This window comes from Pongo abelii, chromosome 8 (genome assembly GCF_028885655.2).
Source record: "Pongo abelii isolate AG06213 chromosome 8, NHGRI_mPonAbe1-v2.0_pri, whole genome shotgun sequence".
Classification (NCBI taxonomy): domain Eukaryota; kingdom Metazoa; phylum Chordata; class Mammalia; order Primates; family Hominidae; genus Pongo; species Pongo abelii.
The window spans coordinates 123424635-123545030 of record NC_071993.2 but is presented as its reverse complement, the minus strand read 5'-3'; the positions used below and the strand labels follow the sequence as shown (position 1 = coordinate 123545030).

The window sequence follows — 120396 nt, the reverse complement described above, 5'->3', positions numbered from 1 at the left end:
AGGAAACCATGGAGTTATTGCACACAGTGCAAAAACCCAAGGAAGTGGCAAGAGCAGCATAAGTGGCTGGCAGAGACAGAGAGCGAGAAAGAGAGAAAAAGACAGGAAGTCAATGAGAGAAGGAGACAGAGAGGAAGAGACAGAGAGACAAAGAGGGAGTCAGAGAGAAAGAAAGAGAAAGACAAAGTCAAAGAAAGAGAAGGAAAGAGAGAGAGGAAGAGACAGACAAAGAAGGAGTCAGACAGAGAGGAAGAGAGAAAGAGACTGAAAATCAGAAAGAGAGAGAGAGGAAGAGACAGAGACAAACAGGGAGTCAGAGAGAAAGAGAGAGACAGTCAAAGAAAGGAAGAGACCGACAAAGAGGGAGTCAGAAAGAGAGAAAGAGACAAAGAAGAAGTCAAAGAGAAAGAAACAGAGATAGAATTACTAAAGAAAAAACAGTGTACCCTATTCCTTTAAAAGCCAGGGTAAATTTAAAACCTATAATTGATAATTGAAGGTCTTCTCCGTGACCCTATAACACTCCAATACCACCTTGTTGTCAGTGTAAACGTAGTCCAAAAGCAGTGAGGCCACTGACAACCCGTAGCCTTCCTATCAAAAATCCTTAACCCAGCAGGTTTCCTAACAGGGGATCTAAATCTTAATTAATTACCATACAAAGGTCTTACCAGACCTAGGAGGAACTCCCTCCAGGACAGGACAATAGATGGTTCCTCCCAGACGATTAAGGGAAAAAGACACAATGGGTATTCAGTAAGTGATAAGGAAAATCTTATAGAAGCAGAGTTAGGAAAATTGCCTAATAATTGGTCTGCTCAAATGTGGGAGCTGTTTGCACTCAGCCAAACATTAAGGTACTTACAGAATCAGGAAGGAGCCATTTATACAAATTCTAAGTTAATATGGACTGAATGAGGTCTTATTAATAGCAAAGAATAATTGAAATCCCAAACTTACAAGGTTTTCAACAAAAGTAAAGTTTGCTAACAGTGTAACATGTATTATCCTACTACCACACACTCTCAAAGGATTTCTCAGACAGTTTGCAAGACATAACATAATCTATCCTTACTCTATAACCCCAAATAGACTCTTTGGCAGCAGTGACTCTCCAAAACTGCCGAGGCCTAGACCTCCTCACTGCTGAGAAAGGAGGACTCTGTACCTTCTTAGAGGAAGAGTGTTGTTTTTACACTAACCATTCAGGGATAGTACCAGACGCTGCCCAGCATTTACAGGAAAGGCTTCTGAAATCAGACAACGCCTTTCAAACTCTTATACCAACCTCTGAAGTTAGGCAACATGGCTTCTCCCCTTTCTAGGTCCCATGACAGCCATCTTACTATTATTCATCTTCAGGCCCTGTATTTTTAACCTCCTTGTCAAATTTGTTTCCTCTAGGATTGAGGCCATCAAGCTACAGATGGTCTTACAAGTGGAACCCCAAATGAGCTCAACTAACAACTTCTACCGAGGACCCCTAGACCAACCCGCTGGCCCTTTCACTGGCCTAAAGAGTTCCCCCCTGGAGGACACTACATCTGCAGGGCCCCTTCTTTGCCCCTATCTAGCAGGAAATAGCTAGAGTGGTCACCGCCTAATTCCTAACAGCAGTTGGGGTGTCCTGTTTAGAGGGGGGATTGAGAGGTGAAGCCATCTGGGCTTCTGGGTCGGGTGGGGACTTGGAGAACTTTTCTGTCTAGCTAGAGGATTGTAAATGTACCAATCAGTGCTCTTTAAAAATGCACCAATCAGCACTCTGTGTCTAGCTAAAGGTTTATAAACACACCAATCAGCACTTTGTAAAAACGGACCAATCAGCACTCCGTAAAATGGACCAATCAGCAGGATGTGGGCGGGGCCAAATAAACAAATAAAAGCTGGCCACCTGACGCAGTAGCGGCAACATGCTTGGGTCCCCTTTAATGTTGTGGAAGCTTTGTTCTTTTCCCCTTCACAATAAATCTTGCTGTTGCCCACTGTTTGGGTCCGCACCACTTTTATGATCTTGTAACACTCATCACGAGGGTCTGTGGCTTCATTCCTGAAGTCAGCAAGACTACGAACCCACCAGAAGGAACAAACAACTCTGGACGTGCCACCTTTAAGAGCTGTAACACTCACTGTGAAGGTCTGCAGCTTCACTCCTGAAGTCAGCAAGACCATGAACCAAAAGCCAATTTGCACAGGACACCTTGAGAATGAGTTCTACTGTCATCCTATCAAGATATAAATGATGACAGGTAGAAAAAATGAGACCCTGTGGGTTTTCACTCTTTGATTTATTGACTCTCTGTTGACCAAAGCAGTGAGAGAGATGATAGATATCTAGATATATGTTTTGGAGCATCACCGTTCATTTAGTTCCATTATTTAGAACCCAGATGCTTCCCTATGATGCTGGTATGACATGTTGGCTGCAGATTCTTTCCCAAATGGATCCACAAACTTCCCCCCAAGTCAAGTTTCACTCCCCTAGTTTCTCTGCCTTACTACTATTACTTCATTTGTACATCATTCCCCCATCCCTCATTTTGCCTGCATTGTCATTAAAGTGGTTCATTGCCATGGCAACTAGAAATAGTGAACCCTCATTTTAGGTTCAGTAAAACCCTGTGCTCTATTTGCTCAGATTCCAGATATTTTTTTGGTTCTCATCACTCTTGTGGTCCACAATGTGTAAAACATTCACCTTTTTGCACCACTGACACTGGGGCCAGACTGCTTGGGGTCTGCCCCCTGTTCCTGCCATTAACCAGCTGTCTGATCTTTGGCTAGTTACTTAATCTCTCTGTGTCTCAGGTGCCTCGTCTGTATATACCTCATAGGGTTGTCATGAAAACTGAATCAGAAAATGCCCAAAGCTCTTAGAATTGTAGCTGACACAATCCTATATCTAGAAAACTCCATTGTCTCAGTCCAAAAGCTTCTTAAGCTGATAAGCAACTTCAGCAAAGTCTCAGGATACAAAATCAATGTGCGAAAATCACTAACATTCCTACACACCAAAACAGACAGCAGAGAGCCAAATTCATGAATGAACTTTCATTGATGATTTCAACAAAGAGAATAAAATACCTAGGAATATAGCTAACAAGGGAAGTGAAGACCTCTTCAAGGAGAACTACCAACCACTGCTCAAGGAAATCAGAGAGGATACAACAAATGGAAAAACATTCCATGCTCATAGATAGGAAGAATCAATATCATGAAAATGGCCATACTGCCCAAAGTAATATATAGATTAAATACTATTCCCATCAAACTACCATTGGCATTCTTCACAGAACTAGAAAAAAATATATTTTAAAATTCATATGGGGCTAGGTGTGGTGGCTCACACCTGTAATCCCAGCACTTTGGGAGGCCAAGGCGGGAGATCACCTGAGGTCAGGAGTTCGAGACCAGCCTGGCCAATATGGTGAAACACCATCTGTATTAAAAATACAAAAGTTAGCCGGGCATGGTGCTGTGCATCTCTAATCCTAGCTACTTGGGAGACAGGGTCAGGAGAATCAGTTGAACCTGGGAGGCAGAAGTTGCAGTGAACCAAGATCGCGCCACTGCACTCCAGCCTGAGTGACAGAGCAAGACTCTGTCTCGAAATAAATAAATAAATAAATAAATAATAAAATAAAACTCACATGAAACCAAAAAAGAGCCTGTATAGCCAAAGCAATTCTAAGCAAAAAGAACAAAGCTGGAGGTATCATGCTACCTGACTTCAAACTATAGTACAGGGTTACAGTAACCAAAACAGCATGGTCATGGTACAAAAACAGACATATAGACCAATGAAACAGAATAGAGAACTCAGAAATAAGACCACACATCTACAACTACCTGATCTTTGACAAACCTGACACAAACAAGCAATGGGGAAATGATTCTCTATTTTAAAAATGGTGCTGGGAGAACTGGCTAGCCATAAGCAGAAAATTGAAACTGGATCCCTTCCTTACACCTTATACAAAAATTAATTCAAGATGGATTAAAGACTTAAATGTAAAACCCCAAACTATAAAAACCCTAGAAGAAAATCTAGGCAATACCATTCAGGACAGAGGCAAGGGCAAAGATTTCATGACGAAAATACCAAAAGCAATTGCAACAAAAGCAAAAACTGACAAAGGGGATCGAATTAAACTTAGGAGCTTCTGCACAGCAAAAGAAACTATCATCAGAATAAACAAACAATCTACAAAATGGAAGAAAATTTTTGCAACCTATCCATCTGACAAAGGTCTAACATCCAGAGTCTATAAGGAACTTAAACAAATTTACAAGAAAAAAACACCCCATTAAAAAGTGGGCAAAGGACATGAACAGACACTTCTCAAAAGAAGACATTTATGCAGCCAACAAACATTTAAAAAAGCTCAACATCACTGATTATTAGAGAAATGCAAATAAAAACCACGCCAGTCAGAATGGCTATTTTTGTTTTATTAAAAGTCAAGAAATACCAGATGCTGGTGAGGCTGCGGAGACATAGGAACAACTTTTACCCTGTTGGTGAGAGTGTAAATTAGCTCAATCATTGTGGAAGACAGTGTGGTGATTCCTCAAAGACCTAGAATCAGAAATACCATTTGACTCAACAATCCTGTTACTGGATATATACCCAAAGGAATATAAATCATTCTATTATAAAGATACATGCATGCAGGGCCGAGCATAGTGGCTCACGCTTGTAATCCCAGCACTTTGGGAGGCCGAGGCAGGTGGATCACGAGGTCAGGAGATGGAGACCATCCTGGCTAACATGGTGAAATCCCGTCTCTACTAAAAATACAGAAAATTAGCCGGGCATAGTGGCGAGTGCATGCAGTCCCAGCTACTCGGGAGGCTGAGGCAGCAGAATGGCATGAATCCGGGAGGCAGAGCTTGAAGTAGTTGAGATCATGCCACTGCACTCCAGCCTGGGGGACAGAGTGAGACTCCATCTCAAAAAACAAACAAAAAAAAGATACATGTATGCTTACGCTCATTGCAGCACTATTCACAATAGCAAAGATATGGAATCAACCCAAATGCCCATCAATGATAGACTGGATAAAGAAAATGTGGTACATATACACCATGGAATACTATTCAGCCATAAAAAGGAATGAGATCATGTCCTTTGCAGGGACATGGGTGGAGATGGAAGCCATTATCCTCAGCAAACTAATGCAGAAACAGAAAACCAAACACAGTGTGTTCTCACTCATAAGTGGGAGCTGAACAATGAGAACACATGGCACAGGGAGGGGAAGAACACACACTGGGGCCTGTCTGTGTTGGGGGGCGGTTGGAGGAGAGAGAGCATCAGGAAAAATATAGCTAATGCATGCTGGGCTTAATACTTAGGTGATTGATTGAAAGGTGCACCAAGCCACCATGGCACACGTTTACCTATGTAACAAATCTGCACATCCTGCACATGTACCCCGGAACTTAAAATAAAAGAAGACTAACTAAATGGAGGGATATATCATGATTATGAATTGAAAAGGTCAATATTGTAAGCATGTTAACTTGTCCCAAACAACGTATATGGAAATAGGAAAGGGAAAGAATAACAACGACCTTGAAAAAATATTTTAAAGTTGGAAGGACTTGTATTGTCAGATCTAGATATTAATTATAAAGATACAGTAATTAAAACTATATGGTGTTGGCACAAAGGTAGACCAAAAGATCAATGAAACAGAAGAGTCCAGAAGCAGACCCACAAAAATACAAACCATCTTATTTATGTTAAAGTACCAATGCAATTCAGTGACAGAACAAATCATCTTTTCAATAAGTGGATCCACTAGATATGCAATTGAAATGGGTCTTCACCCTGCCTCATGCCATACACAAACATTAATTGCTTGGTTCTAAAAATAAAACGCTGGAGCTTTTATAAGATAACATGGGAAAATATCCACATGGATTTAAGTGGTAAAATTATTTCCTAATCAGAACATAAAACTCTAATAATCAAGGGAAAGTCTGATAAATCAAACTTAAAATGGATTAGAATTAAGAATTTTTATCCATCAAAAGATACTATTAAGAGAGTGAAAAGGCAAAAGGCAAGATACAGACAGGGAGAAAATATTTGCAATACATATATCCAAGAAAGGAGTCATATTAATAATATATAAAGAATTCCTACCAATCAATAAGAAAAAGATGGAAAAGAGAAACGAATAATGGGCATAAATGGTTAATAATGACTTTACTAAGAAGGACATGTAAATGTCCTATAAAGATAAAAAAATATGCTGTAGACCATTTGTCAAAATATGCTGTAGATCATTTGTCATCAAAGAAACAAATTAAAACCAAAATGAGATATCACTACACACTCACCAGAATGGCTAAAATTAAAAGGACTGTCAATATCAAATGTGGTGAGGATGTGGGGCAAAAAGAACCTCTCAGCACCGCTGATGGGAGTATAAATGACTATACCCACCCAGAGAGCTTCTCAACAGTACCTACTAAAGGGGAATATGTACATGCTTCATAAATCTGCAATTCCATCCCTAGGTTTATACTAAAACTAAATGCAACCGGCCGCGGTGGCTCTCGCCTGTAATCCTAGCACTTTGGGAGGCCAAGGCAGGTGGATCACGAGGTCAGGAGATCGAGACCATCCTGGCTAACACAGTGAAACCCCGTCTCTATTATAAATATACAAAAAATTAGCCAGGCATGGTGGAGGACGCCTGTAGTCCCAGCTACTTGGGAGGCTGAGGCAGGAGAATGGCGTGAACCCAGGAGGCGGAGCTTGCAGGCAGCAGAGATCACGCCACTGCACTCCAACCTGGGTGACAGAGTGAGACTCCATATCAAAAAATATATATAATAATAATAATAAATAAAATTAAATTAAATGCATATCAAATATACATTTAAAATGTTCATACATGCAAAAATGTTCATGGAAGCATTATTTCCTATAGCCTCCAAGGTTATATAGCTTATATGTTATTTTTTTAAAAAACTTAGCTATCTATAACTATATAGTTATAGTCATCAACTATAGAATGCATAAAGAAGTTGTCATGCAAAAAATTCTGTACAGTAATAAAAAGATGAAACTATTATTATTTGCAACAATCTTATAGACAGAATATTGAACAAATGGAGAATGAATAAATATTATTATATGATTCCATCTATGTCAAGTTAAAAAATGAACAAAACTAATTTACAGTGATAGAAATCAGATTAGTGGTTACCTTTGGGTGAGTAAGGATTGAGAGGGAGCACAAAGTAGACTTCTGTGATGCCTTTAATGTTCTTCTTTTTTAAAAAATTACATGGGTGTGTTCATTTAAAAAAATTAATTGTGGCCAGGTGCGGTGGCTCACGCCTGTAATCCCAGCACTTTGGGAGGCCAAGGTGGGTGGATCACGAGGTCAGGAGATCTAGACCATCCTGGCTAACACTGTGAAACCCCATCTCTACTAAAAATATAAAAAATTATCCAGGCGTGGTGGAGGAAGCCTGTAGTCCCAGCTACTCGGGAGGCTGAGGCAGGAGAATGGCGTGAACCCAGGAGGCGGAGGTTGCAGTGAGTGGAGATCACACCACTGCACTCCAGTCTGGGTGACAGAGTGAAACTCCGTCTCAAAAAAAAAAATTAATTGAGCTGTACACTTATGATTTGTGCACTTTGTTGTATGTATATTACACTTCAATAAAAAGAAGTTTAAATTAAGTAAACTGTGGCAGCCCCTCTCCTAAGGGGCTTCCTTCCTAGAAATTAGCCTGGATTACACCGAGTATATTAATGTCGTACATTTTCCAGTGCTCACTGTTTTTGCTCACCTGTGATTCACCCACTATTCTCATTTATCCTCCTATTCTCCTCAGTGGGGTAGGAGCCTATCCCGTTGCCAATGATGTAAATAGGAAAAAAGAATATGAAGTGTTAGAATTAAAGATATAGGGAACCTCTGGAAACGTGAGTTACTCAGGTGACAAAAGCTAAAGAGATGGCAGGATTTTGCTCTGCTCAATGCAAGAATTTTCAGCACCCCAAAGGTTTATTACTCATGGATTTTTTTCCATAGTTACATTAAAAAATGCAAATGCATTTTTTAAGCCAGTTGACATAGAACTTTCCATTATCCTTTTGCTATGAGGAGTGATTTAAATTTAACATGAAGAGTTGTTATAGAAACTAATCACATCAGATGTTTTCCTAGAAAGTACTAATTAAGGTAATTATTCAATCCTATGGAATTCAAGTTATCACATCTCTTTTTAGCTTTTTATTTACTCCATAACACTCTCTGTACATACAAACCAATGTTATATTTTGGTATGTTGGTATCTGGTATGTTGATATATTAAAATTGAAATCAATAACTGGAGAAATTCTACTTTAAAACATCATCTTTGTTGCTTGACTAAAATGCCTTTGTCACTTTTTAAAAACAAAACTGACCAGTTAATTGTGTGAAATTGGTTTGTAGGCAGAGCTTAAATGTTTCCCTCATATGCTTTCAGTTGCTGGTCAACCAAGAGGAAAGTTCAATTTCTAGAGAGAAATGTCTATTGATTACTACACCAACAGCAATTACATTGAAGCCGGGGGCCAGTGAGTAAGACGGTAAGTTCCTACGTAACCTGAGGACAGATAGCTGAAGAACGCCCACAGCACGTGCCCCGTGTGCTCTCACACCCTAAACAGTCTATGAGGATAGAGTTTCTCCATCCTGGTGCTCCTCTTCTCCGTTCCACAGGTACTGTCCCTGTCCCACCTGAAACATGTGACAGAAACATACATGGTAAACCAGCAAAGAGTTCAGGATATCAGAATCTTCTTTCTTTCCTGGTTGTAATTCATGCATTTGGAGAACACAATGAGGTTTGTCCTTTATGTTTTATATAGCCCGATGTACACTTACTCCAAGAGCATCAGTCAATAATTAGGAGAGGGTTTTTTAAAAAATGATATTCTACCTAAATACATGTTGTTGTTGCTAAATTTCAAGATTGGTTAAAAACCAGTATTTTAATCCGAGTGAGATCTTGAAAACTGAAAATTTCACTGCAAGAAGCATAGAGGTTTGATTCATTAAAAATGTGTGAAATGTAGAGGTTTGTTGATTACTAAGCAGTGGCAGGATGACACAATATGCTCATTCTTCCACTAGAGGGCACTGTAATAAATCTATTAAAGTCAGCTAAGGCTTTCCACAATAAAAAGACAAATCAAACTTTTGGAAAATTAGAATTTATTTGGTGCAATCAGTAAACATCACTAAAACATAAAAATATGTAATTATAGCTGCATATGATTGGGGAGAATTATGACCACACATGAAAATCCAAAGCTTCTTTTGTATTGATTGACTGAGTCATTCATTCATTCATTCATTCATTCATTCATTCATCAATCTATCCAGTCATTCCTGTACACATACCCTAACCTAATTTTCCTCAAGGATTTCACAATAAGAAAGTAACCCCAGAAATCATGAATGCTATCTTCGTTTTACAGATGGATACACTGAAGTTTAAAGGGGAGAATAGATTTGCTCAAGTCCACTTCATTAATTGATGCTGGAATCAGAACTAGATCCCAGATCCTCTAATTCACAATTCTATGCTCTATTCACTATATTAGATTCTAAGATATTGTGGAAGTTCAAACAGAAATAAACTTCTGTTTCTAAGATTTCAGAAAATGTCGTCTGCATTGCTGGTACAAAATATCAACGTATTCCATTTGTCTTTTGCATTTTTCTTTTTTCAAGTTTTTTGTTTTGGGTGCCTTGGGCCTGTTTCTTTCTCTCTGTGATAACCAATGGAATTACAGTTTTTGGCCTCGAAAATTCATGGGCCTTTGTAAGTGCTGGTGAAAGAAACTTTTGTAACTAAGACAGAAAATGTTGCATATTTCCCCTGCAGCTTCAGAGAAAAAGTAAATGGCATCATGCATAATAAAAATGTTGCTGTAAGTGCTATTTCCAAATGCTAAAAAGAGTTTGGTAAAACACCTGGACTTTAGATATTGATGTTATAGTCTATGAATGTAGCCCTCATCTTATGAAAGGGCTAATTCTGATTGGTGACTTAAAAATGTTTTGCTGTAGAAATAAAATTTAAATTCCTTTCTGCTCTCCAGAAGCTATATATATGCATATATTTTCATTTTTAAGCCAGATGAGAATCACTGTCTTCCTTTTTCCCACACTTGCAATAATATAGCGACTGACTTGGCTTGAGTTCTTTTTTTTTTTTGAGACGTAGTCTCTCTCTTTCGCCGAGGCTGGAGTGCAGTGGTGCTATCTCGGCTCACTGCAAGCTCCGCCTCCCGGGTTCACGCCATTCTCCTGCCTCAGCCTCCCCAGTAGCTGGGACTATAGGCGCCTGCCATCGCGCCCAGCTAATTTTTTGTATTTTTAGTAGAGACGGGGTTTCACCGTGTTAGCCAGGATGGTCTCGATCTCCTGACCTCGTGATCCACCCGCCTCAGCCTCCCAAAGTGCTGCAAATACAGGCGTGAGCCACCGCGCTGGGCCGGATTGAGTTCTTAGTTGAATAAAGAGCGTTGAGAGTCTTGTCTCACATAAATGAACCGTCGGGAAGCATTGCCCGCTGCCAATATGCTCTTTTCTTTATTTTTAAGTGACTTTTTTTTTTCTTCCTTCACACACTCACATTTCTAGCCTTAAGTTATTTTAAATGTTAGGTTTGCTGTGATTATTCCTAAATGATGGATTAAAGTTTGGTAATTGCATCTGTCTTAATGCTCAATGGACACTGTTCTGCAATTGACCCAGTTAGGGCCACTGGACTGTGTTGGAGAGGAGCCCGAGATGAGTGGATTAGTCATGGTCTGGTTGGATTTGTCCTAAATCTATTGGGCATGGCCTTTGCTCCCTTGGTCTAGGACCCTCAAGGAAATTACTGCTTCTCTGGCTTCAGATGACAGTCAATACATCCTTGATGGGTAGATGTATGTGTGTACGGATGAATGAAATGTCAGTTCTATTCTTCAGGACCATAGCTTCCAGAAAAATAAAGTACTCTGAATTCCAAAGTGAGATTGCTTATGACAATATATGTGTGGTAACTACAGAATTCAGAAAAGAAAACCCACTGTTTTCTCTCTCTGTAGTTATTGTTCCCATAGGAGATCAATGTGTGGAGAGCAAAGATCTTAAGACTAGCTGAGAAAGCTGGTTCTTTTCTGTGCTTCTCTCACCCCTGTGCCTACTTCTGTTATAATCCTTGTCATGCAGTATTAAAATCAGCGATCTCCTCTCTTGTGCCCTTTTCAATGCTGTGTGTCCTTTGAGAATAGGGACTATGTATCTTTGTATTATATAGCCTCATTATTTAGCACAATGCTTGGCACATAAGGATAACTCAATAAATGTTTGTTAAATAAATGAATGGGAGAAAAGCCTATAAAAGAAAAGAGAAATACATGAGTATGTGAAGGCTAAATGTTTGCAAAACTCAAACATAGAAAATAGGCTGTATAAGGAAGGAAACATCTGCCAAAAATCTTTGGCCCTGCCTATATAGACATTCGGCCTCCCTTATTGGAATAAAATCTGGTAGACTCTACTCTCCTGAGTATAACACTCAAATACCGTAGGGCAGAACTCACAGAAAAGCATGCATAAAATAAAGAAGCCCATCTAGTATTATAAGTATGTATTTTTGGGAAAAAGTATAACACAACACAACACAAGCTACATCTATCATTTTTATTACACAATCTACAGAAAGTGAAGATTTACAAAATCTTCTTGGCCAGAGCATCTATGAAAAAAAAGATTCCTTTTACCAAGTGGAGAAGACCCCAGGAGGGACATGAGAATTTTTTGTTCATCTAACATGAGCTTAGGTTTTAAAAGGCAGGGAAACAATAACTTGGCATGAATTATTGTTCTCCTGTTCCTAAGGCCCCCCCTGCTTGTTCTGGAGAGTTCCAGAGTCAACAAAATCTGAAGGCTGTATTGAACAGGAGAATTTCTATTATTCACTCCCATCACTGCCATCAATGATGAGCCTGGAGAAATAAATAGCCATGCAACTCAACCCAGTGTCAGAATCTTCCTTTAGCTTCTGCTTTACTTCGCCTTGCCCTAGGCATAGTACAGAGGTCAGTGCTTCTGACGTAATTGGATCTTTACACAACTCTAATATTTGCCCCTTTCTTTCCTCCAGTCCTGGAGCACAAACCCTTGTAAACCTTCTCCCAGGTACCTTTTTCCTCTTAGCCTGCCATTGAGCAACCAGGTTCCAAGCCATTCAATATTCTATTTTACCTACAATTCGAATTGGTATAGCCTTTTCAAATGTGTAAAATGCTATTACATACATAGCCCTTTAAGAAAAAAAAAAAAGGGATCTGCAGCTAACTTGAGAGCAGTAAGCAAGGTGTGAAAATTACCAGGGCTGTAGGCTACCAGTCTTGCGGCCAGTCCCCAGGGCCTAATGAAGATGAACCTGAATCTCACCAAGCCTCTCAAACGAACTACTAGTTACAGTACATACACAAGATAGAGAAATACTTTAAATGACACCAAGGGAATTCCATCAGTTTTATGTGAGCATTTTTATAGGATGAATGACCTGGTTTATTTAATAATTAGTGTGGAAGAAACGAGAGGGGAAGCTGCTACAGAGGAAGAGATTTAGGAACATGTCAATCAAACACAGTGTGTGGACCTTGCTTGGGTCCCAATTTAAACAAACTAACTGCCAAAAGCCATTTTTGAGACAATCTGGGAAATTTCAATACAACTTGAATATAAAATGATATTTTTAAATGACTTAATTTTTCAGTTAATCTCAAATTCACTTAAAAATGATTTACATTAATTTTTATGAAATTCATTTTGTAGTTATGGTAATTTCATGCGCGTCTGTGTAAAGAGACCACCAAACACGCTTTGTGTGAGCAATAAAGCTTTTAATCACCTGGGTGCAGGCGGGCTGAGTCTGAAAAGAGAGTCAGCGAAGGGAGATGGGGTGGGCCCGTTTTATAGGATTTGGGTGGGTAAAGGAAAATTACAGTCAAAATGGGGTTGGGGGTCACAAGGTGCTCAGTAGGGGAGCTTTTGAGCCTGGAGAAGGAATTTCACAAGACAATATCATCAGTTAAAGCAGGAACAGGCCATTTTCACTTCTTTTGTGGTGGAATGTCATCAGTTAAGGCAGGAACCGGCCATCTGGATGTGTACCTGCAGGTCACAGGGGATATGATGGCTTAGCTTGGGCTCAGAGGCCTGACATTCTTGTCTTCTTATATGAATAAGAAAAATAAAATGAAATAGTGGTAAAGTGTTCAGACAGCGAAAATTTTGGGGGATGGTATGGAGAGATAATGGGCGATGTTTCTCAGGGCTGCTTCGAGTGGGATTAGGGGCGGCATGGGAACCTAGAGTGGGAGAGATTAAGCTGAAGGAAGATTTTGTGGTAAGGGGTGATATTGTGGGGTTGTTAGAAGGAACATTTGTCATTTAGAATTATTGGTGATGGCCTGGATACCATTTTGTATGAATTGAAAAACTAAATGGATAAGAGAAGGAGAAAAACAGGTATAAAAGGTCTAAGAATTGGGACGACTCAGGACATCTGATTAGAGAGTGCCTAAGGAGATTCAGCATAGTCCTGCCAGCAAAGATTATTTATTTACTTCAAGAGTTAAGAGTGGCAGTTTGGGGATAGCACCAGGAGATATCAGCTGTGATGGCTTGGAGAAACAGTATAAACCGGCAGTGTAAACAAGAGCAGGGCATGTATGAGTAGTTGAGAAAGGTGAATAGGAGTATGACTAGACAGAAGATAGTAGGGATGACAAGCTTTTTGGGGCACAGTCTAAGTTGGTCTGGTGTCTGGAATGAGACTGGGGCCTAATAAAAATGAGCGTCTATACAGGAGCTCAAATGGGCTGTACCTTGTAGCAGTCTGAGGACAGGTCTGACTTCTGAGAAGGGAAAGTGGTAAAAGTATTGTCCAGTCCTTTTTAAGTTGGTGGCTGAGCTTGGTGAGGTGTGTTTTTAAAAGACCTTTAGTCCGTTCTACTTTTCCTGAAGACGGAGGACCATAAGGGATATAAAGGTTTCACTGAATACTAAGAGCCTGAAAAACTGCTTGGCTGATTTGACTAATAAAGGCTGGTCTGTTATCAGACTGTATAGAGGTGGGAAGGCTAAACTGAGGAATTATGTCTGACAGAAGGGAAGAAATGACTTCGGTGGCCTTCTCAGACCCTGTAGGAAAGGCCTCTACCTATCCAGTGAAAGTGTCTACCTAGACTAAGAGGTATTTTAGTTATCTGACTCGGGGCATGTTGAGTAAAGCTAATTTGTCAGTCCTGGGTGGGGGCAAATCCTTGAGCTTGATGTGTAGGGAAGGGAGGGGGCCTGAATAATCCCTGAGGAGTAGCAGAATAGCAGAGGAACACTGAGAAGTTATTTCCTTGAGGATAGATTTCCATGATGGAAAGAAAATGAGAGGTTCTAAGAGGGGGGCTAGTGGCTTGTACTATAGCATAGCCTGCCTTTGCTGGAGTGTGGCAATTAGGCCTGGTAGAACTGCCATCAATAAATCAAGCGTGATCAGGGTGAGGAACAGGAAAGAAGGAAATATGGGGAAATGGGGTGAATGTCAGATGGATCAGAGAGATACAGTCATGAGGGTCAGGTGTGGTATCAGGAATAATGTGGGAGGCCAGATTGAAGTCCCGGCCAGGAACAATGGTAATTGTGGGACTTAACAAAGAGTGAGTACAGCTGAAGGAGCCAGGGAGCAGAAAGTATATGCGTCAGGTATGAGGAAGAAAATAGATTTTGGAAGTTATGAGAAATGTAGAGAGTAAGTTGAGCATAGTTTGTGATTTTAAGGGCCCCTAAAAGTATTAGGGCGGCAGCAGCCACTGCACGGAGACATGATGGCTAGGCTAAAACAGTAAGGTCAAGTTGTTTGGACAGAAAGGCTACAGGGTGCAGTCCTGGCTCTTGCGTAAGAATTCTGACTGCACTAACCATGCCTAGGAAGGAAAGGAGTTGTTGTTTTGTAAGGGATTGAGGTTTGGGAGATTAATTGGACACGATCAGCAGGGAGAGCACGTGACTTTTTATGAAGAATTATGCCGAGGTAGGTAACAGATGGAGAAGAAATTTGAGCTTTGGAGGGGGATACCCGATATCCTTTGGAGAATAAATGCTGAAGGAGCAGAAGTGTGTCTTGTTGAGAAGATTCAAAGGAGGGGCTACAAAGAAGAAGGTCATCAATATATTGAATAAGGTAAGAAGCGGAGGAGTGGAAAGAAAGTAAATCATGAGAAAGAGCTGGGCTGAAGTAATGAGGACTGTCCCTGAAACCTTGCAGCAGTACAGCCCAGGTAAGCTGCTGGGACTGATGGGTGTCAGGGTCAGTCCAGGTGAAAGCAAAGAGAGGCTGGGAGGAGGGGTGCAGGGGAATAGTGAAAAAAGCATCTTTAAGATCAAGAACGGAATAGTGAGTTGTGGAGGAAGGTATTGAGGACAAAAGAGTGTGTATGGGTTGGGCACCACAGGGTGGATGGGCAAAACAATTTGGTTGATAAGGCGCAGATCCTGAACTAACCTGTAAGTCTTGTCTGGTTTTAGGACAGGTAAAATGGGGGAATTGTAAGGAGAGTTTATAGGCTTTAAAAGGCCATGCTGTAACAGGCGAGTGATAACAGGCTTTAATCCTTTTAAAGCATGCTGTGGGATGGGATATTGGCATTGAGCAGGGTAAGGGTGATTAGGTTTTAATGGGATGGTAATGGGTGCATGATCGGTCACCAAGCAGAGAGTAGAGGTATCTTATACTTGTGGGTTGAGGTGGGGGAATACAAGAGGAGGACGCAAAGGAGGCTTTGGATTGGGAAGAAGGGCAGCAATGAGATGTAGCTGTAATCCAGGAATAGTCAGGGAAGCAGATAATTTAGTTAAAGTGTCTCGGCCTAATAAGGGAACTGGGCATGTGGGGATAACTAAAAAGCAGTGCTTAAAAGAGTATTGTCTAAGTTGGCACCAGAGTTGGGGAGTTTTAAGAGGTTTAGAAGCCTGGCCGTCAATACCCACAACAGTTATGGAGGCAAGGGAAACAGGCCCTTGAAAATAAGGTAATGTGGAGTGAGTAGCCTCGGTGTTGATTAAGAAGGGGACAGACTTACCCTCCACTGTGAGAGTTACCCGAAGCTCGGAGTCCGTGATGGTCTAGGGGGCTTCCGAGGCGATCAGGCAGCATCAGTCTTCAGCCGCTAAGCCAAGAAAATCTGGGAAGGAGTCAGAGAGCCTTGGGCCAGAGTTCCAGGTGCTCTGGGAGTGGCTGCCAGGTGAGTTGGACAGTCTGATTTCCAGTGGGGTCCCGCACAGATGGGATGTGGCTTAGGAGGAATCCTGGGCTGCAGGCATTCCTTGGCCTGGTGGCCAGATTTCTGGCACTTGTAGCAAGCTCCTGGGGGTGGAGGTTCTGGAGGAACGCCTGACCACTGTGGTTCAGGCATTTGGAAGTTCTTGTGTGCTGGAGATGTGGCTGGGGTTTGTCTCACAGTGGAGGCAAGGAATTGCAACTTTTTTCTATTATTGTACACCTTGAAGGCGAGGTTAATTAAATCCTGTTGTGGGGTTTGAGGGCCGGAATTTAATTTTTGGAGTTTTATTTAATGTTGGGAGCAGATTGGGTAATAAAATGTATATTGAGAATAAGACGGCCTTTTGACCTTTTAGGGTCTAGGGCTGTGAAGTGTTTCAGGATTGCTGCCAAACGAGTCATGAACTGGGCTGGGTTTTTCATATTTGATGAAAGAGCCTAAATGCTCACTGATTTGGGAGAGGTCTGATAAAGAAAAAGGAGCATTAACCTTGACTATGCCTTTAGCTTCAGCCACCTTTTTAAGAGTAAATTGCTGGGCAGGTTGGGGAGGGCTAGTTGCGGAACGAAACTGTAAGCCAGACCAGGTGTGAGGAGGGGCGGTGATAAAAGGATTATAGGGTGGAGGAGCAGAGGCTGAGGAAGAATTGGGACCTAGCTCGGCCTGGTGAGGAGCAGCCTGGGGAGGAGGGGAGAGGTCAGATGGGTCTGTAGAAAAGGAAGATTAGAAAGACTCAGCGACGCTTGGGGTTGGGACTGAGGGGACAGGTGGGAGGGAAAGAAGGAAGATTTGGGATGAGTTGCATTGGGAACAGAGACCAGAGAGGGACCGATGTGTAAAAGAATGCCTGGATGTCAGGCACCTCAGACCATTTGCCCATTTTATGACAAGCATTATTTAGATCTTGTAGGATGGAAAAATTGAAAGTGCCGTTTTCCGGCTATTTGGAACTACTGTCGAGTTTGTATTGGGGTCAAGGGGCATTGCAGAAGAAAACAAGATGCTTAGATTTTAGGTCAGGTGAGAGTTGAAGAGGTTTTAAGTTCTTAAGAACACAGGCTAAGGGAGAAGAAGGAGGAATGGAGGGTGGAAGGTTGCCCATAGTGAAGGAGGCAAGCCCAGAGAAAAGAGAGAGTAGAGACACGGAGGGAAGGGGTTCGGGGGTTCTTACCCTCCAGAAAAGTGGGAAAGGTGTCGGGGCACAGAAATACAAGGTTGGGGTGCAGAAATAAGGGATTGGGGCACAGAGATATAAGGGGTTGGGGCATGGAAATAAGGGATTGGGGCACAGAAATATAAGGGGTTGGGGTACTTGCTCCTCCCCTAGAAAAGTGGGACTTGCCGCTAAGGGTGAAGGAGAAGGGGTTGGGGGTTTCTTGCCCCCCAGAAAGGTGAAGAAGGGGTAGAGACACAGAGAGAAGGGGTTGGGGTACTTGCCCCTTCCCCAGAAAAGTGGGACTTGCCTCTAAGGGTGAAGGACCAAGGCAGGTGTCCCTGCGTGGTCTGACACCTCTGAAACCTGGGTGAATAATCAGAGAGGTGTTCCTGCAATGATTAAACACCAAAGGAAGGCTGCCTTCCCTAGTCTGTGACCGGCGCCGGAGTTTTGGGTCCACAGATAAAAGGTGTCTCCTTTGTCTCTATCAGAAAATGAAAGGAATTGAAATTAAGAGAAGGGAGAGATTGAAGTGTGGCACCAAGATTGAAGGGAGAAAGAGGTTGAGGGATAGTGAGGGAGGTTGGAGAAGAGAGTAAAAAGAGGCCACTTACCGGATTTGAAATTGGTGAGATGTTTCTTGGGCTGGTCAGTCTGAGGACCTGAGGTCGTAGGTGGATCTTTCTCACCGAGCAAAGAGCAGGAGGACAGGGGATTGATCTCCCAAGGGAGGTCCCCCGATCCGAGTCATGGCACCAAATTTCATGCGTGTCTGTGTAAAGAGACCACCAAACAGGCTTTGTGTGAGCAATAAAGCTTTTAATCACCTGGGTGCAGGCGGGCTGAGTCCGAAAAGAGAGTCAGCAAAGGGAGATGGGGTGGGCCCGTTTTATAGGATTTGGGTAGGTAAAGGAAAATTACAGTCAAAGGGGGGTTGTTCTCTGGCGGGCAGAGTGGGGGTCACAAGGTGCTCAGTAGGGGAGCTTTTGAGCCAGGATGAGCCAGGAGAAGGAATTTCACAAGACAATGTCATCAGTTAAAGCAGGAACAGGCCATTTTCACTTCTTTTGTGGTGGAATGTCATCAGTTAAGGCAGGAACCGGCCATCTGGATGTGTATGTGCAGGTCACAGGGGATATGATGGCTTAGCTTGGGCTCAGAGGCCTGACAGTTAAGCAAGTTTATCGTTTACAGGTACATGCTAAAGTATAAATGGGAGAAACAGCATTATGTCTAGGATTTGGTTTAAAATACTCCAGCAAAAACAAACAAAACAAAAATAGGAAGTGTGTTTGTGTGCATACTCATAAAATAGGATTGGCAATATATAAAAATTGTTAAACTGGTTGACAGGCACCTGGGGGTGCTAGTTTACTGCTTTCTTTGCTGTTGTGAATATTTAAAAGTTTCTACAAATAATTTTTTTTTTTTTTTTTTTTTTGAGGCGGAGTCTCGCTCTGTCGCCCAGGCTGGAGTGCGGTGGCGGTGGTGTGATCTTGGCTCGCTGCAAGCTCTGCCTCCCGGGTTTGCGCCATTCTCCTGCCTCAGCCTCCCGAATAGCTGGGACTACAGGTGCCCACAACCATGCCTAATTTTTTGTATTTTTAGCACAGACAGGATTTCACTGTGTTAGCTAGGATGGTTTCAATCTCCTGACCTCGTGATCCTCCCGCTTCGGCCTCCCAAAGTGCTGGGATTACAGGCGTAAGCCATCGTGCCTGACCAAAAATAATTTTTTTTTTTTAATTTTTAAAAAGAGAGAGAGTGGGATGGAGTTGACAACAGTGTTGAACTCTGCTATGGGATGGAGCAAATGAGTAGAATTTCCCATTTGACTTTGTGACTGGTAGTCATTGGAAATCTGGGTGAGAGCTGTTCTAAAGTCAGATGGGAGCAGAGAGGAACTTAGGACGAGGAAGGATTTATTTTACTTTATTTTGTAATGGCAGGGACTTCAGATTTTAAAAACTGGATGCAATGAGAAGTTGAATATACAAAAGAAAGAAAAAGTAACCCACAGAGCAGTGTTCCCAAGAAAGCAGGAGAGTGTGGAGTCCACCGCACAGAGGCAGGGATTAGCCTGGGAAAGAAGAGGCAGCTTCCTTATTAGAAAGAAAAGGGATAGAATGGATGCAGATGCAGGTAGTTGATGTGTTTGGATCAAAGAGTAGAGATTGCTGGCTGGATGTAGTGGTTCACGCCTGTAATCCCAGCACTTTGGGGGGCCGAGGCAGGCAGATCACAAGGTCTGGAGATCAAGATCATCCTGGCTAACATGGTGAAACCCCGTCTGTACTAAAAATACAAAAAAATTAGCTGGGCTTGGTGGCGGGCGCCTGGGGAGGCTGAGGCAGGAGAATGGCATGAACCCGGGAGGCGGAACTTGCAGTGAGCAGAGATCGCACCACTGCACTCCAGCCTGGGCGACAGAGAAAAAAAAAAGAGTAGAGATTGCTATCTGATCATGGCATCTGTTTTCTATATAAAGTAGGAGTAGGAGAAGAGTTTGGGGCAGGAGGTGTCAAAAGAAATGAATTTCAGGACAGTGCTGATCACAATATACATCATATCATATACATTCTAATTACATCCGTCTTCTCTGTGGTACCACTGTTCCAACAGCACTTCAGGTGCTGGCCCAGAGAAAAGAAATCTGAAAGCGTTCAAGGTTAAGGTTTTGCCTAACAGTTTTTAAAAAAAAAAAAAAAGAAAAGTCAGCAAGCCGGAAGGGGAGGCAACTGTGGTCAAATAGGGCATTCCGCTTGGCGAGTTTGGAGGTGGGCATTTTTGAGTGATATGATGACAAGGCATGAGTGTGGGTCAATAGTCACAGAGAGTGGAGGGAGTAATGGGTAATTGGACTGCATTTTCAGCATTCATCCAGGAAGCAGAACAATTCCCTAACAGTCCTTGCCCAAACAGTAGTAGGCCACAGTAGCTTGCAACAATAATGAAGGGCACTCAGAGGGAAAGGGAATCTTTTTTTTTTTTTTTAGTGCTTCCTTAGGGAAAAGCACACACAGAAAATAACGGCGTCACCTTGAACTTTTGGAATTCCTTTGCCTAGATAGTTCATGCACTATTTTTCATCCTCATACATTCTTATAATGCAAAAAAGGGACAGATATTAAGAACTATGGGACAGTAAGTCTATACTTTATTAAAATAGGGTTCTCAGAAGTTAATTGACTCCCATTAGTCTTTTCAAACCTTGAAGGAGCCAGCCTAGAGACCTCTTGGGCAAGGAGGCAGCTAGTACTCATGTTGCCTAAGGCCACGGCCGGATCCATAACTCTTCCTCCACCTTGGGACCTGCGCAGGCTCGGGACAGCTGCTCTCAGGAAGACTTGTCTCCCCAAGGTCTGTGCTGACTCCACCACCAGCTTGCTAATGAATGCTGGACTGCGACACAATTACTCAGTACGGCTCAGTCCCTTCTACTGAGCTTACTCATAGCCACTCTGCTCCTGGGTTGGCCTAGGTGTGAATATGTGCAGCCCACCAGGGAGAGCAGTACACAACGCTGGATCATGCCAAATGTCCCTGAACCCGCTTTCCTCCTTCTCCCCAGCAATCTTCCATCCCTTCCTTGCAAAATGGGAGAGTCATCACACATGCTTCTCTGCTTTCTGCCACAGCACAGATTTATTTATGTACACCCACGGGTCCTTCTGAAGGTTCAGCTGGCAGCGAGGCACCAAGGAGAATCAAGAAACCCTCTGCAGAGTATCTGTCATCGTTTCCTTCCAAGGATATTTATAGCACAGACCTATAGGCTAAACACTGAGCCTAGTGATAGAAAACAGAGCAAATGAAAATATGAAATTTCTCCCTTTCGCTGGCTAAGGACAACTGCCTTGGAAGAAATCGAAGCAACATAAAGAAAAAAGAAACACAATGGACACATTTAAATATTATAATATTGTTATTGCAAGAACAAAGGGTTACCCAAGTGCTTTACAAATGAAATGCTGGCTTGAGGCTAAGTACAAATTCACCATAGAGCCTTCAAGACCCAGGGAGAGGAGTAATTCTCCTGTGGCAGGGACTTTTGGAGGAAGGGGGCTAGACCCTGGGTATAGCCAGACAGAGTCATTTACAAGGGTCAAATTTGGTCTGGATGCCAGGTGGAAGGAGACATTTTTCTTCATTGCTCCTACTAAAGAAATCCATCAAGACTGTATCTGAAATTAGCATGGTTTCATGTTCTGGAGAATGTTAGGTCCCATAATGTCTTGGCTACAGAAGGTAGATCTGAAAGTTTTTAAGGAAAAAAAAAGGAATTTTAACCTGATGCCAGGGAAGAAAAAGACATTGGTAGATTCCCCGATTTAATGAGTAATTCTTATTTTCTAACACTTCTGCAAATATAGCATTGGTTTCTTAAATTTTCCCTTTCTTTAATTGCAAAATTTCAAAGTCTATAAATTTTTATACTACTTGCACATTTCAAATTATCTATGGGTTTAAACACCATTTATAAAATGTAAACTATGAAAATGAAAAGGAAAAAGAAATACTTACTTATATCCATATTTCCCAGATGTATTTATCACCATTTCTGCTCCCAGCTTATTCTGAGAATCTTCAAACAAATGTTTTTTCCAGATGAACTGAACACTTGTAATGTTTCCAATGTTAACATCTGCATCGATTAATTTTGTGTAAGTCATGCCTGGCTCAAGTTTTCCACTGTAAACAAAAATAAGACTCGTAAGTTTGCACTGGGTATTCACAGCACTGAATGAAAGAAAACACATCTGTGTATGCACTATGGAAGAGAAACTTGTATTTGCTAGCATTTGCTTGTAGGAGATTTATTCTTTGCATGTGTATTGATCAGCATCTCAGAATAGCATGGTTCTGAAGTTCGAAAGAAGGGTGAAGTAAATGGAAAGCTTGGCTAGGTGATTTTGAGAGAATACCTAGAGAGGCATTATTGTGATTTCTCCATAGTGAAAGATCTGGTCTTGGCTTTGTAGTATCAGAAACCAGATTACACGGACACCAGGAAATCAAGAAACTCTCAATAGTGGACTAAATTTACACAAGACTTATCTACAAACCAGGAGCCTGTTCACCAATTCACAGTGTGGAAATGCCTCCCTTTGATTAACCAGAACGCTCCCATGCCCTTTTTCTGGTACCTTCTTTAAGCACATAAAAGGAATTGGGTAACCAAACTAGTGATCAAAAGACATTTTGTTGATCATGGCAATAGAGCAGAGAGAAGTGCCGTATCTCGAGGTATAAGGTATGTTCCATCCAAGCCAAAGTGAAACCAATGATATGTTTCTTCCCCATCTGCAAAAATTCTCCACTGTGACCCAGATTGGTCGTGGCACCCAAACCAACATCTCTTACCCATAAGAGCTTCCTGACTCCCATTTCCTATGGCTATTGCTAATATTCTCCTTCTGATGAAATAGCCCCTTTTTTTGTCGTGTTGGTAACATAAACTATAGTTAGTAAATGATTAAGCTACAATCCAATCTAAATTTGTCCCCATGTTGCTCCATACTGTATCACCTTTCCTTATTTCTTCATAACTTATAACTATTCTTCTGTTAATGTATCATTTGTCTACTCAAACTGCAAATATAAGCTCTGTGAAAGAAGGACCTGTGTCTGCATCCCCAGCAATTAGAACAGTTCCTGGCACAGTGCAGGCACCTACATATTTGCTGAATGAATTAACAAATGAATATTGCTATTCCTAGGGTCTGTCTTATTAAATTACTAGTAGAATTAATTGATTTAATTACCAGAGGAAACTGTTCTTCCAAGTTCTTAAGGGTAATCTTTCTGTTATTCCAAGAACTATCTTCACTCAGTGCCCACACATTGCAGCCCTTTATGTCACTAGAAGCCCAATTAGCTAAGATATAACCTATGGTGAAGCTGGACATTTTTTTTAAACACTTAAGGTCAGGGGTACATGTGCAGGTACATAGGTAAACATGAGTCATGGGGGTCTGTTGTACAGATTACTTCATCACCCAGGTATTAAGCCTAGTGCCCATTAGTTATTTTTCCTGATCCTCTCCCTCCTCCCACCCTCCACCCACTGATAGGTCCTGGTGTGTGTGTTTCCTTCTGTGTGTCCATGTGTTCTCATCATTTAGCCCCCACTTATAAGTGAGAACATTCAGTATTTGGTTTCCTGTTCCTGCATTAGTTTGCTAAGGATAATGGCCTCCAGCTCAATCCATGTTCCTGCAAAGGACATGATCTCACTCTTTTTTATGGCTGCATAGTATTCCATGGTATATAGGTACCACATTTTCTTTATCCAGTCTGTCATTGATGGGCATATGGGTTTATTCCATGTCTTTGCTATTGTGAATAGTGCTACATGAACATATGCATGCATGTGTCTTTACAATAGAACAATTTCTATTCCTTTGGATATATAATCAGTAATGCGATTGCTGCGTCAAATGATATTTCTGTCTTTAGGTCTTTCAGGCCTTCCACAATGGTTGAACAAATTTACATTCCAACCAGCAATGTATAAGTGTTGCTTTTTCTCCAAAACCTCACCAGCATGTTATTTTTTGACTTTTAATAATAGCCATTCTGACTGGTGTGAGATGGTATCTTATTGTAGTTTTGATTTGCATTTCTCTAATGATTAGTGATGTTGAGCTTTTTTTCATATGCTTGATGGCCATGCATATGTCTTCTTTTGAAAAGTGTCTGTTGATGTCCTTTGTGCACTTGGTAAAATGTAGTTGTTTGTTTTTGCCTTGTAAATTTATTTAAGTTCCTTACAGATGTGGGATATTAGACATTTATCAGATGGATAGGTTGCCAAAGTTTTCTCCCATTCTGTAGGTTGTCTGTTCACTCTGTTGATAGTTTCTTTTGCTGTGCAGAAGCTCTTTAGTTTAATTAGATCCCATTTGTTAATTTTTGCTTTAGTTGCAATTGCTTTTGGCATCTTCATCATGAAATCTTTGCCTGTGCCTATGTCCTGAGTGGTATTACCTAAGTTGTCTTCCAGGGTTTTTATAGTTCTGGGTTTTACATTTAAGTCTTTAATCTATCTTGAGTTAATTCTTGTAATATATGGTGTAAGCAAGAGGTCCAGTTTCAGTCTTCGGCATATGGCTAGCCAGGTATCCCAGCACCATTTATTGAGTAGCTGATTCTTTCCCCATTGCTTGTTTTTGACAGGTTTGTCAAAGATCAGACAGCTATAGGTATGCAGCCTTATTTCTGGATTCTCTATTCTATTCCATTGGTCTATGTGTCTGTTTTTGTAGCAGTACCATGCTGTTTTGGTTACTGTATCCCTGTAGTGTAGTTTGAAGTTGGGTAGCATGATGCCTCCAGCTTTGTTCTTTTTGCTTAGGATTGCCTTGGCTATTTGGGATCTTTTTTTTTTTTTTTTTTTTTTGGTTCCATATGAATTTTAAAATAGTTTTATCTAGTTCTGTGAAGAAACTCAATGGTAGTTTAATATAGATAGCATTGAATCTATAAATTGCTTTGGGCAGTAGATAGCCTATTAGAAATTTAGCAATTTGGCCAGGTATAGTGGCTCAGGCCTGTAATACCAGTATTTTAGGAGGCCGAGGTGGGTGGATCACTTGAGGCTAGGAGTTCGAGATCAGCCTGGGAAACATGGTGAACCCCGTCTCTACTAAAAATACAAAAATTAGTCAGGCATGGTGGTGGGCACCTGTAATCCCAGTTACCCAGGAGGCTGAGACAGGATAATCACTTGAACCCAGGAAGGGGAGGTTGCAGTGAGGTGAGATCACGCCACTACACTCCAGCCTGGGTGACAGAGTGAGACTCCATCTCAAAAAAATAAAAAAAGAAAGAAAGAAAAAGAAATTTAGCAATTTATATAATGGTCTTATTTATTTATGAGTTGCACAAATAAAAATATATGCTTATGTTTGTATAGTATTAAATGGATGGGATTAAAAATATACCTTATATACCATCATTTATTTTCCACTTGCTCAATTATCTAGATCTGTCTTTTCATGTTATTGATATTGCCATTTTAATGATATTGATTCTTCCTATCCATGAGCATGGAGAAGCTGGATTTAGAAAACTTGTTTGAAGAATAGAACTAGACCAGCATACAAATTTAGCTAGCTGACTTCATTTCAAGATGACAAATCTGCTGTGAACCTTCAATGCTTACTTATTCTTAAAAGAGGATTGGGTAACTATGCAACAGCATTACAAACAGCTTCTTCGGCCGTTATCAAAAGAACAGAGATGTGGAAACGCTCTCACAAATCTTAAAAGAGGCAGAAACTGCATATTCATCACCAGCTGCCCCAGGTTAGATGCCTCTGTGCAGGGCACAAATCACACAGCTTTACCCAGCGTCCTGTGAGCCTCAAAACCACATGCACATGATTATGCTGAACTGCTCTCAGAGGGAGGCTTGATGGATCCATGAAGAACAGGTAGAAACAAAAGAGCAGACAGGAAAAAGTATCTGCAGCAAAGAAACAGCATGGGTGAAGTCCTGAAGAAAGGTAAGGGTAGGATCTATTCAGTACTGGGTAGTGCAAACGTGTAGCCTCGCTGAACTGAAGGTGGAACAAAGCCAAATGGTGGGAGACATGGTTAGAAGAAGGGTGGGCTGGAGCCTGTGCACCAACCAGGATCCAGATCATCACTCACTGAGCTTATATTTACAGGCAGTTGGACCAAGGCAAGATGACCTGCAGAAACTCTGCCAGTGATAAAACGGATGCATCTCTCAACTGACAAAATAACCACAAAATCTCTGCTTTTCGTGCCTGTGCCCAGTGTTTGAGGACGATGGAAATCACAGAGATAAAACACCTAATACATTCATCTGTTTGCAGAAAAGGTTGCATCTAATTAGTAGGTATAATGTTAATTCTGACATAAATTACAGAATAAAATAATGGACATGAACATAATACAAAAATGCTAAGGCTGAGCAAATAAAATATTAAGAAAATTTCAAGATAAAAGGAGGCTTTAGCAAAAGATACAAAATGAACATCTGAACTGGATTATTTTTAACCTCTGACTATTCTAACACATGTCCTGTATCTGTGGGTAATGCTTAGATAGCTTATTAGAAATTTAGCAATTTATATAAATGTCTTATTTGTTACTGACACAAATAAAAATATATGGTTATATTTGTATAATATTAAGTGAATGGGATTAAAAATATACCTTGAATATTGTCAGTTTTTTTCCACTTGCTCTATTATCTAGATCTGTATTTTCACGTTATCATTTCCTAACATTATCTGTTTCTAGTTGGAACTGTAGAGAAAATACATATTATGATTTCTACTTTATATTTGGAAAACATGAAGTAAAAAAAAAAATCAAAGATAACATGGTAGCCTGTGGAATTACACGAAAAGAGAAGACTAAACAGCTTACTGAGCTAGTCTTACTGAGTGTTACTGAGCCCCCAGCACTGTGCAAAGCGTCAGTTTCTCACTCTGCCTACCTGACAATGGCAAACTCCCCAGTTTTCCCAATTGCCCCGCCTACACGAAGAAAGACAGTCCCTTGAGTGACTTCGCTTCCACTGAGTTTAACAGACAATTTGTGCCTCCAACCTAGATATAAGGAAACAAGAAAGAAAGGGAGAGTAACCAGTTAAAAACACATGGGAAGTATGACTTCCTGGATCCTTTAATGGAAATACAATTTTCAGGGTTGTATTTGAACAGTGCTGCACATATTCATGCAAAAATACAACTTTAGTTTCAGTGAATTTGGTGAAAAACTACATTTAAAAATACACATTATGGGTCACATTTTAATTTTCCAGAATAAATAGTTTAATAATATTTTTAAAAGAAAATTCTTTATTTTTCCAGGCATTTTTAATGACTGTTAAAAATGGAAATCTTGTGTCTTCTTTTGTCTATTTCCTTTGTATTGTGTGGCATCTATATAGCATGTATACTTTCTATAGCCAAGTTTTTATTTGCCATAGTGTGACAATTAATCCAGAAAAATCCAGGAAACCAGTTGGGCAAGCAGATGTATGCTTTTATAATCATTTAGAGGCAAAGTGAGTCATTCTTCTTCTGCAGGGATATGTGTTAAGAATGCCCAGTACACATAGACACAGTTCAATATAGCATCTGTCAGTAGATCATTCCCTTGCAAATGGCCAAATGTGACTTTTTACATCTAGAGCTAAACAGATCTTTTATTCTGAATTCTGAAATTACTGTATGCTTAATAACAAACTGAAAAAAATGCAATTCTTCATATGATTATTTGAAAATAATTGAAAGGGGAAAGAAACCTACCAGAGAGGAATTTTAATTCATGAGTTAGTCATTGCCAAAGAATTTTCTTTCTCTTCTCAGCCCATTCTACTGGAATCTGGCTCCCCCTGCTATCTCTGCACTGAAACCACCCCAGCCAGGCTCACTAAGGGTTGAATTGTTTCTTCATTCAATGAGCCTCTATGGGGCCCTGTCTCATTTGACCACAATACGAAGGAAATAGGAAAAAGAAGACACAAGACTTCCATTTTTAGACGTCATAAAAATATTTGGTGTGGGCCGGGCGCGGGGGCTCACGCCTGTAATCCCAGCACTTTGGGAGTCTGAGGCTGGCAGATCACGAGGTCAGGAGATCGAGACCATCCTGGCTAACACGGTGAAGCCCCGTCTCTACTAAAAGTACAAAAAATTAGTCAAGCATGGTGGCGGGTGCCCGTAATCCCAGCTACTCAGGAGGCTGAGGCAGGAGAATGGCGTGAACCCGGGAGGTGGAGCTTGCAGTGAGGCAAGATTGCACCATTGCACTCCAGCCTGGGCGACAGAGTGAGACTCTGTATAAAAAAAAAAAAAAAATATATATATATATATATATATATATTTGCTGTGGTGTATGCCTCTTCTCTTCCTCCTCAACTTTCTTTCCTTGGCTCTTTTAACGATAACCTTTGCTGGTCTTCCTTCTCTCTGCCCATTCTTCAGTCTCCTTTGCATGGGCCTCTTTCTTTGCTCTCTTTCCTTCTCATTTGGCACATTCTTCTTGGGTAATGACATCATCCACTTTCACCACACTGACTACAGTCTGAGTGACTCCCCACTCTCTATCTGTAGAACACGTCCATTTCCAGAGGCTGAGATCTGTATCTCTACCTGCCTCATGGTGCACACACACTCTCAAACCCTAAACGCGGCTCCAACGTAACATGTGAGAAACTAGCCCATCATCTTGCTCCAAACTAGCCTTTCTTCCTGTGTCGACAAGCTCAGAGAATGACAGATCATCCACAGCCATAATTGTCCTTGACTCTTTGCTTTTCTGCATTTTTAAATCTATTCACCTAGGTCCATTTTGCTTCTATCTTCTAACTATCTTTGCAACCTCTCTACTTCTATTTTTTTTGCCTGAATTGTGGCAATAATTGTCTAACAGGCACCCTGCTTCCATCTTGTGGCCTTCTAATCCATGCAGAAACTAAAGTGATTTTTCTAAAAATAAAAATAATCTGGTAATTCTTAATACCCTTCAACGGCTTTCCATTCACCCACAGACAAAGCCCAACCTCTCCACTTGGGACACAAGGCCCTTCCCTCATGATCTGACCTGATTTGTCTCTCCCACTTCATCTCCTATCGCTGTCCTCCCGGTCTCTACAATCCCAGCAGGGCCTTCTTTCAGTTTCTGCTCTCTCTGACTTCCAGGCGTTTACAGATGTGGTCACTCCTGCCTAGAATACTTCCCTTCTCCCTCTTACTCATCCTTCAGGAGTCAGCTTAGAAATCTCTTTTCCTCGAAAGGCTCTCTGACCTTTATGCTCTGCACATATCTTGAATGTTTCCTAAGAGAAAGTTTATTACTCAGGATTGGAACTGAGATTTTACTTGCTGTCTTTCCCATTAGCCTGAACTCAGTTAAAGACCTCACTGTGTTGTTCTTCACCGAATTCCCAGTCTGGCCCAATGCCCAGTTATTTAGTAGACACTCAATAAAAACTGTTGAATTTTTAAAGATAATTACCTTAAAGCATTACAATAAAACTTAGCTATAATACTTACGGGCAAATGGGGAAAGAGACCCTGTGTTTAAAAAATAATATGATCCATTAGTCTTCATATTTTTGAGGTGAAATCTATCAGCAAAATGACCCATTGTTGGGCAACCTTCTTGGGGACAAAAGAAGCAATTTCCCTGATGATAGAAAATGAGAGGTGGTTACTTATGTAATTAGAAACGTTGCCCTTCAATAAACTCGCTATATATTATTAAATAATAATAAATCTCCAGGATCTAAATAAAGGATATGCATTTTAAAAGTGCCCAACAGGCCACCATGTCTGTTTTCAAAAACAAAACAAAACCAACTGAGGGAAAAAGAGAAACTCCCTATTAGAAAAATGGGTAGATGACATGAATAGACAATCCATGGAAGAGGAAACTCAGATAGTCAATAACTATGCAAGATGTTCAGTCTTACTAGTTGTCAAGCATATGTTAATTAAAACAAGGTAAAATTTCATATTCAGCAGATTTGCAAACATTAAAGCAATTGGCAACACTGAATACGTGTAATAGGGGAATTCTCATTCGCTTCTGATGGAAAGCTGTATTGTTCTTCACTGCATTCCCAGCCTGGAATATAATTTTTAAAATGTCAAAAATATAATCAGATCAAATTTTTTAATTTTTGAAAATTTGCTGTGCACACAAAAGAACAGTCCTTGAGCTGGGAGACTTCAAACTGAAAATGGTAAGAAGCCCCCGCTTACAGAAGTCACAAGATAGTTTATAAAGGCGGAAGTATTTTGACCTTTTTTTGTGATTGGCTATTGTGCATTAACATTCTTCTCTAGGGCAAGTAGAGATATTTATGTTGAGTTGTCTACAGCTGATTGGTTTAATTTCCCTGAATCACACTGACAAGGAGGTAAAGCTTACGTTTTTCTGTTTCATTTATGATTAGAGCTAGTGTTTCTGGGAAATCAGGATGACTTGGTTTTGGCTATGTGGTCATGGGTGGCCTTGGGTTATATCTAAATTGCGGCCTTCATTTTTAGTTTTCTTTAGCAATCGATAGACATTTTAAACAGTGATTTGGTAATGTCTAATAAAGAAGGAAATGCATGTATGCTTTGATAATTTCACTTCTATTGTATGCCATGAAGGAATTCCACTCAAGTACATAAGGAGACATACAAAGATGGCAGAGTTGGTAGACATTGCTTTTTTTTTGTGAGACGGAGTCTCGCTCTCTCGCCCAGGCTGGAGTGCAGTGGTCCGATCTCGGCTCACTGCAAGCTCTGCCTCCCTGGTTCACGCCATTCTCCTGCCTCAGCCTCCCGAATAGCTAGGACTACAGGCGCCCGCCACCACGCCTGGCTAATTTTTTGTATTTTTAGTAGAGACAGGGTTTCACCGTGTTAGCCAGGATGGTCTTGATCTCCTGACCTCGTGATCCGCCCTCCTCGGCCTCCCAAAGTGCTGGGATTACAGGCGTAAGCCACCGGGCCCGGCCGACATTGCTTTTAATAACAAAAACTGGAAACAATAAAAACTCACATTAGTAGGAGGACGAATCAATAAATTATGGCTGATTCCTATAAAATAAATATATTAGATCTATCTACATCAATGTAAATTTCAAATTTTATATTTATAATAGTTAATGAAAACAGCAAATCCAGAAACATAACATGATAGCATTTATTTGATACATATCAAATTCAACTCTGCCTTAGGGGAAGGATTGAAGGGAATATAAGGTCCTTTGCTTCTTTAATTTTATTTGTATGTTTTAAAAATCTAAAGGAAAAGGAATGAAATGTGAACATTTTAAAAACATGGATAGCAGTCCTTGAGTATTTGCTATTTTAGGCATTGAACTTTTAATTTAATAAACCATGGACATTTAGGCTAGGACTACAGTAACATCCTATTTATTTATTTATTTACTTTTCAAGATGGGGTCTCAATTTGTCACCCAGTCTGGAATGCAGTTGTTATTCAGAGGCATGATCATAGCACATTGTAGCCTCAAATTTCTGGGCTTAAGAGATCTCCTGCATCAACCTCCCAAGTAGCTGGGACTACAGGTGCATGCCACAGCTGGTTCTGACTTACTTTGATTGTTTGACTATTTGGGTACAGTACAATAAAATATGTCAAGGAAATTGATTCATTCTAATAGTTTGTAACCACAAGTAGCATCCATGTGGCATGAGCTAGCTTCTAAGAGTTCTCCAATTTGGCAGATTAACTTTTATTTCCAAATATACAATGACTCCAAGGGCCTGCTTCTCCTAGAAGTAAATGCCAAGATCCCGTGGGTGCTCAGAGTAGCAGCCGAGGCAGGAAGAAGAGAGAGGTTGGGGACAAGGAGGATATGTTGGGAAATGCTAATGTTCGGCTGTCAAGCTTTCTGAGAATGGCAGGAAACTGAGAGGATGGCCTAAACCCGTCCATCTGCCAAGCTCTGTAGCATGAGGGACATGCTTCTTCATGTCACAACACAGCACTTATTCACGAAGTACTATTACTTACCATAAACTTCAGCTGAATAGCCCACATTTTCTACCGTGATAAAACAGGGGATTAGGTCTCTAAAGCACAAGAATGAAGATCTTTCCCACTTCCCACTACAAAATAGATTTTCTTTCTTTTACTCAAGTAAAATCAGATTTGGTAGTTTGTCACATATTGATCTGTGTAGAGCTCCTGTGAGCTATCTGTGCTTTAGTTCTGCTCTGTATAAATAATTAAATTTTAATAAAATAATTTTCATGTTCCAAGTAAATAGTAATATGTTTGGTTGTAGCTATTGATTGGTTCAGCCTTCTTAGGGCATCTTTGAAGATGACATTTAAAATATATATGCAGAAATATTTTTGCCCTAGACTTATGCCTGTTACACAGTAGCATCTAATTACTGCATAACAAATGGCCAAAAAAGCAAAATTGTACATAATTTTCAAAAGAGCTGAAACAACCAGAATACAAATAGTTGGTTGAGTTATTTCAACCCTCCAGCAATCCCAGCTACTGTTCAGTACTCAGCACAGAAACAATCCATTATTTCCCAAAATGGCAGGTGCATTTTTTTTTGCTACCTACACAAAGCCCTAATGTTTAGCAAGATGATTGTGTTTCAAAAAATTACTTTATAATTAAATTCCAAGTAAGATGATTTACTTACTGCTTTAAAAGATGTGTAGGATCTACAAGGATAAGCAATAAATGCATCAGGATTAAGAATGCTTTCAGCATAAAATTGATAACTTCGGGCATGGTTACAGTCAAAGAAGGAAGCCATTTCTGTGAAAACAATTCCCAATTAACTGACAGCAATTAACTGATAACTGGTAGCATAAACCATTTCTTAGAAACAGTAACTGTAAGTGGCAGTCTTCTTGAGTTGGGAAGGCCAGACCTTTTGTCTAGGCTTGGATATTGTACATTTATCAAAGTTACATATAATTTTATTTGTACCAAAGAATTATGTGACTCAAAAGGGACATTCAAGAAGTGGAAATAAGCAAAAGCAAATGTGGATGACTTTGTGCTTTGACACAAATATACTGATTCACTTCCTAGTGACAGTGGCAGGAGGCAGACAATTTCCTAGCAGATAGGGGTGTGTCCTCAGTGAAACCCAACCTTTAAGCCAAAAACAGTGTGAAGCCTGAAAACGAAGCTGCCAGTTCCAGGTAAAGTCCCTGACCAGAGTGAGAACTTCTATTCCTGTTTGCCTGGTCTTTCCTGAACAATGTTTTTGGTTCGTTCCGAACAAGGTTTTTGTTTGTCTGTTTGTTTGTTTGTTTTTTTAGATGGAGTCTGGCTCTGTCGCCCAGGCTGGAGTGCAGTGGTGCAATCTCAGCTCACTGCAAGCTCCACCTCTGGGGTTCACGCCATTCTCCTGCCTCAGCCTCCCGAGTAGCTGGGACTACAGGCGCCCACCACCATGCTGGCTAATTTTTTGTATTTTTAGTAGAGACGGGGTTTCACCGTGTTAGCCAGGATGGTCTAGATCTCCTGACCTTGTGATCCGCCCACCTAGGCCTCCCAAAGTGCTGGGATTACAGGCGTGAGCCACTGCGCCTGGCCTGAACAAGGTTTTTTAACCAATCGAATGTTGCTTTTTCCAAGACTACCTACAGCCAACACCTCCCTCATTCTGAGCCTATAAAAAGCCCAGACTAAGCCACACTCTGGGGACTACCTGCCTTTGGGTGGGAACTACCTGCCTTCAGGTAGGGGCTACCCACTTTGGGTTCCCCTCTCATCCAAGAGCTGTTTTGTCACTCGATAAAACTCTTCTCCACCTTGCTCACTCTTCAGTTGTCTGTGCAACCTCATTCTTCCTGGATGTGGACAAGAACCTGAGACCCACCAAACGGCAGGTGCCAAAGGAGCTGCTGAAACACTGTAGCCATCCCACCCCACACATCAGGAAGGTGCAGCGGGGCTGGGACAGCCCAAGAGCTGTGGTCTGGAGTACAGCAATGGGATCAAACAATGTGAGACCCACCCCTATTCGCTGAACTGTGCAGAGGGTGGGAACAAATGAGCTGTAACACAAACGAGCTGTAATGTTTCCTGGGGTCTTAGACCGCAAGGCTCCCTAAGCCAGAGCTGTAACATGCTGTATGTAACACCCCCTTTGGGGCTCCGTGGTTCCTGCCATCTCCGAGTTTTTTTGGCACCACCACCTTTCCCTCGTTCAGAAGCTGGTGCCCAAGGTGGAAGCTGCTTGCAGTATGCCTGGTCCAGCCACAGCCTCGTGTGGAACCAGTGCCTGTACTGGCCTGAAGCCACCTGCCCTACCACAGCAGTGGGCGTGCCTGGCTCACCCTTGGCAGGTGTGAGATCCAGGTCAGCAGAGTGAGCTGAGCACAGGCTGCCAGGCCAAGTGGGTGAGATAAGTCCGGTGGTGAGCCCAGCAGGTGCAAGTGACACTCAAGCAGAGGCACTGCAGGCTGTGGAGGTCTCTGGCTGGTGAAGCAGCATGGAAAAAATCCTGTATCACTAGGACCTCTGACACAATATCCCTGTGCATGTAGTATCTCCACTGTAGACCAGTTAAGACTCTGCCTCTCTGTTTCTGCAAGAATAACTGAACTCCCACCTATTCAACCACAAAACAGTCAGCACTGTTAACCAGTGCTGGGTTAAAGGTGTAACAGGTGGGGGGTTTTATAAAGAATGCTGAAGATGAATTGGTTTTGTCGTTATCAAGCATGACATTATTGCCATCAATAGTTAGGATTATTGGAATAATAATAAGATCTAAATACATCTGCACATTCCAAAATTTTCATAACATTCTAGTCATTTATTCTTTCTTTTCTTTCTGCTTCTTTTTTTTTTTTTTATTTTAGAGATGCAGCCTCACTATCTTGTGCCCAGGCTGGTCTTGAACTTCCGGCCTCAAGTCTCAAGTGATCCTCCTGCCTCAGCCTCTCAAAGTGCTGAGATTACAGGTGTGAGCCAGTGTGCCCAGCCATTTATGCTTTCTTTTATTTTACACAACAATATTTTTACTTAATGGCATGGACTATTCTTTCAATGACCTACACAGCTTAGCCAATCTTTGAGAAACTAGATTTTAGTTTTAGCAGATGCAGTATAATTATTATGTAATAATTGCTTCCAGCAAATGACTCCTTCCTAGGTCCTCACCCATTTGCAGTATTATGTAACCATTCCTTCTCTCAACATGGAGGCCATGTTTTCATACCCGTGCCCCATTACAGGCTGATCTTTTAACTTGCTTTGCCCAGCAGCAAAGAACCAAGATCATTTCTGTGGAGAAACTGACATTGGTTAAGTTCTAAGGCCTTAAAAGACCTTCCAGCATCCACTCTTACTGTCTTGGAACCCAGTTGCAATATTATGCAATCCAGGCTACCTGTCTGGGGAGAGAGGTCCTGAAGGATGACAGACCACCTGACAGAGGACAACAAGTCCCAGGGTTCCTGACACGAAGGGTCATCTCAGACCTCCTCATCCAGCTTAGCCCAGCTCAGCCCCCAACTGGATGCAGTCACCTGAGTTACTCCAGCCAACACCACACGAAGCAGAATCTCAGCAGAACTCTGCCTGAATTCTGACCCTCAGAACGCTGGGCAATAACAGAATTTTTCTTGTAATTGTTCACTGTGGTTTGTTACACAATAGAGAACTGAGACAGCATAGTTTCAGAAATAATGTAATATCGTCAGCACAGATTAATAATTGGCATCATCCATTTTTATTAAACAAAGACTTCTCTTACATTAGGTCTCTTTATATGTATAGATTTATATTCACAATTAATTGTGATTTAGACAAGATGGTTCGTTAGAATATAGCAAACTATTAATTTTAAAAGTAACGGTTTCTTAGTAATAAATTTAAGTAAAATAGAACATCTTGAAGTCTTAAAACTCATCCAAAGGTTTAACATGAATGATAAATGTTCTTTTACTCCAATAAAGTTATAGGAAATCTTAAAATGTCTCAAACTGATAGCTTATGATAAATGTATATTTTAGTTGAATTAATCTTTTATAAAATTTCATATGATCTGTGTATAACAATTAATTATGTAATGAAGTCTTCTGATCTACATTTTGTCCTAATAGAAAGGATTCATAGTCATAATATAGAAAATAATGAGGGAAATCAATTTTATAATATGCCTTTTTTGTATGAATTTTGCTTATCTGAACTAGGTGAAGTTGGCTTTAATTCTTATTTGTTGCACCTGTAGATTAGACAGTTGTGTGGGTTTTTAAAATATAGTCATTACAAATGTATACTTCTGATCACATTTGCTCTTTCAGAGCAAATATTAAACCTTTGTAATTTATTTCTAGTGAAGTAGATACCTGAGTTACACTCAATACTGTGATCTGTGTATCTTTCCTCTACAACAGCCAAATGAAAGAGCAAGTAATTTCAACCCCTTGATACCTTGACTACAGGGGATTGGGCTGTGAGATATTCAGAATCATCCAGGTATCCGTTATCATATGTATATATTATTATTATTATATATTATGGGTAATATATTTCAAATATTATATACAGATATTATTATATATAATATATATTATTTATTATATATAATATATAATATATATTATTTATTATATATAATATATAATATATATTATTTATTATATATAATATATAATATATATTATTTATTATATATAATAATATATAATATATATTATACAATATATATTATTTATTATATATAATAATATATAATATATATTATACAATATATATTATTATATATTATGGGTAATATATTTCATATATTATATACATATATTATTATATATAATAATTATATTATATATATTATTATACATTTATTATTATTATATATTATGGGTAATATATTTCATTATTTATATGATGAAATGTAGAGACAGGGAAGAACAAATTTCCCAAATAATAATCTTTTGGTGCCTTTTAACTTGATGCCATATAGATATTGTAATTATCATTATTGGAAACTACTATACAAAGTTAAATACTACTTGTTTAATTTGTAATTACAGCATCCAGAGTGATTCTTTTACAAGTAACTCAAACCACGTCTCTTCTCTGCTCAAAACCCACTCATGGCTCCTATCTCATTTGAGTGAAAGCTGAAGTCTTTTCTACCATCCACAAAGTCCTGTGTTATTGCCCTCTGCCTGGTTCCCTCTCTAACTTTATGCCCTACTTCTCTCCTTTTACCTAGTTTCAGCCACAACAGGCTCCTCACTGTCATGAACCTACCAGGCTGACTCCTGTTTTCAGTCCTTACACTTGCTTCCCGCTGTTGGCCTGGAACGCTTCTCCCCTTGGCGTCTATAAGGCTAACTCCTTTAGGTCATCTTTCCAGTAAGGACTCCCTTACCATCCTGTCAACAATTTTCTTCTTCTACTTTACCTTCACTGTCACCAACACATCATATTCCCCTTCCATGCTCTATTTTGTCCCCTTAGCTCTTATACTATTTATTGGTTTCCTAACAAGTTAGAAAATTAACTCCATCAGGGAGGGACCTTTGTCTATTGTACTCATTTCCATATTTTCTGTTCCTAGAATAATGCCTAGCACATAGTAAGCACTCAATACATATTTGCTGAGTGAATAACACACCTTCCTTGTTTATATTGAGTGACTGCAATATGCTAGACATTGATAAGGCATCAGGGATACAAAGTTAACTAAGACACAGTACCCGATCTTGAGGATCTTACAACTGGTGGGAGAGCTTCTTATATGCAACTGTGTTTTGAGAGAAAATACATTTTGTATGTATATTATACACAAAAGTATGTGGATCTCATCTAAGGAGAGAGCTCAGTGAATACATATCAGCAGCATTCATAGTTTAGAAAGTATTTACCTTTTTTATAAGCATTGAAGTTAAATTTCAGTAAAGGTGTAATTAAGTCTTCACATCCTGGCATGTGCTTCCCTCCATTTGGGTAAAAGTCAAGATGACCACAAGCATCAATGGTTCCAACACCTGAAATAAATAAAAACAGGGTAAATGCCTCTAAAAATCTCCTCTATGCTTCAGTGAAGTTTCTGATTCTGTTAAAACTTACCAAGCTCAAAGAGGATGCGAGCTGCATTTGTATGAATAACATCAACAAAGTTGGCATCCGAGGGGTCTAGCCTGACTTCCTTTGGAGTGTTGTGGAAAAATGGCCCAGCTGGGTCCAACCCTAGAGAAAGCACAACAAAGACATGTTCTATGGAAGTGCACATTAATATTGTTGTTACTTTGGAAGCATGTGTCCTTTCCTACATTATTTCTATCAATCAAAGATCACTCAGGAAAAAGTACAGATATATAACCTAAATCTATAAATGTAGGGTCTCTATATATTGCAATGTCAAGTATCTACAGATAAGTAATGCTATGTTGAGACAATGCCAAAACAGCTAACAAACTAAAAAAATCACAGTGGCTATTCTAGGGTCTGTATATGGAATACCATATATACAATACGGTTATGAATTACAAAGGTTCTTGAAAAGCAACATCTGTAGACAAAAAATCAAATTAAATTAAAAACACAACCACTTTTCAATGTGTAAAGATGAATCTACAAAGCAACACAATTAACATAACAGAATCCTTGTCTTGAGCTATGGCTCACTTAGTTCTACTTTTCATTAATAGTAATACAAATGAAAAGCCCGAAGCCTAGGGAAGTGAAGTGACTGGACAAGGTTATCACATGTTAGACGCAAACTGGAATAAGAGGCCAGGTGTCCAGACTCTCATCCCATTGCGTCATGTTCAAATGTTTCGTAACATTTGAACATTCGTAATAAGGGCAAGATAGCTGGAAGTCTTTAAAACGTTATGATCTTTCACATATTCAATAATTTCTGTATTTGACAATTATTTGTCAAGCACCTAGTATGTGCCAGGAACTAGGTTTAGCATTCAGATATGAGGAATAAGACCTTGCTTTGTCCTCAAGGGATTTTCCATTTGGTGGGAAAGGCACCCCAATCAGTGTCCTCTGTGCAGAGGCAGTGGTGATCATAAGTGTTATCCAAGCACAGAGAAGCCACATATAACCCAGTCTTGTGGAACTAGGACATGCTTCTGCAAGGGATAAGAAACACGGCCGGGCGCGGTGGCTCACACCTGTAATCCTAGCACCTTCGGAGGCTGAGGCGGGTGGATCACGAGGTCAGGAGTTCGACACCAGCCTGGCCAAGATGGTGAAACCCGTCTCTACTAAAAGTACAAAATTTAGCCAGGCATGGTGGTGGGCACGTGTAACCCCAGCTATTTGGGAGGCTGAGGCAGGACAATCGCTTGAATCCGGGAGGTGGAAGTTGCAGTGAGCCAAGATTGTGCCACTGCACTCTAGCGTGGGTGACAGAGCAAGACTCCGTCTCAAAAAAAGAAAAAGAAAAAGAAAAAGAGAAGAAACACTAGTAGAGATCTGAAGGACCAGAAGAATTGACCAGGGCAAAGGTAAGGTGGCCAGCAACCCAAGGGAGGACAGAGAAGTACGTGGCCTCCAGATGAAAGAGCATCGTGTTTGGGAAACTGTAACTAGTTTGCTAAGGCTGGTGTGTAGAGTTCTAGGATTTGGTGGAAGATGAAGTTAGTGTTGCTAGCAGGAGCCAGATGTCAGCTGAGCCATGTCAAGGAGTTTGGACATGACGTGGTCATCAATAGGAAGCTGTTGCAAGCTTGCAAGCAGGGGAGATTTATGATCAGATTTATATTTTAGCAGAATCCCTTTGTTGTGATATAGAGGCTGGATCCTGGAGTGGGGAGGATGCAGCGTTGCATTGCCATTGACCTCTCTGGGAATGTGGCATCAGCAAGGAAGGAATGTCTGTGTCACAGCTCTGGGGTGTGTGCTCAGCACACTTAGCTTGTCACAGGATTTGTGTTTTTGTGTTTTTTTCTGACTAATATAATCACTAAAGGAGTGATTATAGAAAAACAAGAGAAGAGGGGGCCTAGAATGGAACCTTGAAGAACATGAACATATAGGCAAAGGCAAAAGAAACGAAACTCATGAAGTAGCCTGGAGAGAGGGAGTCGAAAAAACAAAGACAACCAAGAAGATGCGGAATCATAGAAGCTAAGAGGAGGGAGCACTTCAGCAAGGCGGGAGGGGTCCACTGGGACAAATTCTGCAGAGGGGTCAAGTAAAACACAGAGTAAGAAGGTCTGGTAGAGTTCCATAGAAAGCCACTAGTGATCTGGTAGTAGTGGTTTTGGGGAAAGAAGCTAGGTAGCAGTGGGTCAAGGAGCGAATGAACCCTAAGGAAATGCAATCATTCCACTTCCAACTTTGTGGAGCTTGGATCTAGAGGAATGCAACAGGCTAGGGCATCATTTAGAAGGAAATGGGAGGCCAGGAAGGAAGGGGTGCGTTTCAGCACAGCGCTTCTGTTGACAAAACCTGAGAAAAAGTGAACAAATCACTTAAGTCCACAAAGGGGGTGGAACTCAGAGCACAGGTGGAAAGAAAATTAGACAAAGAGATCAATGAAGTAACGCAACATGCATATGAATGAACCATTCATGCTTAACAAAGAAAGAGGAAAACGTATTTATCTCACAATTAATCCTCAACTCTTGGAAGAATTTTTATTTTACTAGTGTGATTACACACAACTTTCTAATAAAGTCAGGATTCCTAGAGAGAAACATCCCAAGATAGGTATACCTCAGATCTTATTGATTGGAGGACAAGGCAATCAGATTTAAAAAAAAAAAAAAAAAAAGTCTTTCCAAGATGTAGGGAAGAGGGAACATTGAATTTGTTGTTCTAGGATATCTCAGGAGAAAAGTCTACAGAAGGGAAGAGAACTATTAGTTTCAACCTATTAATTAACCTTAGGGAGAGAGACATGACCTCTTACTACATGAGTGAGAACTAATCGTTTAGGATCTGAGTGTGTAGTATGTATGTGTATCTTGGTATGTGTGTGTCAGCAAAATGAGAGTAATTTTTCCTGAAATAAGAAAAGCGTTGATACTGTTTATAAATACAAATAAATAAAAGCAGAATCAGCTGAGTAACCCCCTAACTATAGTTATTATGACAACTACTTACCACTTATACATAAATACCAAAGACATAAAAACTTATGTCCTTAATATGTTTATCATATTAATTTTGTTTTTAACTGGTTTATTATATAGCTAAAATCTGTTTGTGAGGTCTCAGTTCTTCTATTACTCTAGGAACATGATTGCCCAAAAACTAGTTTCTCAGAGGAATATAGATTACAACATCCACATGATATTAATTCTTTGGACATTCAGAAAGCCTTTAAAAACCTGTTTTCTATTTACCCAGAAGGATAATTCACCTGATGGGAAATTTTTGAAAAAACTTAATAAAAACAAAATCTCTTTGAATTGATCATAACCCAGTATGAATTGTAAATGCAGTTATGTGTTCTGCTTCACTCAGGCCTCGTCATCTCACAGCCTGCGTGAGGCTGTGAGGCCCCATGAGGTTCCATCTTCAAAAGAGGAACTCATCTCTTCTTTTTTTCTGGCCTTGAAAATTGACCACAAAGGGTCACATAATGACTTCAGTGAAAAAGTTCAGTTTTTATTATTCTAAATAAGAATGGTGGTGGTGGTGGTGGTGGTGGAGGTGAGTGAGGAGGATTTAGGAGCAGAGAGCTAGAAGAGAGATGACTTATAGCAGAAATAAGCCTGTTATATCAACAGATTGCAGAGACAGAATACTTTAATCCCAATTTGGACTTCCTAGATATTTTGTTTAAAAACTGTGCTCTAAATTGAGATTTGAATTTAAAGTGTGCATGTATGTGTGTGTTTGTGTGTGTGAGAGAGAGAGCATATACACACACACGCACACAGAGCACAGCAGTTTAACAAAGAGAAAATATGCTTCTGTGGCCAAGCCTGGAGTCAATGCAGTAAGGGAGGTGTTCTGTTAAAAATAACAGGCTCATCCATAATTATAAGACCATGTGATATAATATTTGTGTTTTCAAATACAAAAGAGGCACATGTCAAAGGGTATGAGAAGCATAGAGAATTAATTCCTGCCTGAGGAGGAAACATTTGAGATGAATCTTGACAAATGGACAGTGAATGCTCAGCAAGAGGGACAACAGCACGTGCAAAGGCACAGAGCATGAAAAACTGTGATGAAACATGACAAGTTTACGTGACAAGCTAAGAGGCTTTAGGCAAGGAGACATCCTGAGAGATTTGGAGCAGTGGAATGGCATGGCCTGCACCTGGAAAGATAAGCCTGGCAGTACTTGTAGAAGACTAGGCTAGGGCACCAGAGGGGGCCAAGGCCAAAATGCAGGCAAGAGATGAGGGGCTGAGCCAGGACAATGACCAGGGGATGGACAAGGAAAAGGCAGATGAAGGAGACGTGGGGCTTGCTTACTGGCTGTTGGTGGGGGATGCAGAGGGAGAGGCCAGCCCCGCCTGTCGGTAAAGGAGCTGATGTTTTGACCTTCATCCATCTCACACAATTGGTTTGGAAAACAGAATGTGGGGAGCAGACACGATTAATTATTATACCCCCAAACCCAATTCATGCCATATACTTTACTCTGCAACTTATTTTTAGACTTAACGGTATATCCAGGGATAATATTAAAAATGGTAACAACTGAGTAAGCTGCAGTCCAGGTGTGTCGGGAACGTCCAGGACAATCAGTGGGACTCAAACTCATTCTTTTTTAAAAATAACTTTTAAAAATTGATATATAATAGTTGTCCATATTTTGGGGGCACATGTGGTATTTTGAGACATGTATATAATGTGCAATGATCAAGTCAGGGTAATTGGGACATCCATCGCCACAATCATTCATCTTTTCTTTGTGTTGGGAACATTACAGTCCTTCTAGCTATTTTGAAACATGTAATAAATTATTGTTAACTGTAATTTCTGTATCATATACTAGAACGTACTCCTTCTAGCTATGGATTTTTGTGCCCATTAACCAACTTCTCTTTAGCCTCCCCTCTCTTCTTTCCTTCCCAGCCTCTCATAACCACCATTCTACTCTCTACCTCTACGTAAACCTCATTCTTTGCATTACTGGTATGAACTCCCAAAGGATGGAATGTGTTATAATTCCTTCAACCATTCAATTGTGGGTGAGGGATCACATAGTTTCTCTTACTTTGTCACCACAGACAATGCTGCAATGAACCCCCTTGAAGCGAATCTGCACTTTTCTGCTTTGAAAACATGTTCACGTTTTATTTCATCAGAATCACATTTTGTAGTATCTTACATTTTCTTCTGCAGTATTACTTGGTGTTCAGATACTTGATACTGTGTGTAAACAATATTTAAACACACTCAAGGCCCAACTTCAGGGCATGCTTACCAGTTATTCTTCCAAGGCCTGGTATCCTTGACCCAGCTTCCCCAGCCAGGTGTGCTCCCAAACTGTGGCCAATCAAGTGCACTTTAGAAGGGGAATATCCAAATTTTTTCTGAAAGGATTGTTTAACAGAATAAGTATTTTTAAAACAGTGGTGGAATAGCTTAAATATGCTTTAAAAATAGAAAAAAAAAGGATCAACATGGTTCTCCCTTTTGCACATAAGACGGGGACTGGTAAAGTCACAAAGTGACACCTCTGCCTACATCCTTATCCAACTGAAGGAGAACAGATGGGCTTGGAAGAATGCCTTCTATAGGAGCTCTCCTGCTTGTGCTAAGGGGCTGGCCTGTGGTCCTTGGAAACAGGAGAACAGCCCTAGCAACTATATTTGTGTCTTCTAGCTCCATGCTGATCCTTCCTGAGGCCCAATCCTTTCAGCATGCTCACAACACGCATCAAAGGCAGCTCATTCCTACACTGTTATCCACCTTGCCTGTGTTTGTATCCTTCAGGTTAAGGCAACACTAGAAAATGTATGGGATAACTTTGGTTTTAAAACAGGAGCTTTTAAGAATATTCACAAACTCAAATAACTCAATATCAAGAAAGCAAATGATCCAATCGAAAATGGGCAAAGGATTTGAATAGTTATCAAAAGAAGACATACAAATGGCGAACAGATTTATGAAAAAATGTTGAACATCCTTAATCATTAGGGAAATGCAAATCAACATCACAATGAGATATCATCACCTCACATCTGTTAGAATGGTTATTATAAATTAAAGATAACAAGAGCTGTCAAAGATTTGGAGAAAAAGGAAAACTTGAACACTGTTGGAGGGAACGTAAATAGGTATAGCCACTATGGAGAATAATATGGAGGTGCCTTGAAAAACTAAAAATAGAATTACTATATGATCTATCAATCTCACTTCTGGGAATATATGCAAAGGTATCAAAATCATTATGCTGAAAAAGAGATATTTGCACTCCCATTTCCTTGCAGCATTATTCACAATAGCCAAAATATGGAATCAACCTGTGTCCATCAATGAATTAATGAATAAAGAAAATGTGTTATACCTGCACAATGAAAAAGGAAATTCTGTCATTTATGACAACATGGATGAACCTGGAAGACATGCTAAGTTAAAGAAGCCAGGCATAGAAAGACAAACACTGCATGATCTCACTTAATATGTGGAATTTTAAAAAGTCAAACTATGTAAGTAGAGGATAATAGTAGTTATCGGGGGCTGAGATTGGGGTGTGGGGAATAGGGAGATATTGATTAGTGGGTACAAAGCTTCAGTTACACAGGAGGAATAAGTTTCTGAGATTTATTGCTTAGCATTAATAGTAATGCATTGTATATTTCAAAATTGCTAAGAGTAGATTTAAAACACTCTCATTATTAAAAAATGGTATGTCAGCTGGGCGCGGTGGCTCACGCCTGTAATCCCAGCACTTTGGGAGGCCGAGGCAGGCGGATCACGAGGTCAGGAGTTCGAGACCAGCCTGACCAACATAGTGAAACCCAATCTCTACTTAAAAAAAAAAATAGAAAAATTAGCCAGGCGTGGTGGTGTGTGCCTGTAATCCCAGCTACTCAGTAAGCTGAGGCAGGAGAATCGCTTGAACCCAGAAGGCAGAGGTTGCAGTGAGCTGAGATCGCGCCACTGCACTCCAGCCTGGGTGACAGAGCGAGACTCCGTCTCAAATCTCAAAAAAAAAAAAGAATGAGATCATGTCCTTTGCAGGGACACAGATGAAGCTGGAAGCCATCATTCTCAGCAAACTAACACCAGAACAGGAAACCAAACTGCATGTTCTCACTCATGAGTGGGAGTTGAACAATGAGAACACATGGACACAGGGAGGGGAACAACACTCCATGGGGCCTGTTGGGGGTAGTGGGCAAGGGGAGGGAGAGCATTAAGACAAATACCTAATGCATGTAGGGCTTAAAACCTAGATGATGGGTTGATAGGTGCAGCAAACCATCATGGCACATCTATACCTATGTAAAAAACCTGCACATTCTGCACATGTATACTGGAACTTAAAGTAAAATAAATTAAGAAAGAAGAATGGTCCAGTTGAAAAAAAAAATGGTATGTGAAGATGTGAAGTGACAGATATGTTAATTAGATTGATGTAATCATCCCACCATGTATACGTGTAAACATATATCAAAACATCACAATGTACCCCATAAATATGTACAATTATTATTTGTTAATTAAAAACAAAAAAATAAAAAAGAATATTCACAAATAGATTATACACCTAGAGTTTAAACAAACAAAAGTGTGATAGGAAACAAAGGAGCAAGCATTTAAAAATGTTTTTAAATATCAGACGAAATTTAACATGAAATCTACCATCTTAACAAAATCTTAATTGTATAACCCAGTTTTGCTAATTACAGGCATGATGTTGTCCAGAAGATCTCTAGAATTTACTCATCTTGCATAATTGAAACTTTATACCCATTGAATAGCAACTCCATTTCTCTTCTCTTTTCCCCACTTCCTGGAAAGAAGCATTCCATTCTTTGCTTCTGTGAGTTCGGCTATTTTAGATACCTTATGTGGGTGGAATCACACAATATTTGTCCTTCTGTGACGGGCTTATTTCACTTAGCATAATGTCCTACAGGTTCATCTGTTTTGTTGCATATGACAGGATTTTCTTCTTTCTTAAAGTTGAATAATATTCCATTGTGTATATATACATTTTCTTCATTTATTCATTTGTAAATGGACATTTAGGTTGTTTCCATGTCTTGATTATTGTAAATAATGCTGCAATGGACACGGAAGTGGAGATATCTATTCTAGATCCTGATCTCGATCTTTTGGATAAGTACCTAGAAGTGTGATTGCTGGATCATATGGTAGTTTTATTTTTAATTTTTTGAGGAATCTTCATAGTGTTTTACATAATGGCTGCACCATTTTACATTCCCACCAATGGTGTACAAGGGTTTCAATTTCTCCCAATTCTCAACACTTATAATCTTTTTTTTTTATTATAGCCATTCTAAAAGATGTGAGGTGGTATCTCACCATGAATTTGATTTGCATTTTCCTGATGATTAGTAATGCTCAATATTTTTTGATAAACCAGTTGGTTATTTGTATGTCTTCTTTAAAAAAAAAAATGACTATTTAGGCCAGGTGTGGTGGCTCACACCTGTAATCCCAGCACTTTGGGAGGCTGAGGCGGGTGGATCACGAGGTCAGGAGATCGAGACCATCCTGGCTAACATGGTGAAACCCCGTCTCTACTAAAAATACAAAAAAAAAAAAAAAAATTAACTGGGCGTGGTGGCAGGCTCCTGTAGTCCCAGCTACTCGAGAGGCTGAGGCAGGAGAATGACGTGAACCCGGGAGGCAGAGCTTGCAGTGAGCTGAGATCGCACCACTGCACTGCAGCCTGGGTGACTGAGCAAGACTCCCTCTCAAAAAAAAAAAAAAAGGACTATTTAAGTCCTTTTCCCATTTTAAAATCAGGTTATTTGTCTTTTTGTTATTAAGTTGTTGGAGTTCCTTATGTATTTTGGATGTTAAACCCTTATCAGATATATGATAACATATGTGGTTTGCAAATATTTTCTCCCATTCCATAGGTTGCCTTTTCACTGTGTTAATTGTTTCCTTTCCTGGGAAGAAGATTTTTAGTTGGATGTAGTCCCCTGTGTTAGTTCATTCTTGCATTACTATAAAGAAATACCTAATTTCTTTTTAGAAATTCTTTTTAGAAATGCTGGGTAATTTATAGAAAGGAGGTTTAATTGTCTCATGGTTCCGCAGGCTATATACAGAGCATAGTGCTGGCATCTGCTTCTGGTGAGGCCTCAGGGAGCTTAGAATCATTGGGGAAGGCAAAGGAGGAGCTGGTGTATCACAGAGAGAGAGCAGGAGTAAGAGGCAAGTGGGGAGGGGCCATGCTCTTTACAATCAGATCTTGTGTGAACTAACCAGGCAAGAACTCACTCATCACCAAGAGGGTGGCACTAAACCATTCATGAGAGATTCATCCCCATGATCTGATACCTCCCACTAAGCCCCGTCTCCAAATTGGGGATGACATTTCAATATGAGATTTGGAGGGGACACACATCCAAACCATATCATTCCACCCCTGGCCCCCTATACCTCATGTCCTTTTCACATTGCAAAATACAATCATCCTTTCTTACTATTCCCCCAACATGTTAATCATTCTAGCATCAACTCAAAGTTCAAAGTCAAAAGTCTCATCTAAGACTCAAGGCCAAGTTCCTGTTACCTATGAGTCTGTAAAATAAAAAACAAGTTATTTACTTCCAAGATATAATGGTGGTACAAGAATTGGGTAAACATTCCAATTCCAAAAAAGAGAAAAAGAAAGAGGTAATAGGCCCCATGCAAATCTGAAACCCAGCAGGGCAGGCATTAAATCTTAAAGCTCCAACATAATCCTTGACTCCATGTTCCACATCCTGGTGTGAGGAGTGGGCTCCCAAGGCCTTGGGCAGCCCTGCCCCTGTGGCTTCTCTGAGTGCAACCCACATGCTGCTCTCTGGGGTTGGAGATGAGTGCCTGCCAGTTTTTATAATCATGGATCTTCCAGTGGATGTAACATTCTGGGGTCTGGAAGGCAGGAGCCCCTTCCCACAGATCCACGGGGCAGTTCCCCAGGACTCTGTGTGGGGGTTCCAACCCCACATTTCTTCTGGGCATTGGCTTAGTAGAGTTTCTCTGTGGGGGCTCTGCCCCTGCAGCAGGCTTCTGCCTGGGCACACAGACTTATCTATACATCCTCTGAAATCTAGGTGGAAGCTGCCAAGCTTCCTTCACACTTGCACTCTGAGCATCTGCAGATTTAACACCACTTGAAAACTGCCAAGGCTCATGGCTTGCACCCTCCAGAGCTGTGTTCTAAACTGTATCTGGGGCCCTAGGAGCTGGGGGTGGAGCCTGAACAGCTGGGATGCAGGGAGCAGTGTCCTGAAGGCTGAGCAGGGCAGTGGCACCCTAGGCCTGGGTTCTGAAACCATTCTTTCCTTTTAGGCCTCTGGGCCTGTGATGGGAGGGGCTGCCTCAAAGATCTCTGAAATGCCTTTCAGGCCTTTTCCCCATTGTCTTGGATAGTAGCACCCGGCTCCCTTTTAGTCATGCTAATCTCTCTAGCAAGTGGTTGCTTCACAGCTCACTTACATTCTGCTCCTGAAAAAGCATTTTCTTTGTCTGCCACATGGCTAGGCTAGGTGGCAAATTTTCCAAACTTCAAATGTTTTGCTTCCCTTTGAAATATAAGTTCCAACTTTAAGTCATTTATTTGCTCCCATATCTGTTTGTAGATTGTTAGAAGCAGCCAGGTCATATCTTGAATGCTTTGCTGCTTAGAAACTTCTTCTGCTGGATACCTGAAGTCATTACTCTTAAGTTCAACATACCGCAGATCCCCAGGGTGTGGACACAATGCAGCTAAGCACTTTGGTAGGGCGTAACATGGGTGACCCTTACTCCAGTTCCCAATAACTTTGTCATTTCTATCTGAGACCTCATCAGCCTGGATTTCACTGTCCATATCTCTATCATCATTTTGGTCACAACCATTTAACAAGTCTCTAAGAAGTTTCAAACTTTCCCTCATCTTCCTGTATTCTTCTGAGCCCCACAACTCTCCCAACATTGCTCATTTACCAGCTCATTTCCCAACAATGCTCACTTCCACATTTTGAAGTATCTTTATAGCAATGCCCTGCTCATTTTTACTAATTTTTTTTGTGTTAGTTCATTCTTGTGTTGCTATGAAGAAATATCTAAGGCTGGGTAATTCATAAAGAAAAGAGGTTTAATTGGCTCATGGTTCTGTAGGCTATACATAAAGCATAGTGCCAGCATCTGCTTATGTCCAGAAGCTTACAATCATAGTGGAAGGCAAAGGTGGGACTGGGGTATCACATGGCAAGAGCAGGAGCAAGAGAGTAAGTGGGGAGGTACCATGCTCTTTTAAACAAACAGATATTGTGTGAACTAACTGAGCAAGAACTCACTCATCATCAAGAGGATGGCACTAAGCCATTCATGGGGGATCCACCCCCATGATTCGATACCTCCCACTATTCCCACCTCCAAATTGATGACCACATTTCAACATAAGATTTGGAGGGGACACGCATCCAAACCACATCCTCCTCTTTGTCTATTTTTGCTTTTGCTGCCTATGATTTTGGTGAAATATCCAGGAAATCATCGTCAAGTCCAATGTCATAAAGCTTTTCTTCTATGTTTTCTCCTAGGAGTTTTATAGTTTTAGGTGTTACGTTTGTCTTTAATCTATTTCAAATTGATTTTTGTGTGTGTGTGTATAGTATAAGATAAGCGTCCAATTTAGTTCCTTTTTATGTGGATATCCAGCTTTCCCAATGCCAGTTGTAGGAAGAGCCTATTCTTTCTTCATTGTGTATTCTTGGCACCCTTGTGGAAGATCAGTTGACCATACATGCATGAGTTTCCTTCTGAGATCTCTATTCCGTCTTTATGCCAGTGCCACACTGCTTTAATCGCTGTACTGTCGTAATAAATTTTGAAATCAGGAACTGTGATGATTCCAGCTTAGTTCTTCTTTCTCGAGATTGTTTTGGCTATTCAGGGTCCTTTGTGCTTCCATATACCTTTCACAATTGTTTTTACTATTTCTGTTAAAAAAAGGCCACTGGAATTTTGATAGGTATTATGTTGAATCTGTAGACAGCTTTGGGTAGTATGAACATTTTGATAATATTGACTCTTTTGATTCATGAACACAGGATGTTTTTCCATTTATTTGTGTCTCTTTAATACAGGTCTGTTCAGATTTTCTGTTTCTTCATGATTCAGCCTTGGTGTATTGTATGTTTCTAGGAATTTATCTATTTCTTCTAGGTTATCTTAAATTTTGTTGTGTAATTATTTATACTAGTCTCATGTTCCTTTTATTTCCATGGTCTCAATTGTCATGTCTCCTTTTTATTTCTTATTTTTTTAAATGTTGGTCTTCTCAAGTTTTTTTAGTCTAGCTAAAGGTTTGTAAATGTTGTTCATCTTTTCAACATTTCTTAATATTGTTTTGTATCCACTATTTTGTTCATTTCTACTGTAATTTTTATTATTTCCATTCTTCTGCTAATTTTAGAATAAGTTTATTCTCCTTTGTCTAGTTCAGGGGTGTCCAATTTTTTGGTTTCCCCATGCCACAGTGGAAGAAGAATTGTGTGGGGCCACACATAAAATAAATTAACACTAATGATATCTGATGAGTTTAAAAATGAGGTCCATGCATAAATCTCATAATGTTTTAAGAAAGTTTACAAATTTGTGTTGGGCCACATTCAAAGCTGTTCTGGGCTGTGGGTTGGGCAAGCTTGATCTAGTTCTTTTAGGTGTAAAGTTAGGTTGTTGAATGGAGAGCTTTTTTCTTTTTAAATTTAGGTGTTTATCACTATAAACTTCCTTCTTAATCTGCTTTTGCTGAATCCCATAGGTTTTGGTATGTTGTGTTTTTGTTTTCACTTGTCTCATGGTATTTTATAATTTCTCTTTTGGTTTATTCTTTGACCCATTGGTTGTTTAACAGTTTTCTGTTTAATCTGCACATATTTGTGTATTTTCCAGTTTTCCTTTTGCTATTGTTTCTAGTTTCATTCTACCGTGGTCAAGAAAGATACTTGGTATGATTGCTATCTTCTTGAGTTGGCTAAGATTTTGTTCTGACCTCACTTGTGATCTATCCTGGAGAGGGTTCTGTGTGTACCTGAGACGAAGGTGTATTCTTCTGTTGGGTGAAATATTCTATGCACATGTGTTAGGTCCATTTGGTCTATAGTGTTGTTGAAGTTGTTGTTCAAATAAGTTTTCTTCTTATTTGTTTTCCATCTAGGTGATCTATCCATTATTGAAAATCAGATAATGAAGGCTCCTACTATTATTTCACTGCTGTGTATTTCTCCCTTCCATTCTGTCAATGTTTGCTTTATATATTTAGGTACTCTGGTGTGGGGTGCATATATATTTATAATTATTATATCTTCCTGGTGAATTGATTCTTTTATCATTATATAATGACCTTTGTCACTTGTGATACTTTCTGACGTAAAGTCTATTTTGTCAGATACAAGTATAGTCATTTGTTTTCTTATGGTTACCATTTGTGTTGATTATTCTTTTCCATCTCTTCACATTAAACCTATGTGTGTCTCCAAAATATAAAATGAATCTCTTGTAGACAGCATGTAGTTAAATCTTTTCAAAACTATCTATTCAATCACTCTATATCTTTTGATTAGAGAATTTAATACATTTACATTTAAAGTATTATTGATGGAGAAGGACTTACTATTGTTTTATGTTTGTTTTGTCTTGTTTTGAGACACGGTCTTGCTCTGCCAGCTAGGCTGGAGTGCAGTGGCAAGATCATTATCACAGCTCAGTGTACCCTCAAACCTTTGGACTAAAAGAATCCTCTTGCCTCAGCCTCCTGAATATCTAGGACTACAGGTGCATGCTACCATGCCCAGTTAATTAGTTTTTTTTTTTTTTTTGAGATGGCATCTCACTCTATTGCCAAGGCTGGAGTGTAATGGCACAACCTTGGCTCACTGCAACCTCTGCCTCCCAGGTTCAAGCAATTGTCCTGCCTTAGCCTCCTGAATAGGTGGGATTACAGGCACCCACCACCATGGCCAGCTAATTTTTGTATTTTTAGTAGAGATGGGATTTCACCATGTTGGCCAGGCTGGTCTTGAACTCCTGACCTCAAGTGATCTGCCTGCCTCAGTCTCACAAAGTGCTGGCATTACAGGTATGGGCCACCACACTCAGCCCTAAAACAAAACAAAACAAAACAAAACAAAACAAAACAAACACCTTTTTATAGAGACAGGGTCTCATTATGTTGCCCAGGCTTGTGTTGAACTCCAGGCCTCAAGTGATCCTCCCACGTCAGCTTCCCAAAGTGCTGGGATTACAAGCATGAGCCACCACATCTGACCACTATTACCATTTAAAAAAATTGTTTCCTACCTTTCTGTCTTATAGTTCTTTTGTTCCACTTTTCCTCTCTTGTCTTCCTTTGTATTTTGTTGATTTTTTATATTAATATACTTTGATAGCTTTTTTAAATCTTTCATGTATTTTTTATAGCTACTTTCTTTGTGACTACCATAGGGTTTACATAAAATATCTTACAGTTATAATAGTATAATAGTGTATTTTAAGGAGATAACAACTTAATTCCAATCACATACCCCAAAGTCTACACTTTTACTCGTTCCCATCGCATGTTTCATGTTATTGATATCATAATTACATCTTTTTTATTGTGTATCCATTAACATATTTTTATAGTTATAGTTATTCTTAATACTTTTGTCTTTTAACTTTTACACTAGAATTAAAAGTAATTTACACACACATGTTACAGTATTTTGTATTTGTCTATATGTTTACCTTTACCAGAGAGTTTTATATTTCCACATACTTTCTTTCTATTTCTTTTTCTTTCTTTCTTTCTTTCCTTCCTCCCTCCCTCCCCTCTTTCCCTCCCTCCCTCCTTCCTTCCTTCCTTCCTTCCTTCTCTCTCTCTCCTTCCTTCCTTCTTTCCTCTTTCATTTTATTATTTTTTTTTTATGGAGTCTCACTCTGCTGCCCAGGCTGGAGTGCAGTCTGTTACCCAGGCTGGAGTGCAGTGGCACCATCTCAGCTCACTGCAACCTCTGCCTCCCAGGTTCAAACGATTCTTATGCCTTAGCCTCCCATGTAGCTGGGATTACAGGTGCACGCCACCATAACCAGCTAATTTTTTGTATTTTTAGTACAGACGGGGTTTCTCCATGTTGGCCAGGTTGGTCTCAACTTCCTGACGTCAAGTGATCTGCCTGCCTTGGCCTCCCAAAGTGCTGTGATTACAGGCATGGGCCACCATGCCCAGCCTTCAATTGTTATATTCTTTTGCTCCAAGATTTGTTTGGTACTTTTTATATTTTTTTAATCTTCTTGTTGAAATTGTCACTTTGTTCATGCAATATTCTCCTGACCTCATTTAACATTTTTATAATGGTTAGTTTGAATTCTCTGTCAGTTAAATCATATATCTCTGTTTCATTAGGGTTAGTTTCTGGAGATGAATCTGTTTCTTTGGTATGTATTGTTTCTTCATTTTCCTTGACTCTTTATGTTGGTATTTGCACATTAGAAAAAATAGCCACCTCTGCGAGGGTGTTCATGGATTGTTCTTTGTGGGAGAAGACTCTCACCAATCAGCCTAGCCAACAATTCTGGGCACCTGTCAAAACTTTGTGCTGGTCCAAACCACTATCTTCATTCTTAGCAGCCCTCAAGCATCTAGGGTAAGCTGAGTGCCATCAGCACTTCCAAGAGAGTCAAGACAGAAATCAGTCTCTCAGGCAGCCCCTGGAAAAGTTGGAAGTTTTGATTTGCAGTCTAACCCTTTTCCTCCCAAAGAGAACATGGGATCTAAGGTATTCTACCCAATCACTTTGTCTGCACTGAGCTAGGGGAAGGGGCTATAGTAACTGCTTGAATGCCATCTTTCTTCCCATCTTTGTTCTCATTGGCCCCTAGATACTAAAATATTATGGGTTCTATCAATGCTCCAAGACGTGTGAGATTGAAGTGATTACCCTAAGCAGCCCCCAGAAAAGCTGAAACATTGGGTATGACGTCCCACTTTTTCCATCCACGAGGTGAAGCGGGAAGCTAGGAGTTTCCTTCAGATCATATGGTGCTGGGTCAGGGGTAGAAGTCAAGACAAGAAGGTATGTCAAATTTTCCTCTGGCCTTCATTGTAGCTGGTTTTATATTTACCCAGGATGTAAGAGTCTCTCAACTAGTTTCTTAATTTCTCACGAAGAAAATTTGTCTGTTACTGTTGAATCAGTGTGCTTGCTGGAGAAAGAAGGATCTAGGTCTCCCTATTCTATTATCTTAATAATATCACTCCTGAGCAAGCATTTTTAGTTTCACCTAAGTTTCAGGCTCTCATAATTATCATGAAAATCAAGCAATTGATTTTACTTGCATACATTTTTCATTTGATCAAATGTTCCATTTTTTCCACCAGTTATGGCAGTTTTATAAGTCACAGAACAAAGAATATTTTCTCTCTCATTTACATATGTGAATAACTGCCAATGAATGCTACATGGTCATTAGGACATCCCTTCCTCCACTGTTGCCACTATTTTTTTTTTTTTTTTTTTGAGATGGAGTCTCGCACTCTCGCCCAGGCTGGAGTGCAGCGCCACCATCTCGGCTTACTGCAAGCTCTGCCTCCCGGGTTCACACCATTCTCCTGCCTCAGCCTCCTGAGTAGCTGGGACTCCAGGTGCCTGTCAACATGCCCAGCTAATTTTTTGTATTTTTAGTAGAGATGGGGTTTCACCATGTTCGCCAGGATGGTCTCGATCTCCTGACCTTGTGATCCGCCCGCCTCGGCCTCCCAAAGTGCTGGGATTACAGGCATGAGCCACCACGCCTGGCTGACTGTTGCCACCATTTTAAATGTCTATTTTCTTTCCTATCTCCTTATATAGGTTGGTATTTGAGATCATTCTGAGCCCTTATCCCCTTCATTCCTCTCCTTCTTCCCCATCTTCCTACCCCATTCCCAAGCACCTGCTTGCCCCAAAACCAATCCAGGTGGTGAATTGTGGTGGCCCAGTAACTTGTGATGAGATGACAGAAAGAGAGGTGGAGAAGAGACTCAGCTGTTCCTTTAGCTGCTCCTTCTTTAAGCTTGAATCCTGAATTATCCCCAGAGGCCCTGGAGCCCACTCACCCTAAACCCTTTTCCCACTTAAAGGTGGCCTATTCAATTCAATGCACATTTAATTCAACAAACATTTTTCCCTTCAGTTCTGCAAACATCTCCTGTCAGCTTCCTATGAACCACTATTATTTATTTACTGGACATAGGAAACCCACAGCTCAGGCCCTAAGATCGATAAAGAAATTCACAAAAGCTTACAGCTGGCTTTTTTTTTCTAAAGAGAAGATGAAGATGAATCTGATTTCATCCTTTGTACACAAAGGCTTTCTCTAAAGATCTTGTACCTTAGTCTTCCCTGACAGAGTGGAAAGAGAAGATAGAGAAGTGTAGGGGCATAAATGAGTCTTTGGATCCCTAATTCTTCTTCAGGATGTTTACTGACAGTGGTCAATGTTCAAATATCACCTAACCTGGTTGCTCATACAATTTGTTTCTGCTTCTGCCATTCTCCATCCTACTGCCTTGCATTTTCTTCACCTAGTACTTGTCACCAACTGACATTTTCTTGTTCATTTGTTTCTGTGTGTGCCTCCATTGCCTACTAGAGTGTACATTTTGTCAGAGCAGAAACACTGTCTTACTTACAAGTCATATCTTCCATGCCCAGCCCACAGTAAGTGCAGAGTGAAATATATATTTGTTGAATGAATGAATGAACCCTCCCTAAAAATCTGAAAGGATTATGCATCTTTAGATTTTACTACACTACATTTTAGGGTGGGAAATTACTTTTTAGAAAGCATTTGGAGATTCGTGAATGTCGCAGAGTATAGGCCTAATAAATAGCAAGGTCTATTTTATTCTTTTAGAGAATATGTGGGTTAAATTGTTGTGTCTGGACTGGCCTACAGACCTAACTAATTCACAGGCACAGAACCCTGTTTTTGTGTGAAAACACATGTCATATTCTAAACAAATAATATTTGAAGGATGGTAACAATTTATAATTCTAAGGATAGATTTACAATGTGATGAAACTGATTGAGACGGTCCAACGTGCTGACCAAGGCAGTGACCTTGCGGGGGCAGTTTTTAGTGATGAGCCTGTGTAGACACACTGCCACCTAGTGGTGCTTCAAATAACCACAGACTCTTTAGTACGAAGAAACTTTTCCTTTTTTGTCTGCCATATACAAATGCTTATTATTTCACGTGTTCAGTACCTGTCTAACCTAATAAAAAAAACATTAAATTGTCCCAATTTCTGAGTGTTAATATCCAAAACCAATTCAATATAATTTTAAAAAATCAACTCTTCTTACCACGAGAACATCAATAAAATAAGCCACCTCAGCACCAGCAACACGGAGATTGTTTACAGCATGGATGTATTCCCGTGAACCGTTGATCCAATCTAAATTAATGCAGTTTATATCTTCCAGCTGTAGCAACACCTGGCACAAAGATTCATATAAATATTAAATAAATAAATGTTCAAGGAAACCGACGTGTCTCAACACTTGATTCCATAATAAGAAATTATACTAGTGGGTTGATATGGTTAGACTTTGTGTCCCCACCCAAATCTCATCTTGAATTGTAATCCCCACAATCCCCATAATCTGCGCGTGTCAAAGGAGAGACCAGGTGGAGGTAATTGAATCATGGGGGTGGTTTCCCCCGTGCTGTTTTCGTGATAGTGAGTTCTCATGAGATCTGATGGTTTTATAAGGGACTCTTCCCCCTTCACTTGGCACTTCTCCTTCCTGCTGCCTAGTGAAGCGGTGCCTTCCGCCATGATTGTAAGTTTCCTGAGGCCTCCCCAGCTATGCTGAACTGTGAGTCAATTAAACCTCTTTCCTTTATAAATTACCCTGTCTAGGGCAGTTCTTTATAGCAGTATGAAAATGGAGTAATACGTAGGTGTTAATAGAGAACCTACCACAGGCTAAGCTCTGTCCTAACCCATATATATATATATATATATATATATATATATATATATATATATGTCCTAACCCATATATATATATATATATACACACACAAACACATTAGTAATTAGCACCTATGCATTAGTACCTATCTCACTGAGAATTAAATTTATATATATGTATTTTATATATACTGAATATATATATTTATATATATATAAATTTAATTCTCACTCAGTGAGATAGGTACTAATGTTATCTTTACTATATGGCCTTATAAATATTTAATTGCTTATGATGTTAGCAGTCTATTAATCTTAAGTATAGGCGAGAAAGATTAATTTCATGGAGTTAACTTGGAAATTGTTTTTCTTAAATTAAATGAGAAATTGATCATACCATTTAATCTTCTGTCAAGAGAAGAATTTATTCAAGAGTGATTATACAAATTTGCTTCCCTTGTAATCTGTGCAATTTATAATAAAAATAAATGGGAAATGGATAACTCATTTGAGGCCCTGGAACACAGATAATTGTGGATAACTGAATGGAAGATTTCCATGAATATACATCAATACCTTGCAAAGTACATTCATGTTAAACATAAAGCTCGCATGCTAGTGTAAAAAGGAGCTTATTCATGTCATACATTGCACATGTCTCTCTGCCATTTGCCATCTGTTTTCCATCCAGCTATGTTGATACGGGTGATCTTGTCTGTTCCAAAATATGAGGCTTGGATAGTTGAAGAATTAACCGCACTGATCTCCTGTTTCAAGAAGAAAGAGATTAAGGAAAAATAATAATTAGAAATTATTTAATAGTTAGTAGACCTATTCTAAAGCTGCTCGAAAGTCTTTCACTAAATTTGATTTTTAGCAACCTTCTTTAATATATTTTTACTAAATAGTTACTGCTACATATTATAAAAGTACCAAAAATTATTATTATTTAGAGACAGGGTCTCACTGTGTTGCCCAGGCTGAAGTGCAATGACTCCATCGTAACGCACTGCAGTTGCAAACTCCTGGGCTCAAGCCATCTGGCCACCTCAGCCTCCTGAGTAGTTGGATTACAGACCCATGACACCACACATGGCTAATTTTAAACGATTTTTTTAGAGACAGGGTCTCACTATGTTGCCTAGGGTGATCTTGAACTCCTGGCCTCAAGTGATCTTCCTACCTCAGCCTCCCAAGTCGCTGGGATTATAGGCACGAGCCACCACATCTAGCTCAAAAAGTTAATGCATTATAAAATGCAGTATACAAATTCAACACAAGGAAAGAAAAAAATCTTTGATTTTTAAAGTAATGTTTGCAAGACAATGTTGGGAAGTTTAAATCATAATTTCAGTAAATCTTATTTTTGTATAACATTTCTCAGTGATCAGTGTAATTCACGAGAATTAAAACATGCCTAGAAGCATGCCAAAAACATGGCAAAATGGAGGTTGTCCACCCTACTTTATGAGTAAGGAATTGAGGTTAGAATCTCATCACATGAAATACACCAGCATATAGGAAATAATTTTATACGATTGTGTCAAATATTCTTTTGTATTTCTTGTATTTTGTTGGATTGCCTTAATAACAAAACTCTCAAAGACTCTAAGAGACTATAAATTTAAGTGATTTTGTTATTTTAAACAATAAAAGGCACAAGTATAAGCGATTCTATTGGAAAAAATGAATACTTAACTCAACAAATAGCAAGTCTGACAGTGGTGAATCCTATAACCTGGAAGCAACACATTTAGATATTTATGAAATTCAAACAAAGAGCCTATTCTGGCTACCTGTGTTTAATAGTAATGCAATTAATCATACAATTTGCTGGCTAGGTAAAGTGTCTCCAAGACTGTAAGCTAATGGTTATGAGAGTCATAAGTTGGCTTGCTCAGTAATTATAATAGCTAACACTCCTATCTGTCTATTTGCCAGGCATTGTTCTAAGCACTTTATAGAGTAGCTCATTTAACTCTCAAAATACTGTGAGGTAGGTACTAATTTTAAAAATTAGAAAAGGGGACTCTGAGGGGCCAAGTAACTTGCCAAAAAATACTGCAGCTAATGAATCCTGGAGCCAGGGTTCAAATCCACATGGCCTTTGAAGTTAGGTGCTTAACCACTGGGCTCTCAAGTGATGTTCTGATTACAGTGTTCTCTGCTGATAGCGCCCAAACCAGATGTGGGATTTGCTGAAGTGGGCAATAAAATCAATTGTCTTCAGGCCTTCTAGGAAGCATTTTTCTGCTAAATAATCCAATCCTAGTACAAAAACATGATTCCATCTATGTCTCTAAGATAATCCAGATGCTCACTCATTTCAACTGTCTTAGGCCCAGCTGGAGTGCCTCAAACACCTACTATAGTCCCGTTTCTACATCTGAAAAACCTTTTGGAGGGAATTTAGTCCGAAAAAATTTGTTTATTCTTTTCTCAACATGAGAATAGTTTGGGAAACCTCCAAGTGGCATTCTGACAGGCATTGTGGGGTCTGAGCATCTGTTGTCATGCTAGTGTAAAAAGGAGTTTATTCACATCATACATTGCACATGTCTCCCTGCCATCTGCCATCTGTTTTCCGTCCAGTTATGCTGATATGGGTGATCTTGTCTGAGATCACTGAGGAGTTTAATCAAGTAGAATAGGTAGAGAAAACACATTCGTTCACTTCACATTCACTCTGGCAAAACCCTCTAAAGTAGCTTTTCAACATAAATGTGGGAAACTCCATACAGCATCATGGGATCAAAAGAAGACAGCTTAGATTCTGCTGCCACAAGGATAGAAACCAGGAAATGATGTCAATATTGTACAGAATAGGTTATCGAGAGGAAGGGTTAATTAAAGTATCAAGGTTTATCTGGGCCTTTTAGCATTCTTTGACTGAATAGACATGAAGCATAATAGATGCGAGATCAATCCATTCTCATGACTACATTTCCAGTGATATCATCTCTAGCAAGTAAAAAGTAGTTACCAGTTAGGTATGTTCTATCCTTGACTAAAGCTGCAGACACAGAAACTACCGGAAGTGTGCAACATGTCCATCACCACCAGTGACTGTATAAGTCACTCTAGGTTAAGGTGTCATGGATTCATGGGGGAAGTAGGTTGGTTTTATTCTTACAGAAAGGTAACTGTGACTTCCAGAAGACCAAGTTTATTGTACCACATCACATTTACCTTTGACAATTCCTCACTTGGAGAAGAGAGTAGGTTAACTGTGTAGAGTTAATTTCTGATTTGTTTATAAATGAGTTCAATTCATATAGCAATATGAGTCAGGCCTGTGGAAATCCTTATTTTAATTACACACCTTGACTCATCCTATATCACAGTTGTTAGAAAAACACTTTAACAGCAAACAATAGGCTTCCATCCATTACAAAATTCAGATACATATCTGGTTTAATTACACATGATTCTTTCCAAATGGAGGGAAGTGGGGAAGGTGTGAAGAACATTGTTTAGGGAAGTACTTAGTTTTTCAATTTTCTCTTCATTGGCAATAGGACCCAGCTTCATCTAAACACTGTCTTTATCACCTTCTGTTTTACTGACTGTGCTGCACAGAATTCAAGTGCATGGCCACTTACATAAAAGGATAAAACGATCAAGAGCCTGATGAGTCCTAAGAGCGAAGATCAGGGAACAGAGTTAGTCCTAAGTGGATGAATATGCCCTGAACATCCTAAAAGTCAAAGAAGGTGCCCCAAATACTTGTATTCAACATAGATTCTCTTCACTTAAAAAAATTAATCTTCTAGCGAACAATACAGTCAGGATGGCTAAAGGTGACCCCCGGAAACCAAAGGGCAAGATGTCTGCTTACACTTTCTTTGTGCAGACGTGCAGAGAAGAACATAAGAAGAAAAACCCAGAGGTCCCTGTCAATTTTGCAGAATTTTCCAAGAAGTGCTCTGAGAGATGGAAGATAATGTCTGGGAAAGAGAAATCTAAATTTGATGAAATGGCAAAGGTGATTAAATGCGCTGTGATTGGGAAATGAAGGATTATGGACCAGCTAAGGGAGGCAAGAAGAAGGATCCTAATGCCCCCAAAAGGCCACCGTCTGGATTCTTACTGTTGTGTTTAGAATTCTGTGCCTAGATCAAATCCACAAACCCTGGCATCTCTATTGGAGACGTGGCAAAAAAGCTGGGTGAGATGTGGAATAACTTAAATGACAGCGAAAAAGCAGCCTTACATCACTAAGGTGGAAAAGCTGAAGAAGTATGAGAAGGATGTTGCTGACTATAAGTCGAAACTAAAGTTTGATGGCGCAAAGCGTCCTGCTAAATTTGCCTGGAAAAAGGTGGTAGAGGAAGATGAAGAAGACAGGGAGGAAGAATAGGAGGAGGAGGAGGAAGAGGAGGAGGAGGAGGAAGAGGAGGAGGAGGAGGAGGAATAAAGAAACTATTTATCTGTCTCCTTGTGAATACTTACAGTAGGGGAGCTCTGTAATTCACACATTTCTTATTTGAGAAGTGTCTGTTGCCCTCATTAGGTTTAATTACAAAATTTGATTATGATCATATTGTAGTCTCTCAAAGCACTCTAGAAATAGTCAGTGGTTTACATGAAGTGGCCACGGGTGTCTGGAGCACCCTGAAACTGTATGAAAGTTGTTGTACATATTTCCAAACATTTAAAAAATGAAAACGCAAAAAAGTTAAAATATACATAACATTAAAACCAACATTTTAACCATTTTAAAGTGCAAACTCAGTGGCATTAAGCCATTCACATTGTCATGCAGCTATCACTACCATCTTTCTCCAGAACTGTTTCATCACCCCAAACTAAAATTCTGTACCCATTAAACAGGAACTCTCCATTACCTGCTCCAGGTATCTCCCATAAATGAAACCATAGATTGTTTGTCCTTTTGTGTCTGGCTTATTAGCATAATGTTTTGAAAGGTCATCCATGTTATATTATGTATTGGCACTTCACTTCTTTTTAAAGCTAAGTAATATTCCTCTCTTTACTTCTTGATAATTATAACATTCAAACTTTCGAGGAATGTTTCTTTATAAGTGTCTCTATACCCATAGTAAGAACTTTTTTTCCTTGTTCTAGAGAAAACCACGTCTACAGAATTGGTCAAACTCGTATAGCGTATGGGTCAGGCCTGTGGAAATCCTTGTTTTAAGTACATACCTTGATTTATCCTGTATCTTAGTTGTTGAAAAACACTTTAATAGCAAACAATCAGGCTTCTATCCATTACAAAATTCAGGTACAGATCTGGTTTAATTACAAATGATTCTTTCCAAATGGAGGGAAGTGGAGAAGGTGTGAAGAACATTATTTAGGGAAATACTCATCTACAGATGGCTGGCAGATTTCAGTAAAGAGTAGTGTGTACATAATATGTATGTGTGTCTGGTGAGTAGACAGCTACAAATCAGACCATATTTGTATGGTAGGAAGGCATAGGAGAAGGCTGTCCTGGCTGGCAAGGCCCAGCAGTATGTGATGGGCCTGATGGAAAGTAAGCCCTGAGGTTACAGATTCAGGTAAAGACTGGAAATGATCTCTGGCCCCACTTTTTTCCTGCTCCCTAAATATAGATCCTCCAACCACTCCTAGTCCTGCCCTCGTTTCTCTGCTTCTGAGATTTCATGTACTCTTTGGGTTTCAATTTTCAACCCCAGCCAGAAGACTTTTGAATCTTTTTCTCCAGCTCTGGGCTGCCTGCTTCGCTGTTAGACTAACATCTCCAACAGCCTGCTCAAGCCTCACCTGTCCAGAATCTAACTCCTTCTCTTTTATCCTCAATTTTTCTGATAAGAGGGTTATCATTTTCCCAAACATTTACGTGTGAAATCTCAGACTAGTTTATGATGTATATCATGTTGATTTTCTATTATCATACTCACTTTCATTACTGCAGTTCAGGCTGTTTCCCATGTGTGATCCAAACTGCACTATAGCTTTCTATTTAACATTGTCAAATGGACCTTTCTGTGATGATGGAAATATTCTATATGTGTACTGTCCAGTATGGTAGCCACTAGCCACATGTGGCTATTGAGCACTTGAAATGTGGCTGGTATGGCTGATGAATTGAGTTTTTAATTTTAGTTAATTGTAATTTTAATAGTCATATGTGGCTAGTGGCTACTATGTTGGACAGCACAGTTCTAAATGGTCTCCTAGTCACCTCTAGTCTCTTCCAGCTTCAGACAAGAGAGCAACAGCAGCCAGAGTAAATGCCCTAAAGCATCTCTGAAAAGCTCTCAATGGGGCCTCATGGCTTACAGGATGAAGTACAAACTCCACAGAAAGGAACTATACAATTTGTTCAACTACTTTTCTAACTAACCTTACTTTTGAAGACTCCTTCTCTGCCCACAGACTAACCCAACATGTCATTCATCAGACGGGCCTGTGGTTTCTCTCCTTTATGTTCATGCCACTTCCTTTGCCATTACCCTGCTTATCTCTGCTTGTGAGCAGCTTGTCCATCCTGCAGGGTACACCTCAAACACATGTCCTCCTCAAAATGTTACCTGGTTCCATCCCTGACCTCAAGGGGAGTTCTTCTTCACTTTGTTCCCAGAGTCTTTCAGTTGCATCTTACATCACAGATCATAATTTGTGTTGCAAGAAAGGTATTTGTTTGTACATGTCATTTCTCCCACTATAATAAAGTCAAGACTGTTCTGTTTATTCAATTCAATAGATAATAGGCATTGTTGCTGATTCACAGTCTTACAGATGGAAGGTTCTCAGTTAGTACATTGACTGAACATAATATCAAGTATACCTGTTATGAAATAACGCAAGAGCAATCTTCATATTTAAATCAGATATATCAGAACAGATAATATAGAACAGATAACATAGAAAAAAATCTGACTCATAATACTGAAAAGAAACGTTTGCATTTAAGTCAATAGCATATGTCAGAATAGGTTACTCTATCTATGTCTTCTGTATCTATAGGCAAATCTTATATTTTAGAATAATCCATGTGTGAAGGCTGCAAGTTAGCTTACCTGATAGAAATTGGGATTGTGTATAGTGTAGAGCAGGAAACGAGTGTTTATCTTCTCTGGAGACCAGGGTAAACCTACCAACTCTGTTGAGAAAGTCCTGGTCCATGGTAAACCATCTTTGAAACACCCCAACCTTTCATAGCAAACTTCTTTTCCTGCAGCAGAAAGGTGGAGTGTCAGTATAGAGGAACCAGGCTTAGAGAGAGGCTGTGTTTCTCACTATGAGTTAAAGTAGACTTTAATTTTGGAAATTAACCCCTTATCGGATTTTTGGCTTGAAAATATTTTCTCCTATTCTATAGGGTTGCCTTTTCATTTTGTTGACTAGTTCCTTTACTGTACAGAAGCTTTTTTGTTAAATGCAATCCCACTTGTTTATTTATTTTATTTTTGTTGCCTGTGCTTTTGTTGTCATATTCCAAAACAATCATTGCTAAAGCCAGCAACAAGGAGATTTTTCCTATGTTTTCTCATAGGAGTTTTATAATTTCAAGTCTTACATTTAAATCTTTATTCCAAGTTAATTTTGTATATGGCATAAAATAAGGGTTCAATTTCATTCTTTTGTATGTGGATATCCAATATTCCCAACACCATTTGTTGAACAAATCTATCATTTCCTCATTGTTATATCCTTGGCACCCTTGTCAAAGACTAGCTGACCATATACATATGGGTTTATAATTTTGTATATGGCATAAGGGTTCAATTTTATTCTTTTGTATGTGGATATCCAATTTTCCCAGCACCATTTGGTGAATAAGCCAATCATTTCCTCATTGCATATTCTTGGCACCCTTGTCAAAGACCAGTTGACCACATACACATGGGTGTATTTCTGCACGCTCTACTCTGTGCCATTTGTTTACGTGTCTGTTTTTATGTCAGTATCACACTGTCTTGATTAATATAATTTTGTAGTAAATATAGTTTTGAATCAGGAAGTGTGCTGCTTCCAGCTTTGTTCTTCTTTCTTAAGATTGCTTTGTTATTTGGAGTCTTTTGTGGTTCCACATTAACTTTAGGATTGTTTTCTCTATTTCTGTAAAAAAATACCTAAGGAACTCACACAACTTAATAGCAAAAAAGCAAATAACTAAATTTAAAAATAGGCAAAGACCTGAACAGACATTTTCCTTAAGAAGCATACAAATAGCCAACAGCCATATGAAAAGATGTTCAACATCGTGAATCACTATGGAAATGTAAATCAAAATCTTAATGAGATATCATCCCACACTTGTTAGGATGGTACTGGCCACATTCCAGCCTCAGCAAAGCTCAGCCAGAAGGGCAGGCTTGAAGCCGAGAGATAACAGCTCAATAATCCAGCGCATCCCACTCTTCACTTTGTCTCACCTCTTCCTCCAACGCGGTCAATAACACTGTTTTGTTTTTTGTTTGTTTGTTTTGTTTTTTTTGGCTCATTTATTGGCTTCTATTATAAATTTAAATAGTAACCTTCTATTTTTCGATCCATACATCATATTCATTAGAACTTGACTCCCAGTTTCTTAAGAGGAAGATTTTGGTGGTATTGACTCTCCCTCTCTTCCTCCCTTCCAGCTTCCAAGGTCTCTCAGCTTCATAATGTTGCTTTCATATTATCAAGATTGATAATATTCAGACTTTTCTCTATAAGCAAAATTAATCCTTTCATGTTTTGTCTGCAGGCTGACTCCAAAAAGTTGAAAATCAATGAACAGAATTTATATTATTATGACTAGATACATATTTTAGGCTTCAATCAACTTGCATGCTATAATTACATTTCCTTTTCTGCACTTCCATTGTTCAGACACTCATTCTCTTCAAAGGAGACGATTCAAATGAATTGTCTTTCCTAATATTTGAATTACTCAGGATCAGTATCATCATAGTTTACTCCATATTTGGATCATGCCTTTCTTGTACTGTTTGTGTTTTCCTATATTCTCTGTTTGCCTTTTTTTCTCTTCCTGGAAGAATGAACATGTGCCTTCTTCAATATATTCCTTTTATATTGCAGCTTCTTAATATTTCTCTTGCCTGGAATCCATTCTGATCCTTTTCTAATTTGAACCAGTGACTTCATAGTTGGATCATGGCTTTCTAAAACAGCCTTCTGTTTTCCCTAGAATGCCCAGTTGCCCTTATTTTTGGCATTCTGTTGCTTTTTTCTCCAGGTCCTCAACTACATTATTCAGTCTATGGATTTTAAAATGAAGATTTTTATAACTAGTCCTTATTTTCTATGTTTATCGCTTACCAGGGTTATCTATCACTGTGCTCTTTTTTCCATAAGAAAATACTCACAGAGAGTGTAAAGTTAAAGGAAAATAGATGTGATGAAGCAGAGTGAGCAACATTATAAGGTATTAAAGCCACTTAAGAAAAGATTGAAAGATTAATAGTTCTGTAAAAATAATGTTTGCTATAAAGTTAATACATTGAAATTGGGTCAATAACTTAAGTGGCCAACAATAAAGGATATAGTTTTAAAATTATGGTATTGAGGAATATTATGCAGCCATTAAAAATGTTTATAGAGAATTTGTAATAACATCTGTAATGGAAAAAAATAAAATTCAAAGAAAGGTACCAAAATATTAATGGTGAATCCCAGTGGTTTTAATTTTCTTATTTATACTTGTCTATGTTATCAAATTTTCAGTAATAAATATGAATTACCTTTATAATAATAAAAAAGTCACAAAAGGAGAGAAAGAGTACTTCTTTACCAAATGATGCCCAGTCTGGTTTTTTCTTTTTGTCTTACTACTGCTAATAAAAAATACCAAAAACAGATTTAGCCTTATGTGTCATACATATGAAAAAATGAAGACTTAGAAAAAGTGATGATCTAAGTTAAATGTATTGCTATTTGTGGCAGGAAAATAATTGAACCCTTATGCTGGTCACTCTATCACTAAGTGGAATTGGGAGATATAGCCTAGCTTTTGCTAGGTTATGTTGTGGTAATAAACAGTCCCTCACATCTCATTGGCTTACAAAAATTAAGGTTTATTTCTTGCTCATGTTATCCTTTGGTTTTAGGTTGGGCCTAGCTCTGATTTACCAGCCTTCTGCATTGCAGGATCCAAGCTAAATGAGTAGGCTCTGTTTTGAGCATGTGTCTGTTGGGGCAGAGGAAAATGATGCAACTGTGGAACCATGCAAAGGCTCTTAAATGTCTCTAGACTTAGAATACTCTCTTCCATGCCATGTGGTTAAAGATGAATGTGTATAATGGTCTTACAGGAATGGAGAATCAATATGGGGAACAACAATACAATCTACATACTATGGAAGGGTATGTAGATTTCAGTTTCTATAAGTACCACCAGTATGACAACCTTACATGTTCTACAAGAATGAAAACCCGTTGTTATTTTAATTTGCATTTATTTAATTATCAGAAACTTTGAATATCCTTTTGTGCATTTCTGGCCATTTGTACCTCTTTTGTGGATGAGATCTTTGTGTCCTATGCATATTTTTCTAAAGTTTGTTTTTGCTTATTTATTTGTAAAAACTCTTCAAAGAGTAGAGAAATTTGCTTCCTTTAGTCAGATATCTGGAAAATATACTCAAATTTGTTGTCTATATTTTTGTTTTACTTTACTTTTGTCATTTAGGAGTTTTGCATTTATGCAATCAAAATTATCAGGCTTTTGCTTAGTGGCTTTGGGGTTTTGTTTTGTTTGGAAAAGGCTTCCTCACTCCAAGACTTTTTTTTTTTTTTTTTTTTTTTTGAGATGGAGTTTTGCTCTTGTTGCCCAAGCTGGAGTGCAATGGCACGATCTCAGCTCACTGCAACCTCCGCTTCCCAGGTTCAAGCAATTCTCCTGCTTCAGCCTCCCGAGTAGCTGGGATTACAGGTGTGCACTTCCACACCTGGCTAATTTTTTGTATTTTTAGTAGAAACAGGGTTTCCCCATGTTAGCCAAACTGGTCTCGAACTCCTGGCCTCAGGGGATATACCCGCCTCGGCCTCCCAAAGTGCTGGGATTACAGGCGTGAGCCACCGTGCCTGGCCACTCCAAGACTATTAACAATTACACACTGTTTTCTTTCATACTTCTTTCTAATGTTTTATCTTTTACTTTTGAATGTTTACCCACCTGGGATTTATTCTGGTGTAAGGAGTAAGATTTTCATCTAGAATTTCAATTCTTTTACCATAAATTTATGCAAAGTCTAGTCATTTTAACTTCATCCACATCTGAGGTTATTTCACTTTATTTAAATTTACCATCATGGCATCATTAGTTTTATTAAGCAACTGCCACATGGGTTTATGAATTCTATTTTTCCTGTTTGTATGATTCACTTCTACTTATATTTTTATTTTTATTACTTAAATGCTTTCTTCACCTTTACTTATTTTTTTTCCAGTTTCTTCAGTTCTTGAGTCATTATATTTTAATATATTCTCTGGTTGAAATGCTTTATTTCCCCTTTGGCCTAAGAATTCTTTAAAGAAACATTTGAAAAACTAGCGCATTACATGAAGCTAGTGTTAATTCGTTAAGAAATCATGTAAATTGGCATATTAGTTCTTATCTTCCTAATTTCCACTTTCTGAAAGAGTCACTTCTCTATCTTACTGTAAGCAGGCTTTTCCAAAGACACAGAAAAGCTGGAAAGTAAGTTCGATAATCTATTCAAGAAATATTTGTTTGTGCCTATTATTTGCCAGATGCTATTAGCACTGGAATTTAGCATTGGAAAAAACAATTCTAGCCCTCATGGAGTATATAATCTAGTAGGGGATGTAGAGACAGACAATAAATAAGAATACATTTTTTAAAAATGGCTACGTTAAAACAGTGACAGGTGCTAGGAGGAACCTAAAGCAGGGAAGGGATGAGGGTGTTTGTGTGTTTAGGTGAGGAGGGGTTTGCAGTTCAAATTAGCATTTGCATCAAGACCTGAGGGGGAGAGGAGTAAACCACGTGCAGATGTGCGGGACAGCATTCCAGACAGAGGGAAGGAAAGTAGAAGACTCTGCAAGGAAGCAGAGAGCCTATTGTGACTGAGGAATTAGGAGGCACCCAGAATAGGGCCCAGGGAATGGAGACAGGGAGAAGACATAGCTCCACAATGTCTTACTCTGCAATTTCAAAATCTAAAAATCTCTGGGGAAAAATAGTTGCTTTTGGGTTTCTTCATTTATTTGTTTTCTAGTCTGCAGTAACTAGTTTGGCAGCAATAACAGACCTAAAGTTGTTTATAGTCTTTATCCCATTTAATATGAAATTAAATCATGTGGGATCGTAGTCATGTATTTTACTACATAAATATTCATGTGATTAAATATGGGGTGCTGTCCTAGATTTTTCTGGAAATTATGTATTATATGCAGTATGTTTACCATAGCATGTTTCTAAAATAATAAAAAAACCTAACATTTGTAATGCATCTGGCCCCCAGGAGTTTGAATAGGGGTAGGTGGATAAGTAGCAGGGGTTAATGCTAGGAGGTAACAGAGGGCTAAAGCATGTAGCACTTGGTAGTTCAATGGCTTTTACTCTGAAGTGAGATGGGAAGCCACTGGAGGGCTCTGAGCAGAAAAGTGACATGGACTGACTTGGGTTAGCTTCTGTTCAATCTATTCGGAGAATAGATTGAAGCAGGGCAAGGACAGAGGAAGAGGCCAGCTAGGAGACTACTATAACAAACTAGATAAGAGACAATGGTGGCTAAGACTAGGGTGGTAGCAGTGGAGGTGGTTACAAGTGGTCAGGTTCTGCACAGATTTTGAAGGAGGATCCAAAGAGTTGTGCTGACTGATTGGCAGTGAGGTATGACAGAAAGAAAAGTCAAGGATGATGCAAGGTGTTTTGGCCAGACCACCTGGAAGGCCATTAATTGTGAAAACTTTGAGATGAACAGATTTGGGGTTAGATATTGAGAGTTCAGTTCATATGTAGATTCTATATGAATTAGATACCTAAATGGAGCTGTCTCAGAGGCAGTTGCATATATGAGACTGGGATTCCAGGAGAAGTTCAGCTGGAGAGATTACATTTGGAAGTCATTAGCATAAATGGTAGGTACCAGAAGATTGAAGGCAATGGACGCTGTTACAAATTTAATAGATGAGATATAGGTAATAATACAAATGAATGTAGGCTCAATTGTTAAATTTATGGCAGCTGTGTAATAGATATGTGGTGTGTAGGAGAAATATATGTATTATCTAAATTTTACATAAGTATGTATTTTGTTAAAATAACTTCTTATTAGGCAGACATTTCTCTCCTCAATTCCCTTCTTATCCAGTGTAAATCCTACAGTCAGTTAAAACCACACCCCTGTACTCTCTTTGAACTTCTCTCCTGTTCTTGCTTCACTTGGCTTAACCACAACTCTGGTTAAACCCAACACTTCACCTATTTCCTGTCTACACCTGTGCAGCTGAATGTGCCTGAAGGAAATCACATACCATACTGACTATCTCACTTTTAATTTGTGGTTATGAAATTAAAGCAGATCCTAAAGCTACCCAGCCATCGTATCATATTTTCCTAGGCCCTTCATTTTCCCAGGCTCCTGGGTTATTTCATTCTTCTTGCCTCTCAAACCTCCAACTTCTTCATGCCCACCAATCCTCTTGGCTGATGACCCTGTTTCCTATTTCAATAGGAAACCAGAAACAAAGAGAAGAGACTTTTTACAAGCTCCCAGCATGTCTATCCAGCTACCTGCAGATATCTGCCCTTCTATTTTGCCTTCACTCTCTTCACAAGAGATGAACTGTCTTTGTTTCTCGCAAAGGCAAACCTTCATCCTATTAAGACTCCATCTTCTCTCACCTACTGAGGGGTAAGGCACAACATTACTCCCTTCTCTTTCTCCTGCTTTACCAACTTTCCTCCTCTCTACTGGATCATTCCTAGCCTCACACAAACATGCTGTTATTTCTTTCATCTTAAATTGACTTCTAGGATGCTAACTCTCCTAGGTTTCCTACCACTTCACTGAGTACTTCTTGGCAGTCTTCTTTGCTAGTTTGCCTTCATCTTCCTGATTTCTTAATGAGGAAGTGTCCTAGGACTCAGTAGTTCTATCTTCCTTCTCTACCTGCAGTCACTCCCTTGATGATCTTGTCTGTAGTCATGGCTTTAAATATCATCTCAGCAGATCAGGGCAAACTGCCTATTGCTTAATTCTGCCTTCACCAGTCTAACTGCTTTCAATACTCAGTGAGGACTGTCCTGGGGCAGGAGAATCACGCAAAATAGAATATAGTTCTTGAAATATGAAAACTAATGATAGTCCTATCTCCTTCATTTTTTATCCAATAAAGAAGAGCTGGAGGTCAAGGACTAAAAAACACTGAACTGAAAGTCAAGATTGGCCAATTCCACCAGCTAGCGCCAAGATGTTGCACAATAAATCTCTCTGTGTTTTGCTTTCTTCATCTGTGTAAATAAGAGCGAACATTTATTGATCGCTCACTACTAATAGGTCCCAAATCCCATGCCAAGCATTTTACATGAATTGCAGATTGAGTATCCCTTATCCAAAACGCTTGGGACCAGAAGTGTTTCAGATTTCAGGTTTTGGAATGTTTGCATATACACAATAAGATATCCTGGGGACAGGGTCCAAGTCTTAACACAAAATTCATTTGTGTTTCACATATACCTTATACACATAGGCTAAAGGTAATTTTATACAGTATTTTAATAATTTTGTGCATGAAACAAAGTTCGTGTTAAGTATTTGTATGTGAAATATTCTGCTTGTGTCATCATGTTAGTGCTCAAAATGTTTCAGATTTTGGAGAAGTTTAGATTTCAGATGTTTGGATTAGAGATGGTCAACTTGCATCTTATTTAATTTGCATAACTCTATATTTTCATTTTAGTGACTGTCCTGTTTCTACAGATCAATCAACCGAGGCTTAGAAAGGTTAAGTACTTGTTTAAAGTTAAGCAACTACCGAGGAGCAAAACGAGGACTAAAACACAAGAAGATTCAGAATTCAAACCGGTGGTTGAACTGAATGTTAGATGTGATGAATGCCTTTTACCACCATACTATCTCAACCAACTACATGATACTTTACAACAAAGGGGTTGATCTCTTTCAACGTTAAAATTATTTGATTCTAGTTCGGTTAAAATAAATCAACTAATTTTAGTGTTTGCTTATAGGCACAATATTAAACATGGGTGGTAAAACTAGCCAAAATCACTAACTCCTTACGCTGTAATGTCTAAGGAGTCCATAGTATAAAGAGCAAACATGTCAATGAATACTGAGTTAATGTTTAAGAAATGTCCACAGACTAATATCCCTCCAGAAAACTGTGACTGAAGTGGAAAAAAAATGGACATTCCAGTTGACATTAATAATTAGTTAATTCATTCAATTATTGAGTATCTACTATGAGTCAGCTACAGAATTTGGAAATTTGTATATATTTTCTCATTTATTGCTATGTACCCATCTTAGAAATGAAGAAATTGAGACTTTAATGTCTAAGCCCATAAGACTAGTAAGTGGCAGAGCTAGGAGCCCAATACAAGACTGTCCGGCAACTCTTTTATATTGTCGGAAATAGTTGTTTCTTTATGTTCATAAGACTCATTCAGTATTAAGTGATGCATTTTCCATTGATAATTTTATGATAAGTGAAAAAATAAATACATACAAAGAAATATAAGCAGCCAATATTTTAAACATATTCATAAAAACAACAAACTACTTAAGAATGAAATTAGCAATAGTAATTTCTAAAGAATAAGTTCATGTCAATTACATTTTAGATTTAAGTATACTCATTATTTTTAAAGAACTTATTATAAATTATGAATCTTACCTCTTGATGTGCCAAAGAAAAAGAATGCAACAATCCAAATTCCAAGCATCTAAGCTGATTTTTTAAATCACATAAAAATCTTCTTGAAGATCTTTACTTGTAAAGTCACCTCACTATAAAATACTAAGTGATTTTCTTCACAATGATGCAATTCAATGTTTAAACTCTACGTTTAAAAGAACATGTTATTCCACCTTATGCTCTGCAAAGTAAATAAAATTATCGGGGTGTGCCTTACATCTTGTGATTGGCAATGGAAACTTCCAAGGTTTTGCTGTTTCATTATTAGTAATATTTTGGTTAAGCACAAACTGAGTCACTCTTGAAAGTTACTTTAAGGTTACAAGGTGTTCGATAATAAGCATTTAAAAGGTAATTTTTTTTCCAAACCAGGATTAGGCAGTTTCAGAATATTTTTCCCTAATACATTTCTGTGTGTAAGCATCCCAGTTAATAGAAACAGACCCTGCTATAAGATGTTCTGAGTTCAATAACAAACATAGCTAATCTTTTCCTCTTACCTGTGTGGCAGTATTACATGGGAGTTATCATTATTGTTTTCAGAGCCCGAATGCTGGGTCCAAATTCTGCCTCTGCCACTTATTAGCAGTGTGACCTTGGGCTAGTAAGCCTCACTATTCCTTTCCTTACCTGTAAAATGGGGGTGATCATGGTTCCTAGCTCATATGCTAAATAAGATGATTGAATTATTTACTGTCTGAATAGCACCCGGTACATAGTAACTACTATATTGTGTGTTAATTTTTTGGTACTGTCATTGTTCAACTATGTTAATGGGTGTGTGGGCAAATTGATGTTCACATATAGCTAAATATAACCTTACATGATTGCACATAGGACTCATGATATACTTTAACGTAATAGAAACTTGCCATTTTGGCTACTATGTTAACTTAAAGTGATGAGCAATTCAATCTACAGATATTCTTAGTCAGTTTCTCAATTTTTAAATGCTCATAGAAAATAGCTAACATTATCTCTTAGTTTTTCCTAACTTTTTGTTTCTCACTATAATAATATTAAAATTTCAAAGATTTATGAGGCACAGCCTTTTCATACAAACTTTGTTACATTATGCAAGAATTAGACAAAGAAGAGATTATGAACAAGAGTACTTCCAAGTCCTGGATGCTTTATTTGGTTGAAAGCTTTCCTGGTATTCATGGCAGCCAGTCCACACTGGCATGTAGACCTACAGTAATTAGAGAATTAACTATTCAACAGCACCAAGCAGTGTGCCAGTCACACTGTGAGTGCCCACACCATGGAAAAATCACCCTCTAAAAGCTTCACTAGTTACAACTGGTTGTTTTTTTTTTTCCAAGCAACACCTCAAGAATCAATGTTTTCAGCCATAACTGTAAGATAAGTATGAATAACATTTAATACATTCATCAGTAGGAGCGCTCAGAAGACTACATGTTATTTATATCTGCATCCCAAGTGACAAGCACAATGTCTGGGACTTAGTAGGTACTTAATAAGCATTTTTAAATTAAAAAGTACAAAGACCTACAATGATAATATAGGATATTTTTAAAAACCATGCCCCTTTCTGTGTTTTTACAGCAACGTATAATGAGTCTCTTATAACACTTAGGATATTATAGAATCGTTAGGTATTTACATTTTACTCTCCTCCCCCAGATCCAACTATTCTGAGACAAGCTGGGTTTTGTTCATCTCTGGGCCCCCAGCACATAGCAATAGGTCTATTGTTGCAGGCACTTGGTCAATATTTGTTGAAAGAAAAAAATAGCATTAGATTTCACTGATCTCGTATCATCCAAGGAAATTCTTACGCTAGAGAGATTATCATTCTGAGAGATGAAGACCCATACTTTAACAATTGTATTTAATGAGTATCAGATACTAGTGAATCCATGAATGCTTGCTGCAATCATTGTAGTTCTGCCTGAAAAATGTCCCATACAGGAGTTAACAATAGCTTTTAAAAGTTCATCACAAAATCCATTCTCTTTCCAAAGCTCCCAGCCCAGCATTGCCAATATCTTCTGGGCCTTTCAGATACTTTATCTGAAGCATAAAGTCATCATATCCAAATCTTAAGAAACGCTTTTCTCTCCAAAGAGCTCTTCTTCATGCCTTCCCTATTCCTGTTATTAGAACTGCTATTATTTGAGTCACAAGCTGGAAACATTCACATCATCTTTGACACCCTTAAGGTCCCTGCCTCCCTCATTCCATGAGTCAAGCCAGGCCCTGTTGATCCTCCTTCAATGGTGTCTCCCTCATTCATTCCCTCCTGTCAGACTCACTGTCAACATCCACACTCAGATCTTCCTCTTATGCCTGAAACATCGTTGCTGGCCCAGGCTTCTCTCTTCTCAATGAGGCATCACAGACATTGTACCCAGGTAAACCATCTGGAATCACATCTCTGCTCACACTCTCCTCGAATGTCCCTATTGAATAAAGCTCAAATTACTTAACTTAGATCGAGGACTTGCTTGTCTTCTCCTTGGTCTACCATCTGAGCTGTAAAATCCATGCCCTTCACCCATGTTGCTCCTGTCCACCTGCTGAGTGTTGGGAGTGCTGTTTCTTCTACTTTGATGGTCCTTCCTCACCTTTTTCTATATATCTACACTCCCCTCATAAATTCAAGTCCCACTTCAAATGTGAACAATCTCTTTCATAAATATTTTTTCTGATCATCCTCAGTCAGATAAAATTTCTCTAGTTTCTGAACACTCACTGCATTTTGTTTATTTTTAATCTTTTATAACTTAAACATTATATGACTTATTTTTTATCCCCTTTACCAAATTGTAAGCTCGAAAGCCAAGAGTATACATTTGTATGCTTGTTGGTACAGGTTTTTTCTAAAACACAGATCTGATCATTTTTCTAGGAGATAAAATCTAAACTCCTTAGCATTCCTGCATGGCCTTTAGCAAACTGCCCCCACGTGCTTCTTTTACCCCTTCCCCACTTTAAGCACCCTTCAAGCTGAACAGCAGTCCCCAACCATTTTGGCACCAGGGATCAGTTTTATGGAAGACAGTTTTTCCACGGGATGGGGTGGGAGGATGGCTTTGGGATGATTCAAGGACATTATATTTATTGCGTACTTTATTTCTATTATTATTACATTGTAATATATAATGAGATAATTCTACAACTCGCATTAATTTAGAAACAGTGGGAGCCCTGAGTTTGTTTTCTTGCAACAAGGGTCCCATGTAGGGGTGATGGGAAACAGTGACAGGTCATCTGGCATTAGATTCTTGTAGGACACGCAACCTAGATCCCTCTCATGGGCAGTTCACAATAAGGTTTGTGCTCCTATGAGAACCTAATGTGGCCAGTGATCTGACAGTAGGCAGAACTTGGGCAGTAAAGCAAGCGATGGGGAGCGGCTATAAATACAGATGAAGCTTCGCTCACTCATCTGCTGCTCACCTCCTGCTATGCAGCCCGGTTCCTAACAGTCTATGGACCAGTTACCGGTCCGTGGCCTGAGGGTTGAGGATCTCGGACTTAGAGCACTGCAAACAAACTAGTTGTGCCTATACCTCCATGCCTTAACTTGTGCTATTTCTGCAACACCTTTCCCTCCCTATCCCCTACCAGGTAAGCTTGCATTCATTTATTACCTACTCTGTAAAATCATCCCCAACCCCTAAATTGGAAATTATCACTTACTCTTGGCTCACCCGCACTTTAAACATGTCTTACTCTGACGCTATTGCATGATAATTAGTCACATGATGGACTGTTCCAAGGAGGATTTCCTCCTGGAGATTAAGGAAATCAGTGCTTCATAGTCATGTTTATATTACTTAGTACCAGGTAAGGGGCCTGTCACGTGGACATTTTGTACTTTTTGAACAACTACTGTAACAAATAAATGAGTGGGAAAGAGAAAAAGAAAGAAACTTAAATAAATATTAATAAATAAACTAATATTTATTTGGTGAAATATTTCAAAATATAAAAGTACTTGTCTGTGAGTCCAAATTTCTATAATTACAACCCTCAGCGATTCATGGCAAAGGAAGAAGCCATCTTACGAGTTTATTCATTTCATTCTTCATGTTTCTAGTATATCTAGGCACCTTTTAAGAAATGAACTTCAGGCCTATTTCACTTTTTCTGAACTCCAAAGGTTATATGTATTGTTCTCTCTGATATATTAAAATATTGACATATAATAAATATATAGTATACATTGCATTATAATATAATATTTAACTATAACATATTAATATTATAATACACAATATTAATATTATAATATTAATATATTATATTAATTTTATATTATGTATTTAGTATATTATATATATTAAAAGTTATTATATCCCAATATAATAAATAAATATTCCCACAACAAATAATGCCAAGTATTCAGTGTTGGAACTGACAAATATTTACCTTTAACCAGGCCAAATATTGGATTTTCTAATCACCTAGTTCAATATTATCTATTTATGCTTCTGTATTTCCAAAATGTCTACTTCAATTTTAAAGAATTTAAATTTTCTGAAGAAAAGAAGATTTGAGGGTATGATATGCTTTAGCTGTGTGTCCCCTTTCAAATCTCATGTTGAATCATGATCCTCAGTGTTGGAGGAGGGACCTGGTGGGAGGTGATTGGATCATGGGGCCGATTTCCTCCTTGCTCACTCTGATAGTGAGTGAGTTCTCACGAGATCTAGCTGTCTAAATTGTGTAGCACTTCTGCCTTTGCTTTCTCTCTCTTGTTGCATGTGAAGATGTATGTGCTTGTTTCCACTTTGTCCTCCCGACATGATTTTAAGTTTCCTGAGGCCTCCCCAGCCATGCTTCCTGTACAACCTGTGGAACTGTGAGTCAATTAAACCTAGTTTCTTCATTAATTACCCAGTCTTAGGTAGTTCTTTATAGCAGTGTGGGAATGGACTAATACAGGATAATTTGAAGACAACTAGGTTTTCTCTTTTCACAAGAGAGGGCTGAAATAGAATGACCTGTTATTTCAGGTTTATTTAATACATATCCTTAAGTTCTTTACATGATAAATCATAAAATACCTTTAAAAGCACTTATTTCCCTCTGGCAGATTTTAATATTTAAATTTTACATGACAGGACATGACCTAGAAAACACAATCCAATTTGACATCTAAGGAGAGTGGCATAAGAAAAGAGCTCTTTGGAGATAGAGATAAAGAGAAATAAGGGGTTTTGGTCTCCACTTCTGATACTTCCAGTACTCCCATGATGTAGGGCAATACACTATTTTTTAAAATTTATCTTTAACAGACAGAGTCTCACTATGTTGCCCAGTCTGGACCTGAACCCCTGAACTCCAAAGAGCTCTTCTTCATGCCTTCCCTGTTCCTGTCATTAGAACTGCTATTATTTGAGTCATGAGCTGGAAACATTCACATCATTTCTGATACCCTTAAGGTCCCTGCCACCCTCATTCTATGAGTGGAGCCAGGCCCTGCTGATCCTCCTTCAATGGTGTCTCCCTCATTCATTCCCTCCTGTCAGACTCACTGTCAACATCCACACTCAGAACTTCCTCTTTTGCCTGAAACATCATTACTGTCCCAGGCTTCTCTCTTCCCAATGAGGCATCACAGACATTGTTCACAGGTCCTCCCGCCTCAGCCTCCTGAGTAGCTGAGACTACAGGCACATGCCACCATGCCTGGCTTAGGACAAACACTCTGAGTTTTGACTCCCTTGTCTACAAAGTGAGGAAGTCAAAATTGGTGGTATATAGTCCTTTGTGGTTGTGAAACAGTCTGTGCTTTAAATTTTCAGGATATCTTTCATAGATATTCAAGTAAGCTTTTCTGAGAAAAAGAAATTGGCCATTTTGGCTTCCTACCTCACAATGAGGCTGATGCCATAACCATGAAACTACCCGAAAGTGGGATTATTTCCTGTGACCTGTGCTGTCTTAGTGTTCATCATAGTCAGGTGGCAACTCTTGGAACCACCCAGAAAGAAGCTCCTCTCTTGGAGTAGGATATCCTTAGGCAATTTTAGGAATAGAGACTGACTTGAACTGCAACTAAATTAACTAAAGAATCAGTGTGTCTTGATGAGTAAAGGGATGAGTTATGTCCAGTAAAATCTGAGACCTTGCCGTGTCATGAATACCAGTTATTTTGAAATGACAGAAACAGATCAGCTCTTTCCCACATTGTGAAAGGGATAATGAAAGCAATAACAAGGAGCCAAAGATTGTAAGCTTCACCTTAAAGGAGGAAGTCCCACCCTAGTTCCCAAACTAGAACTTATTATTTCAGTAATATTTTCATAGGGATATCACTGGTTGTAAACAGGGCTTTAGGGGTTTAAATATAGATTCCTCCCTCAGGGAGACTACAGTCTAGTAGAAGTTGTATGGCATACATTAATAAATAAAGAACTCTAAAGCCAGATAGAAGGTAAAATTTATGAACCAAGTAGAAAGGTAATAAATCCAATGTCATAGGCAATGTTCAAGGAGAGGCTGTATGACTATTTGGGATGACGTAAGAGAGATTTATTCATCGGGTAGAAAGTTAAACTACATGACCTTCAAGATTCAATTCTTTCCAACAAATGCTTTGTGGTTTTATTAAGACTATCACGACAGTAAGGATTTTTAAAAAGGACTGTCTGATTTTCTTGCTCATTGACATCTCAGTTTAATGTTTGTTTTCTCTTGCAGAAATGTATCTCTATTATATACTATCATTTCCCAACCGTAGTTCTTAGAACAAACACTCTTAATTAGTTTGCTTAAAACATGTCTGAGGATTCAATGAGTTAGAAAAAGCCAACAGAGTATATTTAAAATTATTTCTAAAGGGCAGACACAAACTTTTTTTCAATATAGTCATGATGGACTTTTTTAAAGGAAATTTTAATTATTGGACTAATATGATACACTTACATACATCTATAATTTCTTTTCACTTTTCATACTATTTTAGCCTTAAGATTAATTGTTCAGAATCTTATTTCACAGTCACTCAACTTTTATTGACTTCAATATTGACGGAGTTGGTACAAGTTATAAAGCCTTATGTGGCATGATATATAATTAAAATACTTTGTCTCATAACTTATATTAATGGGTGCATGCCAGAGAATGCCTATTTGCCTCTGAGAAGAATGTAAACACACATTAATTAATTTATTGTGGAAAAGCCTATCAGGGCCATTAACCACCTTGTCTTTGCCTTACCTAGCAAAGCGCTAGCAGCCACAGGCCGAGGTTGAAAGCATGAGCACTCTAGGCTTGGCCTAATCTACTCTCATGTAGACGTCTGTTAAATATTCAGCTAGCCTACTGGGTAAATTTTTCAACATGGAATGCCACTGGATTAGATTCAAATAAAGAAAAAAAATGCATCAGTAGAAACTATCTTTTCCTTGAATTACCTACTAGCAACTTTGATGAGCACTTTGAAGAGTCTCAAAATTTCTCCAAATGTATTCACCGTTGCTTAAGTTAACTTATTTTATTCACATAAAAATATATATTTTTTACTTTCAAAGTAAAAGTAATAGTAATTTTATTTCTAAATTATTGTAGTAAGGGAGCCTCTCACTATTATTCCCAAATACTCATACATTATTTCAGTTGAACAGTAGTGGGTATTGTCTAACTGTTTTTAGAACACTGAGTTATAAATATAAATATAAACAAGTAGAAAGATCTGGTCCATTGTTTAGAGGTCAAGATACTTTGTCAGGATGCCCAAGAGTGATAAGGCTCTAGTGACTTATTTAGTTACCCAAACTGACAAGAAGCTGCTACGTAAGGCAGAAAGAAAATGTCACAATGTATAAGGAAAAAATTCACTTCTGAAGAGAAAAGATACTCTGGTGCCTGGTAATTATGGTCTCTCCTAAGCCCACATCAGGAATGTTCCTGTTGCTTGGTGAGTGTCTCATCTGATCAAGGACAGCTAGTTAAATGATATTTATGGTCACTGTTATCAGTCTAGGAAAAGACAATGCATCTCTCTCCACAGTAACAATATCCTTGAGGCCCTTGGTCTGGGTACATTTTTCCTCTAGACTGTGCTGGAGACACTCTGACAAATTCTTACTCTTTGGACTCTCTATTTATAAAAATCATATAGATTATTCTCTTTAATATAGCCTTTCATCAAAGGATGACAGAGCACCATATAGAGGCTTAGGTCAAGGCAGAGGTCACTCATTCAAATGCCTACAGAAGCCAGCCAGTCACGTAAATCAGTGAGGCAGATTAGATGTCAGTTTAGTTAAGTGCCAGAAAACAACCAAATTACTTTATGATCTGTATGTTCCCATTTATAAGTGGCAGCTAAGCTATGAATATGCAAAGACATACAGAGTGATATAATGGACTTTGGAGACTCAGAAGTGGGAGGGTAGGAAGGGAGTGTGGGATAAAAGTACCATATATTGGGTACAACATACACGACTCAGGTGACAGGTGCACTAAAATCTCAGAATGCACCACTATATAATTCATACAACTCATAACCACTTGTACTTCAAAAGCTATTGAAATTTTTAAAAATACTGTATGTTTTTTGAATAATGATAAAAGCATGTAACATAGCACAAACAAACATATGACGGAGATATTTGAAATTTTAAAGTAAAAACAATATTGAAAAAATAGAAGTATTTCATTATTGAAGTTTTCTTTCACACTTTGTTACTCCTTGTCATTGTAATCTATCGTTAGACATCACTGTCAGGCCATGAAACCTAAACCACAAATTACTCAGCTTGGAACAATAATTTCATTGGCCTAGTTTCATGGGCAAAAACAGAGTAGACTAACATTGATGCTATTTAACATGTATATGCTCTGTTTGTACAATCATCATTATCTAGAGATATATGTTCAGCTCTGGAATTTCAACATCAATGTATTTAGTTTTTAGTTATTCATTGCTTTGCAGTTTAAAAACTTCAATTTGTAGCCTCTTTGTTCATAGTATCAATAACAAACTAGAAAGGTAAACTTAAGCAATGTTAATGTATTTTCATAAAGCTGAAAGTCAGAGAAACCTTTTGGAATTTTGTTTTAATCTCTACAGTTTTGGTAATGTAGTTCAGGCTATGACTCTCATTTCAGGAAAATGATTGTAGTATAGGCTAGTAGGCCAAGTTATTTCTTGCCAAATTAGTTTCTCTAAAGGTTTATTAGTCTGTTCTCACCTGAGACTAGATAATTTATAAAGAAAAGAGGTTTAATTGACTCACAGTTCCAAATGGCTGGGGAAGCCTCAGGAAAATTACGATCACGGTAAAAGACACCTCTTCACAGGGCAGCAAGAGAGAGAATGAGTGCCAGCAGGGGAAATGCCAGATGCTTGTAAAACCATCAGATCTCCTGAGAACTCAGTCACTATCATGAGAACAGCATGGGGGAAACCACACTCATGATCCAATTGCTTCGCACTGGGTCCCTCCCACGACACGTGGGGATTATGGGGCTTACAATTCAAGATGAGATTTGGATGGGGACACAGCCAAACCATGTCAAAAAGCATTATCTGTTTGTGAATGCCTTTGCAGGGAAATATTCCAAGTCTATAGGTTCTAATATCAGCCAAAATAATCAAATACTTTGATTCACTTTTCATTGTCAGGGATTGCTTAGGGATTTTCTCTTGAATGATATAAAAGTGTCCAGAAATATCTCACAGCATTCAGCTACAGAAGTTCATGTACTACAACAGGCAACCATACATGTAATTCATAAAAAGAAGTCCTGGAGTATCTGGATTTCAGCCATGGGATTTTATTCTGTTCACATTGTCAGTTACCACACATTCATACTATATTACCTTTTAAATTCTTTGGCACAAGGCACTTCCTGGAAAATGACATAATTAGGAGACCTAAATTCTATGTCTCTTGGATAATGTAGCCTTCTCGAATTTAGGTTTTCACATTAACACTATTCGTTGTAGGAGTTGAGTCACAGTGACTGGTTTTGACCAATTTATGCTGCATTTTGCAAAACGTTTCTAGCAACAAAGGTAAGTCATTTGCTGAGTTCCAGTTAGGGCCTCTCACCTTCTGACACAAAAAATCTGATCAATGTCACTGATTACCTATTGCTAACTAGGTGATATTATTTATATATGTGCTTTCATCATCTGCAATAGAAACGCTGCAACCAATTTAATTGTTTTCATATGACTTGTCTGTAAGTATTCAGAAGTAACTTCAATATACTTGTCAACAGTATTTCCAGTAAGACTGAAGTTTACAAATGCTTATCTCAGTGTAAGACACACAATTTCTGCTGTATTCTATGATGCTCTTTCATAAACTTGCTATGTGTAAAAGCTTTTGATATCTGGGGATTTTTTTCACTTAATATAGAACCTAATTTATATTAGCATCAGATATTTCATTCATAGTTAAAAACAATTGCTTGCTGAAATTTCAGTCCTTTTTTCTGTCTAAGTTCTTCATTCCCTCGTTTTCTACATATTCTAGACATATTATTATGGTTTAGTTCATACTGGCCTCTTAAACTGTGGTTCTTTCAATACAGTCATCTTTTATTTGCATATTACACATGGAGGAATATTCTTTATTTTGTCAAAGAAAGATGTTCTTTTCCACTGTGCCTGAATCAAGCTTCTTTTTTCTGCATCCAGTAGAGATATGAGTATACAGAAGCAATTCTCTGTTCTAGGAGAAACAAGCACAAGGGGTAAGTGAAATCAGCCTCAGCATTAGAGACAATAGGGAGTGATGGTGCTTGTGGCTAATGAGAGAGCAAATGAACCATCGAAGGGAACAGCTGCTGCTGCTCCACATAAAAGAGATGGCTGATAGTTTCCATGCAGGAATGTAGTTTCAGTATTGTCAAAATTGATTTGTTTTTAAAAGAAGCTAAAATATAGTTAAATTAAAAAAACAACAGGCTGAGCACAGTGGCTCACACCTGTAATTTCAACACTTTGAAAGGTCAAGGCGGGCAGATCACCTGAGGTCAGAAGTTGGAGACCAACCTGGCCAACATGGTGAAACCCTATCTCTACTAAAAATACAAAATTAGCCAGGGATGGTGGTGCGTGCCTGTAATCCCAGCTGCTTGGGAGGCTGAAGCAGGAAAATCACTTGAACTCAGGAGGTGGAGGTTGCAGTGAGCTGAGATGGCACCATTGCACTCCAGCCTGGAAGTTTTGCTCCAGAAAGAGCAAAACTTCGTCAAAAAACAAAAACAAAAGAAAACAAACAGAAAACACTACAGATCAAGAGGACAGATAGAACAGGTCAGCAAGTTAGATTAGCCTTATTAGGCAGTCAGTATGCACTCTCTGTATTAAAATTTTCCATAATTTCATAGAATTTAATTTTTCTAAAATTATGCCAATCACTTTGAATGGAATACTATATATTGTCCAACACTTCAAATATTTGCAAAAATTTTTATAGATGGCATAATATGAATTTCTTATTTTTATTATCCCAACAGGCTCTCCCTACTGGTAGAGATGTCAGTGGCATAACCCTGCATCCACCATCACAGAGATGATGTTATGTGGATGCCGCCTTGCCACAGATCTGGGACTTCCGGATACACACATGACCTAGGTCAGGCCAGTCAGAATCCTCCTCGGGTTTTTGTTTAAACACTTGAGGGATACTCTCTTCTCTTAAGACTCACTACCTGAAAGTACAATGAAGTCTAGAATTGTTTATAGTCATTTTCACCAACACACAGGAAAAATTACCTTAAAATGGTGCCAACTTGGAGGAAGAGAGCAAAGCCAAAAACCAGAGAAAAAGGTCATAATAACTTTCAAACTGCACAATCCAGACATTTCTAAAGCCAGAATTTTCCTTGATCTTCCTCATTACATAAACCAATATATTTTCTTTTTGGCTTAGGCTGCCTGCCCATTAGTCATGTAATAGCCATCTAGATGATCAGGTCCACTGTCATGGTATCACAGCACTGGTGTTTAAGTAACCTTTAGTGTACTTAATAATGACCCCACATCGCAAGAGTACTATTCCTAATTTATGGATTAAACTATCATAGGTGTACTGGTATAGGAAAAATCATAGTGTGTATAAAGTTCAGTACTATCCAAGATTTCGGGCATCCACTGGGGATTTTAGAACATATCCTTGCAGATAAGGGGTTGGCTACTGTATTCAGAAGCACAGAGGGTTCTACTCTACCGTTTGGGTGACCAACTCTCCCAGTTCTATTATTGACATCCCCAGTGGGTAGTCTCAGGCCACTCATTGAACTGCTCATTTTTTTTTCACAGGTAAAATGGAGAAAATGGTACCTATCAAACCAATTTCACATTTTTTGAAGTGTCACATGAAATAGTGAATATGTAGGATACCTAAGCTTTTAAAATTCCTTAACAAATTTAACACATGATTAATAAAGCTTTTAGTAGTTTGTACAATGATCAACGTGTGGAAGACATTAGTCTACTTAACAAAATAGACCAAATTTGTTTTAGAAGAGTAATCACCGTAATGGAATTTCTCATCTTAAAAATAAACTAGCTTAAAGGATTTCTAGGGGAAAAAAAAGCAACTAAAACCAGGATAATGTTTATACTATATATTTTCTTAATTGATAGCCTTATAGTGAACTAATTTTAAACAATTAATGTGTGAAAATGAAAAATGATGACATCTAAATGTTCATTGTGTGAAGACAAAAGGGACTTAGTCAATCTAAGCTAAAAAATATGAAAATTTACACTTTTAGTATGTTCTGCTCTAGAGAAACAGGAGTATTTCTGATTTCTGAACATCTTTTAAAATGATCTTTTATTCTAATAGGATCTTTTCCCCTTTCATTAATTTCGAAGATAAACTTAGACTTTTAGGTAAAATAAGTGCCAAATGAACAAAACAGTGATGTATCATCAATATATAACACACTAATCTTAAATAATAGTACTCTAAAATGTTTAAGTCTTTCATACGACAATGAACAGGTCTTTTTTTCTCAAAATCAACGTGTTCTGTAATATGTTGCTTAGCTACTGTTGCCAAGTATTTTTCTGTTTTATTTTTCTTGAAAAGGAATATTGTATCATATAATCTTTGGGCTTCTCTTTCCCTACCTTAACTCCTGTTCTGTCTATATAAATCTAAGAATCTACACATATATGTTTTTATTTTAAATAAAGAATTATATATGAAAGTGGTTAGAATTTAAATTGATTCAAATGTTTACATTATGTTTCAAATTCTCACAAATAAAAAGTTTGGGTTTATAGCCCATACTATTCAGTTATTCTCTCCACTTTTGCATTTATGGCCATTTATAAAATGTATAAGTAAAACATGAACTACCAAAGGCTAAGCAAAGGTGATTCCATCATTTAAGAAATACATGATGAAAACATATTCCATTATTTTAAAAATACAGAACTGTAATAACTTTCCCCAATTGTCTTCTTCTGACTCTTCAAAATCAAGTGTGGACCTAAAATGGAACGGTCTTTCCTCAACTCTATTACTGTAAAAGAAAATGATTTTCCTCCACTTTTTTAAAAAGAAAATAATGTGTTCTGGTCACCTCTCAGTTGTTGGCTCCTAAGTAGTAGAAAACAAGGTTGTGCACAAGGCTAACTCCCCTATTACGCTGTGAGTTCTTCAAGGGCAGGGCCTTGTTTTGCTCACCCTGTTACCTCCAGCCCCTAGCACAGTGCATGAGAATGAGGAGGAGGAGCTCAGTAAGAGTGTCGAAGGAACTGATGAATGATGAAGGGCCAATGGTTAAGATTCTATTTGTAGAAATGGCCAGAAATACCCTAAGAAGGGAAATAAAGACACCATCTCATCAGCTAGGACTGCAGTGTAACCCCTAAGGAAAAAATAAGAGGAAGCATTGTTACTAATTATTTTAAATACATAGTAAAAATCACCCTAAAATTTTCATCCATCTATTGAGATCTCAAATGTTGGGTAAGTATGACTGACTACAGGATAGGATGAAAGAAATACCATGAGATTAGAAACTAAAAAAAATTTTGCATGCCAAGGACCATTTTGATCAATGTTGGGAAATTTTGTTCCTTTTGAATTCCTGTGTTGTATATATGGATATTCAATATTTTGGAACAAGTTAGGTTTAGAATTGTTTTCTCTCCGATGAAGAGCTACATGGAAGCATAGGCTTATCTTCCATCTGTTTTCCAGAGCCGAAAGTGGGATTGTATTGAAAAGAAAACTGGGCCAGAAAGGGCAGATAAACTCATTTTCAGTACTCTTGACCTTCATCCTGGTACTCACATAGATCCTTTGGTTTAAAATGAGCACTTTGGGACACACTGATGAGTTCGATGTTGATCAGTATATGCCCCAGGATTTCCTTGATGACTTTGCTTTGTGCAAAAGAAATGGTGGTCCCTGAGCAGTTTATGGAACCCACTCATGTATTTTAATAAGTAAGACCTTCCATCATCATTATTTCACTGAGAGTAGCACCACTGATTATCACAGCCATAATATCAGACATTGCTGAGAGCATGTTCCTTCAAAAATGGAACCAAGAGCTGTGTTGCTTATGTTAAAGACCTGTATATCTCCTTCAGCATTTCATTTTTTTCCATTTCTTAGATGACACAGGGCAAAGTCTGATATGAAATTACCAACAAAATCTGACTGAACTCATCCCGAGTAATATCCCCAGCCAGTGAAACCACACAATAACTAACACATCACAATAACACAGAGAATTCTCATACTAATTTTGTCCATATTACACTGGCAGAAAGCTGTTGCCCACAGTCAGCAGAATGCAGAAAATGTATGCATGAGAATACAAGGAGATGAGCCAAATCTGGCTCTTGCTGCGTGGTATCTAAAGTTTTATCTATAAATAAGTGTAAAATGTGTACATTTTCTCAGGAACTGCTACTTTAAACGAACCTGCCATTAGGGTGAAGACTCAGCAACATTATAATGTTCCTGACTGGATGTGAATATTCATGTGATCTTGACTATAAAATTATCTTACTCAAGGGGTCTAGACAAAGAATAGGCTTCAGGGTAGGAAGACATTGCAGTAGTCCTCAGAAATGGTCATGCCTGAGCTAGGAATACTGCAGTTCTTGAGAGTCAGTCAACAGTGAACACTTCCTCACGTGGTCCATTGCAATGATCAACACCATAGCTGATATTGTTAGAAATGGTGTAGAGAACAACAGCAACCTAGGCAGGGGGACAGCTTAGAAAAGTGTCTTGGGAAAGAAGTGACTCATACTATTAAGAATCTGGATCCAATAAACTGGTAATAATGCAAGTTCAATAAACAAGTTGTCAACAAATTTTCTAAAATATAATCTGAGACACTAGGAGTTTATACATAGAAGCCAGTCTAATTTTATCTGGATTCAGACGTTACACAGTTTACTTGAAATCTAAAAAGTGTATGTCTAATTATGAGGCAAAAAAACCTGAAAACCAATCAAAGTAATAAACAAATGAAGCCTCACACTAGTGGGGCAACCCCAGTGGGCTACACCAACTCCATTCAAAAAGGTTCCAAACCGAAAACTGCAGGAACATGTGGAGAGGCCACCAGTGACCCATCAAATAAGAACCTAAGCACCCACATTTACTGCTTACAAGCTACTCAGTTTTTACCATGTTTTTGTTCAATAAATATGAACTACTGCTGAATTATTTTATAGCTCACTAGAAAAAATTTGTTCCGTGATTTTAAATTCACCATCACAGAGATGCCTTCCGGAATATCAAGCAGGTACTGAGTTCTGAATTCGTGCCAGAACATTAAAAACACAAACAACACTTTCTTCTGCTTTACATTAAGAAATCAGTGCTGAGAAAGCAAACGCTTATCCTTAAAGGACAATGTAATCTACAAAAAATGCGACCCCCAAAGGAAGCCCTTGAGTCTGTCTCAGAGTCAAGAAATTGTAGATTTGTGTCTGTGATTATGTCTATATAATTTATACTGATTACAAGCTCCTTTCTGGACTATAAGAGGGATGTACATGTTTTGGACTTATGGACAGAGTGAAGCTATGTGAGAGGTTTAGTGTGAATGGTTGAGCCTGGTGGGAAGTAAGAAAAGGGTGACTGGATAGATAGGACTTGACCTTTCTGACAGGAATGGCAAGGAGAACCTCAGCCTTATTCACATGGAATCAGATGCCAGTGCCTTACTGGAGAGGAGGGATCCAGAAGAGAACGTCCAAGTTCAGGGATATATCCCTTAGTGGCCTGGATTTCAGGACAGAACCCAGTGTCCTCCCTCCCCCTAACAAGAGAGGAGACAAGGGAGAGTCAAGGGAACCAAACTCTAGAGATTTATGGGGAAAAATATTTAAAAAACAGGAAACAGAGATACAGCAGTGTAATCCACACCTTCCTACAAGAGTGCAATCCAAAAGTGTGAAAAATAAAATAATTATCTTTGGCTCTGAGCAATCAGCAACAAAATAGATCTTTATGGCACAATCATACTTGCTTGCAATTGACAGATCGCTAGATAAAATAGTTTCTGATGCTGCGTCCTAGTGAAAGAATCAGGTTTTCTCAGTTGATATTCGGTAGTCAGTGAACTAACGGGTTATCTGAATTGCCCTTGCAATTGCCTCCAGTAGATGGTCAAGCTCAAAGGATGATACAGACAACAAAGATTATCACATGGAAGAAGACTGGCATTGACACCAGCTTTCTCGTAACTCCACGGGCACATGCGTTCCATATTAAGCATCACAATCTGTCCAGTAAAGACAAGTGGGATGATGCCTCATTCCTACTTCAGCTCCAAACAAACTTAGAGAATTCACAAGACATTCTGAAGGCTGCTCTCTGCCTGTACCTACCCTTCACTCATTTTTAACGAGTTGGTCTTTGAAAAGAAGCCTGGATTGGGACAAGGCTTGTTTTCTGCAACAAATATTGAGGAATTCCACTGTGAAATACACAATATCATGTGTAGGTGGGCAACAGCTCTGAAAAGGCCAACTCAAAAATGTCTTTCCCAAGGAACTCAATAATACCAGAACCATTAAGAGTATTTCTCAGCTTTAGCTGACTTCTGGAATTACTTGGGGAGCTTGAGTGCTTTGGCAGCAGTTTTTGTTTGCTTGTTTGTTTTGTTTCATTTTAGCTTTTGTTAAAAATGTACATGAAGATGTTTGAAGGTGGAATAAAATATATAAGGATACAGATCATTAGAATGCCATTCACCTAACTAGAAATAGATGGGAGCTTCCTCAATTTGGTAAAAGGCATTACAAAACAAGCTACAGTTAGCATCATACTTAATGGTGAAACATTAAATCCTTTCCCCGGGAACAGGGGATGTTTGCTCTCACCACTTGTGTTCAACGGTGAACTAGAAGTTCTTGCCAGCCCATTTAGGCAAGAAGAAGAAACAAATGGCATCTAAATTGGAAAAGAAGTTTCAAATTTGTCACTATTTACAGATGACGTCAGTGAGTATGTAAAAAAAAAATCCTATGGAATCTTCAAAAAAATCTAGTAGAATTAGATTTCTACTAGAATTTAGCAAGATCACAAGGTACACAAGCGTTATTAAAAATTAAACGTATTTGTATACACTGGCAATGAACAATTATAAAATTAAATTTAAAGTGATACTAAGTATAAAGTCACCAAAATCACAAAATATTTTAGAAAATATCTTACAAAAAAGATGTATAAGACTTCTACAATGAAAAGTACAAAATGTTACTAAAATTACAAAACACCTAAATAAATGCAGATACATATTATGTTCATAGATTGGAATGTCCAGTATTGAATGTTGATTTTTCTCTAGCTTAATCTATATACTCAATGAAACTCCTATTAAAATACTATCAGGGCTTTTTGTGAGGAAATACACATGCAGATTCTAAAATTTATATGGAAATGCAAAGGATTCAGAATAGCCAAAACGGTTTTGAAAGATAAGCAGAGTTGGTAGAATTGCACTGCCTGATTTCGAGGCTTACTACTTAAAGCTACAGTAATCAAAATCCAAGGTATTGTCACAAACACAGACATATAGAGGCCGGGCGCGGTGGCTCAAGCCTGTAATCCCAGCACTTTGGGAGGCCAAGGTGGGCAGATCACCTGAGGTCAGAAGTTTGAGACCAGCCATGACGAAACCCTGTCTCTACTAAAAGTACAAAAATTAGCCGGGCGTGATGGTGGGCGCCTGTAATCCCAGCTGCTCAGGAGGCTGAGGCAGGAGAATTGCTTGAACCTGGGAGACAGAGGTTGCAGTGAGCCAAGATCGTGCCACTGCACTCCAGCCTGGGCGACAAGAGCGAGACTCCGTCTAAAAAAAAAAAAAAAAAAAAAAAAAAAAAGACAGACATATAAATCACTGGGACAGAAGAAAGAGGCAGGAAATATATATGACTAATTGATTTGTTTTACTATTATAAAAGTATATTTAACCAAAAGTTTAATATGAAAACATAAATGACACAGTGTTTAAATAAAAATAAAACAGGCCCCTTGGAGAGGGGGCATGGATTTCCCTGCTGAACAGCCATTGTTTATACTCGTCTCAAGGCTTCTAACATGATGATACTATTTCCATATTACTATCTTTCCAATTTTGTTCTGTTGATCACTAGTTGCCATCTCCACACATTCATCTATCACAAGATTCGTAAAGTGATCAAATCCCTGCAATATTCCTTTGACATGTCTGCCGCCATCTAATTTCGATAACTTCTTGTCCATAAGTTGTTTCAACTTGGGAGAGTGAGCTTTGCTGACGATTTTTGACCAAAGCAATCTAATGGAGAACAGGAAATTCTTTCTAAAAAAAAAAATTGCTCAAAAAAATTGAATATTCACATGAAAAAATAATAAACCCCTTTCTCACTACATACACAAGAATTAATTTGAGATAGATTATATACCTTGATATAGTTTGGATGTTTGTACCTCCAAATCTCATGTTGAAACGTGATTTCCAATGTTGGAGGTGGGGCCTGGTGGGACGTGTCGGGGTCATGGAGACAGATCCCTCATGAATGGCTTGGTGCCATCTCCAAGGTAATGAGTAAGCTCTCGCTCTGAGTTCACATGAGATCTGTTTATTTAAAGAGGCTGGCACTTCCCCCCTCTCTCTCTCACTTCTTCTTTCACCGTGTGACATACCAGCTCTGCCTTCACTGTCCACTGTGATTGTAAGCTTCCAGTACAGCCTGCAGAAACATGAACCAAAATAAACCACTTCTTTTGATAAATTACCCAGCCTCAGGTATTTCTTTAGAGCAACACAAAAATGGACTGAGATCTAAATGTAAAGCCCAGAACCTGAAAGCTTTTAGAAAGAAAACATAAGAGAACATCTTAACAATTTTGGAGTAGACAGAATTTTTGAACAGAGCGCAAAAGGTACTAACCATTAAAAAAAATGGATAAAATGGCTTTCATTAAAATTAAACATTTCTATTCATCAAAAGATGTTATTTAGAAACTAAAAAGACAAGCTACAGACTGGGAAAATATTCATAGCTCCTATAAATGGCATAGGTATATTCAGAATATAAAAAGAAGTCCTATAAATTTAAAAATAAGTCTGATTTTTTTAAATGGGCAAAATTCTTAAACAAATCCTTGGTAAAGGAAGTGACATCATTGGCCAGAAAGTACAGGAAAAGGTAGACAAAGCCTCAAGATGACAAAGTCATCAAGAAAATGCAAATCAAGAACACAATAAGATACTATTTCATACTCAATAGAATGGTGGGGAAAAATTTAAAAGATTGACCATGTTGATAAGAATGTGGAGTAACTGGAACTTTCATGCATTATTGGGAGGATTATAAAATAGTACAACTACTTTGGAGAATTATTTGGCAGTTTCTTATAAAATAAGCATACACATATCAGCAATAACTCCACAATTCAATTCCTAGGTATTTACCCAAGGTAAATGAAAACATGGTCACAAAAAGACTTTTATAAGAATGTTCATAGCAGCCTTATGAATAGTAGCCCCAAACTTGAAACAACACGTGTCTGTCCTCAGCAGAATGAATAAATCCATCACAGTATATTCTATAATAGCTTGCCACTCAATAGTAAAAAAGAGTGAACCACTAGTACCCACACAACATGGATAAATTTCAAAACTATTACTTTTAATGAAAAGAAAAACAGTTCATACTTGTATGTATGGTTTCATTTATATGAAGTTCGAGAACAGGAAAATAATCTTTGGTGATAGAAATCAGAGAGCAATTATTGAGCAAGTAGGGGAGTAAATAATTGACTGGGAAAGAACATGGGGAAGCTTTTTTTTTTTTTTTGAGACGGAGTCTTGCTCCATCGCCCAGGCTGGAGTGCAGTGGGGTGATCTTGGCTCACTGCATCCTCTGCCTCCTGGGTTCAAACAATTCTCCGGTCTCACCCTCCCAAGTAGCTGGGACTACAGGCATCTACCACCACACCCAAGTAATTTTTGTATTTTTAGTAGAGATGGGGTTTCACCTTTTTGGTCAGGCTGCTCTCGAACTCCTGACTTCAGGTGATCCACCTGCCTCAGCCTCCCAAAGTTCTAGGATTACAGACGTGAACCACCGTGCCCAGCCGGGGAAGCTTTTTGCAGTGATGGAATGCTCTATATTTGGTTTTGGGTGATGGTAGCTTTCACAAATATAGATATTTGCAAAACTATTGATCACACCCATTACGATGGCCATTATTTAAAAAACAAACAAACAAACAAAAAACAGAAGATAACAAATGTTGGCAAGGATGTGGAGAAATTGGAACTTCTGTGCATTGTTGGTGGGAATATAAAATGGTATACAGCTGCTTTTGAGGAACTACCATACTGTGGGAAAGAGTATGGTAGTTCCTCAAAAAATTATACATAGAATTACTATATGATCCAGTAATTCACTTCCAGGTATATACGCAAAATAATTGGAAGCAGGGAGTCAAACAAATACTGTACACCTCATGTTCAGAGCAGCATTATTCACAGTAGTGAAAAGGGGGAGGCGACTCAAGTGTCCATTGACAGATGAATGGATTAAAAAATGTGGTATATACATTCCATGGAATATTATTCAGCCTTAAAAAGAAAGAAAATTCTGACACATGAAACAACATGGATGAACCTTGAGACATTTTGCTAAGTTAAATAAGCCAGACACAAAAGATCAAATATTGTATAATTCCACTTAGATGTACCTAGAATAGTCAAATTTATAGAGATGCAGTAGAATGGTGTCTGATATGGGCTGGAAGTGGGGAATGAGGAGTTACTGTTTAATGGGTATACAATTTCAGTTTGAGAAAATGAAGTTCTGGAGATGCAGTGGTGATGTTGTACAACAATGTGAAAGTATTTAATGCCACTGAATAATATAGTTAAAATGGCTTAAAATGCTAAATTTCATGTTGTCTACAGTTCATAACAAAAATAAATTCATTGAAATGGACACTTAAGATTTGTACATTGTACTGGATGTTATATATACCTCAATTTAAAGTATTTTTAACAGAGAAAGAGAAATAATGCTGGAAAACAAAACAAAACAAACAATAAAACAAAAACAAAAACTGCTGCCAAAGCACTGAAGCTCCCCAAGTAATTCCAGTAGAGAGCAAAGGCTGAGAAGTACTCTTAATGGTTCTGGTATTGAGTTCCTTGGGGAAAACATTTTTCAGTTGGCCACAACATTTTTCTGTTGCCCATCTGCACACTGCACTGCGTATTTCAAAGTGGAATTCCTCCATATTTGTGGCAGAAAACAATCCTGTTTCAACTCCAGGGTTCTTTTCAAAGACCAACTTGTTAAAAATGAGTGAAGTGTAGGTACAGGCAGAGCAGCCTTCAGAATTGTCTCGTGAATTCTCTAAGTTTGTTTGGAGAGGTTTTGAGAGGTTTTTAGCAAGACGGACTATTGAACATTGTCAAGTGATTTTTCTGCATCTAATACGAGTTTTCTGCTTTATTCTACTAAGTGGTGAATTTGGTTTGATTTTAAGTGTTAAGCTTGCATTTGTGGGATAAACCCCACTTTGTCATGATTTATTATCCTTTGTGTATATTGCGGGGTTGTGACAATTTCTGTGTTATATTTATAAAGGATATTGGTCTATGATTAGCTTTTCTTGTGATATCTTCGTTAGGTATCAAGGCTATTCTAGCCTCATAAAATAAGCTGAGCCCTGCTCTCTCCTATTCTATTTTATGAAGGAGTTTGTGTAGCATTGGTTTTATTTCTTCCTTCAATATTTGGTAGAATTCAGTAATGAAGTTATCTGGAACTGTAGTTTGCTTTGTAGGTAAGTTCCTGATTAAAAATTCAATTTCCTTAATAGATATGTGGTTATTTAGATGTTCTATTACTTATTATATCAGTTTTGGTCATTTATGTTCTTCAAGAAATTTGTTCATTTTATGTTGCCAAATTGATGGGCGTACAAATGTTCATAATATTAACTTACTACCCTTCGAATACCTGTAGAATTTATAGTGGTGTCCATTTTTTTCATTCCAGATATTGGTGAATTGTGTTTCCTTTCTCTTTTTAAAATCAAACTTGCTGGGGATGTATCAATTTAGTTATCTTTTCAAAAATAAACTTTTGATTTTGTTGATTTTTTTCTATTAGTCTATTTTTTATTTCATTGATTTTCACTATTTTTATTATTTCCTTTCTTCTGCTTTTGAGATTAATTTGCTCCTTTCTTGAGCTTCTTAAATTGGTAACTTAGAATTGATTTTATTCCTTTCTTCTTTTCTTTTTTTCCGAAAGAGGGAAGTTTTATTTAAATAATAAATACATGTCAAGAACTACATAGAGTGCTTTGCATATAAGATCATTTTTATCATATAATTTTTTTAATTTTTAAAATTAAAAAACAATTTGTGGGTACACAATAGGTGTACCCTTCTTTCCTAATATAAGCACTTAAAGCTCTAAGTTTTCCTTTAAGCACTGCTCTTACTGAAGCCCACAAATTTTAATATGCTGTGCTTTCATTGCCAGTAAGTTAAAATTATTTTCTAATTTCCCTTGTGATTTCCTCTTTGACTCACGGGTTATTTAAAAGTGTATTGTTTAAGTATTTGGGGGATTCTCTTGATATTTTGTTGTTATTTGATTCTAATTCAATACCATTGTGGTTAGAGAACATACTCTGTATGATTACAATTCTTTGATACTTATTGCAATTTGCTTTATGTTCCATCAAATGTTCTATTCTGGTGAATAATCTCTCTGCATTTGAAATTAATGTGTACTCTGATGAGTTGGTTGCATAGTTCTACACATTTTTAACCAGATGAATTTGGTTAAAATCATTGATCAAATAATCTATTTCCTCATTGATTTCTGTCTCCTTGTTCTGTCAATCACTGAGAGAAGATGTTAAAATCTTCAACTATGATTGTAGATTTATCTATTTCTTTCTTTAGTGTCATAAATCAGAACAGACACATTTGTTTTTAATTCCTCTGATATTATTCTTCGGTGGATATACTGCCACTAAGTGACAAGTTTAATTTACAATATTACATTACATCCATATTGAATAATTATTAATACTTAACACATATATGGTATTTAACTTTTCAAGGTACATTCAAATACAGCCTCTCAGAGGAAATCACTGCTCAATATATATACATCCAGACTTTTTTGGATACTTATACGAATATAGATATGTGCATATGTGTGATAGGAAGAGCAATGCTCTCCCCACCAAAAGGTATCTACATCCTAATCCCCAGAACCAGTCAATATGTTGTTACATGACCAAGGGGCACTCAGGTTGCAGATGGAATTCAATTTGCTAATCAGTTAATCTTGAGATAACAAGATTATCCTGGGTTTCCATGTAGGCTCAGTGTAATTGCAAGGGTCCTTGAAAATAGAAGAGGGAGGCAAAAGAGGCAGAACCAAAAAGATGGAGCATGAGGACTCAGCCTAACATTGCAGGCTTTGCACATGGAGAAATGGGACACTAGGCAAGACATGCACGCAGCCTCTAGAAGCTGGTAAAGGCCAGGAAGTGGATTCTCCCTTGGAGCCTCCAGGAGGAGCACAGCCCTGCCGGCAAATGGATTTTAACCCAGTGAGGACTATTTCTTACTTCCGCCTGTAGAACTGTAAGATAATATATGTGTGTTGCTCTAAGCTATTAAGTTTGTGGTAATTTGTTGTAATAGCAATAGAAAACTAATATGATATATCATTATCTGGCCATCTATATATAATATATATACACACATATACAACTTTCAAATTACAGGTTTTTTTTTTTTTTTTTTTTGAGAGGGAGTCTCGCTCTGTTGCCCGGGCTGGAGTGCAGTGGCATGATCTCGGCTCAATGCAAGCTCCGCCTCCTGGATTCACGCCATTCTTCTGTCTCAGCCTCCCAAGCAGCTGGGACTCCAGGCACCCACCACCACGCCCTGCTAATTTTTTGTATCAGATTAGAGGTTTTTAAAAATTTTTAAATGTTAACATATTTTCTAAATTGCTTTTTCACATAACAATATATCACAGACATCTCCCAAAATTGGTAATAGATACTTCTCAATGTTTTGTTTTGTTTTTAACAGAGGATCTCAAATTACAGGTTTTTTTTTTTTTTTTTTTTTTGAGAGGGAGTCTCACTCTGTCACCCACAATGGAGTGCAGTGGTGTGATCATAGCTCACTGAAGCCTTGAACTCCTGGGCTCAAACAATCCTTCCACTTCAGTCTCTCAAGTAAGTGGGACTATAGGCATGAGCCACTGTGCCCACCCTTAATTTTTAATAGTTGCATTATATGTTCCTGGTTCCATATTTAGGCCATTTCCAATTTTTAAAAAACTACAAATAATGGTACATTCTTGTTCACAAACATTCATACAACCTATGCTGGCACCTAGTAGTACCTATTAGGTTATAAGTTAAGGATTTAAAATGTTGAAAGAGTCTCTCAAAATATTGTAACACAACAGTGTGCCTTCTTGCCCTAATGTCACCAATGCTGGCATAATCCTTCTGTTTAATTTTTGCCAATTTATAGGAAAGATTGTATCTTGTTTTTATTTGCATTTTTAAATTATAAATGAGTTTGAACATCTCTTCATATGAATATTAGCCTTTGTACCTTTTTCTATTAATTATTGATATCCCTTGTCCATTTTTTCTATTATTTCCCGTTTTTATTAAGTTTTTAAAGTTCTCTTTATATTATTAGTGTTAACCTTTCATTTATCACTTGTTGCAAATACATTTTCTCAGTTTTCCTTGTGTGGTGTTGGATGTCTTTTGTTGTATTAGAATTAGATGAATGTTTGTAAAATATCTGACAGTGCACAGCCCCTAGTAGGCATCCAATGCCTTAAGTCTTTGTTATTAATCCTGCCCTGTGGATGAAGGAGATGGTTGATACTCTGGGCATGCTCATCTGCCTGTACCTATGAGGTTGTTTAGGGAAAAGAAAAGAAAATGCTTTTTTTTTTTTTGAGACAGGGTCTTGTTCCATCACCCAGGCTGGAGTGCAGTGGTGCAATCATGGCTCACTGACTCCTCAACTTCCTAAGTTCAAGCCATCCTCCCACCTCAGTCTCCTCAGTAGCTGGGACTGCAGGTGCCTGCCACCACACTCAGCTAATTTTTAAATTGCTTTGTAGAGATGGGGTTTGCCACATTGCCTAGGCTGCTCTTGAACTCCTGCGCTCAAGCAATCTTCCCACCTTGACATCCCAAAGTACTGGGATTACAGGCCTGAGCCATGGTGTCCAGCTTCATTTTTTGATAGATTTCTGATTTATATGAGACCCTCACTCCCACTATACCCCCTAGTCCTGGAGAGCTATTTCTTTCTTAGTCCTATATTCTGTAAACAAAACAGTTAAATTTAAGCCTTCTAAATGAAGTTGTAAGTAATTCACAATAAAACATTATACCTTTTTTCATGACAAGCAGCAGAAAACAATATAATGACCCATCCTTGAGAACAAAACCTCCTCAGCCAATGGAATTCAGGTATAACAGGTGCCAGTCAGCCTTGTAGTCATTGTCTCATGCTCCCGGGATGAGAAATAATGTACCGTGGACAAGAAATAAAGACGTTTAATAAAGATTCATTTGACAAATGAATATGTGAATGCAGTCAGGTTCTGTGCTGGGGAGTATGGACGTGTGTTAGTCCTCACGTTTCTTGGTGGCATTTTAAAGAGTTTGTCCAGTCTTTCCTTCTTAAAAGCTGTATTCCCAGAATTCCTCAGGGTCATACTCACCAGTTTTTTCTTATCTCGTTGGGCAATCTTCACAGTTCTTTGCTGGCTGTTTCTCCTCTACTTGACCCTTCGTTTTTGGTTGTTCCTCTGGAGCCCATTATAGGCCTTCTTCATTCTCTCCAGGCCATTTCATATCCAAGTCTTTAATTAATGTCTACAAGTGGATAAAAAAATCCTTATTTCCAACTCAGGGCTTCCTCTTGAATGACAGATCATATATCCAATTACCTCTAGGTTTCTCCATTTGTCTATCTTGCAGATACCTCATATTCATCATAATGAAATTAGAGCTCATTGCTTCTCCACCCTCACTTTCCTTTGACCTGCCATTGCTTCACAGTACCCAATCTCAAGAAATGGTTCTGCTGTGCAATCCAGTGCTATGCAATCTAGTGTTCAAGCTAGAAACCCAGGAGTCATGTTTTATTCCTCTGTCTCTTTCATTTCTCCCTTCCACTTTCTTCCTTGCAATCCATCATGAATTTCTCTTAATTTTAGGGCTTACATTTTTCCAAATCTGTCTTTTTCTCCCTATCCTCTCCACATAACCTTGGTCCAAGCCACTATCGATTTTCACTTGTTACTACTACAGTATCCTCTGGTGTCCCTGCCTTTAGTCTTGCTCCTCTTCCATTTCCTTCCCATACTGTACCCAGGATAATCTAAAGATAAATATGATCGTGTTATTCCCTTATTCAAAACCCTTTGTTCATTGTCCTTAAGGTAAAATCCAAACAGCCTACATAGTTTATAATGCATTCCAAGGTCTGGCCTATATTTACCGTTTCTGCACTATATGAGATTCAGTTCCTTGAAAACTCTTGGTATCATCTCTTGCCTCAAGGGTTTCACAAAGGCCCTCTGTTCTTCCGGAAACAGCCACCACCTACCTCCAGTCCTCCTTCATCATGCTAACTCACTCATTCCTCAGGTGTCAGCTTAAACACCACTCCCTTCAGGAATCATTCCATCCCACAGTACCCTTTTAAAACATGTATTATAACATTCAACACACACTTTGTAATTCCTTATTTATTAAATTATCTTCCCCACTAAAAATAAACCTTGTTAGTACAGGGACAATGTGTATGTATATTGAACTCTACCTTCTTTCTAGCCTTAGCACAGTGACTGGTACATAATAAGCACTCAATAAACACAGTCATCCACTACATAAAGACATTTTGGTCAATGATGAACCACATAGACAATGGTGGTCTCATATAATCATAACGGAGCTGAAAAATTTCTATTGCCTAGTGAGGTCCTGGCCATCATAACATTTTGGCGCAAAGCATTATTCACATGTTTGTGATGATGCTGGTGTAAACAAACCTACTGCTCTGCCAGTCCTAAAAAAGTATAGCACATACAATTAGGTACAGTACGTAGTACTTGATACTGATAACAAACATCTGTTACCGGTTTATATATTTACTATACTATACTTTTATTTTTATTTTAGAGTATACTCCTTCTACTTATACATATATGAAAGTTAACTGTAAAACAGCCCCAGCCAGGTCCTTCAGAGGATATTCCAGAAGATGTCATTGGTATCATAGCCGATGACAACTCCGTGAATGTTATTGCCCCTGAAGACCTTACAGTGGGACAAGATGTAGAGGTGGAAGTAAGTGATATTGGTGATTCTGACCCTATGTAAGCCTAGTCTAATGTGTGTGTTTGTGTCTTAGTTTTTAACAGAAAAAGTTAAAAAAAATTTAATACGAAAAAGCTTACAGAATAAGGATACAAAGAAATATTTTTATACAGCTGTACAATGTATTTGTAAGTTAAGCTAAGTGTTATTTAAAAGAGTCAAGAAGTTTTAAAAAATTAAAAAAGTTTATAAAGTAAAAATGTTACAGTATGCTGATTAATTTATTATGTGAAGACAGAAAAATATTTTTAAATGAATTGAGTGTAGTCTAAGTGTACAGTGTTTCTAAAGTCTATAGCAGTGTTCAGTCATATCCTAGGCCTTCACATTCACTCACACTCACTCACCGACTCACCCAGAGCAACTTGCAGTCCTGCAAGCTCCATTCATGGTAAGTGCCCTATACAGATATACTTTTTAAAATCTTTTCTACCAGGCCAGGCACGGTGGCTCATGCCTGTAATCCCAGCACTTTGGGAGGCCGAGGTGGGTGGATCACGAGATCAGGAGTTCAACACCAGCCTGGCCAAGATGGTGAAACTCCGGCTCTACTAAAAATACAAAAACATTAGCTGGGCGTGGTGGCAAGCGTCTGTAATCCCAGCTACTTGGGAGGCTGGGACAGAGAATTGTTTGAACCTGGGAGGCGGAGGTTGCAGTGAGCTGAGATTGCACCACTGCACTCCAGCCTGGGAGACAGAGCAAGACTCCATCTCAAAAATATATATATATTTTATTCCATATATTATGTACTTTTTCTATGTTTAGACAAATACTTATCATTGTGTTACCATTGCCTATAGTTTCAGTACAGTAACAAACACATTGCTCCTAGGTTTGTAGCCTAGAAGCAATAGGTTATACCACATAACCTAGGTATGTAGGATGCTATACCATCCAGGTTTGCATAAATACACTCTATAATGTTTGCACAAAAACGAAATTACCTAATGGTGAGTTTCTCAGAATGTATCCCTGTCATTAAGTGAACCAAGATAGTATTTGTTAACTAAATGAATGAATAAATGAATTCAAATGTAAATAAAATACTCTTTGTCCTCAAGGAGCCTGAAGGAAGCAAAAAGGTGAAATACTGATTATAATAAAAGACGAGTGATTTAAGATGGATATGTGTAAAACTTAAAACTGAATTAAAAGATTAACTAATGATGTCTATAGTTGAGTAGGACACAAAAAGGCTTTACAGAGACGATGACCCTTGAAATAAACCTTGAGAGTGCTTGGAATATGGTAAGTACTTTTGCTGGTAATGCCCAACATTCCTTCTTCCTTCTTGTGGTAATAGCACTCCCATTTTCTTTTGGAAAAATATGCCTCCCCTTAGTGCACGAGGTTTGCATTAAGCTGGTCTCATTCCTTGCCCCTTCCCCCTGATCCTGGCCTGGCCAATCAGAATCCCAGAGATCGTTCAGGCATAGGCACCTAGTCCAAGGCAGGCCAATGAAAGCTAGTTCAGATATTTGCTAGAACTATTGAAGAAAGGTGCTCTCTTTCCCTGGGGGATGGTTAAACTGACACAAGAAAAGCTGCAGCTGCCAGTAGCCATCTTTGCCACTATGTGGGCAGAGTGTGCCTGGAGGTTAAGCCAGAAGAACCAGCCTAGGAGTCGAGAGAGAGACCGGTCTGATGCCTTTGTTTGGATCCAGCTGTGCTTAAGGTCAAGTTACAGGTTAAAGAGTCAAATCATCCTGCATTATTCTACAATTCGTTCTTCCTGTCACGACAGAGTAATTGGCACTGGACTTCCTCTCACATTCAAAATGACAAGGAAATGGACACGTGTGAGGCAACTGTTTTCAAGCACTGAGGGCAGGATGTGCAGGACTGTGATCCCTAAGACACAGAAGCCATGTGGGGTGATCCTGGGTTTTCTTCCCATTGCACAGAGCAGTGAGACCCAGGCTGCCATAGGTGAGACAGGTGTGCTTCCTAAGCAGAGAAGGCAGAAACCCACATTTCAGGCAGCTGAAGCAGCTGGAATTTGTGGGGCAGGGTACAGAAAAGAGTGATAAAGACTATCTGCTTTGACTAAGACTTTAGTCAGGCTTCTGAGCCCTTTCTGACTAAGCCTATCCTTGGGCCCCCCTCTCTGTTCTTGATGAATCCAGTCTGAGCAAAAATGCTGCTGAATTAGATTAGCGAAAATCTCCACTCTTTGACATCTGACCACCCTCAATCTTTAAGCCCCTGGCCGGTCTTCAGCAATAATCCTATCAAGTCTGTTCAGCCAGAAACCCCTGTCACTGATAGTTCTTTCAGTAATTTTCCATCGACTGACTCCCCCCGTTCACCACAACCACTCACACACACTCTGCTTCCTCATTATAAATCTCCACCTGTCTTTGTTGGAGTAAAAGTTGATTCTAGTATCTCCCTAAGTACAAGACCTTGTTGCAGTGGTCCCTATACCTACGGCCATGGTAGTCCATGAACAAAGTCTGCTTTATCATCTTTAACAAGTATCATTAATTACTTTTTCTTTTTTTTGTTTTTGCTTAAAATGTTTTATTTAAAAATTTATAGTATCAGCAACTCTTAATTATGTGAGTCAATGAGAAACTGACATCTGTAGTATCCCAGTCATTTTTTGAACAGTTTTATAATATTCTACAAGTTTATAATGAGTAAGATGACTTACTCATGCCATCATTTATTTCTTTTTTTTTATTAAAGTTCTAGGGTACATGTGCACAATGTGCAGGTTTGTTACATATGTATACATGTGCCACATTGGTGTGCTGCACCCATTAACTGGTCATTTACATTAGGTATATCTCCTAATGCTATCCCTCCCCCTCCCCCCACCCCACAACAGGCCCTGGTGTGTGATGTTCCCGTTCATGTGTCCATGTGTTCTCATTGTTCAATTCCCACCTATGAGTGAGAACATGCGGTGTTTGGTTTTTTGTCCTTGCGATAGTTTGCTGAGAATGATGGTTTCCAGCTTCATCCATGTCCCTATAAAGGACACGAACTCTTCATTTTTTATGGCTGCATAGTATTCCATGGTGTATATGTGCCACATTTTCTCAATCCAGTCTATCATTGTTGGACATTTGGGTTGGTTCCAAGTCTTTGCTATTGTGAATAGTGCCGCAATAAACATACGCATGCATGCATCTTTATAGCAGCATGTTTTATAATCCTTTGGGTATATACCCAGTAATGGGACGGCTGGGTCAATGGTATTTCTAGTTCTAGATCCCTGAGGAATCACCACACTGACTTCCACAATGGTTGAACTAGTTTACAGTCCCACCAACAGTGTAAAATTGTTCCTATTTCTCCACATCCTCTCCAGCACCTGTTGTTTCCTGACTTTTTAATGATTGCCATTCTAACTGGTGTGAGATGGTATCTCATTGTGGTTTTGATTTGCATTTCTCTGATGGCCAGTGATGATGAGCATTTTTTCATGTGTCTTTTGGCTGCATGAATGTCTTCTTTTGAGAAGTGTCTGTTCATATCCTTTGCCCACTTTTTGATGTGGTTGTTTTTTTCTTGTAAATTTGTTTGAGTTCATTGTAGATTCTGGATATTAGCCCTTTGTCAGATGAGTAGATTGCAAAAATTTTCTCTCATTCTGTAGGTTGCCTGTTCACTCTGATGGTAGTTTCTTTTGCTGTGCAGAAGTTCTTTAATTAGATCCCATTTGTCAATTTTGGCTTTTGTTGCCATTGCTTTTGGTGTTTTAGACATGAAGAGCCATATAGATTACACTTGGCAGAACCCCGACTACCCCACCTTTCCTACCCGCTAACCACCTTTCCCAATGCTTTAGACCACTCCTTTATCCCATAAGTCCCCCCAGGCCCTATTGTCAGGGAGGCAGATTTGAAATTTGTTCTTCCATCTCCTCACTCGGCAGCCTCGTGATTAAAATCTTTTCTCTTTTGCAAACCTGTCATCACAGTGATTGACTTACTGCGCACAGGAAGGATGAACCTGGTTCGGTATCAAAAATATCAGCAGCTGAGCCATCCTAATATTAGGATTACTTTTCTTTCCTTGCACAACTTTTTGTTTCCCTGGAGTTGATATTCTTATTGATTTTTTTCATTTCCTTAGTTTGCTTTGTACTTATAACAGACTCATATCAAAACACTATCCCAATTGTTTAAAATTCTTCTCAATAGTTCAAACATATCATGTATTCTAGCTATTTTACCTTCTCAAAAACATCTCCCTTGAGGCTGCTCTTGTTTGGACTGGTTGCTCTCTAGGCCTGGTGCCAAGCTATGATCCTGGGACTTATCTGCCCCATATCTAGGAGATACTCATCACCTCTCTTGTGAATTGGTAAACCAATTGTTGGACTGCTCATCCAGGTACTGCTGTTGGGAAGACCAAAGCTATTCTGATTCCTGATCCTTTAGAGGTGACCTACTTTCAGAAGTTTATAGGGTCTTATTGATACAGACGGAAGTGCTGGGAAGGGCATGGTCTCTTTAAGTGATACGGAAGGGGGAAGGGAAGGGCGTGGTCTCTGGCTAGGGCTCTACTTCTGGGCCTGTGCCCAGGGACCTAAGTGAGGACAAGCATTTTGTTTTTCTGCCCAAATGTTGCACTTCCCAAGACCTCCACTGGCCTGCCACACCCCCATCCTGTGCCTATAAAAGTCCCCCAGACCCTAGCAGGCACATACTCAACCGGCTGGACATCAAGAGGAACATATCCTCTGAAGAAGACACAAGTGGCTGGACGTGGAGAGGACGTCCAGGGGAGTGCACCAGCAGAAGAGCACATAGACAGACGCCGGCAGGCCACTGACCAGCAGAACAATGCAGAGTTTGGCTGGGGCAGTCAGAGAGAGTCCAAATGCTGAGCAGCCCGACTCTAGGGGAAAACCATCTTCCTCTGGCTCCCCACCCGCTGAGAGCTACTCCCACTCAATAAAACCTTGCACTCATTCTCCAAGCCCCGGTGTGATCCGATTCTTCCGGTACACTGAGGCAAGAACCCGGGATACAGAAAGTCCTTGCGGCAAGGTAGAGGCTCTGATTGAGCTAGTTAACACAAGTCACCTACGGACGGTTAAACTCAAAGAGCAACCTGTAACACATGCTCACTGGGGCTTCAGCTGTAAGCAATCACCCCTAGACAATGCCATGGGGTCAGAGCCCCACAGCCTGCCCATCTATATGCTCCCCTAGAGGTTTGAGCAGTGGGGCACTGAAGAAGCGAGTCACATCCCCACCACACGCTGTGCGAGGCGGACAAGCGAACTTTTCCCAGTTCATTATCTTCCACATTCTAAAATTGTTTGATGATGTTATGTCCAGAATTGGTGGGTTCTTGGTCTCACTGACTTCAAGAATGAAGCCGCGGACCCTTGCAGTAAGTGTTACAGTTCTTAAAGGCGGCGTGTCCGGAGTTTGTTTGTTCTGATATTAGGATGTGTTGGGAGTTTCTTCCTTCTGGTGGGTTCGTGGTCTCGCTGGCTCAGGAGTGAAGCTGCAGACCTTCATGGTGAGTGTTACAGCTCTTAAAGGCGGCGTGTCTGGAGTTTGTTCATTCTGATGTTCGGATGTGTTGGGAGTTTCTTCCTTCTGGTGGGTTCGTGGTCTCGCTGGCTCAGTAGTGAAGCTGCAGACCTTCGCAGTGAGTGTTACAGCTCTTAAGGTGGCGCGTCTGGAGTTGTTCGTTCCTCCCGGTGGGTTCGTGGTCTCGCTGGCTTCAGGAGTGAAGCTGCAGACCTCTGCGGTGAGTGTTACAGCTCATAAAGGCAGTGTGGACCCAAAGAGTGAGCAGCAGCAAGATTTAGTGCAAAGAGCAAAAGAACAAAGCTTCCACAGTGTGGAAGGGGACCCCCAGTGGGTTGCCACTGCTGGCTGCGCAGCCTGCTTTTATTCTCTTATCTGGCCCCACCCACATCCTGCTGATTGGTCCATTTTACAGAGAGCAGCGTGGTCTGTTTTGACAAGGCACTGATTGGTGCATTTACAATCCCTGAGCTAGACACAAAGGTTCTCCACCTCCCCACTAGATTAGCTAGATACAGAGTGTCCACACAAAGGTTCTCCAAGTCCCCACCAGAGGAGCTAGATACAGAGTGTCGATTGGTGCTTTTGCAAACCCTGAGCTAGACACAGGGTGCTGATTGGTGTGTTTACAACCTTGAGCTAGATACAGAGTGCCCATTGGTGTATTTACAATCCCTTAGCTAGACACAAAGGTTCTCCAAGTTCCCACCAGACTCAGGAGGCCAGCTGGCTTCACCCAGTGGATCCTGCACCTGGGCCGCAGGTGGAGCTGCCTGCCAGTCCCGCGCCGTGGGCCCGCATTCCTCAGCCCTTGGGTAGTCGATGGGACTGGGAGCTGTGGAGCAGGGGGCGGCGCTCGTGGAGGAGGCTCCGGAGGCACAGGAGCCCAAGGTGGAGGGTGGGGGAGGCTCAGGCATGGCGGGCTGGAGGTCCCGAGCCCTGCCCGGCGGGAAGGCAGCTAAGGCCCGGCGAGAAATTGAGCACAGCAGCTGCTGGCCCAGGTGCTAAGTCCCTCACTGCCCCTGCTGCTCAGAGTGTGGGGCCCAATGAGCCCACACCCACCCAGAACTTGTGCTGGCCTGCAAGCACGGCGTGCAGCCCCGGTTCCCGCCCGTGCCTCTCCCTCCACACCTCCCTGCAAGCTGAGGGAGCCGGCTCCGGCTTTGGCCAGCCCAGAAAGGGGCTCCCACAGTGCAGCCACGGGCTGAAGGGCTCCTCAAGTGCCGCCAAAGTGGGAGCCCAGGCAGAGGAGGCGCCGAGAGCGAGCGAGGGTTGCGAGGACTGCCAGCACGCTGTCACCTCTCAATGTCACCTGGACAGAGGGCCAATGCATTAGTGCCACTGGGTTCTTAATGGTTTCTCTGAATCTAAAAACCTCTGTCCTTTAATTCTTGAAAATGTTCTCTTCTCTGCTTTTTCTGCTATCTCTTTCTAAACTAGTATTATTCAAACATTGGGCAGAATGAGCTAATTCTTTTATCTTTTTCTCCCATTTTTACTCTTGTCTTTTTGCTCTACATTGTGGGAGATTCCCTCAACTTTCTCTTTTTAAGTCTTCTATGGATTTTTAAAAAAACTTCTACTAACATATTTTATTAACAGCCTATAATGGCAAGTACCTTCCCTTATCTTTCTGAGGACATCGATGATTTTTTTCTAAAGTTTTAATCTCTCTGCAAAATACCTTTCTTCTAAGTTGCTTCCCCCCTCCGCCACTTTTTTTTGGATAGATCTTCTTCATGTTAAAGGCATGCCTTGTCAATGTTGACTGCTTCTATTTAAGAATGAGGCTAAATTAAGTGAAAAGTTCCACATGGATGGTACTTGTCAGTTCTGGGCTTCACTCTGGCTGGACTGTTTCATTGAAAACTCCCTTTTCTTAAGTCTTTTCTTTTGAACTTGTGAGCCTCTTCAGAGAAGGGTATGGCTGGAGGGCTTGTTAAAACACAGATTGCTGGGCACTACTCATAGAGTTTCTGATTCCATAGGTCTTGGGTAAGGCCCTAAAATTCGCATTTCTAACTATTCCTAGATGATATTAATTTGAGAGGCCTGGAGGATATAAATTTGATTGCCCAAAATGAGACCTGAGTAGAGTTGGGATTACAACATTCAGAATATAAATTTTTCTTGTCTATTTTCTTCCCATCCTCAGCAGTACCTGCTGTTCTCTGTCCAGAGACCTTCTGTTTTATATTCTATGGAAAATAAACATAAAATCTTCTGCCAAGATTAGGAAGAGGCTGTTCCCCAGCTGGAGTGGGGAATAGGGCCTGAGGATCTGAATGTTTCTTTTATTTTTATTTTTATTTTTTTGAGACAGAGTCTTGCTCTGTCGCCCAGGCTGAAGTGCAGTGGCACGATCTCGGTTCACTGCAACCTCAGCCCCTCCAGGTTTAAGCAATTCTCTGCCTCAGCCTCTGGAGTAGCTGGGATTACAGGTGCGTGCCACCACGCCCGACTAATTTTTTGTATTTTTAGTAGAGACAGGGTTTCACCATCTTGACCCGGCTGGTCTTGAACTCCTGACCTCGTGATCCACCTGCCTCGGCCTCCCAAAGTGCTGGGATTACAGGCGTAAGCCACCGTGCCTGCCCTGAATGTTTCTTACATGTACATCCAACTAGTCCCTTGGTCTTCATTCCCATCTTCATCTTTACTTCTAGAGGTTATAGTACTGCCACTTCCTGTGATTTTCAGGGTTCTATAGGGGCAAATCAAAATGTTTTATTCTTTTTCCCTCTGCCAGTTTGGGATCCACTTTTTCAAGTTTGCTAAGTCATTCCCCACTCATCCCTCTACTACCCAGCTTTCAAAATTGTATTGCTATCAACTCCTCTATGTCATTTTCTCTTTGCATTCTAGGTCTTTAAAATGAAATAATTTTACTATCATAGTAGTGGGCTTTGAGGAAAGGAATTGAGGTAAAGATTTCTGCCACCTTCAACTAGAATTTAGAAGAGCATCTAGTTTCAAAAAAACCATGTTCCCAGATTCTGATTGTATCTCAGAGTATAAAACAAATAGGATTGTCTTGAAAGAAAATGGAACCATTCCCAAATGTTCCTCTAGGCTGGTCAGTTCAGTTGTTTTATGCTTGGCAAAATATGACAATTATGTTTGCATAGGAAACTCTGTTTCACAGCTGGAGATTGCACCTCCACCACAGCCAAGTATGTCGTGGGTCTAGGAAATAAGCCACGCATATGAAATTCTGGTGATTCAAAGCAAGAGATCAAAGTATATGAACTAGTAAGTTCATTTTGTATATAAAGAGCAACACTAAAAAACTAATACTATGCTAAGGTACTTTATCTATTAATACTGTCTTTTCCCAACAATGATTAAAATGATCAGGATTCACTGAGCATATAGATACCTTCAGAATTATGCTACAGCTGTTACAGCCCAACAAAATGGGTGTCATTTTATTTATTTTGTTACCAGTTAGAAAACTGAAATCCAAGAGTTAAGTAACCAGCCCAAGGCCACACAAGAAAGGCAGAGCCAGAATAGAACTGTATGTCTGCCTCATTCAAAAGCCACCATAGGACCATTTTGAATAAGGTGAAGTAACGGCAAGTAAATATATTAACTTTGAATGCAAAACTCAAGAGGATTTCGTAATACAATTTAAGCTTTTTACAGATTTGGACAACTTCTTTCCTCTTCCTCTTCTCCTTCCTTCTCCTTCTCCTTCTTCTTCTCCTCCTCCTTCTCCTCCTTCCCCTTCTTCTCCTCCTCCTTCTCTTCTCCTTCCTCCTTTTCCTCCTCCTCTTTTCTCTTCCTTCTCCTCCTCCTTTTCTCCTCCTTCCCCTTCTTCTTCTTCTCCTCCTCCTTCTCTTCTCCTTCCTCCTCCTTTTCCTCCTTCTCCTTTCTCTTCCTTCTCCTCCTCTTCTCCTTCCTTCTCTTCTCCTTCTCCTCCACCTTCTCTTCTCCTTCCTTCTCCTTCTGCTCCTCCTTCTCCTTCTTCTTGTTCCTCTTTCCTCCTCCTTTCTCCTTCCTTCTGCTCCTCCTTCCTCCTCCTCTCTTCTCCTTTTTCCTCCTCCTTGTTTCTTCTCCTCATCGTTTGTCCTCCTCCCTCCTCCTCCTTCTTCCTTCTCCTCTTTCCTCTTCCTCCTTCTTCTTTCCACTTCTTCTTCCTTCTTCCTCCTCCTCCTCCTTCTTCTTCCTCTTCTTCTTATTTGTGACTCATAGAGCATCTATCAGAAGAAAACTTCAACAAATACTCATTAAACAGAAGACTATTTAATAGTTTGTGAATACTGCATAAGAATAAATTCATTCAAGTTTACTATAGAGAGGTAGGGTAAGTCACTAGACGGATTTCTGCCAAGGGAATCAACACCACAGAAAACCCATCAGAGAGACGGAGAAGTAGTATTATTTCATGATATCCTATCTTTTAAAATAAAAACAGATTCTTAACATTTGAATCCATAAGATGATTTTCCCAAATGGTACTTTGAGGGTGCATATTCTTGCTTTAGTTTATACAGAACACTCTGAGGTTTTGGGTTCTCTGGGGAGACTTCCGAATAAAGATTTTTAACCAGAAAGGGGATACTCAGCTAGGGAGTAATCATTATGTTTTAACATTTAAAAAGAAGGGAAACACAGCTTTACTTGCTACCCAAGAGTGGAAGAAATTCTGTAAAACAGATAAACAAGATGAGTGGAGATAAAAAAATAAGAAAAAGATCATAAAAATGTGTTTAAGAGAAGCTCAGAAAGAAAAAGAGAAATTTTAACAATTAGAAGGTGGAGGAGGAGAAGATGGGGGCAGAGAACAACACTAACTTAAAATACCCCATAAAGTATCTTGTCTTTGTGATAGGTCTCTGTAGTCCTCTTGTCTCCTGGTAATGGAGAAATCACTCAACTACATCATGTTTTAACTTTATTGCAGGTCCGGAGATGGGCCAGAGAATCATAAAATAAAATATCATGAACTACTAATGATTTTTTTCAGTCAATTTAAAAGGACTTGCTAAGAAAACTAACAATATGTACTGCCCAATTTAGGAAGACATTTTAACCTATTTTGAAGAACACAAATATTTCATTGACGTGGTAGGCAAAATGATGCCTCTTCCATAGATGTCTACATCCTAATCTCCAAAACTACGAATATGTTATATTGCATGGCAATGAAATTAAAGTTGCAGGTGGAATTACTGTTGTTCATCAGCTGACCTAGAGATGGAGAGAGTGTCCTGGATTAGCCAGGTGGGCTCAATAATCACAAGGGTCCTTATAAGTGGAAGAGGGAGGCAGAAGATAAAGAATCAGAAAGATGAAACATGAGCAGACTTAGCTCTGGAAATTCATGAAGGAGCATTAAAGAGTGCTCGTAGCCTGCAGAAGCTGGGAAAGGCAAGATACAGATTCTCTCCTAGAGCTTCCAGAAAGAATCCAGCCCTGAGAACACCTTGCTTTTAGACCAGTGAGACCCACCTCAGACTTCTAGCCTTCAGAAGTGTAAGATAATGTGTGCTGTTTTAAGCCACTAGGTTTGTGATAACTTGTCACAACAGCAATAGGAAACTAAAACCCTTAGCAAAATGTATGTATTCATAAATTCATTGTTGGTCTTATCTTACTCTTTAAAGCAAGCTATTCACTTAACTAAGTGAATAGTTAAGCCTATTCACTTAACTAAAAGTTCAAATAAAAATAAAGTCATCACACTTTTTTCTTAGAACAAAAACTGATTCAGTTTTCTACTATTTCATATAAGTATAGTCTCATATTCTCAGTTGAATCTAATGAGGTTTTAGAAAACAGAAATTAAAACTGAATTAAACAGGGATATAAACCATTGAGCACACATCACCATAGTGTTATTTTAGTCAAGTCTGCTTCTTTCTACACTTGCAGGATGGAGTTAACCAAAGCATCCTTTCCTAAGAAGAACTTCTTCCACTGACCTAAATGTGTGTATTAATTATTTAATTCTGGCTATCTGTCATCAGCTATTCTTTCTAGACTCTTCTTCCGTTCCTTTTGAAATGTTCTCACACTAGTATTTCCATTTCCCCTTTTAACACTATCAAGATGCTACTGTGAATCTCAAATAGCAAATGGCTGTACTGAGTGCAAATTTGAATTTAAGAAGGGAGTGGAAATCACCAGAACAAGCATTTGAGGAAAAAATAAAGGCAGGCCCTTGGTCTTCAAAAGTTAATGGGAGTTAGGTTATTTAAATCTTAGAATATACCTCCTCTCACCAAGGGTATTGAAAATAATTAGGTTCCAGGCCGGTCTAGAAAACCTATTCAACTCATTAAGTGAATCATATTCATGAAGTCTTCTACATTTATTGGGTACCTGCTATGTACAAGGCATTTTGGTGTAGATTAGAAATGCAAAGATAAATGAAAATTCTTGCCCTCTAGAGTTCACAATCCAGAGGAGATTAATAATTGTACTGCCGCTGGATAATACTATAATGCACATTCCGAAACAGTTGTGCGGGGCACAGAAGCATGATGAATTTGCCTGGTGATAGCAGGAGACACTTGGCACTACGTGTGTAAAATAGGAAAGAAATGGATATTCCCATTCCAATTATTTACACCTTCCTGATAGGAAAGAGTAAGTAGTGGCCTTCACTTGGGAAGAATGGAGGTTAAACATCCCTGGTACCCAGCAAACTTTTCTTTACATCTGTAAAAGAAACGAACTTTCATTGCATTTCTAAACCCAGACAAATCAGTCCCTAGGTATTCTGAATTGGGAAATATAGCATATGTTAGAGAGTATTGAGTTCAGACAATCCTAGTTTCAAATCTGCTTGGAAACTGACAGTGTATTATCTTGGTAGTTTACTTAGCCTTGCAACCTCTATTTCCTTGGCTATAAAGTAGTCATCAATATTGCCGTCTTTTAGGTTAATGATGAACATATGAGATGATTTATATACAGTACCTCGCATGAGAGATCAAGGATGGAATTCTGAATTTGGACTCTCTGGTAACAAACATATATGTACTAATATGTACATAGTGTTCACATGTCAGAAAACACACAGAACTTCTCCAGAATCACTGCTAAGTTTAACTGATGCCCTTTGGAAAAATGAAGCCAAATGCAACAAAACTAATCCCACCTCTGACTTCACTGAAGAATAAATCTAGTACCTGTGTCTGAATTGTTCCGTCATTTTGCAATTCCTTAACAGTCTTCAGGAAGAATAACGGAAAGTTCCATAAGCACAAGAACTATGTCTTAGTCACTTTTGGTCCCATATCACAATTATCATGATATCCTGTTTAGTAGGTGCTCATTTTTCACCTTAAAATATAGCGAGCCATAATCAAACAGTGTAAATATAAAAAGATTTTACTGATTTGGACATTATAGAGTTCATAGAAGCACCAAGAGTATGTTCTTACTAATATAGTTGAAAATATTTTATTTGAGAAAGAGGAAAATCACTCAAAGATAATCTATTCATTTAAGAAATGAACTTTTTGAGTACATACTATGTGTAAGGCACTGTTCTAGGCACTAGGGATAAAGCAATGAACAAGATACTAAAATCTCTGCCCCCGTGAAGCTTACATTCTAGTCTGAAAGATAGACAGCAAATATGACAAAACTGATAAATAAGATGAAAGTAATAAGTACTAAGAAGAAAATTAAAGCAGAAAAGGAAGACAGGAAGTATCACAGGGCCTACCCCAGGGCGGTGGTTCATGACATGATGAGAATAAGTCCCAGATTCTGCACCTATTTTGAAAGTAGAAACAACAGGATTTGCCAATATGTTGAACATATGAAGTACTGTCAATTATTCCACGACTAGGAATTCTTACAGTAAACAGAGTCCCAGTTTCCCTTCATCAACGTAATTGCCCTAGGAAATAATTCAGCCACTTAACTCATGAAACAATATGAATTCTGCAGATGTTAAATGATAAAGAGATGGAAATTTTTAAATACAGTTTTAAAGAGAACAAATATCTTGTGATAAAGCTGATTGGCAAGTCACTTATCAAAGATCCTAAGTAGAGTGACTTCACTTCATTTGATGGACCAATAACTTACGAATGAATCTTTGAAAACTGAAGACTAACACTTAAAAACAAACTGAAAGTCTATTACTTATAGTTTTTATTCAAAAATGAAGGAAAGGCATTGATTAAACCAATTAAGGTCCTTTAAGATTATCAAAAGAGGAAACTCATTTTTGGATCCTTTAGACTATATTTCTCTAGGATGCATGTGATATTAATTTGAAAATTATCATCAAATACATATTTTAAAATTATATATGTACATATATTTGAACAATTGAAAACTATATACAAATATTTAAATTTTATATTTACATAAATGAAGAAGGAAGAAAGGGAGGGAGAGAGGAAGGAAGAAGGAAGGGAGGGAAAGAGGGAGAGAGGGAGAAAGGAAGGAAGGAAGGAAGGGTCACATTTTTATAAGGATTTGTCATTCTCTTCAATGTCGTACCAGAGAAATCCAGCAGGTGGCACTCATATATTTTTCTAAATATGATGCTGAATTAAAAACAGGATTGCTTATACTTGGTATTTCAGAGCAGAAAGACTGAATAAATCACAGAAGCAAACACATTTCAAAATTTTCTATTACCATGGAGAGATAATGCTTTTAAGGTACTCTAATGCACATTCATAGCTTGCAAGTAACTTACAATTTTCACTTCCTATTCTAGCAGGTGGTGGAAAGTTAGCATCCATAACCATTATCTGCCAATCAACAGTTTGATACTAGAAAGCTGTAAGGGACCACTGAGAGACCTACAAACTTTTCTGTGATGGGATGTGGGATCATTACTTTCTTCTGGTCATTTCCAATGTTTTTATTGTTGTTCAACATAGATAGGCTCTGAAATTACCAAACATCACTACCATTTTTCAGCTAAGTAAACAGGCTCAGAAAGAGTAAGAAATAAGAGAGGGTAATTCACCCAAGAAAGATAAACAACAATAAATGAATCCAATTTCTTTAACTAGAGAATAAATAATTTATACTTAAATCCTTAAGCAATAAATATAGGTTAAATGAACAAGTTAATTTAAACCATATTTCAACACATATTTATTGGACACTTCCTATATACCACACACTGTTCCAGGCTCTAAGGGATAAGCGATGTGCAGGATAAAGAATACCCTGCTTTCATGGAACTTCTGTTTTAGTGGTGATAAGTAGAACAGAAAAACAAGAAAGATGTCAGAAATTATAAGAAGTATGAAGAGAATTTGTAACTAGGATATGTGACAGTGTGACTGCGTGACCACTTTACATTGATTGTTTAAAGGCAGGCCTCTCTGAGGAGGTGACCTTTCACTTGACATCTGAATGACAGAAGCTGACAGCCATACAGAGGTCAGGGGGTGGAGCAATCTAGGCAGAGGGAACATAGCTCATGAAATGATCCTAAGACCAGAACAAATTTGGGGGGCAGAAAGATCTATATGGCTGGAGAGGAATCTACAAGGAGGAGAGCTGGCATGGCCTGAGTTCTGAGAGGTAGGCATGAGCCAGGATGGATGGAGAGATGGATGAAAGAATGGATAGAAAGAAGAATACAAGGAGAAAGGAAATGAGCAAGAGCGCTAAGTTCAGGTTAATCAGATTCTTTTACATGTTGATCTTTCTGGATGTTTTCTATTAGTCACATTCCTGCCTTAGCAAGTACTGAAGAATGAATATAACCTTTATTATTTGATATTGTAAAAAGGTGCCATTCCTCAGGTTATCACTTTAACTATCAATGACCACAGGGTAGTGCTGGAAAAAAAAACAACAACACACATCTGTAGAAAGTGTAATAAAGCAGGATGAATAGGTGTTACTTTCAAGAGATAGCCAGAAGGTGAATTTTCAATAACACTTGATCTGAGTCTGTTTTATTCTGATTTGCCCCTTTAATATCAAGGAGTGTAGAAAGATATTCTTAGTTAATTAAAGATTCATATTTGCTGATTCTGATTAATCGATGTTTTCTGGTACCAAAGGGTGATTTAAATAATTCTTAAATTTCTCTTATCTTCTAATATTTACCTGTTATGTAAGATTTTATTGTAAGCACATTTTCAAAAGCAATACATATTTAAGCTGTGTTAGAAATGAAACCCAAGCAATTAAACTGTAAATAAAGAGGCCCTCTGCTCTGTGACCTCACACAAATCAGATCATCAATCAAAACCTCAGTTCCCCCTCTAAAAATGGCATATCTCATTGGTCTACAACTAGAATCTTAATAAAGAGCTCTGATTTTATTGAATAAAAAGACTACTATAAATATAATCTTGATATTTTACTAACGGGCTCCAGATTGTAGAGCTGACATTATGCTGACCCTATGACTACTCTCAGGTCACCCATTCCCAGTCAGGAGCTTCTTTGTCTAAAGTCTACAAAAACTGTTTCAACAACCACATCACTTAATGGTGGCTTAAATTTGTAAATACTTTCAGTAATCACAAAGCCATATCCAGAAATATCATTAGTAATTGTATTTGCATCTATTAAATGTAGATTAAGAGGATTTTATTTTAACAAGGTTTTATTTACCAACTAATTAGAATGACAATTTATTACAAGTGTGAAAATAATTAACTTAGAATTATTCAAGTAGTGTAGTTCTTCTGGTTGTAAGAAAAAAAATCATTTTCTCCCACTCAATCAATGGGCCTTGTTTGGAATAGCTACTTATATCAGACATTGTTATTAATTTCACATATTCACCTATTCTTTATTTTCCCAGACATCTGAATTCTGGTGCTGTTTATTTCATAGAGGCCTTTTAAAGACAAATTCACTCTGTATCAAAAGCAGTTTAAATCAGCATTCAATTAGGACAGCTTTGCTCTTGATACTTTTCATAGCAGCAGCTGGGAGACCACTTTACCATCAGTCATGGCTTTTTTTTTCCTCCAATCAAAGTATATGTTCTACAATAAGCATTGCCCTGCAAAATTTTTTCCTCATGTTTAATAAATGTGACCTTACGTATAATTAACAACAAATAGATAAAATCCTGTTTCTCCCTTTTAAAGCAGCGGAAAGTTATTACTTGATTTCCCTCGTGTAGTAGTCAATGCTGTCTTGATATTAGTCTTTTGCCAAGTGTCAGTAAAATAACAAATAAAGCTTCTTTACTGCTATGATGATTTGACCATTAGCAAACCAAGAAAAAACTTACTTAACTTGAAAATATAATGTTTAGAAAGCACAAATGCAACTGATTATACATTCCAACCTCAAATATTTTCAAAGATAACTTCATCCTTTCCATTCTTACATTTAAAAAAAATCTATTGTCTTAAGATAAAAGAGCCACAAAACCCCAAGATGTAATCCCTGCTTCGGGCTAATGACGAAAAATATTTTTTATTTTTAGTTCACATCCTGAAAAAAATTCCCTTGACAGAAAATGTTCTGAACTAGATTCTGAGAGGCAAACATTTTCTTTACTAAAGTTTTTCCGGATGACAAAAGGAGAGAAGAGGGGTCAAAAAAGAAACATAAAAGTTCACCTAAAGTAGGTCAGCTTCAAATGTTAAAATACTTTTTAGTACATTAAGCAGCTTTTAAATTTCAAATTTTATACTATAAATACTTGAATCACAGAACACCTTACCCTGATACACCCGGCATTAAAATAGTCTCATATTTATTTCTAATCATGTCACTGAACTGCTACTGTTTCCTAGGCTGCAAATAAATGATTTATTCATTATAGTGTGACACAGTTATGTATGATTGATTGGTATAAACTATAAAGGGACTTTGTCCTCCACAGGAGCTTTGAACAGGGCCTGTCCAGTGCATGCTGTCTGTCTATCTGCAGCTACCCAGCTAAATTACTGCTTGCCCTTCTGGTAATGGACTCAGTGGATTTTTTTCACAGCATAATTTCCATTCTACAAAAAATTACTAATCCCAACTGACTCTGTTTTAAGGCATTTCTAGATTCCAATTCATTATAATACAATGACCTCTACCTTACCTTAGACTTTTCAGAATCTCATCATGGTTTTTCAAGTTTCAAGAAAAAAAAGGCAGGCAGGCAATTTTTTGTTTGTTTCTTTTAAAAAAGAAACCACTACTATTGACAAAACGATTGAATAGAAATCATTCTGATTGTAGATACCTTAAAGCTTTGCTTTACTTTTCCTCCCATTTCAATAATTAGGCCAGGGAAGAAGAAAGGAATTTCTAGGCCAGTGGTCATGCTCCACATCCTATGATTTTGTCGCTGTTCTTCCCCTAGTGTAATAGCTCCATTAATCAGCAGAAAATTTCGCAGCAAACTCTCTATACATTTTAATATTATCCTCAGTGGAGTACTGAGAGTTAGAAAGTTGCTTCTCAAAGAACTTGAGTTACATTAAAGAACTATGGAGGCAAGCCACAAACCTCAGAGCAGTATCAGTGTTACTTTGGGTTAGTTTGCGGTTTGATCATAACTAAGTATATGGAAAATTTAATGAATTTACTTAATGAATGGACATTCGTTTAAAAATTGCCTTTCTGTATAGCCAAAGTCTTACTTCTAGAGTAACTGAATTCAGTCTGAGACATATTTTTACCCAGATAAGTTCAGTTAATTTTCCTACTTATGAGTTTTATGACTAATTCTTAAAAAAAAAAACCCTAAAAACAGACTTAATCTACTGCTAATATTTTATCTTGATGTGCAGTTTAGTTTCACACACTGTGATTTCTATCGATTGCTGTATTTCCTTTGTTTCAGATAACTTGTTCCTTTAATTACATTGATTCTAATCGTTCAGTTATTTTGATTGGTATCACGTGGATACTGCTTTCTATTACTCTATCATGCAGTGCTAAAATAATTATTTGATTATATGAAAATGAGTTTAAATCTTAAATTATGCATTTTAAGCATTTTAAAATAATAAAAGTACCGAACCTTCAGTTTTATTCTCAAATTCAGTTCATTTGAATACTGATTCTGTTACTGCATATTTAATCTAGATATTCTATATGACACACATGTGAAAGAACAGTTGTATCGGTAGCAGTTTATTCTGCATATATGCCATTGTGTTAGTAATTCAAATAGGTGGCTGATCTCTAGTTCACATTAATATTTTAGCTACAAAACCAATAATGAGCAAAAATTACTGGTAAGTGAAAAAAGCTTTATGTGTAAATTCTGCATATTAAATATATACAACAAAAGAGATTCACAGGACTTAGAATGCGGGTAGACAAATAGACTAAAATAAGACAGCTGAGGTCATGACAAATCCCAATAACCATTTCCCGCTCTGTATTTGCATATAAAATATATTGCAATTCTCTGCCACCATTCATTTTTTTCTTCCTAAGCAAAACTAATTGATTGCTAATTTAAATATTAAAAAAATAAAATTAGAAATTACTTTTGAAAATTGCAAATTATTTAAACACATGACAATTGCTATATATCCTGAAGGAGAGTGTTTGAACTTTGCTAATTTCTGAAAAATAAGGGTGTTAATATATACAAAAAAAGCTAGGTCTAAATAAGACTTGCTCTGAAATAAGACTTGCTTAGGCTCTGCTTTGAGATTTAGATAAACCTAAGTACTCTACCTTAACATTAATAGATAAATGAATTCAACTACAACCACAAAAGAAAGCATGGTTCTAACATTAGCCCTCAGTATTTTGAAATATATCCCCCAGTAAGTTTTCTTCCTAACCTGCTCCAATCTAGGGCCTTGTTGAATTGTTGCAATACGCTTTTATTTTTATTTTATTTGTGATTTGTTTTTAATTTCCATAGGTTATTGGGGGAACAGGTGGTGTTTGGTTACATGAGTAAGTTCCTTAGTGGTGGTTTGTGAGATTTTGGTGCACCCATCACCTGAGCAGTATACACTGCACCCCATTTGTAGTCTTTTCTCACCCCCTTCCTACCCTTTCCCCCTGAGTCCCCAAAGTCCATTGTGTCACTCTTATGCCTTTGCATCCTCATAGCTTAGCTTCCACTTACGAGTGAGAACATACAATGTTTGGTTTTCCATTCCTGAGTTATTTCACTTAGGATAATATTCTCCAATCTCAT

General features: G+C 38.7%; 1 protein-coding gene, 1 long non-coding RNA gene and 1 pseudogene across 2 annotated transcripts; all 3 read right to left on the bottom strand.

Moving 5' to 3' along the window:
• Window positions 1-21431: 21431 nt before the first annotated feature.
• On the bottom strand, window positions 21432-72962 carry PNLIPRP3 (pancreatic lipase related protein 3). Its single transcript, XM_002821169.4, has 12 exons — window positions 72914-72962; window positions 64099-64253; window positions 57733-57852; window positions 56472-56603; window positions 43384-43492; window positions 38103-38222; window positions 37898-38020; window positions 32698-32816; window positions 29564-29696; window positions 26998-27109; window positions 22047-22214; window positions 21432-21776 (listed from the first exon to the last, which is right to left on the bottom strand). Exons 1-12 carry the CDS (start codon window positions 72960-72962, stop codon window positions 21713-21715), a joined length of 1404 nt encoding a protein of 467 aa, XP_002821215.3. The 3' UTR covers window positions 21432-21712.
• A 10491-nt stretch (window positions 72963-83453) lies between these two features.
• On the bottom strand, window positions 83454-91955 carry LOC129048362 (uncharacterized). Its single transcript, XR_008510643.2, has 3 exons — window positions 91815-91955; window positions 91012-91219; window positions 83454-83601 (listed from the first exon to the last, which is right to left on the bottom strand). It is a non-coding gene; the product is annotated as an uncharacterized LOC129048362 (long non-coding RNA).
• On the bottom strand, window positions 91443-91662 carry LOC112135239 (small nuclear ribonucleoprotein G-like; annotated as a pseudogene).
• Window positions 91956-120396: the final 28441 nt, after the last annotated feature.

Bases quoted from the DNA above. Each gene is read 5' to 3' on its own strand.
- PNLIPRP3 (XM_002821169.4), bottom strand. From the start codon at position 72,962: ATGCTTGGAATTTGGATTGTTGCATTCTTTTTCTTTGGCACATCAAGA. The intron at 43,493-56,471 runs GTAAGAAGAGTT...CAATCCTTTCAG, and splicing joins ATTTTATTGATGTTCTCGTG to AAAAAATTTGGATATTCCCC. The intron at 38,021-38,102 runs GTAAGTTTTAAC...TATTTATTTCAG, and splicing joins TCGCATCCTCTTTGAGCTTG to GTGTTGGAACCATTGATGCT.